The sequence below is a fragment of the Rosa chinensis genome, chromosome 2, assembly GCF_002994745.2.
Source record: "Rosa chinensis cultivar Old Blush chromosome 2, RchiOBHm-V2, whole genome shotgun sequence".
Lineage (NCBI taxonomy): Eukaryota > Viridiplantae > Streptophyta > Magnoliopsida > Rosales > Rosaceae > Rosa > Rosa chinensis.
In genome coordinates this window covers 14,518,931-14,645,217 of record NC_037089.1, presented here as the reverse complement: position 1 = coordinate 14,645,217, position 126,287 = coordinate 14,518,931, and the positions used below count along the sequence as shown (strand labels likewise).

Sequence of the window (126,287 nt, the reverse complement as noted above, 5' to 3'; positions counted from 1 at the left end):
GGCAGAGTCAGAGCCCAAAAGCTAATCTGAAATGGAGCACTCAAAAATTTTAGAATTTTTTAAAAATATATATATATATATATATATATATATATTAAAACTTTAGTAATAAATAATAAATTAGAATAAGGTTATGGAAAGATCAATATTTTTTTTTTAAATGACATATTTTATTAATCAAATTTATAGTTTTAGATTTTAGATAATTTTTCATGATAGGAATAAAAGTTATACTTGAATTTTAAAACTATAAGAAAGAATAGTATTAATGTAAATATAAAAAACAAAAAAAAAAGTCTAATATGTTTGGGAAAATTCTACAATGTGTTAACGTATGACATGCATACAATTGCCTTAAAAGTGGTAAAATGAGTCATCAAAATAGTAATATTAGTCCTCAAAGTGGTAACATGAGTCCTTAAAGTAGTAAATTTTCTTAGTTACCACATCAGTCCTCAAAATAGTAATATTAGTCCTCAAAGTGGTAACCGGAGTTCTTCAAGTGGTAAATTTTCTTAATTTACCATATGAGTCCTCAAAGTGGTAACATGAGTCCTTAAAGTGGTAAAAATAGTTGATGTATGAGAAATGTTAACATACCATAGCTTTACCCAAATGTTTGAACCATGTTTCAAACCTAAGACTAGCCATAACATATAAACAAGCTCTACCACTAGAGCAAGTTTGGTTTTAGGGTTTAGGGCAAAACCTACAGTAGCCGCTCCTAAAAAACCAAAACCTAGCCTCCTCTTCACGGCGGCGCACCCTCCTCCATTGGAAGCATGGCGTCCATTGATGACGTAACTGTAAGTTTTGCTACTTCTCTCGCTCTGATGTCGTTGACATCTCCCATCTGAATGGCACCGGACATAAGCCAACCTCTCAGGCTTTTCTTCTAGCCAAACCACTGACAAAGAAGAAATTTGCAACCCCGGATCTGCAACGTCACTTTAGGCGTATGGGTCCTTGATGGAGGCTTTAAGGTACAAGATAGAACACAAGGCAGGTTTGTGTTCACTTTTGATTTGAAAAGGGATCGCAACAAAGTCTTAGGGGGAGGGCCGTGGTATTTTAGCCGAGCCCCTGTGTTGATGCAGCAGTACGATGGCCTTGAAGATCCTCATGCTGTGCCGATGAATCTCCTCTTCTTTTGGGTTAAGATAACAGGTATTCCACCAGCCCTAGAGGATAAAAAAAAAACCATTATCAATGTGGCTTCGATTGTAGGAAAATATCTTGACTTTGATCAAAAGTTGTTTGATAATAAGGGACAAATTAGGGTTCATGTTGCGCATGCTTTATCTCACCCTTTCTTTCTGAAATGTTCACTGAAAATTATCCCAGGTGTGGTGAACGAACTAACTTTTTTCTTTGAGAACTTACATGGCAAGTGTAGGGATTGCAATCTGATTTTCCATGAACAGGAGGTTTTCCCTATGAATGGTACTTCAAGTGCGCAAACCAATTGTTTAGCTTCAGTTTTGTTACAGCTAGTCAACAATCTTTTTTCTGCGCGAACGTGCCAGCACCGTTCAGGTGAGGTCGTCGGGGGTGTCCCTTGACCTGACTTCTTTCGAGCGATTGTGGACGAGGAGAGAACCAACCTCGTCGCGGGATTCTTTGTGCCTCGTGGTGAGGACTTTTGCTAAGCTTCTTTAAGATCACACAATCGATACTCGACGTTGTAGATCAAGCAAAGCGCAAATCACTGGGAAGTGGGGAGAACTTGCAAAAGCGTGACTTTAGATTGGCTGGTTTGCGAGGGCGTTATCCTTGCTTGGCTGGTTCTGTAACCGTTGTGGCCGCGGTACTACAGTCGGCTCTCGAGGAGACTAGGACCGAAGCACGTTAACAGAGGGTTTGGTGGCACTGACAGTCGACTCTTGAGGAGACTAGGACTAGAGTGTGATCACCGGTAAGAGAAAGAGAGGGATTCTCTGGAGAGACTTGAGTAGTCGTAGAGATTAGTTGATGAATTGTGTATAGTTACTTCGTCGTAGCCTCTATATATATGCTACCAAACCATAGAGGTTGGCCTTAAACAAATCATGATGGGTTAAGCACTTAAGCACTAATGGAATTGTTAGGTTTAAGCTCTTAAACACTAATGGAATTGTTAGGTTTAAGCACTTAAACACTAATGGAATTGTGATAGGTTTTCCAATTAAGCCACCATAAAATGTAGTTGAATGCTTCCCTACGTGCATGTCATATTCGTTAATTGAATGAAGTATAAATATTCGCATTCTTGCAACTTGCATAATCTTCCATAATTCTGCAGGTAGGCTTTATTTAGCCTCTAAATAATATATTTCGAACTTGTCTACAATATATAGCTTGAGCCACTGACATTGGCTCAATTTCTCCAAGACACGCCTTGTCAGGTCAAAGTGCTCATTTTGGGTTCAAACACCAATACTAAGAAACAGGCTACTAATTAAGGGAGCCTCTCTGACCTCCCACTTTCTAAGTCTATCTGACCTTCGCTTTCAAAATGGAGCTTTTTGTTTCCAGGGAGTGCAGACCCTACCACGTATTGCTCGAAACCTATTTGGCACTCCAACCATGCACAAACCTCGTCGTCCTGTTGTGATCAAGCATGATGACCTTAGGCCTGAAGCATCAAACAATGCCTTAGCCTTAATTCCTGCAGAACCAGCACAATCTGTTGTCAAGAGAGGGCGCCCATCATCACTGTATACGTCCCTGAAAAAGATGAAAACTCTCTTTGGGGAGAGTATTGAAGTGGCAAGCCCATCTATGCTCCAAAAGAGGCTGAAGGTCCCTGAATTCCATACTAAGTTTTCTGCCAAGTCTCTTGGTTTGGTTGAGGCTTCAGGTGGGTTCCTTGTTCCTAAGGAGGATGTCCCAAAAGAGACTATGCAGCTGATCAAAGTGGACCAAAAGAAAAAGAAGGGAAGACCACTGGGTTCCAAGAATAAAAACCCCTCCAAGAACAAGAACTCCTCCAAGGATAAGAAGATTTTTGTTGAAGAAGGGCTAAGTGTGATATCCCGGGTAAACCTCCTAGCCCTAGTCTTAAGGGCAAGCAGAAAATTTAGTTTATTGTTTTTGAACTATGCCTATTTACTTGTCTTTGTAACATGGTTTATAGGCTTTCTTGAATAAGTGAGCATGGGTACTGTCAAATGATCGGACCTAATCTATGTATCGTTGTGGTTCACCACAAACTCTTTATCTATCCATAGATGGTAGAGGGAGGATATGTAATGATTCTTTCTGGCCTAAGTATTAATATATCGACATGATATTCTTTAAAAAATAAAAATAAAAATAAAAAAAAAACTAGAGAAGTTAGGTTTTGGTTATATTAGGAAACTCTAAATATTTTATAGACATAATTCTTTCCAAAAAATTTTAAGGAAAAAAAAAATTAAAATATCACAATGCGGCACAGAACTCACCGTGCCCCAAAGTGATTTCACTCTCGTTTGCAAGGCTACAATATAGAAATCTTCATATTACTCTTTGGAAAAATGTCTATTTACCCAAATTTGAGCTACACTAACTCTATTTACTCAAACATCTTATAAGATTGCCCCCTTACCCAACAAATTACATATTTTCTGCCCTAATACCCAATTAAGTTATTTTTTATTATTTTAAGTTTATTTTTGGGACAATTTTGCCCTCTCTCCCTTTGTCACTGAGAGAGAGAGAGACTTTGCGGGACTTCGATCTCTGGAATCCGATGACCAGTCATCGGAATCCAATCACTGGCCGCGGGAATCTTGCGACCGGTTTTATTGCCTCCTAATAATACACAATAAACTTTTTATTGCCCCCCAGTAACCTTTTTATTGCCATCCAACAAAAAATTATTGAGTTTTGTTAAAGGGTAATAAATGTCTTCGACGACCTCTTTGCGAACTTCCAGCAACCTCCGAACTGGTGACCAGAGTCTCGCGTCCTGTTTTATTGCCCCCAATAAACTTTTCATTACCCTCCAATAATACCGAATAAATATTTTATTGCCGCCAATTAAAATTTATTGGGGGTGATAAAAGTCTCCAGCGACCTCTTTATGAACCTTCGGCCGGTGACCAGATTCCGACGAAGTCTTCAATGACTTTTTAATTATTTGAAGGGTAAACTTATCTTTTTACATTTAAATTTGGTAAATGGGCACACAAATCTTTTGGTAGAGTAAGAGGGCATTTGTTGGGCTCAAATTGGGTATATGGTCAAGAGCCCTTACTTTTTAGTGAGGTGCTTTCGGAAACTATATCTTAGGTCTATTTTAGATGAAACATCGTTGTTGATATGTACGAGAGAGTATTAAGTGAACCAATGTACACATGCACTAGAAAAAATCATATGAGATCATAGCAAACGATGTTTTTGTTATAGTGTTTAAATATCTTTGTGGATTAGTAAATATTTCTGTTCCTATCTTAGGGGAGAGGAAACCTAATTGAGACCTTATATGACATCGCGTGGTGAGAAGACCGAGAGGTTGGTATGTAGTTGATTTTGATCCTTCCGGAGAGGATATCCTTAAGATGGATCATGATTCAAAATTTTAGATTGTTTTTAAAGTTCTTTAGTGTTAGTGTTCATTAATCTAAGTGTTTTTAACTTTTGGGTTTTTGTCCATTTACCCCATTTTTAGAGATTTTTTTCCCACTTTCCCCATTAAGTTTTTTTAATTCCCTCTTACCCAAAACACTCTAAGGAGGTATTCCCTAATATCCAATTAAGATTTTTTTTTTTAAAATTTTTTTTTTTAATACCATTTTACCCTCACCCCTTTATACTGAGAGAGAAAGAGAGAGAGAGAAACCATGGGAGACTTCGCCAGAGTCCGGTCAACTTTCGCCTGAATCCTGTCAACTTTGGCTTGATTCCAGTCACTGGCTGCCGCCCACAGGAATTTGCTGAAAATCTCGCCTGAAATTTTTTTTTAGCCCCAATAGACATCTATTGCCCCCCAATAGGACTTTCAGTTGCCAGAATGAGAACTAATCTCCCTAATTCCCTAAATTTAGACAAATAAAACTTTGATTACAGAAAAAAAAAAAAAAAACAAAGAAATTACATCAATTCAAAACGTCTATTGCCCCCCAATAGCCGTCTATTGCCCTCCAATAGAGAGGTAATAGACGTCTATTAAGGGGCAATAGACATTCAAATTTTTTTTTTCTTTCTTTCTGTCTCGTTTCATTCAAAAGAAGCTAGAAATTGATTTGGGCACCCAGAGAAAAGCTCTGGGCACACAATCACCTCTCTCCTCTGCCACAGCCTGGGTCGAGCACCGGCGGCGTCCAGGAGGCCATCGGTGTCGCCAAAGAGACGACAAGGCGTCCAAGAGGCCATCGAAGACATTGTGTGGTCATCATTGTCAATGCCGGCCGAGCTTGGGCGAGCTGCAGCAGAATCCGGGCAAAAGTCGACCCGCACTGGTGAAGCGGTTGGACGCGGTCGAGCTCACCGGTGAGTTGCACGGAATCTGGGTATTGCAGTGGTTGGACGCTGTCGAGCTCACCTGCGAGTTGCAGCGGAACCTGGGCGAGAGGTCAAACCTTGCCGGAGTTGGAGATCGGGGGGCGAATCGACGCCTGCCGGAGGTGGCTAGAGAGAGAGAGAGAGAGAGAGAGAGAGAGAGAGAGATTCAGATCGGAGGAGAGAGAGGGAGATCGTAGCCCGTTTAATAAATAGGTTGGGTTTGGGTTTAAATTTTTGACACGATTATTAAATGGGTTGGGTTTGGGTTTGTATCTTGTGACACGACAAATACCTTGACCCGACACGAACCCAACCCGACACGACCCATTGACAGCCCTAATCGTAGGCATATATGTAGTCTATTAATTTAACTGAGGGCAAAATTGTCTTTCTACGTTAAATTGGGTAACAGAGAAAAAAATCTGTTGTTGGGGTAAATGAGATAACTTTACCTCATTTTGATGCTTTTGGTCAAGAACCCTTAACTTTTTATTCTTCTTATAATCTAGATCGATTAATGGACCAAATTAACATCCTTCCACGATTTCATGATTTCATCACATTTAATCATGTGATCATCATTGCATTCGGCGGCTCTCTTTGATATATTGGGTAAAAATCATCTTGCAACTGACATGCATAATAGATTATCTAGATTACGTAATTGATTACTAATTCTGAGTGATTATAGTTAATTAGTTTCAATGTCCACGCTATATACAAATAAGAAGAGTACTCCTAACTAGAAAGAAAAAACACAATAACGCAACTTTCACATTTGCTTTCTTTTTTTTTGGTCAATCAATAGAACACTTATATTCACTACTTTTTGCAACTATTGAATTAGGTAATGCCTGTGGAAATGTTGGAGTCTTTGCAATCACATTTCAGATATCAATGATCAGTGCATAGATAGCTAGCCAGATATTATGTCACCTGACTAAAACAATTTTGAAGCGTAATACATGGCCGGGCCGGATGAAGGTGTCGGTATGATGGTGGTAGCAGCTCTGCTAATTAATTTATAATTTATGCAATTGAATAAAAACACGGTGATAATAATTTAGAATCTAGAATTCCAATTAATATTATTGTTTTTTATAAAGAAGAAAGATTAAACATGTGATGACCAATGATACTTGGATAGTTATACGGCCAAGCTTGCAACTTAATACCAAAAAAAAGGGAGAACTTTTCGGACCTAGGGTTTGCGCCTCTGGGTTTAGGGTTTTCTGCAGCGCCGTTCGCCGGCTTCAATGGGTGTTTTGTCATATTGTTCCCATCATCATGAATTGTCTAATTTGGAATTGTCAAGGAATTGTAAACAATAGGACTCGGTACGCTCTCAAGTCCCTAGTTCAAAAGCACAAGGCTTGCTTAGTCTTTCTTAGCGAGACTCATTGCACTAAACAGCAGCACCAGTCGCTCCTAAAATCTGTTGGCCTCTCTCAGATAGCGCACTTTGACCGAGTTGATAGAGCAAGCGGTTTGGCTTTGTTGTGGGATGATTCTATCTCCATCACTGTTAGGATGGTTGATCGTTATTTTATTGATGCCTTGGTGAAGGGCCCAGATAATATAGAATGGCGTTTTACCGGACTCTATGGTCACCCGGAGACGAGTCAACGACACCGTTCATGGGATCTGCTTAGGTCGTTGGCTCTGGATCCGCTGGAAAAGTGGGTGGTAGCAGGGGACTTTAATGAAATCTTAGAGTTGGGAGAGAAGTCAGGTGGCAGACTTCGACATTTATGGCAGATGCAGGCCTTCCGGCAAGCATTGACCGATTGCCATTTGGAAAATATGGGGGCAGCGGGGGGACTGTATACTTGGTGTGACTCTGGTACGAAGGAGAGACTGGACAGAGGCACTGCTTCCCCTGCATGGCGTGCTGAATTCAGTTTTTCAAGAGTGGTGCACCTTCATCCTAGCAGATCTGACCATATCCCTCTCTTACTGGAAGTACGCCGTGTCCCACCGGTGCATGAGCGTCGACGCAGGCAATTTCGTTTTGAGGAGATGTGGTGTACTCACGAAGGCTTTTCCCAGAGGATAGAGGAAGCCTGGAATGCACCTTCTACTGGGGATCCTATGTTGCATTTGTGTAGGAAAATTAAAGGGGTTGGCCAACAGCTACTCACTTGGGACCGGACTGTTTTTCGAAGTCGTAGGAATGAGGTGGAAGCTGTTCAATCCCAGCTCAATGACCTTCTACAAAAGCCTTTTGACCCGGCTGATCATGAGGCCAAGATGCAGCTATCTAGTAGATTGAATGAATTATTGTCCATTGATGAGACATACTGGCGCCAACGATCTCGGACAATTTGGCTCAGAGAATGGAATAGAAATACGAGGTACTTTCATAAGCGTGCCTCTAATAGGCGACAGAAGAATAGGATCAAAGGGCTATTTGATCAAAGCGGCACGTGGAAAGAGTCTCATCTAGGGATTCAGAAAGTTATCTTGGAGTACTTCCAGTCGGTCTTCAATTCCCAACCTTCTGATTTGGCAGCTCAGGACACTATACTCCAGGCCATCTCACCTAGAGTTACAGAATCTATGAATGCTTCTCTGTTGTCCCCTTATAACATGGAGGAAGTTCGTGTGACCCTCATCCAAATGCATCCTTCTACCCGGGCCTAATGGCATGTCCCCTTTTTTCTTTTAGAAATATTGGGATTTGGTAGGGCAAGAAGTTGGCCATGCAGTTATATCTATGTTGACTACGCTGGAGATGCCCCCGGATTTGAATTTCACTCATGTCGTGTTGATCCCGAAAGTCAAAGAAGTAACGACTATGTCACATTTGAGACCCCTAGCTTTATGTAATGTGCTTTATAAAATTGCTTCCAAGGTGGTGGCTAACATGTTAAAGAATTTCTTACCGGCCATTATCTCTCCCCAACAAAGTGCCTTTGTGCCTGACAGATTGATTTCTGACAATACTCTAGTGGCCTCAGAAGTAGCCTATTATATGCACAAGCTTAGGCGTGGACAAGAAGGTTTTTTAGCCCTCAAGTTGGACATTAGTAAGGCCTACGACAGGTTGGAATGGAGCTTTCTGCGTAGGATCATGTTGAAGATGGGTTTTGCTACTCAGTGGGTTGAGTTGATCATGTTCTTCCTTTCTACGGTACGTTATTCATTTCTTGTTAATGGGGCACCCAAGGGATTCATTACTCCTCAACGGGGATTAAGGCAAGGAGATCCTATTTCGCCCTATTTGTTTCTTCTTTGTGCAGAAGGTTTATCTGCTCTTATATCTCATGCGGTCTCTAGTGGACGTTGGCAGGGTCTCCAGAATTGTGATGGTGCTCCTACACTTAGCCATCTACTCTTTGCTGATGACAGTATGTTGTATTCCTTTGCTAGCCTTAAGGATTGTCATATGATTCGTAACTTGCTCAATACCTATGAGAAAGCATCTGGCCAACAAGTCAATCTACAGAAAAGTAACGTGGTATTTAGTGGAAGTGTTCTACCTCATCTACAAGATAATTTGGCTCAAATTTTGGGGGTGCAAGTGGTCTCCAAACATGAGAAATATTTGGGTATCCCAACTCTGGTGGGACGGTCCAAATCGGAGACTTTTGCTTTTCTTAAAGATAAATTGTCTAAGAAACTGACTGGTTGGCGGTCTAAGTTGTTAAGCAGTGCTGGAAGGGAGATTCTAATTAAAGTGGTGGCTCAGGCAATGCCTCTCTACACTATGAATTGCTATCTACTTCCTCAATCTCTCATTCAAGAGCTTCACCAACTGTGTGCCCAATTTTGGTGGGGGAGTACTGAGGAGAAACGCGCCATGCATTGGCGAGCTTGGGATGAGTTGTGTAAACCGAAGAGTATGGGCGGTATGGGGTTCAGGCACCTATTTGCATTTAATCTGGCTATGTTAGCGAAACAAGGATGGCGCCTCATTCAAACTCCTGACTCGCTAGTTAGGCAATTGCTCAAAGCTATTTATTTTCCTCATTGTAATTTTTGGGAAGCTTCTTTGGGTGACCAACCTTCTTATGCGTGGAAGAGTATTGTGCAAGGTAGGGATATCCTAAGGGCTGGTATACGTCGCCATGTGGGTAATGGTTTGTCTACTAATATTTGGTCGGATCTGTGGCTATTGGGTGAGGACTTAGGCTTTTTCCAGTCAGTTGATGCTACGGTGGTGGCAGACTTGTTTCTTTCACCTGGGGTGTGGAATGTCCCACTTCTTTCTAGCTTTTTTCCACCGCATATTGTCCAAAAGATTCAGGCTTTGCCGTTGAGTCCCCACAACCATGGAGATCGGTGGATTTGGGGAGGTGATAACAAGGGCAAATTTACTGTGAAGTCTGCGTATCATTTTGCTCGGGATCGGATCCTGGCAGCGGATTCAGATCCTCCTAATCCGAGTGCTATTCTCTGGAAGCAACTTTGGAACGCTCAGGTTCCTGGGAATGTGAAAGTATGTGCGTGGAATGCAGCTTCTAATATTCCGCCCAAACGAAGTCGGCTCAGTGACAGAGGTATTGATATCGATACCCAGTGCCCTTTTTGTGAGGAAGAAGTGGAATCCCCCATCCATGCTCTCCGAGATTGTTCTCATGCTGCAAGCATCCTTCAAGTTGCTAATATCCCAACTCTTACAAATGCATCCTGCGTGGTGGATTGGTTGATTGCAATCTACACTCTAACACCTGCTGCCTTTTCTCCTTTGTTAATGCTAATCTGGGATACTTGGAGGAATCATAATTCCCGAATTTGGGATGAAGAGTGTAAAGCTGCTAATGAATTAGTGCCTATGACGCTGGGTTAGTGGCATGATTATAAGGCTGCTCATACTCCTCCGGCTCATGCTAATGGTTCACGAGTTTCACATAAATGGAGCAAACCTTATGTGGGATTTATCAAACTCAAAGTGGATGTTGCTTTTGACTCGAATACCAGTTTGGCTGGGTTAGGAGGGATATTTCGTGATCATGAAGGCTCCGTGGTGGGGGGTTTCCGACACACTAAGGCGGTGGCTCATTCACCTAGACATGCCGAGCTGCTAGCTTTACTTCAAGGAGTGCAGCTAGCTCTTGATCACCAATTCACCCCTTTGCTGGTGGAGTCCGACTGCATGGACTTGGTACAGGCTGTCAATGGGGCTGCCCTCGACCACTCGGACCTAGGGTTCTTGATCCATGACTTGAGAGCACTGCTGCACGCTGCTCTTGATGCAAGGCTAGTATACGGCAATAGTAAAGTAAATTTGGTGGCGCATACTCTAGCGCAGGAGGTCAAAGGTAGCCGGTTTAGGGTGAACTTCTTTACCAATATTCCTCCATCTGTGGAGACTATTGTAATCTCTGATTGTCATGACTCCCTATCAATGAATTAGTCTTTCATTTCCCTAAAAAAAAAAACATGTGATGACCAATGTATAAACTTGATTTGCATATACATAGGGCTGTAAATATAGGCTATATAGAGCACTTATTACCATATATAAGTATCAAATATAAGCCATCTAAATCATGGAATACACCATCATACTTGCCGACCGTGCATAAAAGGAGGGAGAATTCAAAGCACCCACGTGCATTTGTACAAACTCGAACGGATAGTTAGATAACATTAAATATAGTTTTTGGTTAAAAAAAATATTAACTATAAATATCAAGAGTTGAAATTACCTAATAAGTGTTAGGTCATTTGCATCGCCGGTACATAAAATAATTTCTGAATGAACAATCTATCCCAATATATGTGCATGCTTTAGAGTAGGTGTATATCTAAATTCAAAACTTGTCAATCAAAGATAGCAACTCTATTCTGCCTAGAAATGAATTCTCAAGAAATTCGATAGTCTCATTGCATGTTCATTCACAGCAACTGAAAAATGTCACCACTTCTGGAGAAAGACACGCATCATTTGTCATTCTTTCTTTTATCATTGCAGGTTTGCAATTTGCAAGTTGCTAATTGCAAATTTAATTAGATGGTGACTTGCAAATTGCAAATTTAATTAGATGGTGACATCGATGCATTGCGGTCCAGTACTAGTACTGGATAACACCAGAAAATTAATAGTAGTGTTAGCTAGCTAACTACATCCAATTTTGGGGCTGATCTAGAGGACGTATAATAAAAGGTGTTTACATCATGTTAAAAACTAGTTTGTTGCTTATTGTACATGCATGTCATGTGTTGAGGTCACATCATTCAGCCCTGATTTTGCACCAAGATATATCGGGTATAGTTTAATACCATTTTGTTACCAGACGATGTGCAAGTATGGTTGTAAATCAACCCGAAATAGTTTGAGTTAGCTCATTTTTGACTTGTTTTTCGTTGGTTCAACTCGTTATTTGTATTAAAAAAAAATTAATAAAAAAAAAAAACAGATCTCAAACTTAATATCAAGTTCGATAAGAAAAATGAGCCGAATTTAAACTCTAGTATTTTTTATTTTTTTTGAAAGAAAACTCTAGTATATTTGACTCATACAGCTTATGATCAGTATATGTTTCACAAAATTCATGCAAATTCGAATGAGGAATTAAGTTCATATACAGTTATTAGTATTAGTTTAGGTAATTAGCTGCAAATGCACTAATTTATTGTGACTTTTAACACATGAATGCTGCACAATTTGAATCCAAAGAAACTAAATTAGTTTTTTTTTTTTTTGTTTGCAAGTATATAGTTTTCTGCTTTAAATAACTGTATATTAATAGACATATTCATTTATTTGCCAATATACTATATCACTAAATTTGAGTGTTGTCAGTTTTGTGACATTTGTTAACTGTGGGCCGGCCGGTGAGTATCTGATTGCAACTATTTAGGAACGTGTAGTTTTTGCGAGAACTATATATATATATATAGCACTTATTATAAAACCATCCCAATCACACTACAGACACCGTTCGCTAATATGTCTACTCCCTTTAATAGCTCAGTTTCAGAACTTATCAATCAAAGAAAGCAACTATACTGCCTCGACATTAAATCCTCAAGAATTCCCTCTCAATAATATCGCTCATTACAGAAACTGAAGTGTCACAAATATTCGAAAAAAATGTACACCAGTTTTTATAAGAGCATGTTTAGCAAACTCTTTATTTTAGCTCCTTGGCTATTTTAGAGAGCATGTTTAACTTTTTATCTATTTTAGCAGCTGCACCAAACTCCTAAGTGGCTCTCCATTATAACTTTTAGCTATCTCGCTCTTAAATATAGAGAGCGAGATGAGGCTCTCTATAATTTAAAACATTCATTTAAAGTTATTCTATATAAATTATAAATACATTTAAACTATTTAATCTTCATTTAAAAAGAAATATAAATTCAAAATTAGCTAAAATAGAGAGCACTGATATAGACATATTTCTAAAGTGGCTAGTTAAAATGACTTTTTAGCTACTTTGGCTAAAATTTAACTAAAAAATGGCTAGCATTGCTAAAAATGCTCTAATAAAATTGTACCTAATGATTTCTATTGTACTTATTATTTAAAAAAATTTATGCAAATATATAAGTTAATAGTAAGACTAAATTCAGTTTATTCTCTCAAACTTTGGGGCAAACATCAGTTTTGTCCCTAATGTTTTTTTTAATCACGATCATCCATGTGTTTTCAAATTGCATCAGCTGCGTCCAAATTTCACCTTCGTTTGTGACGTTACGTACTGAGTTGGAGCCAACATGGGGCCCAACTTTTAAGTCTTTGACCCTCTAAGAAGGGTAGAATGTATATGTCCCCTTCCTCCCCTAATTCCAAACCCAATCCAAACCCTAAATCCTGTTCAGCATTCCGCAAAAGGGCTCTCACTTCATTTTAAGACAAGAACTCACTTCCATTGTGGTTGGATTCACAATCATTACAACTCAGTAAACTCATCCTGCAAATCTATCAACTGTTTCCTCAAATCAATGCCACTACTACCAAAACTCCACTCCAAATCCTTATTCTCCAGAAGCCTCTCAAGCAGATACCGATACTTACAGTAAACCAACTTCACATCCCCACCTAAACTCGAACCCAACCCACACTCCTTAGCAGCCAAATCACACACCCCGGAATCCAAAGCATAATCAAACCCACCCTTCTTTCTCACAGCCCAAAACAACTTAAATAAATCTACGTTCTCCTTATTTTCAAGTATCAAAGGCAGAGGCCGAAGCGAGTCTTGAGTACATATTTCTCGCAGAAAAACCGCAAGAAATTGATCAAACCACCATTGGAGCTCATCGGGTAACCCCGAAACGCTATGTTTTGAAGCTTCCGAGAAGCAATCTAGCTCTTCCTTCTTCTCACAATCTAAAACAAACCTATCAGCTATCTTCTCTCACTTCGTAATCTAGATTTTTCTTATACCGAAGAAAACAAATACAAGAACATAAAAAATGGGGAAATGGCAAAAATACCTAGGCAATATAAACACGGAAAGGGTACCAATTAAGAAAGAAGAAGAAGGGGTGAGAAAGTAATAAAAAGAGGTAGCGGAGGCGGTTGACGCAGCGGAGAATGTGGAGGAGCCTTGTCTCACTCATTGGAATCAAAGAAGTTTAAGATTGAGAGATTCAAAGACGAAAACGAAGTCTAGGATAGAGAGATTGACCGAAATCGAAGATGAAGACTAGTTGAGATTGAGATTGGGATCGGAAGAGGAGGAGAGATTGTGAAGCAACTTTTTCTAGAGTAAATCAAAAACTCTCTCTCTCCTCCCCTAATGGTTTCAATTTAAGAGAGTATTTTTTCAGTATGTTTTTGTTGTTGTGAATTTAGCCCCAAAATGTTATTTTAAGAATTTAGCATTTTTATATAGTTAAATGTTGAAAAGTGGAGCCTCTTGTCAGCTTCAACTCAGCAAGTGACATCACAAATGGAGGAGAACTTGAAATTTAGATGCGGCTGATGCAATTTAGATGCACAAGGATGATCCTGATTAAAAAAAATGATCAAGGACTAAATATTTGCTCCAAAATTTAAGAGAGTAAACTAAATTTAATCCAATAATTTATAAGATAAATGTTGATTGAGAGATTGCTTAATTGAACTAATGCTAGGGCCCACCAGCTCCACCATTGATGTCATGTCCTTCCAACATCTCAAACCCTCCATATTCTTTTCGTATTTAAGACCAATAATGATCGATAAGGATAACACTTATGCACGTACCCTCTTGTGTAAAAAATTGTGGAAGAAGAGTTGCAAAATATATTCATAACATGGTAAGGTTAATTAAAGTGTCAACTAGCTACTGCCCTAGAGCAGAATGAGAACTACAGGAAGGGAAAAGGAGTGGTAAAGAAAGTAGTGGTGAGGTGATTGATGTACGAGGAAGCGTCAACGCCAATTTCTAACTCTCATTTGCCCAGTAGACTGAGTTAGAGAGAGATATAGAGATTGGAAAAGGAAACATTATTGAGGCAAAATAAAGAAGCAAAGCAGTAAAGCAAGCAAAGCAAAAGGGTTGGGTTTGGGACACTAGGAGAGACAGACAGAACAGATCGAGCTCATCCTCAAAACGACATGATCGACCAACTCGATCTCTTTCTGATTTCTAGACACCAACTATTCATGGCTACTATTCATAATGCATGGATGGTCCCTCGATTCCCTTTGTCCTTTTTATGGCAATCAATTTATTCTCCTCTTTCTTTTTCTTGGATGATGCTTCCCACCCTTTTTTCTTCTTTACTTTTGAACGCACTTGCAATCGCAAAGGGCTCTAGCTAGTTTTGGGGCTGACCACAACCTCACTCCAGATTAATCACTTTTCATTTTTGCACCATTGTTTACAGTATATAATAATAATAATAATAATAATATAATGACGTACTCTGTTGTACTAGAATGTTCGTTTGGGTAGTTGTATACATGTGCTGAGAGGTAATCCGATTGGTTTTTGAGATGAGTTTTACTCAATCTTGGGGTTAACATGGTATCAGAATAGCGCATCATATGGAAAAATTAGGTTAACTACACATCACACTTTTTAATTGTATCATTGTATGGAGGGGGAGGGCATGATGCCTGCCCATTTAGATGGACAATATGTTGTTTGGAAGGGAACAATGACATTTAGAAAGACTCCTTGTAACCAATAAGCGGTAGTTAAGTTATAATTAAGTATGCGTTGCGAGGGCCAAATCTTGTTGTTTGATTTCTAGAAAATTCATATTGTTTATAATTTTTTTCTTTTCGTTTCACATTACAATTTGCTGTTTTCTTTCTTTTGAATTGAAGCCAACATGAACACTTTTTCTAGTTTCCATTAGATTATTTTTCTTTGCTGGAAGACTCCCGTGTTTATCAATCGTTTGGGGTTTAATGTTTATCTTATCATTTCGTTTTTTTTTTTTTTTTTTTTTTTTGTGAATTGTCTCAATGCTTGTATTTATTTGCATATCTATGTGCGGAAGTTTTACCATACTTTCGGGGAGTATGGTGAACTCCAAGTCCTTCACTAAAGGAGTAAGTTTAAGGGAAAAAGGAAAACCCAAAATATGCCACTCTTGAGCATGAAAAACTACAGGATGTTTCATTAAAACAAGTGCGTAGACATAAGGTTTGGAAACCTAAATTGTGCCATATTCTGGAGTATAGTCGAAGGTCTCCTCTACAAAAGAATGAAGAAATAAGCAACTTTTAGTTGATAACTCAATCAATCAAGTTGCAGGTTAGAATGATGCTAGTTTATTATTAGCTCCGGTCCAAATTAAACAAATTGTATCCTCAAATATCAGTATATTCCTAGAACTAGATGCCGCGATCACTTTAAATTAACCCAAACCGCAATTAAAAATAGAACATGTGATTCTCATTTCTTGATTTCAAACCCAGCCAAGTTGCATGAAGATAAAAGTATACCGCTGCTATCATCGATCCAGTTCAGATTTCCACAGTATTTGTCAAAGGAGAATATAACATATACTTTTGCATTAATATGTAGAGTAATTCATGGGGTTACATATAGACTTTTTGAAGCAGGTTTAAGAGCAGTGACTTATCGAAGAAAGTTATAAACAAAACTGGCTTTGGTTTTATATACTGTAAAAACTAAGTCAATGATGCTTACAGCAGCCGGGGGCCCTTTTTCCCCAGTTTAATTTCACCTCAGCAGTGCCAGAAACTATACATACAAGTCTCTCTGTGATGCTTCAAGTCGATGATGGCGATTTTATAGGAGTGAAAATGGACCCTACGTACAAATCTTCACAACTTTGTTCATATTCTGGTTCTCATACATCACCGACCGAAAACACATAGCTCAGTTTCAATAGTATGGCACTGCATGTTTATATATATTTGCCACGACATATTATCCGGATAAGTAATTATTTGATCCTCAATTGGATAAGGATGCATATTTTTTAAGAAATCAAAATCAGACGTAACCTGTATATATGTTTGGTAAAGGAAACTATGATTGAAACTCCTGTGGATGTAGTGAACAATCCTAACCCTAGAAGTTTTTTCATTAATTACTCTTTTTCTTATCTTCCTGTTGTTTAAAGACATGAAGGTTCTATTCGCCAAAAAAAAAAAAAAAAACATGAAGGCTGCTCCAGAATCATGTGGCGTGGCATATATTTTAGTGTCATTTAGTTATAATAGTAAAAATGTCATACTGTTTGAGAAAAAAGAAAAGAGAGAAAGAAAAGAACCAACTCCCTAATTTATGGCTCTCAATGCTTATCTGTATATTGTGGAATTTATTTGACCTGAAACAATCATTTGCTGTTTGTATTTCGATTTATTATTCTGTGTTTAGGTTTTGCTCCAAAAAAGTCGGAGTCAAAACTTGGGTTTCTTCGTGCGGTGGTTTCCCTCGTCTAGCTGCGCCCCAGCGCAGATGAAGGCTCGATCTGCCTAGTCAAAGACTCAAAGTATGGTGGCTGCAGCCGGGCGGGGATGTAGTTGCTTTGGGCGCGGTGTCGTGCGACATCTCTTTTGCTTCCACACGGTGACGGCGGCGGTTCATGGAGCACCATGGTGGACGGGGAGACAAGGATTCAAAGGGTGGGCTTCTCTAATTTTGATGCGTGGTGGCTATGGCTGGTGGAGCGGTGATCAGTGTCGATGGTTAGTTGACCATGGATGGGGACAGTGGTATGTTGGTGGTCGTCAGGCCCTATGGCATAGGGTTGATGGTTGGGTGAGTGGAGGGGGGTGGTGGCGTGGAGATGAGAAGATCAGCTGAGCAATTCTTGGTTTTTTGATGATTGCTCTTAGGTTGGTGTCGGAGCTTTAGGGAAAGGAGGGAGAGGGCTGTGGCTGGTTCTTTTTCTTGATTAGGGTTTTAGGTTTTGTTAGGGTTTTTTGGTTTGGGTTAATAAGTCCCCACTCTCTTGAGCTGGGGTTGGTTTATTTTGTGGTGCCATGGTTATGGTGTCATACCTGGGGACGATTAGGTTTATGGTCGGTTTACTCTTGGTGTCAATATGCTGACATGCGATCCTTGCATGTGGTCTTGGCTCTTTTGAGACACGGTGTCGAAGAGGACGTAGTCTCTTATGCTGTTGACTACAAGAGTTTACTGAGAAACTCGGGTAAATTTGGTCTAAGTAGCCTGAGAAATTGGCGTATTGCGGTTATAGTTGAGCCCCTATCTGCTCATGGTACCTGTAACTGTCTTCTCTTGAGGTTTTGGTCTATGTCCCCCCAAATGTATGGATTTGGTGATTGAATGAATGTTCTTTTTCTCTAAAAAAAAAAAAAAAAAACAATCATTTGCTGCCACAATAAGTGCAAGAAATTAACCTCCATGAAGCCAATGTCGAATTAGCATATTATAGAGGATGAGCACGACAAAAAGGTCTTCTTTTGTTTTTGTTGTCCTGGCTTAGGCAAGTTGACGTACGCCACTCATAGATTTCAATCGTATCCAAATGAAGATGACAGAAAGCCGTTAACCTACCTAATAGCTAATGAGCTCCATGAGATGGCAACGCCATTGTTCTGTAAAGTCTGTCTCATATTTTGGAAGTCCTGATCCGCACCCACGAAAAGTTATTTTATGTTTGAAAAATGATGTTTAGTTATTTTATAACACTTAAAAAATAAGTGTAAAATGACATTTTAGAAGTGATTGTAATATTTCCTACATTTAGCATGTCATATATATATTTTTTTCTTGAAGAATGTCATGTTGAACAATGAGCTCCTTTCTCTCAAAAAAAAAAAAAAAAACAATGAGCTATTGTGAGAAGAAAGTTGCATACCATAATTGCGTGTAATATATATCTTTTTTTTTCTTTGGTCAGTAACAATACGTGTGCTGCCAAAAGAAAAACATTTTTTTTTTCTATATTTTTAGTACATTCACACTGAACTTGTAACCTAATTGCTTGTTTTCTTCATGTCCATTCAAAAAAAAAAAAAAAATGGCTTTAATTAAAAAGGGCAACCCATACCTAATGATGTTAAGCACCAACAAACCATTTTCCTTAATCCCCTATACTCTTTGATAGTTTTGCTTAAAAATTAAGCCTCGTGACTCACTCACTCCACCAAACCCTAGTATTTTTAAAGTTCACTCCTCCTCCCATTGGTCCAATAAGTTGAATCAACTTAATTGAGACGTATTTTACGATTAGAGATTTAGAGTACTGCAAAACGCTGTCCATTTCAAAGGGGTGGCATTCATTTCAGACGTAAGTTCCTTGAAGATTTGTTGTTATTTTAGGGAAACAAACAAACAAAATAGTATTTGCAGAAACAAATTAGCAACATAAGAAAATGCTAGGTCTTCTATATACGGAGGACAGGTCAGAGAGATATTAAACTACTAAAAGGTAGTCCCAAAAGTTTCCCGGGCTATTAAACAACATTGTAGGTAATAATTAAGTAATGAGTATGATTGTGGACTGAGTAAAACAATTAGCCCTAAAGTTTAATTGAAATGAAGAGATGGAGACACATTAGAGGTGCACTTTTTTCTACTCTCCTAGTCACTAGAGATAGGAAACCTATTCAGTCCATTTTTATATAGTATGCAATTCATTTTAGTCCAAATGAATTGGACAAGTTGAGAAGGATGCATGTAAACTTGGATGTCACTAAATGTGAACTAGGTAGCTCCTCTGTATTATACATCACAAATTTAAAAATGATGAGAAGTAACACCAAGCTCAATTTAAAAGTTCTATATATCTGTCAATTTTGATAGAGCCTAGAGCAGAAAAGCCAAAGCACCATTTATAGTGTTGACTATGTATAATATCTCCAACAGAGATGAACTAACCAAGATTAGGAAACCCTAAGCCTTAGCCCTTACCAATAAAAAAGGAGAAAAAGAAAAACCCTAATCAAACAAGTAGAGGCTGTATGGCTGTACGGGTATGGCAGAATCTTAAGAGGTTTGGTGGTTTTTCCTTGGGATTTGAGAAGGAAACAAACAATGTCCTTCTCAAGTGGGTCACTTCGCTAAAGGGACCAACATTCTCATGGTATAGCTCCACCCTTTTCGAGATAATAGTTTTGCTACTCCCTTTTTGATTTTATTACTTTCCTCTTTTAATCATTTTCACATGCTTTTGTTTGCTTATGTATTATTGTGTTATTGATGATAACTATATATATAGAGATATGATATGAAAATAACTATTATAGATATGCATTTCTTATCGGATTAATCTGAAATATCACTACTCTGAGATATTATAGAAATTTTAACATAAATACTTTTAAGTTCTAAATAGGCATTTGTAAGGAACAATGCAAATGTCTACCCTTATCGGCCAGCCAATTGTTTTGTTTAATGATAGAAGATGTTCATTTCTTATGTCTCTTTGCAAGGAGTGCTTCTTCTTGCAACAATTAGTCAAATCAAACAGTGTTTAGTTATCTTACTTGTGCTGCTAAAGAGAGTTTGCTCACCTGCCAAATAAAATTATGTCAATGCTTAAAAGAGGATTGAGTAAATAAATGATGGTGAACTTAAATTGCATAGTAGAAACTAGATGCCCGCATTTTTCTGATTTACGGACGCGCATTTGAAACCGTTGAGCATCAAAAGTGAAGAAGAAAAGATAGAGAAAGCATTTTAATTATTGGCTGGCAACAGCCTTGGGCTTGGAGGCCTTTTGGGCATGATGGGGGTTGGCCCCATGGAGAAAACGACCTGAAATTATTGAAGGCATAAGATGATAGAGCAGCAGCTAGCCCGGTAGCCCCAGTACTCTACTACATCTGAGAACAAAAATGGGGGTGCTCCTCTACAAGGTGGTCCTCTCCGGCGCATCTGGCTGGAGGTGGGGCGTCCACGTGGCACTCCCGGCAGGGGATGGCCACGGCCACGTGGGCCGGGTGGTCCAAAGCGACGGAGCTGGGTTTTGGGTGGGACACGTGTTGGAAAAAGATAGGGTGACAGGCTGGCTGTAGGGTAAGGGAGATGCATGGGTGAGAGAGAGAGAGAGAGAGAGAGAGGTCCTATGGGAGGGTCGGTCTTGTTTTGGTTTAGGACTAAAGAGAAATACAAAAACTCTTTTTCAATCTTGGAGTTTTCCTCATTTAACTGTCTATTTTTGTACACTTTTCTCGATTGTTCACCCAAAGCCATTGTCTCCGGCTATTTTGTGAAAGTAATGGAAGAAATTTGGAGAATCTATATGATGGTCCAAGATGGTTTTGATTGGTGCAAGTTATGTAGAAATGTTACTATAACTTGTGTGTTTTTTGAAGTACAGACTTATGCTGGTGCCACTAAGTATCAATCAATAAAATTGTAAAATACAATACCTTATAGTTTGTGGAAAGAAAAGTTGACTAATTAAGTTCAAAGTAAATGTTTAGTAATTACAATTAAGTTTAAGTTGTCACTTCTTTTGGTTACGAGAAAACAAGAATTTCAACACGTTATGATTGTATTACGATTTTTTTTTTAATATATTTTTTTTAATGATTGTATTACGTTGATTTAACTATAATGAGAATGAAAAGAAGGAAAAATATTTTTAACTCATGAGTTCTCACGTGTATACTATAACAACGGAAGTGATTCTTATCTAAAAGATTATATAAGCTTCCCATTCCCATTCATTTGGCAGTGTTTTCGATTCATCTTTATTCCATTAAGTAAACATTATAGTGCACTCTTTGCTAGCTGGTGCTTGTTAGAGTACAAGTCTACTGTAGAGATTTCTGATATTATCTAGGAAAATACTCTAGATGCTTATTGTAGTCAGGGGTTTAGGCCCAATGTCTCCCCCTTGTATTCGACAGTTTCATTAATTAAGGCTTGAAGTTAGCTGCACTAACCCTTTATCAAAAAAAAGAAAAAAAAAGGGTAAACATTATAGTGAAGAAATGAAAGTGTTGTAGCGGATCGGACACCAAAGTTTTGAATTATATGCAACAGTGCTAAGTAGGCTTATAGTCCAATACCCCAATGTTTTGAGTTATATGGGTCGAATTAAATGTAACAGTGCTAAGCAGGCTTAGATAAATTGGGCCTTGAAATAGCAGTTCATTGGGCTTTCCACACAACGCAGGTCAATGCATTGCAATTAGAGATTGTTCTGGATTAGACCAATATATACCACAAGAAGTCTCTCACGCTGCCCATGCTTATGTATGGTTATTCCCCTCCGCACATGAAAGGTTGGATGCTTCTTAATTACTTCGAAGAGGAACACCATTACAATATCGTTATATTGAAGCTCAATAGGGAAATCTGGTTAAATCATTTTTTACAACTTGAAACTATTATGTTAACTGCAATTCAATTTACTATAGGGTTATTTCGTGCAATTACGAAGTAAACTCTAATTATATTTCTAATTATTTCGTGACAAATAATAAACGTACAATTCAAGTTAGAGAAAAGGAATCCGATAAAATTAAACTAAATAAATTTCACTGTGTTGATCAAAAGATCACCGACACAACTCGATGTAATAGTATTGAGTTTTTATCTATATTGCAACGTTAAAATTGGAGTTAGGGTTCATCATTAGGGATATATCCCATATATTACAACAATAGTTACACCCTAAATAGTTTTGCAACATCTCAACCTTATTGTATGACGGAGAAGAAGCAGCGATGTATCTGGTTGAGTTCTAATGGCAAGTCTGAACTGTGATCGACAAGCTAGAGGAAGAAGTGCTTCAAAAGATTTCGTCCACAAGGACAGAGATGACGAATTGACGACTAGCCTTTGATTTAATACTCTTGGCCTTCTCCACGTTGGTCTTGCCGTCTTGAACCATTTCTTGATTTTCTTTCTGGCCGTACGTTGTCTCTTCTTTCCTGGTATTTGAGCTCAAAAGTAATTTTGGCAAGATCTTTTAGTGGATTTAGCATAGCAGGCCGATACCTGCGGCCCAAAAATAAGTCTACTTGAAATTGGGTTACAGCTTCGCCCATTCCGAAACCCATAAGGAAAACGAGCCCTTATTAGAGTCAGGTAGCGGAGGTTGAATATGAAACTTCAATCAATAATCCTTCTATGGCAAGGAACGATCGAAACCCTAGGTATAAATACCAGGTTTCAAGGACAAATAAAAAAAAACTCTCAAATCCATCAATCCCTCGAATTATCAAGCCTCCCCGGAGCAAACCTTTAACCTCGTTGAAACCCTGCGACCGTACTTCCAGTCCTAGTCTCTCAAAGAGCCGACTGTTAGTGCTACTGCCACCGATACTACCAGCGAAGCAAGGGTAACGCCCTCGCAACCCCCGCGAAGCTAAAGTCATGCTTTAGCAAACCCTGTGCTTTCTCCAAACATCCCAGTGATTGCTCTGCTTGGTCTACAATACTAATTATTAATTCGGTGACGCGAAGAGATCACAACCAAAGCCCTTATCCGTAAGGCAAGAAGTCCATTCTTGGAAGGCAGGAAAAGAGCCTTGTGACGAGGTTGGTGCTCTCCTCGTCCACAACGCTTGGTCAAGAAGTCAGGTCAAGGGACGCCCCGACGACTGCACCCCACGGTGCTGGCACACTCGCATATTCAAAAGAGACAGTTTGTACCGCACTAATTTTCGTGTCAAACATTTTGGCACGCCCAGTGGGACACTTAGATTTTCGCGAACGTAACCATTGGGAAGTCAAGCGAAAACCCTTATCAAAAGGTTTACGCTAACTTCTCAAAGCATAAGACCTCCAGTTACAGACCGCACGCTCGCGCGGACTGTCGTGGTCTTTCTGAAGAACAAGTGACTCAAAGGTTTTCTTGTTACCCCCAATCAACCAACATGTCGACTGGACAGGGAGAGAATCACCCGACCACTATTGAGGGTCAAAGTGTCATTACTAACCAGGCAAGTGAGCCTGTCAACACTACCGTTGTTTCTGATGCCGCGGAAAGTGGAGAAAGAGAGGCTTTCGTTCCGAAGCCTATTCCAGAGGAAGCGACCTTCGAGGAAAAACTCGCGATCATCATGGAGAATATCGAGAACCATCGTGCGAAGGTAGCTGCTGACTTTGACAGGAAAACCGCGAAAACAGACCAGCTCATACGCGAACTAGACCAACGCATTGCCCAACGTGCTGAGGATACTAAGCAACAAATCGCACGATCGGAGAATGCAGTAAGGGCCCATGCCAGACGTATCGCTGATGAGCATATTCAACATCAAAAAGAAATTATGAAAGCTATTGCGAGCCAAACCAAGCAGACTGCGTCAGATTTGGCAGGTCTTCGCAAGGATGGTTCTAATCTTGCAACAGAGGTCGCCATGTAGAGAGCCGAATTGAACCAGGCTAAAGAAGTATTGAACAAAGCTCTAGGCGATCCTAACGCAATCCTCGGCTCACTTGGTCAGCCCTCTGGTTCTGGTAAGTATATACCACCAAACGCTCGTGAGAAAGCTAGCAGCAGTACGGCCACACCTCCTACAACGGCTACTGCAGTATCAACCAAAAATAAGGAAAGAGCTTTGGTGATCGGTGGCAACAAGGTTGCTCCATCAGCCTCACAAAAGGATAAGATCCAGAAGACCGGTGATGGTACTCCAGCTGATCCTGTAGTGTTTACTCAGTACGACAGCGACGGGGCGGAGACTATCTACCATGAACTCCCAGACAATTACTACGGCATTGACCAGGCAGGCAACTCCATCAAGATAACAGCGTTGGTCAAGGATCCGCCCGTACCAGAGGTAACTCTTCAGGAGTCTGCTAATCCCCAGACTATTTGCCTAAGGGAATGAACAGTGACTGCTAGCCAAACCGTACCCTTGCAGGTTGCTCGCCAGACTGTGGCGAATCATCCTTCTCCTGGTCCAGAGTATGTGAGACGTGAAGAGGTAGAGGAGATGATCAGGCTGGCTAACCCTAGGGCCCAAATGGATGGGGTCTATGAGGGACCTTTCCCGCCACATATAATGCTCGCGCCATTTCCAAGAGGTTATAAGAATATCATATTTTCTACTTTTTCAGGGGAGGACACTGAGAACGTGGCAACTCATCTGGCCAGGTTTAGGGTGCCATGCGACCAATACCAGAATGATGACATCCTCAATTGCAGGATCTTTGGCACTTCTCTTTCTGGAGCCCCCTTTAGATGGTTTTCCAAACTCCGACCAGGAACAGTGGCAGATTGGCCCGCAATGGAAAAGCTCTTCCAAGAAACTTTTGGAGCCATTGAGTCCGAGGTCGATTTAGCCTCTCTTACTTAGATGTCCCAACAACCCACCGAGTCTGCTGTTGCCTATCTTCAACGCTTTCAGATCCAGAAGGCCAAACTGAGTGTGCTACTTCTTGAAAAAGAATTGGTCAAGCTAGCGATCAAGGGTTTGGAACCGCGCCAACGAAAGAAGCAACATGGCAGCATGATCCAGTCAATGGGAGAACTGATCACAGAGGTGGGTAGCTTTGAGCATCTCCTCAGAGAGACTGATGCCAGGAAAAATGCGTCCAAAGGAACATATGTGCCAGGGAGACACCGCACAGTGGCAGCTCTTGGATACCTACAGCCAACCTATAATCCTTACTATCACCATCAAGGGGGAAGAGGTTTTCCAGAGTGAAGATGAAGCTGAAGGAGAGGAGAACGACGTATCCGCGCTAGAGCTGACAGGTAGGAAGAATTCAACCCTCAAGTAGTTAAAGATATCTAAGGAACCTGTCAAGCTCAAGTCTGTGGCCTTCACCAAACCTGAGTTCGCGACATATACATATGATGCCAATAAGACACATGAGATTCTGGATGAGATGATTGCCGCGAAGATGGTGAAAACAGACTTTGGCCCTTTCCCTCGACCGGATCAGCTGAAAGTGAAGAAGTACTGCAAATTCCACAACTTGTGGAACCATAACTCAGCTGATTGTGTGAAGCTAAAGGACCAAATTTAGGTATGGCTCAATAACGACAGTTTGCAAGTAGAGGCTTTGCCTGCCGCGGCAGCACTAGTAGACTTGAACCCTTTTCTGGATACCGAAGTTAGTATGGTTGATGTGAACTGGCCCAAGAAAAACCAGAGGAAACCAACCCTGGATTTGACTACGAAGGAGAAAGAAGAGATGGATGAAGGGGAGGAAACCCCTGTAAAGAAGAAAGCTAAGCCCATCAATGAAACCTCACCAGTGGTCCTTTGCTCGCGATGCAAAGAAGAATGCAGCATCCAAGTGTCGCACGCAGAAGTCGAGCAGACATTTCGTTTTGGTTCCCTCCCGCCAATCAAATAGGCTTCACCATCACGAAACTACCAGCCTTCTAGCCCAAAGGCGAGAGATGAGGTAAAGTCACCACCATCCCCAAAGGATTCCACCTTGTTCAAGAAATTGAAAGCAGCCACGGCCGATCAGAAACAAGAAGGAAGGGCTTGGAATGAGCACAAAGATGTCGTGACCAAACCTTACATTCCTCCTGCTTCAACATCCACCATCAAGGAAGGAAACTGGTATACCACAGAGAAGGGGGAAAGCAGTGGAGATCAGCCCTTCCAGAAAAAGAAAATTGCAGCGCAGGTTCGGAGAAGCCAAGTGCGCCTTAGAAGCTCTGGATCAGGGCCTGATTAAGCCGTCGCAACTGGTTAAATCTCCTGAGCAATATTAGAAGGAGATGGAGGCATTAGCTGCTAAGCCATTGGTGGCTCCTCGCAGCTTTCAAAAACAGACGAGCTCAGAATCAGGAGCCTCTAAGCCTAGTGTTTTCTTCAGGATCACGACAGAAAGGACACCTCCGCTAGATAGGAAAGACAACTCGCCAACTAGGCGACCACACGTTAGGCGCAGGTTGTTTCGAGAGGAACCAGAAGCCAAACCCTCAGCTTTTGAGAGATTGGGGGGCAAGGGCAGCACTGCAGAAGCTTTACAGTGGAGACCTAAAAAGGTCCAAAGTCTGGTGGTTGCACTGTTCCAATTGAGGTTCCACATGGGCAAGCCTAGCCGTCACATCAGTTAATCGGGCCTGAAGATCCTGGATTTGGGTCCGCAGGTGATTTCTCTCGAGAGTTAGATCTCTGATGAGATTAGCCCGGTCACCCAAGAAATCACGCGCAGTATCCATCTGTTGTGCAAGAGTCTGGTAATATGTCTCGGTCTGCCTGGCTTGCGCGGTCGCCACCGCCCTTTCATTAAGCCCTTGGGGAAGATCCTGCAGCAGCTGGTCAACCTCTTGAAATTGCTCTTCAGTGATAGCTCCCTCGCGGAGAAGTACCCTCAGATACTCCAAAACTCTCGCGGGCGCGCCAGGAATCAGAATATCAAGACCCACGAGGCGACGAAGACCTTCTCGGGCATCATCTACGACCCCAGGATGGGTCACTTCGAGCACACTGGCTAGCCTGTGAGATCCCGAATTTTGAAATTGGTCAAATTTTATTTTTTACCTTAGAAGTAGAAAGTAGAGGTCGCCACGAGTTCGCAGCATTTTTCGGTAAATTTTTCGAGTTCCCGAGCTATTTTTAAGGAAATTTTGAAGTTTTGTTGGAAATTAAATTATCTGGCGACGTGGCGTGTCCTTATTGGTTGATAGGCTTAACTTGGAGACCAAGTAGCAGCTGCCAAACGTGTCTTGCATGTGCAAGATCAGTTTGACACATGTCAAGTGGTGGCACTATGTTTGTTATATGCTTGACAAATGGCATAAGCATGATGATGGATGGTTTTGGTTTGGACAAGTGGCCTATTTCTATTGGTGTTCTTTCCCTATAAATAGAACCCAACCAGATCATTATTTCCCCACAATTTTCGGAGCTTTCTCTCTCCTACATTTCTCTCTTCCATTTTCTCTCTCTAGGATTTGTTTTTGGCATAACTTTTGATCCGTAAGTCCGATTTAGGATCCGTTTTCGCCTACGGATTCGTCTTGACGAGCTCTTTCTATTGGTGGAAAGAAAATTCAGATTTGGTGAAACTATTTTTTGACGACCTAGGAGGCTTGATTTTATTTTGTATCATCCACGATTGTCGAAAATAAGGTAGGGGGATCTCGGGGAAACTTTTTATGATTGGATGTTGATTTTATGTGCTTCGTGTATATGTTATTCTTATTAATATTATTTTTAAATGATTTATTTGATAATATTTGAATTACATGTACTAAATGTACGTTGATCGATGTAAGTGCATGTTTTCATGGAGGTTGTTGTTTATCAAGTGTAAAGGAGTTGGGGGAAAATTATGGTTATTTGGTGATTGTGGGAATTATCTTTTGTGTAGTTGAGTTTGAACATTGTAGGGATCAAGCTCAGGCGAGCCCGTGTGCACAATTAGGTTTAGAATATCGGCGGTATAATTGTCGATATATTTGGGTGATTTGGGCTTGGAGATCAATGTTTCAGACAAGATGACTGGCAAAAGGGGTTTTGGGGGATTTGATTGAGTCAGGGGATTAATTTATATGTTTGGATATTCAAGTCACAGTTGCAAAACTGTAAAGTACACGGTATGGGACGTGTAGGCTTGCGTATTCTGATATATGAATTAACGGGTATATAAATGGAGTTGGATTGCATCATTGTTTGATATGCATGTTATAATTGAAATATATGATGGTATTATCTTTGGTCAATTATCCATGAGGAAGTTTTATGTCCCTACTGAGCCGCTGGTTGAGCTCACCCCTTAACAGATTTTGCAGGTATGGAATCAAGATACTAGAGCAAGAAGTTCCGATATGTATATAATGTCAAATGGGTTGTGAAATTTGTGTTTTCTTTATGTTTGTTTGGAATAAAGAATGAGTACTAGTGTACTATGTGATAAAGACAATGTAATATATGTTTCCGCTGGAATTTTGAGATCTTGTTATTTAGTTGTTAGTCCACGATTTATTTATTTATTGTCACATTTTGATTATAGAAATTTTAGTTCTATAATTAAGATGTGATTCACACCTTAACTCGAGATTATAAGAATAGCTCGAGTCAGGGCGTGACAAGATGGTATCAGAGCTAACCAGAGATTAGAAACCCAGGATCTGTGGTAGGTTAAATTGTAGTGACATAGCCTAGAGCCATAAGTGTTTTGGGTATTTTGAAGTGGAGTGAATTTCGGGACGAAATTCTTTTAAGGAGGTTGGATTGTGAGATCCCGAATTTTGAAATTGGTCAAATTTTATTTTTTTACCTTAGAAGTAGAAAGTAGAGGTCGCCACGAGTTCGCAGCATTTTTCGGTAAATTTTTCGAGTTCCCGAGCTATTTTTAAGGAAATTTTGAAGTTTTGTTGGAAATTAAATTATCTGGCGACGTGGCGTGTCCTTATTGGTTGATAGGCTTAACTTGGAGACCAAGTAGCAGCTGCCAAACGTGTCTTGCATGTGCAAGATCAGTTTGACACATGTCAAGTGGTGGCACTATGTTTGTTATATGCTTGACAAATGACATAAGCATGATGATGGATGGTTTTGGTTTGGACAAGTGGCCTATTTCTATTGGTGTTCTTTCCCTATAAATAGAACCCAACCAGATCATTATTTCCCCACAATTTTCGGAGCTTTCTCTCTCCTACATTTCTCTCTTCCATTTTCTCTCTCTAGGATTTGTTTTTGGCATAACTTTTGATCCGTAAGTCCGATTTAGGATCCGTTTTCGCCTACGGATTCGTCTTGACGAGCTCTTTCTATTGGTGGAAAGAAAATTCAGATTTGGTGAAACTATTTTTTGACGACCTAGGAGGCTTGATTTTATTTTGTATCATCCACGATTGTCGAAAATAAGGTAGGGGGATCTCGGGGAAACTTTTTATGATTGGATGTTGATTTTATGTGCTTCGTGTATATGTTATTCTTATTAATATTATTTTTAAATGATTTATTTGATAATATTTGAATTACATGTACTAAATGTACGTTGATCGATGTAAGTGCATGTTTTCATGGAGGTTGTTGTTTATCAAGTGTAAAGGAGTTGGGGGAAAATTATGGTTATTTGGTGATTGTGGGAATTATCTTTTGTGTAGTTGAGTTTGAACATTGTAGGGATCAAGCTCAGGCGAGCCCGTGTGCACAATTAGGTTTAGAATATCGGCGGTATAATTGTCGATATATTTGGGTGATTTGGGCTTGGAGATCAATGTTTCAGACAAGATGACTGGCAAAAGGGGTTTTGGGGGATTTGATTGAGTCAGGGGATTAATTTATATGTTTGGATATTCAAGTCACAGTTGCAAAACTGTAAAGTACACGGTATGGGACGTGTAGGCTTGCGTATTCTGATATATGAATTAACGGGTATATAAATGGAGTTGGATTGCATCATTGTTTGATATGCATGTTATAATTGAAATATATGATGGTATTATCTTTGGTCAATTATCCATGAGGAAGTTTTATGTCCCTACTGAGCCGCTGGTTGAGCTCACCCCTTAACAGATTTTGCAGGTATGGAATCAAGATACTAGAGCAAGAAGTTCCGATATGTATATAATGTCAAATGGGTTGTGAAATTTGTGTTTTCTTTATGTTTGTTTGGAATAAAGAATGAGTACTAGTGTACTATGTGATAAAGACAATGTAATATATGTTTCCGCTGGAATTTTGAGATCTTGTTATTTAGTTGTTAGTCCACGATTTATTTATTTATTGTCACATTTTGATTATAGAAATTTTAGTTCTATAATTAAGATGTGATTCACACCTTAACTCGAGATTATAAGAATAGCTCGAGTCAGGGCGTGACATAGCCGCTCTAAAGTGGACGGAGGCGGTTGCTCAGCGACAGGAGGGGCCTCAAAAGGGTCAGCAACGGGTACTGCCTCTGGCAATGGCTCAGGGTTTTCCCCTACTCCCCCGGCTTCAATGGCTTGGGGGGCAGGCTCCTGACCAACTACATCGAGGACAAGTTCAGCAGGATTCTTGGCCACTATCTCTCTGGCTATGACAGCCGCTTCCTCGTTTGGAATATCATTTGGGTCCTAGAAGGAGGCATTGTTAGAATAACCAAGCCAAGGGTTAATGATAAAACATTTTGTTAAGAGAGGTACCTCTTCAACAGGTGGCTCGCGAACAGTTGCTGTTGGCATAGGTTCCTGGGCGATCTCACCGGACGCTGGAACTGAATCAGGCGCTGCCTGTGTTAGAAAGAGGGATGCAGTTGTTTGCTCGTGGGAGGTGTCTGAAAGCGACATTGTTTCTTCAACCTCAGGCGAGCTGTCATCTATAACCTGTGTTGGGACCAGAACCAACTGCATAGTATTTGCAGTTGGAGAGGGAGGATTATTAGAACCATTTGGCTCTTGGACTTGCGAACCAGACACACCTTCGCCAGCAGTGGAGGATCCTTCCCCAACTTGCCTTGATGACCTACGACGAACATGCAGAGGAGGAGCGTTATAGAGTCATACATAACAAACTAAAATGTCATGGCTCATTTTAGATGAGTATTACCAGTCGATCAGCGACTGGTTCATCTTCTGCCCATGGATTAGTCCGGGGATCAGCACGACTGCATTTGTGGGCTAAAGCGACAACAATCTGTCAGGATTAAAGTAAAGTCAAAATGAGCTTCGAAGAAGATATCAGAATTATGAGATTTTTAGACAAGAGCCTCACTGTTTGCGGGTCATCATCGTCAAAGGAAGAGTCTTCGACTTCAGGCTCCGTCGCTATCGCTTTCTTCTTCGCGGCCTGACCAGTGGCGGGGGAAGCAGTAACTGCACGATCTCCAGAGGGTGGCGCACTTCCCTGATGCAACAAAGCCTGAGTTAGAAGGGGAAAAGCAGAAAAAAAAAAAAAAAAGTAAAAAATATAAGACAATTACCTCTTGGGGAGGCTCACGAATGACAATCCCAGCCTGGACCGGGCGCGGGGCTCGCGCGGGTTGCCGAGCCGGTTCAGGTAGAGGAGGTCACACCTCATCTTCAGGAAAGCGAGTATGTAACTCGGTATCAGCATCATAAGGATATCTCAGCTCTTCAAAGATGGTCGCTAAGAGCTCGTCATCCCTTTGTCTACAGCAGTTGACGGAAATTTCTGACCACCATTGATCATAATCTTCAGCAGTCCCATCCACGGGGATGATGTTATTAGCCTAGTCAGGGAGATCAACCAGTACAAGCATGCTTTGTACTGGCGGATGCCCAGTCAAGGGGCCAATTCTGCGCCAAGAAGTGTTGTAGTTCCAAGCATCATAGAGGGGGAATGGCACTAGTTGGATAAGACCAAACTGGCGAGCGAAGTAGTTGGGAGCGTAAAGCTCCTTACTGAGGTCATCAGATGCAAGCCTAATGTCTGAACAAGAGATCGCGCAGCGAAAAGCTAGGCGCGTGCGATCACTATAATTAGGAGCCCCAGGAAGGAAACCATTTTCAAGAGGGGTGGGGAATCTCCTATTAAGTACTAAGTCGCAGTAAGGCATTTCGTGCAGGAGGTACAAATATGAAAAACACTCAGAATAGGGTGGGGATGTGTACCTCTCCTCGCGACAAAGCCACTGACCAAGAAGGGCGTCAGCCGGTGGTAGCAATGAAATATCGTCGCGGCGAAAGAATGGAAAGTAAGTTTGAATCCAGAAATCAAGGATCCAAAAAGGGCCAGAGATGCTAGTCTCGAAAGGGTGCATGGTGGCCTGGTATAGAGTACGGTAGAGGGCACCCAACACTAGTTGTCTTAACCCCACGCGGCGGCCGTTGTAGAGGGCTGTGGCCAGGAAAGTCCAAGGACCAATGGGCTTATTGGCGGAGATACAAAAGATGAACTTGTAGAGCCAATACTCTAGAAAGGCAATGCCACCAGTCGCGTTGCGTTCTTTGTGGTGATAGGCCAGCCACCGCAGATAAGAGCTGCTATGAAAGCTGCGACCAGTTTGGGCCATGGTTGATGAGAAGTTGTCATAATTGAATTGGCCATGCAGATAGAGCTCACCATCGATGGGCAATCCAGTAATGGTAAGAATATCCAATAATGTAATACTCATTTGGCCAAATCGGAAATCAAAGGTGTTGGTGGCAGTATTCCAAAAGCAAAGGAAGGCAGCGAGTGGTGAGCGATTGCCACCTCGAGGAAGGCGAAAGCATAAATCAATAGTTTGGGTAATACCTGCTGCGTTCCAGCTAGCCAGATCTCGCGCTCGCGCTTCACGATACCAAGAAAGCTCCGCCGCGCTGATCGAGGAAGGCCAGTGCCCTATTTTAGCTCAATGTTTTTGCGCACCCCAACTACTGAAATCTCCAGGGGTCCTTCGGAGGACCGGAATGGGTTGACGGATGGGTAGGTCGTAGAGGGCAATAGCGTCGTCTGGATTGGAATCTCGCGGTGCCTGGCCCAGTCTGACATGTTGATTTAGGAGCCTGAGAAGCAGTGGTCTCTGGATATTGGTGTGGATATGACAGCGGGCACCAATTCCAATTCCCTAAGAGCGAGCAGCTTTCTAGTTGAGTTCTTCTTCCTGATCGATAACTATTTTCTTTGGAGGAGCCATTTCTGGGTTTCTGTAAGGAGGATTGTTTGGGACGAAAGAGTTTCTGGGTTTTAGGAGACTGAAAGAGTTTCTGATGTGACAGGTTTGGAGTGGCTGCGGGATTTAAATAAAAGATTTTGTGAGGGAAATGATGCGACGAAAAGACGTTTTGCCAAGCGAATAGACGCAACCCTCATTAATGATATCGTTTCGGTCATCAGATGTGTCGTTTTAGTCCCCTTCAATCAGTTACATTCTCGCGGGCCAGATTTCGGGGCCTGGGGGGCAATGTTTGAGCCCAAAAGTAATTTTGGCAAGATCCTTTAGTGGATTTAGCATAGTAAGCCGATACCTGCGGCCCAAAAATAAGTCTACTTGAAATTGGGTTATAGTTTCGCCCATTCCGAAACCCATAAGGAAAACAAGCCCTTATTGGAGTCAGGTAGCGGAGGTTGAATAGGAAACTTCAATCAATAATCCTTTTATGGCAAGGAACGGTCGAAACCCTAGGTATAAATACCAGGTTTCAAGGACAAATAAAAAAAAACTCTCAAATCAATCAATCCCTCAGATTATCAAGCCTCCCTGGAGCAAACCTTCAACCTCATTGAAACTCGGCGACTGTACTTCCAGTCCTAGTCACGCTTTAGCAAACCCGGTGCTTTCTCCAAACTTTCCAGTGATTACTTTGCTTAGTCTACAATACTAAGTATCGATTCGGTGATGCGAAGAGATCACAACCAAAGCCCTTATCCGTAAGGCAAGAAGTCCTTTCTCGGAAGGCAGGAAAAGAGCCTTGTGACGAGGTTGGTGCTCTCCTCGTCCACAACGCTTGGTCAAGAAGTCAAGTCAAGAGACGCCCCGACGACTGCACCCCACGGTGCTGGCACTCTCGCGCATTCAAAAGAGACAGTTTGTACCACACTGATTTTCGTGTCAAACACCTGGTAAAGGGGTAGCTTATGAGGAATCTCTATCTGGAAGCATAGTATTCCAGGGGGGAGACGTCATTAGGAGGAGGAGGGAAAGACAGAACTAGAAGTAATCTTCTTCTCTTGAGTATTATCAATCATTCTCATATTTGATCTTAGCTTCTTGATCTGCTTCTTTTCTTTTAATCTTCCCTTTCTTCTACACCTTCTCCTCAAATCAAAGAGATTCTGGTCTAATGTGCTTGTAAGGGTTTGCGTTTGCCCGTTTAAGTGAAAAATAGAAGCCCAAAAAATCTAGGTGTCATAATTCCATACGGATTGTGTTTCTAAATTAGAAGCAAAGAGGGAGTAAAGTGGTAACTAAACATATATATATATATATATATATATATATATTATCGGGAAGCTAGGTTAGTAACTCACACACCCATGTAGTATCCCATCACCTGCACCATCATTGCGGCGAAAGCCAGACTAATCAACTGCACTGCAGACGCATGAACCCAAAAGGTCCCTCAAATCTGTTGGCCACAGGATGGAACTGAGATTCGAACGCTAGACCTGGGGCTTCCAGACTAGGTCGTTTGACCAGCACACCACATCACGTGGTTATGGAAACTATATATTGAGTATGTATTTATGTTTTTCTAAGAATGTTATTTTTTAAAATATATATATATATATATATATATCTATACTATTATTATTATTTATTTTTTTTGAGAGAAGGACGATAGAATTTTATTACTCAATGAGAAGAAGTATTACAATAGGAAGCAACAAGGCTTCTGATGGTGGAAGGTATAGAACCCTTCCAATTAGCAGACGCATTAGAATACAACGCAAGCTTTGCAAGCTTGTGTGCTTCCAAATTGGACTCTCTGTAAACATGTTGAAAGAAAGAACTAGGAATAGAAGCTAAGTGGACCAAACCACCCTCCCAATCATGGAATGATCTTCCTCTTCAAACTTCAAGGAATTGACCAACGGAAGACAATCACTTTCAAAAATAATAGGTGCCTAGTTGAACTCCACAACCCAAGCACATGCAGCCCTCCCAGCAAGAGCCTCAACAACAACAGGAGCACTAACTGACGAAACTCTACAACAAGAGCCACCCACAATCAGCCCTTCAGAATCATGTACTACAACACGGATACCTCCCATGTTAGTACTTCTATCAAATGCTCCATCCAGATTTGCCTTAAGCCACCCTGTAGGAGGAGGCACCCAAGGAGCTGAAGCACGTTTTGTTTTGGGACTCCTACCAGGACGAAGGGAGGTAAACAGTGAAAAACTAGAAGTTGCCTGGAAGAAAAGTTGTTCCAAATCAAGGTTCTTACCATTCCACACTCTGTGATTCCTCTCTTTCCATATTGCCCATAACAGATATAGAAGAAAGTCAAAAAGCTCAGAAGAAATAGTTTGCATACAGTGAGATAACCAATCCAACATCGAAGCTTGATAGTCAATGTTGGATGAGATCACTGAACTTAAGCCTGGAACCTTTCTTAACTTAGCATGCACAAAGGGACAATATCTACTAACATGATGAATAGATTCATCTCCATCATTGCAGAAAACACGACCATCAGTAATCCAAATCCTCTTGGTTCGAAGTTGAGCCACCGTAGGAAGAATAGAAGCACATACCTTCCACATGTGAACCTTCACTTTACGAGGGATCCTAGCATTCCAAATCCGTTTCCAAGTATCCACAAAAGGTGAAGGGTTGGAGACAGAATGCATGAACTAAATTAATAGCAAGCTTTTAGGCACTTTTAATTGAGAATAGACCTTTTGCGTCAAAACTATTATTAAGAGAAGATGATTTGTTAGTCAAAATCAAGAATTTTGACATAAATGACCCTAGAAGATTAAAAAACTTTGAGAACTAATTAAATCACAAGAACAATTATGACATTTACAAAATATACTTTTCTCTCCCACTATATTTTCTCTGCCATAACAGTTCTCTTTTTTATTTTCTGAAAAATCTATACTATTATTCAAAGAAGAGGGTTTGTTAGCCAAAATCAAGAATTTTGACATAAATGACCCTAGAAGATTAAAAAATTTTGAGAACTAATTAAATCATGAGGACAATTATGACATTTACAAAATATACTTTTCTCTCCCACTATCTCTTCTCTGCAATAACCGTTCTATTTTTTATTTTCTGAAAAATAAAAAAAAAATACTTGCACATACATTGGCAAATTCTATGGTGTATATTAGCCATTAGTGAAATCATAAGGCTCTAATCTTTCAACATGTTTTGTTTTGATTTTTTTTTCTTTTTAATGAGTGGCAATGACAATTTTTTTCCCATCCCTTCATGGTTGCCCCACAGATTTGAACATGTGACCTCTATAATGTTGGCTATTCCAGTCTTTCCAGATAACTACACACACACACACACACACACACACACACACACACACACACACACACACACACACACACACACACACACACACACACACACACACACTATTATTAAGAGAAGATGTTTTGTTAGCCAAAATCTGAAATTTTGACAAAATTGACCCTAGAAAATTAATAAACGTTGAGAATTAATTAAATCACAAGAATAATTAAGACATTTACAAAATATATTTTTATTCAAAAAAAAAAAAATTTAAAAAAATGTCCACAACCCACTTTTCTCTCTCCCATTTTCTTTTCTCTGCAATAACCAACTTTTTTCTTTTTTATTTTCAGAAGAAAAAAAAATTAATAACTGCATGAATGAAAAAATGCTAGTATATATATTATAATGAAAATGTCTATTTACAAATATATGTAATAAAAATTTATTGGGTTTTATTGGGGCGAAAGTCTCAGGCGACTTCTTTGGGAACCTGCTGTAACCTCTGGACTGGTGGTCGAAGTCCCGCGTCCGATTTTATTGCCCCACAATAATACCCGATAAACTTTTATTGCCCCCAATAAATTATTATTGCCCCTAATAAAAATTTATTGGGTTTATTAGAGGGTAATAAAAGTCTCCAGCGACCTCTTCAGTTATCTATAAGATCTCCGACGACCTCTTTAGGGACCCCAGACGCAGTGACTGACTGACCGATGATCAAAGTCCGGCATCCGGTTTTATTGCCCCCCAATAATACCTAATAAACTTTTATTGCCTCCCAATAAAACTTTTATTGGTAGGTAATAAAAGTCTTTGACGACCTCTCAGGCGACCTATAAGATCTCCGATGACCTCTTTGAGGATCTTCAGTGACAGGTGACCTGTGATCGGAGTCCGGTGTCCGGTTTTAATATCCCCAATAATATCTAATAAACTTTTATTGCTCCCCAATAAAAATAATTGGATTCTATTGGGGGGTACCAAAAGGCTTAAGGCGACCTCTCCTCACAGATCTTTGATGACCTCTTTGGGGACCTTCGGCAACCTTTGACCGGTGATCAGATTCCACGAAGTGTCAAATGACTTTTTATTTATTCAGATAGCAAACTTATTGTCTTTTTTACATTTAAATGGGATATAAGTGGGCATATAAATCTTTTAGTGGAGTAAGTGAACATTTGTTGGACCCAAATTGGGTAAATGGTCAAGTGTCCATTGTAATATCATAGGGCTGATTTTTTAACATGTTACTTAGACTCTAATTAGTAATTTATAATATTAAATACAATAATATCTATATATTTTTAAGGTAAAAAATTAAAAACTATAAGCTAACTACTGTTTATGTTGCAACCCTATTGAAACTACACATCATAACTTTCTTAAAAAAAAAAAAAAAAAAACTTATATAAGACTATGATATTTACTCAAAACACACGATTTTTAGCCAAAATTGCAGTCTTATTTTCTTAGAAATTTTTTTTCACCCTCAAATAATAATTTGTAAACTACTTCTCAAATGAGCAGGACTCTAATTAACAAAGCAAATTCTAATTTTATAAATTTTCAAGTAAAAACAAAAAAAATTCATTAAGAAAAAATCAATCGCAGTTTTATTTTTCCGTCAATTAGAACATGTTCTAAAAATCTTGTGATACAAATGATGAGCTTATGATATAGAAAAAATTCAAAAATAAAATAATACTAATAACGTTAGCATGGTTTAACATGTTTTGACATGCGCACGCTTGTATTCCACGGTGCCCACATGACACCTCCCAAATTATCAAACCATGCAAAGACTTATTTTTATTCAAATTTTCATGTTTCTTAGTCTCATCATTGGTAAAACATGATTTCTAGAATGTGTTCCAATTGATGGTACAAAGTCTCTAGCAGATTTTCTTTTTATTACAATATTTAATGTAAAAAAGAAAGAAAATTCATAGAGAAAAAAAATAGGGCAATATTTTAGTGTTCATTCAAACACATTCTCATGCTTTATGATTACTAAAGTCATGAGTCATGAGACATATGTGAAATTCAAATGACACATGAAATTTAGGAGATGACTTCGTGACATGTGCAAACATGCCAACACGAAAGGTTCAATCCATTTTTGAGAGGTGATACCAACTTGAAAAGTTCGATCATTCTTACTTCGAAGAGAAACACCACTAAATTAATAGCTAGTTGATTCATTTTATACAATGTGATGTTAAAATTTAATATGAAAATATTGTTAAATCATTAATTGCTACTCATAATAATTATATTAACAACAACTTTGTCAGGTTATTTCGCGCCAAATATGAAGTAAACCTTAATTGTTTCACAACAAAATAAACGCACAACTCAAATTATTATCGAGAATCCGACAATAATTAACTGAATTTTATTGATTAAAAGATCATCATGCTCCAAGAATGACACAAGAAAACCCGACACGACTCAATGTAACTTTAGGGGGTACAAATTAAACCATATTACAACGAGAGTTCCACCTTACGTATTTTTACAACATCTCAACCTTATTGTATGACAGAGAAGAAGCGATGTATTTGGTTGAGTCTAATGGCCGGTCTGAACTGTGATTGACAAGCTAAAGGAAGAAGTGCTTAAAAAGATTCTTCCCACAAGGACAGAGATGACGACCAGCTTTCGATTTAATAGTCTTGGCCTTCTCCACGTTGGTCTTGAACCATTTCTTGATTTTCTTTCCGGCCGGCATCTCTTCTTTCCTGGTAAAGGGGTAGCTTTTGAGGAATCTCTGTCTGGAAGCATGGTATAATTCCCGGGGGAAGACATCGTTACAAGGGGGAGGGAAAGTCGACAAAGAACCAGAAGTAGTCTTCTTCTCTTGAGTATTGTCAATCATACTCATCTTTGATTTTAGCTTCTTTTCTTTTTCCTCCTCCCTTTTTTCCACACCTTCTCCGAATTTTGATTTCTGGTCTGAAGGTATTTGTAGTGGGACGATAAGGGTTGGCGTTTGCTTGTTAAGTAACAAATGAAGCCGGTTTAAATACAAATCCAAGTGTCATAATCCCATGCGGAATGGGTTTCCAAATTAAACGCAAACTTAAACATATAAAGTATTCCTCTTGGAATCCTTCTAAAGTTGTAACTAAACATTTTGGAAATTATTACTGAGTATCTAATTATGCTTTTCCAAGAATCCACCGAATGGTAATTTTAATATTATTTTTTTCTTTTTCATTTTACCCAGTTCATTGTATTTTCGTTAGTGCATTTGGTATATTAACATGTTATTTAAGCTACAATTAGTAATTTATAATATTAAATCATTATTTATTTACTGTCAAGGTGAGAACTGAGAAGAGAAACAAAAATCAAAGAGACAAAGACTATAAACTAATTCACTTTGTTCATGCGCCAACTCCTATGTGAATTGAAACCCAACTATCTCAAGAAAAAAGAAAAAGATCTTCTCGAAGACTATGCAATATATCCAAAATTATGGACTATACACAAGTTTTGACCAAAATTGCATCTTTTTTTTTTGTTCTCATTAAAATTTTTCAACCCACAAATAATCATTTTTAACACTTCTCAAGTTGACGGAACTCAAAAATTACGAATCATTTTTTTTTTACGATTTTTTAAATTCTGAAAATAATAAATTCATAAAAAAAATATATCGAAATTTTAGTGTTCTATCAATTGGAACATATTTTAAACATTATCCTGTACAAATGGTGAGCTTATGATACAAGAGAATCTCTAAAGAAAGTAGTGTTAACTAAGTACTACAAAGTTTGACTTACATTTTAAATTAATCAGATTTGAACACGGTTAATAAACCATAAAAACAAGGTCATTTAGGTTGATGATAAGCCGAACAAAACGATGACGTACATCACTTATGATCAGCCAAATGAATTACTGAATTAGCTAGTATTAGCTATACATCAATCTTATTGTATGAATCTCCTGATTAAGTTTAATAGTACACTGCAGACTTGGATTTAGTTCTCAGACTCTTATTGTTCATGTTGAGCATGTTGGTCTTAAACCACTTGGCTAGTTTCCTTGCGACGGTCTCTTTCTTGGTGTCTTTTGTAGTGAAGGTGTAACTCCTGAGGAATTGAGACCTACTTTTAGAGCGCATGTCATTGTTTGGAAAATTATCGCAATTGAAACTATTACTCCTCTTGAGCTGCCGATGATTTGCCTCTTTCTTGGTGAAGATGTAACTTCTGAGGAATTGATCTGTACTTATGGGTTGAACGCGTCGACAACTCGTACTGCGCAAGTCATATTTTCTAGGAGGAGAAAACAAAGAAGCAAGAGTAGTTATCGTCCTGTGCTCCTGAAAATTACTAGGATTAGTACTAATACTCCTCGTGAGCATTACATTCTTCTTTGTATTGGGTTCTTGGAATATATGGTCGAGCTCGAGCTCGAGCTGCGGCATAGTGCAGGTAGGTCTCATTTTCGAAGCTTCGTTTTCCATGAAGTAATTATGTTTTGGCTTTTGATTAATGGGGTTTTTAGTTATATATAGATGCAGCTTTTGCCTGTTTAAATTAGGAGTCCTTGTAGTCCTTTTCCTACAAGGAATGTATGTTCTTTTCAGATTAGGAGAAAAAAGAACAGGAAAGTTTTCCAGTAATGGAACTATTGAGTCTCACTTATTAGGCCCTAAGGGCTGCAGCCTGAGGCAGCGGCTCAGGCCCCGGGTAGCCGGCGGGCCTCCAACAGTTTTTATTTTTTTATATGTATTTGTAGTTCAGTAATAGTTTATATATATTCTTTGCCATTATGATAGGAAGTTGCTATTCTAGAGCAGCGGTAATTGTATAGTGTGGCCTTCTAAGCCACTCAGGTATGAGGCAAAACTGTTACATTTTATGTTCTCTTTTTTTTTTATCATTCTTTTTCTTTTTCTGGTTTCTTTTGTATTAAGCGCCTTTTTTTTCTTTCTCATTGCTACAAAATAGTTTCATTTTATAATGGGAGCTTCTATTCATACCTCCAATATTGGTATTTAGACCTCTGTTTTTTTTTTTTCCAAATAATAGTTGACTTTGTCAACTCATGTCAAATTACCAATAAAGACATAAATAAGGAAAAAAATATATCTCTTCTTATCTCTATGAACAGTAATACTCACTACACTATAAAAAAAAAATAAAAAATAAAAGGAGAGAAAATGGGAAATACAAAGACAACTCAGTTGATGAAGCCCTACTTATTCTGAATGCAAACAAACATGTGAACGAGCGGCGACAAAAAGCAGTACTCCAGCAAGTTTCAGTTTAGCGACAATGACACCTAAATGAAATGAAAATAATACTTAATTGGAAAACATATTTGTACGAGATGATGAGCAAACATGGTATTGTTGCCTATGCTAACCAAGAGTCGACAATTCATTGAAAAAGTGCTAGCACCTCCGTAACTCGTATTTGGAGGATGAACTTCCAAAAAGAAAAAAAAATTGCTGCAATTCCAAATCTTCAAAAATTGAAGGAGGTCCAACTAATGATTTTTGAAAGTATGAATGAAATCTTAAAAAAATGGATTTTATTGATTTTATTGGACGATGGGTATTATAGGAAGATTAGAGAGGTGTAGATAGCAAAATGGTTATTTGTAAAAGTAAGTTGGAGGTCTATTAAGTGAGGAGGTCCAAATGCCAAATTTGGAGGTATGAATAGAAGCACCCTTTTATAATCTCTCACTCTCTTTTATCTTGGTTTCTTTTGGTATTAAACATTTTTTTTTTCATTTCTACTAATATCCTTTCTAATTTAAGAATGGGTGGTTTTAGTTGGATCTCCAAATTTGATATTTGGACCTCCATCTTTTTTCCATTATCAATAGACTTTGTCAACTCATATGAAACGACAAATAAGGACAAAGAGAGAGAGAAAAAAAAAACAAATGCTCTTCTTACCTCCCCCAATTAATATAACATATTGTTTTTTTTCTTTTCAAAATTTCCTTATATAACCTATATAACTTTATAATTTACCTAAACTAATTAAGTAAAATCCAATCTTTGTTAAAGTAAAATGACAATTGGAATTGATCTACTCATTTCATTTCATAACCCTTTTATATAGGGAGAGAATTACAATGGAAAGAACAATTACAATGATGACATTAACTACTGATTGATCCGTAATTCATGCTGATTGATGGTAATTGCTAATTGCTTGATTCCCTCTCTGTCAATCACTTTGACGAAGGCACATAATATGTTTTTCCTTTAACACTCCCCCTTGTGCCAAGTCAAAGATGAAATGGTGCATGAGTTGTTGCCTCACTAAAAACCTTGCCAAGTAACAATAAAAACCCTGTGGGACAAAAAATACACCTTGGTCGAAGGAAAAGAGCACAACGCACCTTTTACATTTGAGTATGACATGTGTGTGTTAGACTCCCCCTGACGTCTACACCTCCCCCTGATACTTACATTAATCTAGGGAGCTTGGAAAGTCTTCGCATTCCTATGCTTTTCACATGTTTCTCAAATGTGTCCTTAGGCAGTGATTTGGTGAACAAATCTGCCACATTCTCCTCAGACCTTACTTGATTCATTTGAATCTTGAGGAGACCCTGTTGTTGCTGGTTGTAAGAAAACTTTGGCGATATGTGTTTTGTATTATCACCCTTGATATATCCTAGCTTCATCTGTTCGATGCAAGCTGCATTATTTTCATAAATGCAAGTAAGCTTTTCAGTGGTAGAACTCAAACCACTAGTCCCTCGAATATGTGTAATGATAACTCTTAACCATACACACTTAAGAACCGCCTCATGTAGAGCAATGATCTCTGAGTGGTTCGAGGAGGTAGCCACAAGGGTTTGCTTGGTTGATCTCCAAGATATCGCCGTGTTCCCAATGGTGAATACATAACTATTTTGAGAACGACCTTTATGTGGGTCAGAGAGGTACCCAGTATCAGCAAAACCAACCAAAACGTCATTTGGTGTTTTAGTGTAGTGAGTGGCGCTTTCGCCATCAACATTTCCTTTAGGGATTGAAGTTCCATATGCGGTCCCTCTTGTCTCTCTGTAGGGAAAGAACAGTCTCAAGTCAATGGTTCCTTTTAGGTATCGAAAATGTTCTTGATACCATTCCAGTGACGCTGCGTTGGCTTTGAGCTTAACCTAGCTAACAAGTTCATTAAGAGTGCAATGTCCGGTCGAGTACATGCCTAAGTACAATAATGCGCCTATTGCACTTAGATAGGGAATTTCAGCTCCCAACACCTCTTTGTCATCTTCCTTTGGACGAAAATGGATCTTTCCTTGCATCCGAGTTCGACCGATCATGGGAGTGCTAGCAGGATGCGCTTTGTCCATGTTATATCGCCTGACTTTTGGACACAAACAGACTGGTGGATTAGTATTCCACAAACTTGGTGTTCTAGTTCAAGGCCTAGATAGAATCAAGTTTTCCCAAGATCCTTCATCTCAAATTCGGATTTCAAGTAACTCGCGGTTTCTCTTATTTCATCAAGAGTACCTATTATGTTCATATCATCGACATATACTGCTTCAATTGCAAATCCGGAACTTGTTTTCTTTATGAATACACAGGAGCATAATTCATCGTTCTTATATCCCTTCCCAATCAAGTAGTCACTTAGACGGGTATACCATATCCGCCCGGATTGTTTCAATCCGTAAAGTGAGCATTTCAACCTAATTGCAAACGCACTCCATGGTTTAGAGTCACTTGACTTGGGTAATGTAAGGCCATCAGGCACTTTCATATATATCTCTGAATCTAGATCCCCATAGAGATATGCAGCAACCACATCCATGAGCTGCATTTCCAGTCCTTCAGAAATTACTAAGCTAACTAAGTAGCAGAACGTTATAACGTCCATTATGGGAGAGTATGTCTCCTCGTAGTCAATTCCAGGGCGTTGTGAGAAACCTTGCTCCACAAGGCGAACCTTGTATCTCAGGACTTCAATCTTCTCATTACGCTTTCTGACAAAGACTCATTTATGACCTACAGGCTTTACACTTGGTGGGGTTAGCACTACCAGACCAAATACCTGTCTCTTTGTCAGAGAATCTAATTCTGCCTGGATTGTTTCATTCCATTTAGGCCAATCTGCTCTTTGTTGACATTTTGCAACAAAGCGTGGTTCGATATCATCGTGTTCTATGATTCCTCGAGCAACAATATATATCATCAATATGTATGGAATATCTTTCTATCAACTCATACGCACTCTCATAATCCTCTGAGATTTCTTTGTTCTCTGGAATCATTTTTAACATCGGAGCGTCCTCCAGTATTGATTCATGGACATAACTATAATAAGAGATAATCTCATGAGAGGGATTCTATACATTGATTATTGGTTTGTGCCTTACTCGACCTCTTCTTCCTTGGGTGAGTGTCAATCGAACCAAGTGACCTCCCCCTCTTCCTTGGGGAGCCACGGCCTCAACCACACCTCCACTAAGTGCGGTTGCAGTGCCTCTATCTGCAGCACCGTGCCCCTTGTTGGGGACTTCTAACCTTGCAGGCACATTTGCAGCTGGTATATGTGATCTCGTCACTTTTACGATATCAGTAAACGCATCAGGCATCGAATCTGCTACGTTCTGAAGATCGATTATTCTTTTCACTTCACTTTCACTTTGTGAAGTGCGGGGATCAAAATGAGACAGAGTGGGAACAAACCACGACAATTCCTGTCGTTCCCTTGGAAAATCCTTTTTCCTATCTCCCCCTAACGACGGGAAGACTGTCTCATCAAAGTGACAGTCTGCAAATTTAGCGGTAAAGAGATCGCCTGTCAAGGTTTCCAAATAGCGGATAATTGTTGGGGATTCGTATCCAACATAAATACTTAATCGTCTCGGAGGACCCATTTTGGTGCGCTGTGAGGGCGCAATATGCACATATACTGCTAAACCAAATATGCGTAAGTGTGAAATGTCAGGCTCATATCCACTTACCAACTGGTACGCAGAAAATGGTTGGCTAGCTGTGGGTCTGAAACGAATAAGTAAAGCTGCGTGCAATATTGCATAACCCTATGCAGATATAGGCAGGTTGGTGCGCATAACCAATGCCCTAGCCACCATCTGTAGCCTTTTGATGGTGGCTTCTGCGAGACCATTTTGTGTATGCACATGGGGTACAGGATGCTCTACATCGATCCAAATAGATATGCAATAATCATCAAATGCTTTTGATGTAAACTCTCCAGCATTATCAAGCCTTATAGACTTGATAGGGTGATCAGGGTGGTGAGCCCTTAAACGTATAATCTGTGCTAGGAGTATTGCAGCATTTCTTGTGGACAATAAAACAACATGTGACCAGATTGTCGAAGCATCCACCAGAACCATAAAGTACTTGAATGGTCCGCATTCTGGATGGATAAGTCCACAGACATTTCTTTGTATCTTTTGTAAGAATGGAATGTTTTGTTTTGTATCTTTAGCAGAGGAAGGTCTCGATCCTGTTTTTGCTAAAGAGCAGGCTTTGCAAAACGAGTGATGTGCCTTTGAAATAGTCAATGAGGCATAATGGGAGGGAGATAGTGCTTCTGGTACTTCAGAAAGCAATGACTATAGTTGAGAAATACTAGAACCGACACCTTGCAGTGTGGCGGATTTTTCTCCCATTTTTCACTCGAAAGAAGGGATGTCCGTGTGAGTTCTTTAAAAATACGGATCATCATGTCACGACCTCAGTGCCATAGGCGGTCATGCAAAAGCCTGTATGAGTTAGTGTCCCACATTTCATTATTGGTGACAGTATAGGATTCAATGATCTAAATCATAGTGAGGTACAGTCCACTAGATTAACTCATGAGTTTCTCTAAAATGCGTTTCCTTCCACATTCATTAGAGGTAATATAAAAGTATTCAGTTCCATTCTCACAGTGTGTTTTTACATGATAACCGTTAGCACGAATATCTTTGATACTTAACAAGGTTCGATTAGCTCTTGGTGCATACAGAGCGTCTTTGACTTTAAATATATCTCAAATTCTTTAGAGTATTTTTATTTTAGTAGAATGATAATCTTTTCATTCTAATAATAATTTTCTCTCTAGATGTATTGCTTTACATCTTTATATTGCAATTTCGAACCATGTAAATATGTGTATAAATTTGAATAAATTCAGTGCTTGAGAATAAAATTCAAAATTTATTAATGAGGCAACGATAATCAAATCAAGGTCTTGTTCTAATTCATCAAACCATTATTGAAATAAACTTTAGGACTAAGTAATAGTCTAATTAAAAATGAGGCATTATGCCTTCACAACTGTTTTTGGAAGATAAAGTAAATAAAGCAGATCAGTCAAAATCTGGTGCATCGGTTGACTGAGCAAATTCCTTGTTGCCATTAAAGTCTGCAATTGTGAGTTTGACGTCTGGGTCATGGCCTCCTTCTTCCATATAGTGAGCCTCTTGTTCTTTTGACTCCCTATACCTCTTGTAATTGGCTGCTACTCTGGTGCTTGCTTGGCAGTTCTTGTACCAATGTCCAATGACTCCACACCTATAGCATGGTTCATTGCCAACTCTATTCTGTTTGACTGAAGGGTTCTTAGGTGCCCTTTGCACCTTGTTTCCATGACCACTAGGGCCAGCACCACCATCTCTGCGCCATACATTGGGAGGGCCTCCACGGCCCATATCATGACCCCCATGTCCCTTGCCACGTGGTGCATTGTTGCCACGTGGGTAGGGATCAGCACGTCCAACCCCTTTTGCATTGGGGTTCTATCCACCTTTCACTTTGCCATAATTAGCCTCAGGAAATTTCTTTGTCCCAACAGGCCTGGCATTGTTATTCAAAAGAACCTCATTATGCCTCTCAGCCACTTGTAGTAGGTTAATCAGCTTGTTGAAGGTTATGATTCTTTTGTTATCATACTCCAGCCTATACTGGTTCGATAGTATAATTGCTGAAGTAGGAAAGTGGAAAGAGTCTTCTGGATCATATCATCTTCTGTGAGTTCCTTTCCACAGAAATTTAGACGTGCTTTTAGGCGCAACATATCCTTGTTGAAGTCATTTACCCTTTTATAGTCAAGCAAGCGGATTTCATTCCACTGAACGGTCGGTTCTGGGAGCAATGTGTCATAAATGTTCCCAAAACGTCCCTTAAGGGCATCCCACAGTTCTTTGGGTGTCTTCAACTGAAGGTATTCCCAGCGGAGGTTAGGATCAATATGTCGCCTCAGAAACATTAAGGCATTTGCTTTCACCTTGTCAGACGGTCCATTGTCTTTGGGGTCAGTAATGGTGGCAGTGTAATCTCTTGCCACAAAGGCAGTTTCTACATCGGAAACCCAACGGTGGTACTCAAGTCCGTCTGAGTCCAAAATGTCAAACTCAGGTCAAGTTGGATTAGCCATCTACATAAACAAGAGAGAAGAAATAAATTACGCAGTCATAAAGACATCCACGTGAATTATTTTCCAAACGTATGAATTAGATTTCCAGACCAAGATTCGTAATGGTCACATTTTTTTTTTCTTTCTTTCGATGCTATGTGAAAGTACTTTATCACAGTAAGTGTGTGTATAATGCGCATGAATTTTCATTATCATGGCAAAACGCAATTTTTGTATATTGCATTCTAAAAATAGCCATAGCATATTTAATAATATATCATAGCAAATAAAGGCATGCATAGGAAAATTATATAAGTGTAAATAAAATAAAACATGCTAAAAATTGCATAAATCACAAAATATTTATGGCATGCTAAAAAAAAAAAAATATATATAAGCAATAACATAATGAAAATGCATGTGTACGCATAATTATAAAGCGTAAATGAAATTCACATGCTTGAAATTTTACTAAACAGTAAAAAAAAAATATATAAATCATGCTTAAAAATAATCATATAAAACATAAATGACAAAGCATGCTTAAAATGATTAATATAATCTAACTAAACATGCTCGAAAAATTTATAATAAAAGCATAAACAATAAAAATATAGCATGCTCAAGAAAATAAATAATGAGAATCTACCATAGTATGAAATTAAATAAATTAAAGAGAACATACTTGGTTTCGAAAAAATAAAACAATCCTAGCGCACGCGCGTGTTGATGCAGGTGTGCGTAGCGATGTTTTTGTGCTTATGACACTAGGCCGCTTCCTCTCCCTTTGCAACAGTGGGCTTTGATCTTTTTTTTTTTTGGGCCTGGTCTTTTCTTTGGGCCATCTCTTTTTTCTTTTATTTTTTTTCTGTTTTTTTTTTCGTTTCTGGGCCTGCAGGGCCTGCTTTTTTTTTTTTTTTGGACCGGAATTCTTTTTCCTCTGGACCGGACCTTTTCTTTGGGCCGGCTTACTTGTTTTTTTTTTTTTTCTTTCTCCTCCTGCTCTTCTTCCTACTGGTTTTCATATGGCGGTTTGGGTGACTTGCAACGACGCCGGCGGAGTGAAGAAACTGATCTGGGTGGGTTGCGTAGGCGCGGGGGCGCGACGAACAGGAACGATCGGTTCTGGCGCAGGCGATCGGGTCCGAAGGGTCTGGGTGGGCTGCGGCCGGTCTGGCCGGTGAGGTGGACGGGGAAGAAGAACTGGGCGTTGGTTCAGGGCAGATCGAGGCTGGAGGACGCTAGGATCTGCGGCAGGTGAAAGGTAGATGCTGGTGGGCTGCGCGGTTGGGCAGGCTGCACGGATGAGCGAATGCCGGGGCTGCTGGGTTATGCAGGTCGGTGTATTGCAGGTGGCGATGCAGTGGGCTGCTGGGATCGACGCAGGCGGGGCTGTAGTCCGGAAGATCGATCTGGCTGTCCGGCAGCGGTGGTGAGATCGGAGCAGCAAGCGACCTACTGGGCAGGCTGGAGGCCGGTCTGTGGCTGTTGGTAGTGGTGTACTGCGGTGGTGATGGCAGGGGGTGGGGCTGCTGCTTGAGGAATTTTTGTTTTTTTTTTTTGTTTACAGTGGCGGCATAAAAGAAGAAAATGTTTTTCTTTTCTTCTTAGGGTTTTGGGTTTTTTTTTTCGACGGAAAGAAACTAGAAAATTAGGATTTTTTCTTTTGACTATTTGCTCTGAGCGTACTGATAACGTGTTAAAGTAAAATGACAATTGGAATTGGTCTACTCATTTCATTTCATAACCCCTTTATATAGGGAGAGAATTACAATGGAAAGAACAATTACAATGATGACATTAACTACTGATTGGTCCGTAATCCATGCTGATTGATGGTAATTGCTAATTGCTTGATTCCCTCTCCGTCAATCACTTTGACGAAGGCACATAATATGTTTTTCCTTTAACAATCTTGGATTATTCCAAAAACTTTTCTTTTCGAAAGAAAAACCCTAAGGCAGCGCTCTGTGTGCAGCCGCCAAACCCTAGAAATATGAGCGACCTTCCCTCATTCTCACTGCCGCCAACATGTCCACCATTGATACAGTAACATCGTCATTTGCAGCATCCCTTGCGCTGGCCAGCAGTGACGTGATTGATGTCTCAAAAGCCTCTGCTAGAACTTAACAACGTGCCAAACAATCCTATCTTTTGACACGTCCTTTGGTGAAGCAACCTGCATCCTTGAGTGATCTAAAACGCTTTCTCAAGCGGGTATGGGTCCTTGATAAGGACTTTAAGATTCAAGAGAGGGCACCAAATCGTTTTGTCCTAGCCTTTGATCTACGAAAAGATAGAAACAAAGTTCTGAAAGGTGGACCATGGAGATTCCTTCAAGCTCCGGTTGTTTTGCAGGAGTATGATGGCGTCATGCCTATTGATAAGGTCGATCTGAATGTACTCTTTTTCTGGGTACGCATCAGCAACATTCCGCAGCTGTTTGAGGAGCCTGATATGATCAGAAACATTGCTTCGGTGGCCGGAAAGTTCCTCGGAATGGATGAGAAGTTGTTTGCAACTCAAGGCAAGGTTAGGGTTCATGTGGCTCATAATATCTCAAAACCGTTTTTCCTCGTGAAAACCCTAAAACTTGCACCTAGGGTTGAGGTTGAAATTTCAAATTTTTTTGAGAATCTGATGGGCAAATGTGATCATTGCAACTTAATTTACCATAAGGGGGATCACTGCCCGTTGCTTGGTAGCTATGCTTCACCAAGTATCGTGCGTGGAACTGGAGATCTTAGGAAATATATTGTTGGTCCCTCTATAGGTTTTGTTGCTAATAAGTTTGTGGATGGAACTTTTCGTTTTCAGGGTGTGCACACACCTATTCTGCCATCTATTTGCAGGTCTCTCTTCCAACCCAAGGAAGCTGTTAGAACACGTAAACCTATCATTCTAAGTGCTCGTTCTTTTGAAGGTCTCAGTGACCGAAAAGGATGACCATCAACCTTTGGCGCTGGCAATGATCCCTGCCCCCGCCATTGAAATATCCCACCCCAGAAAAGCTGCTCCAAGGGATAGCATGGAAGTTGAGAAGGACTTACAGTCTGAACAAGATGATAATACCCAAAACCTGCTAGCTGCTGTTGCTTCTGAAGATCCTGCACCGGTTGAAGTAAGCACTCAAGAAAATAGGGGAAACAAGAGCCAACTACCTCCCTCTCCTGCAAAGTCTCCTCAAAAGCTCAAGTTCCTACTGTCGGAGCTCTTTAAACCACTCCTCCCTAATGTTTAGGCAAAGAAACAAAAAATGTCAATGTTCACAAGTAAGTTCTCTGCCAGATCCCTTGGTATGATTGAAGCCCCTGGAAATATTCTTGTGCCCAAGGATGGAATGTCAACAAGCTCTGAATCAAAGAAGAAAAGGGGAAGGCCCCTGGGGTCAAAAAATAAAAATCCTCCAAAAACAAAGAAAGTGGCAGAAGCGCAGGAGACGTGTTTTGCTTATCTGTCCAAACCTCCTAGCCCAGCTGTTAAGGGCAAGGAGAAGATTTGATTATGCTTTTTCTTTTTGAACTAGCCTAATTACTATGCTTAGTTTTTCATAGTTTTTAGGCTCGCTTGTTTTAATAAGTGAGCACTGGTTGTCTAATGAGTGGTGCTAGCATACCACGTCCTAAACTTGTCCTAGAAGTGGCAAGGGAAGCTATGTATCCGTGCCATTCTGGCTTGAGATTGAATGAATTGATTATTGGATCAAAAAAACTAATTAAGTAAAAATAATTAATTTCTATACATGGCCGCATAATTTAATACAAAAATATATTCAAAACAATTTGGTTTGAAATTTCTTTAAACTAAATTTATTGAATACTTTAGGAGTAGTTATTACTAATTAAGATAAAAAGTAAAGTCCTTTTATTTAGATTATATATTATTAATTTGAGAATCAAAGTATTTTCGAGGACCATCCATATTGCTATACAAACAAAAAAATTATGATCGGGATTAATAGAAAAATCTTTGTAATTGTCTACTTGTTCGGCCTCTCTAAGAATCACTTTTTCATTCCATCATTGTAAGTACACCAAAAAAATAGGTAGCTCACTCACAAAATTCCTCATGGTTGAATTGATAGAAGTAAAAAAAAAAAACATATTTTATTGTTCAAGAGTGTTTTGGTAAAATTAAGGAGGTGTATTTGGAGGTCCAACCAGAACCATCCTTTAAGAATATAGGGGCCGTGACCACTTATCCAATTTTAGCCCAAAAATTGCCCACTTACTCCACCAAGAGTTTTTTAACCCCATTTACCCAATCTAACAGTGTTTGACAGTATTGCCCTCATTTTAATTAACAAATCACACTCATATGTCTCTCTCCTCCTCCTCATCGATTTCTCTCTCTCTCTCTCTAAGCCACCACGCCCACCACTCCACTGTCGATGTCGGCCTCCACCGCCGCCGCTCTGTCCCACCGTCGGACCACCAGAGGATCACGTCATCCAACTCCACGATCCCAACCCCTCTTGGCTTCCCCGGTTTTGTTCGTCAGATGTCCGAGAAACTCTCCACGAGGGAATCGGGTCTGGGCTTCGCCAGTTTTGTTTGTTAGATGTCCGGGAAGCTCCGAAGCTCCAAGCCATAATCGAGTCTGGGCTTTGCTTGCAGGTCTCGGACGACGTCAAAACTGTGGTCTATTAGGGGGCAATAGATAGATTATTGCCCCCAATAATTTCTTAACTGTGGTTAATTAATCACTGAAATTAGAGTTTTGATAAGTCTTATGTTGTTTTGAGTTTATTAAAGTACAATAATCTGTCAATGATAGAAATTGGTGATTTTTGGGGTGGTCTATTGGGAGACAAGAGACAGATTATTGCCCCGCAATAATGTCTTAACTGTGGTTCATTTATTACTGGTCATTTCAACAAAATGCTGCTAGATTCATTAACCAACATAATTAGGTTTATTGGGGGGTCATAAAAAGTTTATTGCCCCCCAATAATTTTTTTATAGATGGTCAGAAGTAACTCAGTTTGTTTTGAATTAGTTTACAAAAGTACAGGTATTCAAATTCAATACTTGGTGAATTTAAGTCCACAACGAATTGGCTTTTTTTCACACTCTCCACTTCACTTGAACTTCTTCACCCTAGGCCTCCCGGGTGGCCTCTTAACAAGAATAAATGCACCTAACAACAAAAGGATCACCCATATTCATGCAAAAAATAACAAAACAAATATATTATTGCCCCACAATAAACAGATTATTGCCGCCCAATAATATATCAGAAATACCAAAACACAGTAGAAGCAGTCTTTAACACAAAGGAAAATATCACTGAACACAATTATAGAGACTTTATAACAATTAAGACACATTATTGCCCCCCAATAATCTTGACTCCGGTTGACGATTTTGCCCACAATTCCAGTTGTTTTGCCACAATTCCGGTTGACCGTTTGCCACTCCGATTGCAATGACTCCGGTTGTAGGCCGGGACTGGAGATACGATCAAGTTGCAATTTCCGTGATGATCAGTCGCCGGCGAGAGAGACAGAAATCAAAGACGTACCCGATTCTACTGGCGATTGTCGATTCCTTCAGAAGGTCCAACCCGGTCTCGCCGAGCTTTTCAGCGACGAGGACCTTCGGCTTGGCGTCGAGCCTGGCCGCGGAGAGCACAAGGACGAGTTTCGGCGCGGCGATGGCAAGACCCGGCGTCGTGGGCGACCTGCGGGAGGGATGGAGGGAGGGAGAGAGAGATCCGACGTCATCTGGAGAGAGAGAGAGAGAGAGAGAGAGAGAGAGAGAGAGAGAGAGAGAGAGAGAGAGAGAGAGAGAGAGAGAGAGAGTTCTCTCTCTAAGTGAGAAAGGAGAGGGCGAAAAAGTCAAAAAAAAAAAAAGAATAAAAAAAGAATTAATTGAATATTAGGGAAATAATCCCTTAGAGTGTTTTGGGTAAATGAGGTTAAAAAAAGGTTAGTAGAGCAAGTGGGCAATTTGGTGCCTAAAATAGGGTAAATGATCATTTCTCCAAGACTATGATATAGATTTTTTTGTTACATTTTTTTGCATTTCTAGTAGTGTATTTGGGTTCAATTTATTATAGGAGAAAAAATCTTATGAATCTTAATAAGGTTTGTTCCCTTCTTTCTTTGTCTGCAACTTTTCAAAGTTTCTGATTATGCAATTTCTCTATGTCTATGGTAACAGCAAGACAGGTGATCAAGGCCTGTTACCAAATTTAAATGAATGGGCGTGCTTTTGTTGAAACAATTGCTCTACTACTTGCTTTCCTCAGGTACTTTCTTCTTCCTCAAAATTGATTCTCGGGTTGTTTTTCTTCCTCTGGGTGTTTGACGTTTTAGTTGTGCTAAATTCTGGGTTTTGGGCAGTGAATTATTTATCAATTTTAGAATCAATGATTGGATTATTTCAGATTGAAGTTGTCTGCATTTTGTAGTTGTCTGCCCTTGGAACTGTCAATTCCTACGAGGATTTTCTACGAAGTTGGTGGGAGGAGTATCCATAAAGTTGGTGAGTATTGAGTTAAATTGAACGCAGGACTTATTATTGAACAAAGCCCCAAATTATAAGTCTAAAATAGCAAATTCCAAGTCCTTCAAATATTCAAGGGTTCTAGGCACTATCTATGGAAACCTTTACATTGTTTTGAACATAAATCGTGAGATGAAATTAATTTGGGAACTTGGTGGAAATTCCTGAAGGAGTAAAGAGAGACTTTTGTTACTAGGTAGTTGAGATTTTGTGTCTGCTTATAGAATGAAAGAGTTAGATTTGAGAAACTCAATTGTATAATTTCCAGCTTTACATCTTGCAAGTAAACATGGTTAATCTTTCATGCTCATTAAACTCTTTCCTTTAATGTAGGTGTATTAACGGACCTCCGGAAATGCAGAATTTCAGAAAGGAGGCAGATGATGTAAGTATGCTGTATTTGAAAGCTTCTTGGCTCTCACTTTCCTAATGCAATCTATTAATCACTAGAGAAAAATTACACAATAAGCATAGCAACAATTGACTTTCAAAAACAAAAACTGCATCATCCTACTATTTATGAAAGAAAATCATACACTATTTCCATCATCTGGAAAATTCAAATTCCTCATCACTTAACTGAACTTCTTTACTCTGAATAATTATATCCAACCAAGTAGCTTGAGACGGTAATAGTTGCAAATTTTCTAATACACTCCCTTTTTGTTGGGTTAGTCAATACATTCATTTGTTCGGTTCTAAAGAAACAAAAAGCTACTTGGATTTTGTACCATTCCACAAGATTTCGATTTGATAATGTTTTTTCGCACTATATATTTCAGTTGCTATTGAAATCGATGCTTTGAACTGTGATTTTGTGGGGAACAAGACGGAAGTAGGTTAGTTTGTTTGTGCTCAAAAGAAGGAACTTTTTCATTGTTCAAGAGAATTAGGATTTTGGGTAAGTTGCTATTTGATAGTGAGCTTCCAGAGTTTGGAGAGGTATGGTTTTCTTTTAGCTGAAATGCTGAGTATTTAGAGATGTGTTGATTGTGCATGGCTTCCTTGAGTGTGCTTGTTCGGCTTTGTTTATCTGTGTTCTGATTAATTTGGCAAACTGTTCAGTTGAATGAATCATTTGGTGGCTCTACAGGGTGACATGGTATAGAAGTTGATATATCAGATATACAAGAAACCTTATCCAAATATTGTTGTTTTAGCAGTTGGAGCAGGTATTTCGTAGTTCTCTCATTAATCTCATCTTATCATATTCCATATATAAAGGGACAATTCTGAAATGAAAGTTAGAATCATTGATGACACTACTAGAATTATGGCCCCAGACATCGGCCAAAAACCGATGAGAAACAAAAACCAGACCGATGTCATTGTGGGTGATGAGAAAGATCCAGAAAATGCAGACATCGGTTTTTAGCCGATGTCTAGTATTTGTGTAGACATCGGTTCCTAATAATAAATCGATGTAAATAGGTTTAAATGATAACAAACTTACATGTTTTACTATTGTTAAACCCACATTTTATTGTATTTAATGCTTAAAGAAATATAGATTACACAACACAAGTTTGCGTTTTAACATCGTTATTGATTTAACCGATAACTGATACTGTTACAGACATCGGTTCCCATTTTGGAACTGATGTCTGGTACTCAGTAACATATCGTTTTCGACAAAAAATCGATGTCTGTATATTTTAGTAACATCGATTTCCATTTTGGAACTAATGTCTGGTACTCAGTAACATATCGTTTTCGACAAAAAATCAATGTTTGTATATTTTAGTAACATCGATTTCCATTTTGGAACTGATGTCTGGTACTCAGTAACATATCGTTTTCGACAAAAAATCAATGTTTGTATATTTTAGTAACATCGATTTCCATTTTGGAACTGATGTCTGGTACTCAGTAACATATCGTTTTCGACAAAAAATCGATGTCTGTATATTTCAGTAACTGTTGAAGGATGTCGACATTATGTGTGCCTCTACAAACTAGGGTTTAGAGTTGTAATAGGAATGTGTTATAGGTATTCAATTGTAATCAGATTCTATTACCTTTTTGGGTACCTTGTAACTCCCTATTTAAAGGGCTCCTACTATCAATAATAGACACAATTCTATTCTCCTACAACACGTTATCAGCACGAGTTCTAACCCTAGCCGAAAAAAAAAACCCTAAAACCTAAAGCTGCCGAAACCCCTACTTGCAGCCCTAGCCTCAACCACCGCAGCCACAGCCCCTGTTGTCCCTGCAACGCACCTGCCAGCCCAGTCGCACCCACCTGCACCAGCCCGAGCACACTCGGCCTCGCCTCCCTGCTGCCCAGCCGCACTCGGCCTCGCCTCCCTCCAACCCGCGCTGCACACAGCACCAGCCACCGCACCAGCCCGCCTTGCAGATCCCAGCACACCCCTGCCGCTCACCCTGCACCTCCGCGCTGCACACAAGCCTGCAGCCCACTGCCGCACGTCTCCTGCCGACCTGCTGCCGCAGCCTCCAGCCCACTGCGCCTTCTCTGCCGTGCGCAGCCACAACCCAGTCCGCGCTACACCTGCATAGTCCGCCACACCAGCCCGCCGCAGCTCAGCATCCCATACCTCCGATTTGCAGCGTCGACTCCGGCACCAGCACCTTCTATCTGCAGAATAGAGGAGGAAGAACAGAGGAAGACCAGAAGAAAGAAAAGAAAGGAAGACCAGAAGAAGAAAAGAGAAGAAGAAACCGAAAAAAAAGAGGGACCCGGCCAAAGAAAAAAAAGAAGAAAGAAAAAAAGGAAAGGAAAGGGGGAGGAGCGGGCTTGGGCCCGGAAAGAAAAAAAAAAGGGAAAGGGAGGAAGAGAAAAAAAAAAGGAGGAAAAGGGCTGGACCCCGAAAAAAGAAAAAAGAAAAAAAAAGAAACAAAGGGGGAAGGGAGAAGGGCAGCCCACTAACTGCCAATTTCCGACCAAATTCCAGCAATCCTATTTTAGCTACACGCCTGCATCAACACGCGTGTGTATAAAGAATCGTGAAGCAAAGCTTTAAATTATCAAGTAAGTTTTTACGATTAAGGTTGCTGCTTTCTTGTATTTAAATTCCTTTTATTTCCTGCAAATATTGGAATATATGTTGCCAAATGATTTTGATATTTAACAAAGCGGAATTGTGGGGATTCACGCTTAACGAACTAAGAGTGTTCATAATTAAACGAACTAAGAGCGTTCGTGTGAACTAAGAGCGTTCACAATGCTTGGACTAAGAGCGTCCGCAAGCATCAAATTGTGACCATATTAAACATTATTGTTTGGTCTAATCCAAAAGAGATTCTTGGAAATTGATTTCTTGGTAGCATAGCTTGGAAATCTTATTATTTTTAGTTTTCGTGGAAGTTTAGCTCCGAAACTAATATATCTTCTCTTCTTATTTTCAGGATGTCGAATGAACCTAGACTCGATTTTCCCATGCTTGACTCAACAGGCTCGGATTACCACACTTGGGTAACCGATGTTGAGAATCATCTCACTTCCAAGGGAATATTACCCATAATCCAGGCACCTAACCCGGATATTGAGTTCAACCGAACATCTACAAAGCATGCTCAAGCAGTTATCTTGATGCGACGCCATATGGACAAGGCACTCAGATTGGAGTATATGTCGATCAAGGATGCAAGAGAGTTATGGGTAGCGCTAGAAGAGCGCTTTGACAATGTCCAAGATTCCCTCCTCCCTAACTTGAAGGTTCAATGGAACAATCTGCGCTTTGCTGACTTCAAGTCTGTTACTGAATATAATTCAGAGGCTCTTCGCTTACAATCCATGTTGAGATTCTGTGGGCAACCTGTCACAGAGCAAGAGTTAATTGAGAAAACTCTCTCCACCTTCCCCGTTTCAGCCATTGTGGTATCAAAGAAATACCGTACTGAAGTCAATGTTGGACGGATCACGAGGTTTCATCAGCTTATCAATATTATATCTGTAGCTGAGAAACATGAAAACATACTCGTGAGGAATTATAATTCAAGGCCCATTGGAACTAAGAGCGTTCATGAGGCGAATTATAATGCACCCAAAGGAGGGCGCAAGGAGCGGTACCCTAAGAATGGGGGACATGAGGGACGTTTGGGCCCATATAACCGCCCTAACCAGGAAGGAAACCGCAAGTTTGGTGCGGATACACGTGGTGGTAATGCCACACGTGGGAGAGGGGGTCGTGGTATCCCTAGCCGTAATGGTGGCTCAATGGGTCGTGGTGGTGGCACCAACCCTCGTAGGGAACGCCCGCAACGTGCACAATGTGCACCTCAATTAAAGGGAGGCAACCGCAATGATGAGTGTCATCCATGTGGATCAATTGAGCATTGGTTCAAGCAATGCAAGGCAAGTGAGGAACTAGCTACAAGATACAGGGCATATAGGGACCTGAGAGAGCAAGAAGTGTACCTTGCAGAAGAAGAAGAAGATGGTGGAGATGTCAATCTCACCATAGAGGACTTCAAAGCTGAAGATGAAGTGCACATGGATGCAACAGACTTTGATTAGATTAAGTCCTTTTTATTTTTCCAAGAACTTTTGTAATGGCAATTTGCCTTAGTCAATAAATGACAATTGTATTAACTCTTTCTTATGTGGCGGACCCAATAAAATGTGATGTCTTGGAAAGTCATTGAGATTATTGGTACTTAAGAGAGCCTTGCTCCACCAACATTTCTCTCTACTTTCCTGGTCATATTTGATTGGAGTTACCAAATGGATAGAGTGACTACAATGTGTCTTACTTTGATTTTATTTTAGATTAGATTTTGGAAACTTTGATGTAATCATTGGCTATTAATAAAGTGTCAATTCTTTTACTTAATGTCTTGGACATACCTTAATTCGAACTTTATTATAAGAGCCAATGGTTTTCATGTGGAAACACATTATGAGAATGGACAGAGTTCCTTTGCATCACTCTAATGACTACGGACGTGAACAAGTATTAGAGAAACTTATGTGTCGCTCTAGTGGGTTGTATGCAACCACTATTTGAGTTATTGAATCCAACTATGTCATGAGAGACGACTTATGGGATTTTGGCACATATAGGCTTTGACATGATGATCCGTGTATTAAAGACTTTACACGGACATCCATTTTCAGAACGAAGAAAAGTAAGAACCAAGAATTGGTTCGAGGAGCTGCACATGCGCCTCATGGCGCCATGATTGTGCAAAGACAGGCCATACATGGCTAGTGCCGCCTACCCCCTGCGGCAAATACATGCATTGACGCCATAAACTCCTCTCTCTAATTCTCAAGTCTATTGTGACATTATGGCTTAACCAAATTGGTTGATTATAAAGCTCATGTTTCGTTCTGTAAAGCCTGTTATTTAGGATTGAGACCATCCTATGCAAAGAAGATTGAGGAAATAATTCCATTCTCACAAAGAATCTAAGGGAATTCTATGGATTTGATCAACCAACTTGCGGACCATATAGATGTTTTATGGTGTTGGTTGATACGCAAACACGCTGGTCACGTATTGTGCCATTATCCACTCGTAATGCTGCTTATACTGCACTCCTCGCACATAACATATGGCTACGAGCTCACTACCCAGATCATCCCATTAAGTCAATTTGACTTGATAATGCTAGAGAGTTTACATCGACAGTTTTCGATGACTATTGCATTTCATTGGGTATTGATATCAAGTATCATATTCCCATGTACACACCCAATTGGTCTCGCGGAAAAGCCACCCTTAAACGACTACGATGGTAGCCTGGACATTGGTAATGCGCACCAATATTTCCGCTTGGGTTATGCAATATCGCATGCAGCTATGCTAATTTGTCTACGACTCATAGCAGCCGCTCAACTTTTATTTGCATTACAGCTAGTGACTGAGTTCGAGTTTAATATCTCGTATTTATGCATATTTGAGTGTGCGGTTCATGTGCCAATTGCGTCGCCACAGCGCATCAACATGAGTCATTGCAACGAATGCATATATATATATATATATATATATATATATTTGTTGGACATAAGTCTCCAACTATAAGTCCGCTATGTAGAACCCTTGACAGGCGATCTCTATTTCGCTGGATTTGCGAATTGTCACTTTGATGAGACAGTCTTCCCGTCGTTAGGGGGAGATTAGAACGTCAATGTTCAACAGGAACGATAGGAATTGTCGTGGTCTGTCCCCACTATGTCTCATCTTGATCCCCTAAAAGTGACGAGATCACATATACCTGCTGCAAACATGCCACCCAGAGAAGATGGGTACTGCACCACTACCATGGATGGTAGTATGGTGACGCCACAAAGTTGGCATAATGGCGTCATAGGCCATGGGTTCCGCTAGAGAGAGTAGGAGACCTATAGGTTCGATGGATTCTCGCCCTAAGGAGTGAGCGAGTTTGGCACAACTTGATCCATTGATCATTGATACTCAAAATCCGTCTCATGAGAATATTTTGGATTGTGGTTATGTCCAAGAGACATCGTTGGGGGACGCCTCAATGTTAGAACCAATTCCTGAAAATATAGAGATCTCTACGAACTACACTAGTGTACATGAGGACGTGGAATTATTGAGACCAATGACATCGAACCTTACTTCGTTGAAGAATGCCAACGTAGAGAAAATTGGCCTAAATGGAAAGATGCGATCCAGGTTGAATTGGATTCACTAACGAAGAGGAAGGATTTCGGGCCTGAGATACCAACACCTCCTAACATAAAACCTGATGACATTAATAGGTCTTCGTTAGATAGCGTGATGAGAAAAAGAGATGGCAATCTCACCTTATGGCGCAAGGTTTCTCACAACGCCCTGGAATCGACTACGAGAAGACATATTCTCTCGTAATGGATGTCATTGCACTCCACTACCTTGTCAGTTTGGTAGTTTCCAAATAACTGAACATGCAGCTTATGAATATGGTCACTATGTATCTTTATGGGGATCTAGATATGGAATATAATGAAGGTTCTTGTGGACTTTATTTACCCAAGTCAAGTGGCTCTAGACCACGGAGCGCATTTGCAATGAGGTTGAAATGCTCACTAAAATGACTACTTGATTGGGAAGGGATATGATGAACTATGCCCACGCGTTTCCATGACAAGTTCCGGATTTGCAATTGTCGCGGTTTATGTTGATAAACATAATTGGAACCCTTGAGAGTTAAGGGAAACCGCTGAACACCTGAAATCCGAGTTTGAGAGGAATGACCTTGGGAGAACACGGTTTTGTCTAGATTCAGAACTTGTATACCGTGTCAATAGATGCTTAGGCATTTTGATAAAGTCAAAAATGCACTCCCATGGTTGTCCGTAGTCTTGGCCCTAAAAGGGATCCGTTTCGTCCCAGGGATGATGACGAAGACGTGTTAATAGCAGAAGTGCTTACTTATGTACAATAGGCGCATTATTGTACTTAGCACAATACAAGACCAGACACCTCAATTATTATGAACTTGTTGGCTAGATATAGCTCCGCGCCAACGCAACTCCATTAGATTGGTATAAAGACAATCTTTTGATATTTGAGAGGTACAATTGATATGGGCTTGTTCTATCCCTAAAGAGAAAAGAGATGACGGAAGTGTGGGATAGGACTCCACAAGGCAAAATGCCACCTTCCGTGCTCCTCCTCTCCTCCATCAAAATGACAACAAGCACTTCTAAATATTGAAGTAAACCATATCCAATTAGAGGATATTGTAACGGACTTATTTACTAAGTTGTTACCAAAATCCACCTTCGAGAAACATGTGAAGAGCATCGGATTGAGAAAGTTATCCGAACTCCCATGATTGTAGCAATCAGGGGGAGATATTGACATCAGGGGGAGGCATGATGTCTACATGTTCGATCTCGAAGAGTGAAGGACGTGTTGTGCTCTTTTTGTCCTTCGACCAGGGTTATTTTTGTCCCACAGGGTTTTTCTTACCTGGCAACATTTTTAACGAGGCAACAATCAAAGCGTCATCACCAAGTTTGAGCGGCACAGGGGGGAGTGTTGAAGGATGTCGACATTATGTGTGCCTCTACAAACTAGGGTTTAGAGTTGTAATAGGAATGTGTTCTAGGTATTCAATTGTAATCAGATTCTATTACCTTTTTGGGTACCTTGTAACTCCCTATTTAAAGGGCTCCTATTATCAATAATAGACACAATTCTATTCTCCTACAACAGTAACATCGATTTTCATTTTGGAACTGATGTATCTGTATTACTAGACATCAGTTTTTATGGTTAAAACTGATTTCAACTTTATATCTAGACATCACATTTTATAAAGAGGATGATGTCCACAAAATATATAGCTGCTGTTATAAATTGCAATTTCGATAGTTGACAAAAGTTATTTGAATATTGGGCTATTACAAGGATGATGTCCAGAAAATATATATCTGAAATCATCATCCTTAACAGTTTACAAAATGGGCAAAATAAAACCCCAATTAACCTACTACAAGGCTAGCCTAGCAATTAGTATTCATGTTTGTTCATAATTGCTACAAAAATGTTAATTAAAAGCTAGCCTAACTCAAAAAAGAGGCTGGCTTTCCCAACTTCTTGAATATAAGCAACCCTCATTACACCTGACAATCCTGCACATCACAGCACAATACTCAATCAAGAGGATGCCAGCACAAGGCATGTGATAAGCGACTGCTAAGACACTACTAATCAAGTGATGATTATACTGGCCGTGCGATATCAAACCAAGAGAAACACACATGCACATGAAAAATGAGATCAAGCGCAGACCTTTACATAGTAACGTAATGTTTTTCTTCAACTTCATTATCAGATCAGGGTTCTCCTCAAGAACATCAATGGCAGCACTCACAAGATATGGGGGCAAAGAAGTAGAAAAGACGTACCCAGAACTGCTTAATCGCTGCCACAGACAACACCCCAAAACTTATTCTTTTGGACATAATATATTATATCCAGGCAAAGACATAACCATTATTACAATAAGACAAAAAAATTCTTGTTAGAATTCCATTCTATTGATACACACATCAATAACCATATCAGTTTCACAGAATATAATGACCATACCTGGTGATCAGTAACTCTAGCACTTCCAGTGCAGAATCCTCCTTCTTTCTCTAATATTATTTTCATGACAACAAGATCGCACTCCACTTGTCGTATCATAGATTTTACTTTCTCCTTCCTTTGAACATCTCCAATAATTTAAAGGCACAGAGGTCTAAACGTGCTAGACTCATATATTGCTACTGCTACAATCTAGGAATTCTAATAAGGGAAGTAATCTATGTAATCTTCTAAAGAAATATTCTGTAATCCTAATTCAATTACAATTATGATACATAATATTTTCCACAAAAAGAATATACTCTAGAAAGAATCAAAGAAAATTAAAGATCAAATCAGCAAATGTATCAAGTGAATGCTTAGCTTACAAAAGCACGGGTTGGAAAGAAAAATAAGAGAAATCAAATTGATGTTCTTCAATTGTCAGTACTCACAACAACAACAACAACTCAAAAAAAGAAAAGAAAAAAAAAGAATAGTAACCAATAATCATTAACTTTGACCAGTGAGAGAAAATAGTACATTACCAATCAAGTATATAGCAGCATATATTTGTTCTTGTGCTTGTATAGGATAATTCAAATATGCATCTTATCCCTCATACCACCATGAAGAATGGTACTGCTTTCTGAATGACACAGAAAAAGGAAATGCTCATCAAGGCTTGAACTTATAATTTCTGAAAAGATATAAAGACAGAGAATAACAACCAATATCTATTAAAATCCACCAAACAAATGAATATGATATTGTAGTTACAGGATTCATATCAGAGGTAGGTATTATATGATTTTAGTTTGAATTTCAAATATCTTTCCGAGACTCGTCGAAGTAAAGTATACCAAACAATTTTGCCTTCTTTGTTCCAAATCCTGAAAATGTTAAAATGGACAAAAGAAACGCACAATAACTACAAAAGTAGAGGAATGAGTGGGAGAAGGGATTTAATGGTAAAAAGGATTCAATTTCATAGGTTTTTTTTTTTTTTTTTTGCAAGCAATATTGATGACAAACTTACAAATTTGAACGTGCTTGTATAGGATAATTCAAATATGCATCTTATCCCTCATACCACCATGAAGAATGGTACTTCTTTGCACGGGTTAGTATTTAACCTATATTTGAACTTTACCAGATATATACACTAACTTTCATTTTGGATCATTTCACCTTGAATTCCATATTATATGCTGTAAAAGTTTTGTTTCCTAGCTAAATTCTTTAAAAGCTATTTGTTCATGTCATGGCCTTAAATCTACATCTCATGGAGTGATGAAAGTTAGTAGAAAATACCTTTAACATTGGACATCTTGAGATTCTATTAGAAGGCAGGGTTTAACTATGCTACAAGTGAGATTTCTTCTCCTCTACAAGTGACATTTTTTTCTATTAGAAAATAAACTTGAAGTCTAAACTTGTATACAAAGAATCTAAATTACCTCAGCACATGCTTGTTCTTTTTCCCATTCACTGCTTCAAATCTGCTCCACAAAAACTCGACCATTCAATGAAACTTTTCTTTTCTTGCAAGATGATCGATTTATAGCTTGTCCACTCGGTGGAAATTCCACAAATAAGCTCCATGAATCACACACTTTACGCAGGCACCCATAAAAGAATGCATTCAACACAAAGTCAGAGATACAATGTCATATCAGAAAGCAGAAGAATCAGAAGCATATAATCAAACTAGACATTTAGCAAGTTCAGTTAAGAATCCAGGATACATGTCATATCAGAAAGCAGAAGAATCAGAAGCATATAATCAAACTAGACATTTAGCAAGTTCATATGTGGTGCTATGCAAATAGTAGCATAACTAAAAACTTTATTCATTGAGACAAAAGTTGACAACTAAATTGGTCACACAGATCTTTTCTTTCAAATCCCACGAGGAAGTATAATTAAATTACAATTTACAACAATGCCTCAACACTTCTAACTCCTTGTTTTGTTAAGTTACGAATATAAAAAGCAGTTCAATGGATTAAAGGTGGTGCGCAAGCAGAGTGTATTGTTCCACAAGAAAAAAGTACTAGCATAAAACTTTCATACAAACCTTCTCTGTTAAAGGCTTCTTAGGGGGCTTGTAACTTTTCTGGGAGAATAGAAAAACAATGACTGCAAAAAGAAGTACTTCTACAAAAGGATGTCCTGCAAGAAAAAGGCCAAACAAGAGAGATTTGTTGATCAGAAACTATCCCAGACATTCAAGAGAGATTTTTTCAAGCAAACAAAATTGAAAACCCAGAAACAACCCATAGGGGATATTCAATATGTCAATGAGAATTTCCATTCAAGTCAATTATCCCAATAATCCCAATTTCAGCAAAATAAAGTTTAAACAAGTTAACACTCCACACCCATACCAAAAGAAAAACCAGATCTAGAGTGGTATTACCGTAGCTCATCGCCCTGAACCAAATATTCTGCAGCCACCAGAAACAAATACCCAAATCCCTGCGAAAACATCAAAATCATGCTATAAACAAAGTCTAGACCCATTTACCTGCCACCATATATAATCCGTAGACTCATTCTGAAAAGCTTGAAACAAATAGAGACATGATCCCTAATTTCTTTTTCAGTTTTCTCCAGCCACCAGATATCTGAGCTTGAGCACTAATTGGAAGAATATGTGAGATGATAAGAGCCGTATCAAAAGTTCATAAATTTAAGATTGGGTAATCAGGTTGGGTCTTACTATTTTAAGCAATAACGAGCTCTTGGAGCTCTAAGATCTGACTGTTGAACCCGGTGATCAACCAATCCAACGACGCCTCTGCTTTCTCCGCACCCATCTCACTCTCTCTTCACAAGAAAAAGACGATGAAACGCTGGATAGAAAATCAGTTTTGGTGGTGGGGAGAAGAGAGAGAGGACCTACGCTGGTGGTGGTCGGAGAACGAGCTCGAAGCCGCTCAGGTCTGAGAACGAGCTCGGGCCGGGTCAGGTTGGAGAACGAGGTCGACGCGAAGAAGGAGGCGCGCGCTGGAGTCAAAGTGAGAGTTAGTAATTAGGGTTTGTAAGTTTTAGACAGAGTGAAAAAATTCTAAGGGTTGGGGAAATGAATATTTTGGTCCCCCCACATATCTGAAAATTTCAACTTAGTCCCTCCGCGTTTTTAAAAATTTTTCCAACGAAACTTTTCTCATCGTTTCAGTTGGTGACTGATGTCTATAATAACAATAGAAATCGGTTTTTTCACAAACTGATGTTAGCACGATTTTTAACATCAGGTACAATCCTGACCGATTTAATAGTGGCGATGTGTAATGACATTATTCTAGTAGTGTGATTTAAACTACTCAGGTGATAAAACAATTATATGCTCAAAGTTGCCCAAACTGGAGATAGAAAATATGGTAACCCCATCAATGACCAAGTCTTTGCATGACGTAGATTTGGTTGGATAGAGATGTCAACTAGAACAAAAGAAGGCAGTTTTGGAAGTGGTTTGGGGGAAACAAAAGGTTCATCTTGACTGCAAAACATTGCCATCTAATGAGAATATATTGTCAAGCTTCTATACAAAAAGATAAAGTTTATAACAGATGGACTTCAGGTCATTGATTCCCGCCACAAAAACTGTTGTGCACAGATGAGGAAAGCCGATGACTAAAGTCAAAATGACTGGGTAGAAAGTTACAAGTTCATTTGGTTGCAAATGCATATGAGGTAAATATCTTATGTAGATATATTATCTTTAGATTGCTGTGAATTCTTATTACTAAACTATTAAACTTTGTATTGAACTTCCATAGATTAACATGTATAAGCATAAAAAGCCAAATTCATCAAATGGTGCAGCAAAGATCAGGCAACTAAAAATCAGCATTATCGTTTCTTGGTTAATGTCTTTGATGGAACTGTTTATTTGTAATTCAAATCAGTTGCTAACATATTACATTGTACAATCTTAATCTGCAGTTGGGTTCTGGAATGGGACGTCGAATACGGTCAAGATCAGATTGGAGATACAAGCCATACTAGAGATATATTTCTCAATTTGTATTAGATCTTTTGTAATGTCAAGAAACTGCCATGCTTTATTAATTGAATTGTATAAGATTAAAAGATCATATCCTTGGGTTAATAATATTTTCTTCATCTTCTAAGCTTCTTCATTTCAAACAATTCCAATTGTTTTTAAGAGTGAGTAAACCAAATTGTTATTTATCTACATGAGCACATTACTCACCGCACCTCACAATGTAAAAACAACTAGGTAGAGTACATTACTACAAATAAATTGATTGATAATAAAACCCACGGCAACGTGTGGACGCTTTTTCTAGTGGATATGATTGTTGATCACTGTGGAAAGAAAAAAAAAAGTACATGCAGTGGACTTGTATGAATCTTTGTTTCTTTTGCAGCAAGTTAGGTCAGCTGGTGTAGGGTTCAATAATTCTTGTGGGCCTTCAAGAATGGCATGTTGGTCGGCTTCTTGATTAAAATCATATGGTTTTGGGTATTAGGGAAGACTAGCTATTTATTGGTAAATCTTTTAATTTTATCAAAGTAGAAAACCCTGTTTATTTGATATTTTTTGTGCTAAAGAGATGATATTATTTGTTTCTATAAATAAACTTTAGTCATTAGCCTTACAACACCAAGGTGAGATTGGTGTGAACAAGTGAAATGGAATGGCATACCAAACAGGAAAAATGAGAAGAAAGGAAAATATCTAACCTTTTGCCTATTTCTCAGAAGATGCCCATGCAAGAAAGCCAAAATAACTTAGAGTCATTAGATTTTAGAATGATAAGATTGTCTTTTTCTTAATAGTTACATAGCATGATTTGACAAATAAGTGATTAGGTAAACCCTAGCGGCGCTCCTCTACCCTCCATCACCGCACGCGTATTTGCTTGCCTTTGTTGGTGGCGCATAGGTGGAGGCCTCATGGCTTCCTTATCTCTGGAGGTGATCGTCGTTTTGCGGCGAAAGCAATCCTGTACCTCTCCTTGACAATTTCACTTTGCTTCCACCTGATTTCGGTGATACTTGCCGAAATGTGGATGCAGATCATGTTGGTGATTGCTCCAAGAGGCTTGTGGGATCCAGGTCCAAGTAATCTTGCGGTGACTTTCACTGGTAGTACTGGGATTGCCTTGTTAATACTGGTATCAGTGGTGATGTCGGGCGGGGGATCTGGAGTTTCGCTATTGCTGGCGTCTTTGCCGGAATTGCAGATGTCTCCAGAACCGGAGGCGGTCAGACGTGGGATCTGGATGTTCTGGGCTTGGGTGTTCAGATCGTTGATGTTGCTTGAGTGGGCGAAGATCAACAGCCGCGACGGCAATGGCAGAATCCTTCTAAAGTGGCTACGGTCATGGCTGGTGCTAGCGTGGAGACGCCGCTTTTGGGTGCGTAATAGGGGTTGGGTGTCCAGATCAAATCGGACCACCTTCTTGGGCTGCCTTCGGGCCCAAATCAGGACCCCTCTATTGGGCTTAACTTCTCCAGGGGGCTGGATTTGGGATCCTGGGGATATGTTCGTTGACATTCTGTTCGATTGTTCAATTATCTCTTCTTTGGGTGTGCTGATTCTAATTTCAGGTAGATTATTTACTTCTACACTCTATAAAGAGTCTCAGTATAATCGCGCTGTGAGTACCACAATTGCGTGCCTTGGCGAGCAGTGTGTTTTAGGCTGGGACGAGTTTAGATATGATTGGTTTGCCAACTTCTTGCATGCCCGGATTGCAGATTCTGATGGTTTGATCTACAAATCTCAAGGTCATGACAATGGTCCTATTGTTGGTAATTATCTTGAGGAGACTGGGGTTTTACCTTCAGTTTTTGCTAGTTTTTCTACAAGTGTTTCAGAGCAGGGTTTTATTGTAAATGCACAAATTGTTGGTGTAGTACACCTCATGATTTGTGCTATCTTAGCTCTAGGATCAAACCAAGTTTGGTCTTTGTATGCTCCCCATTGGGATGCCCCTTTAAGCGATTTTTATCGCTAATTCAATGAACTTTTCCTTTTCAAAAAAAAAAAAAGAAAAAAAAAAAGAAGAAGATGCCCATGCATTAGTATAAACTTGATTATGTACTGTCAAACAACCATGATCCACCAAACATCATCATTCATGATTGACATGGTAACGAATCCAAATTACCAAAATAAACTGTACCTAATAATATATAGTCGTGGCTCTAAATGGAAGTGCATGTGCATAGCCATGAAACGCACACAAGTGACATAACGACTAAGCTTAGAAAGACATTTGAGGCCGCCATCATAAAAAATTGTAATATTCTTAAGAGATGAAGCAGATAGTGATGTTTCACCCCACTCTTCTTACTCAAAATCATAAAAGAATATTAATTACATATGCACGAGTTACGGGAATTATAAATGTTTAGGCCTCTATATATATGCACTTCACGAAAGAGATTTTCTTTTAGGATTATGTTTGTCCTTTTTGGTGGATGAATTGTATTAACTAAGATTTTTCAATCTTGTTTAGATCTTGGAATATTGGCTTTTATGTTGATCTCAGGGTGTTTTTTCCTCTAAAAATATCTCAGGCATAATGACCTAGCCTGCCGTTTGATTATCAAGAAAAGGCTATCGCATATACATTAATTTTCTTCTTCTATCATCAGTAACTGCATGACCTATATATCATCACCAAAATTATAAAATAAAACAGTTGAATCCGTGGGTAAGGATTCTGGTACACTATTGTCAGCTGAGCTATATCATCATTCATGAAGGTTCTAACCTGTTCCAAAGTTCAAAAGTAGAAACCTAACTGTTCCCTGATCATTGACGTACGTTGAAAATAGAGTTGGGCCAGCAAGATTGACATGTCAGTGCACCCAGGATAAGAAGAGATCATGTGTTATTGAAATTATATTTTGCAGTGCGAAACTTAATTCATTATGGTATTATCTTAATATATTTTTATGATGATTCTATCATGTAGAATTTTTAATCAATGAATCTAAAATATAATGAAAAACAAGGATAGTTGGATAACAAAATGTACAGACTACAGAAAAAAAAAAAATTATGTTGCTTCAGATTCAAACAATTTGCATAGAATTAGTTATGGGATGAACATGGTGACCCCATGAACCAAGGATGCCATTATCATTAGAGATGTCATCTTGTCAAGGCATTGAAAAAGGACTAGTAATAGGATTATAAAAACACCCCATGAATAGATAAAAATTGCATTTAACTATAAAGAATTTCATTCACACGGAATAAATTATTAGTAGTTGCATATTACATAGCATACTGAATTATGAATCAAATTCAGTAAAGTGTCTTGATATGATGATATAGTGTTTCTTCACGTCTTCGAAGGGATCTGAAATTTTGAAAAATCAAATTGTAAAAACGAGCAAGTTCTATAACACTCTGTCGAGTATTAAAATTTTAGAACCGGAGATCGTTGCATTAGTTAAAGCGGCAAAATGCCAGAGTAGCTTAAAAAAGGAGCAATATGAATGGCTAACCAAGTAGTGGCTCTGAGGCTTGAAGAATCAGACAGAGCCACCTTCACATTGAGAGCACAGTGGGGGTCACTAAAAGTAGAAAACAATGGAGGATCAACCATCAGCTTCTTTGAGTCATTGTCAACCAGAAAAGGGTTCATGGGGTTTTTGACATTTAGTGGAGTGCGGTGGAGAATTGGTGGAGGACCCACGTTGAGAGAAACAAAAGCACATTTGAGCATTAAATTCAATGCAATTCGATAATTGAATACAACAGCCTCTTCCAAAATTGGGTCTGCGTTTTGATTCCTCCTATCTTCAAAAATCTGTCTTTTTTGGTGGCCTTTAAGGAAAAAAGCAAGGTAAATAAGAAAACACCAATTTTTCTGTTACCCTTTTGGTATTTGGACCTGAATTTTGCTTTAGATTGAAGTAGTTGGTGTCCTTTTTACTCTTCTTTACTAAATTGATTGGTTGGTTGTATGACTTTGTTCAAACAAAGGTCGAGGCTTTGAGCGATTTGCAGGGTGGGAGAATATCTTTTCTGGGTCCTCATATAAGTCATTGGTGACCATGCATCTTGGGAATTGGGAATTTTATCTGATCTGGGATTTATCAGATTCTACTACTGTCTCTGCAGATTCTTAAATCTATTTCAGGTACAGTTTCTCAGAGACTTGATGTTGCTGTTGTTCCTCTATGTTTTTTTTTCATTTCATTCTCATCTTTTGCTTATTGGGATGCTCCAGTTGCTTTAAATCTTTTGTCTTTATTGTGATGTTGCTGATGATATTTGAATCATTTGCTGTTTGGATTGGATTTTGATTGCCCTGTGATATTGGAACTTTGGTAAAGGTGGAAGCTTTGTTTTTTTTTTCTTGGTTACAAAAGGTGGAAGCTTTTTGGGCTAGTGTTCATCTGGGGTGGGTGATGCACTGATAGGTTCATATATTTGTTGCTTTTAGTTTTTGAGTGAGTATAGGTAAACTAATTTGGTCAAATTGGATTGAGCTTATTGGCTGCCACAGATTGAATTTCAGAAGAATCATGATTTTAAGTTTGCAGGATGATTATGTGGTTTCTCCTGTGTTCTGTAATCAAGTTTCCTAGAATGTAACGTGTAGTTAACTAGAAATTCTGTATCTGTCCCTTCCAGTTTTTGAACCTTCTCTTTCTGAGTTCTGACTAACTCATTTGCTCATCTTTTCGTGGCGTGCTCATTGAATTTGGAAAGATGTGCCATGATTAAAACTTGTTGATTGAATTCCTCTATGTGACAAATCTCACTTGATCTGGTTCTTGCTTTGTGAATGTCATTGCATTAACATTGCGACAAAAATTCAATGTTAGTTTCCTTTCCTCACTTTGACTGAAAGTTAGTGTTGTTCGTACTGTTCATCATCTTTATAATTGATTTCTCCAGTCTGTACTGGATCTGCTATTCATTAATGTTTTCTCAGTTGATCTTTGTATAAATTGTGGAATGATCTAATGTAGTCCTGTTATAGTTAGTGGGATTAAACATGCGAATCAGTCAGTCAACGTCTTTTCCTGTGTTCTGTGTTTGCTATCTATTTGGAGTTACTTTGGGTAAATGAGATTTTTCTTTTTTTCTTTTTAGTAACAGGAAATTTTTTTGCCAGCCCTGGCAAGTAAGACTTCTTGTATGGGTTGGCTGACTAAGATTCTTAAAGGTTCTAGTCATAAAGGGCACTATCATGGTAAATATGGACATGAAAGAACATGGGATGAGCCTCGAAATTCAGTGGTAATTACTGTTTTCACTTCTACATAGTTTTTTTCTTTACCCTTTACATTTATTTACATGGTGAGCTAGCTTTTTTCTAGAGTAGGTAGATTGAAACCAACCCATCACAAGTTAATTGATTAAAATAGCTCTGGCAATTAAAATTCATGCAGACTGATAATGCTAGACGTGCTGTATTACTGTACTGTGCTAACTCTTTTGAATTGCAGGAGGAAGACATAGATTGTGCTATTGCATTGTCCCTTTCAGAACTAGATCAGAAAGGAAAAAGAGTAATTGGTAAGTTTCACCAGTGTAGGAAAGATCTGCAAAATTTATTTAAGTGGGCTAATGCTTTTAGAAGACCTTAATGAATTGTGACATTTTCTGCAAGCATTGGGAGCAACTTATGTATAACTCTACTAAAGGGGCATAATAATCAATATGTTTTCAGTGCATTTTATTTTATAACTTACGTAATTATTTGTTTTCCTATTTAATTCTAGAGGATGAATCTCAATCAGAGGATGAAGAACAACCTGCTAAATTTGAATCCGATGATGATGAATCACCTGCCAAAGTTGAATCAGAGGATGATGAGCCACCTGCTAAAGTTGAATCAGACCATGACGAACCACCTGCCAAAATTTCATATGAGGAAGATGATCAAATTGCTAAAATTCAATTGGAGGAAGATGAACAGCTTGCAATGGCTATTCAGGAAAGTTTGAACGTGGATTCTCCTCCTCGACATGACACTGGCAGTATTTTTCGACCATTTCCATTCTTCAATCCAGCTGGTAACAGGTAAATGTGATCCTTTTGCTATCTCTTGCATTGAGTCTAGTAAACTAACTGCTACAATATGCCAAGTCCTGTTATGTGGGACAATTGCATAAAACAAAATCTCTTGAGAGTTTAATCCTGAATTTCATGTCATTTGAGAACTGTTTTCACAGATACCAATTAAACCTCACTAGGTTGTTGAAAAATTGTTGTGGCAGGATATGTGCTGGCTGTAAACGGGGGATTGGCCATGGCCGATACTTGAGTTGTGTTGGTGCTGTTTGGCATCCAAATTGTTTTTGTTGCCATGCTTGCAATCTTCCAATTACTGATTATGAGGTCCAAATCTATATCTTGTTCAGTAAGACTTTTCTTTGGAATTGGCAGTCAGAATTCTTGATGGCCCAGCTCATTTGCTAGTATTTACTAGAAAATTTGTATATATGGTCTACTTTAAGATCTGCTTTCTGTTACAGTTTTCTATGTCTGGGAATCACCCTTACCACAAATCCTGCTACAAGGAGAAGCATCATCCAAGATGTGATGTTTGCAAGAGTTTTGTAAGTGTCTCTCATGTTCAGTTCTTTAATAATATGGCAATTCTATTTTGGTGAATTGGTATGTTTGTTTTTAGTTGATGAGGAAGAGATAGAATAAATTAATTGTGTATAGCTTTCTCACTCTTTTGTGGTTGTGCTTAATATAAAAGCACATAGAATTTAAATGTCTAGGCTAACAGGAAGTCCTGGAGCTTTTTGATTTTCTTTGTTTGTTTTAAGGAACTGCTGGAGCTGGTAATGAGCCCTATTAACCTCCTCCAGGTTTGAAGGGGATGTTCGGGAGAGATTGTACTATGTTCGTTTGATTGCTTAGAGTTGACATGTTCCCATTTGATAAGCCAAATATAAAAGTCATCTGTATTATGGAATAAAAGACTTGATCAATAGTTCTTCGATTTCTGTTTCTTTTGTTTTGATGTGAAAATTTCAAACCAAGTTTTTCTTTTTCTCTTTTCCTACTAGTTTGGTGAGGTGGTCTCAAATACAGGACTTCTTTAATGTCCTTGTTGATGGGTCTGTGACTATTTCTTTTTAAATCGGCCATTTGGCCGGACTGGTTGAAGGCAATACAGATGTTTTATAATTCTATTTATTTTTCCTTTCATCAAGATTTGTTCAACTGTTTTAGGACTCTTTGTTTTCTGTACAGTAGATCATACGCATATATGGTTTGGTGGTCTTGAAACTGTTTTGTATTTTTTTCTCTTTCTGTACAGATCCCAACAAACTCAGCTGGTCTTATTGAGTATAGGGCACATCCTTTCTGGCTACAGAAGTACTGCCCCTCTCATGAGCATGATAGGACTCCTCGGTGTTGTAGCTGTGAAAGAATGGAGGTGAGCGAATGACAATATAACCTCTCTACATTTTTGCCTGCATAATTCCTGCATAGAATTTAAAGGGATATAGGAATACTGCAATCACTAGCCGCAGGACATTTTTGTAGCTTTTCTAAGATACATCTGCAGCTCTCAAATATAAATTATTGTTGGTAATTAAAGATATGGATCCCAATCTTGCAGCCAAGGGACACAAAATATCTGTTACTTGATGATGGTCGAAAGCTATGTCTGGAGTGTCTAGACTCCGCAATTATGGATACTCACGAATGCCAACCCCTTTACCTTGAAATACAAGAATTTTACGAAGGTTTAAATATGAAAGTGGAACAGCAAGTTCCAATGCTCTTGGTGGAGAGACAAGCACTAAACGAGGCCATGGAGGGAGAAAAGAACGTAATGCCGATGTTTTAAAATTTTCTCTCTTTGAAAAGCAATTGCCTTTTCATTTCTTCCGTTTAATGTTTGTTTGAATTTTCTTCCCTGTGGGCAGGGTCATCATCACTTGCCTGAGACTAGAGGACTCTGCTTATCAGAAGAACAGACTGTTACCACTGTAGGGATTTCTTCCCCCTAAATGTAGCTGTAAAAATGTCATTTATAACTATCAGTTCATTGGATAAGAGCTCTCCCTATTTCTCTGTGTTATAGATTTTAAGGAGGCCGAAGATTGGAGCAGGCTACCGGATGATAGACATGATAACTGAGCCTTATAGACTGGTTCGTCGCTGCGAAGTGACAGCAATTCTTGTATTGTATGGCCTTCCTAGGTAATATTACTTTGGTTCCTTTGTTTTGATTCCAGGTCTAATTCGTACGAACAATTATATATAACCTAAACCTTCTATAAACTCAGGTTATTGACAGGGTCAATTCTTGCTCATGAGATGATGCATGCATGGCTGCGGCTCAAAGGTGTTTGTCTGCCCTTCACTCGAGTGTTTTATTATCATGTTGAAAGCAGTTTGTTTTGACTAACAGTCTACTAAATGGTTGTTTGTCAGGTTATCCAAATTTGAGCCCAGAGGTTGAAGAAGGTATCTGCCAAGTGCTGGCACATATGTGGCTGGATGCAGAGACGTATTCTGCGCCTGGTAGTGATGTTGGAACATCATCGTCGTCTTCCTCTTCTTCCTCAGTGTCCTCTTCTAGTTCGGGATCATCTAAGAAAGGTAAACGGTCCGACTTTGAGAAGAAACTTGGTGACTTTTTTAAACACCAAATCGAGTCAGATTCATCCACAGCTTATGGAGAAGGATTCAGACAAGGTAACCAAGCAGTGCTCAAGTATGGCCTAAGGAGGACCCTTGACCATATTCGAATCACAGGAAGCTTCCCCTGACTTATAGAAAGCGAACATATAAAGAGTTGTTACCACATAAAATCCATACCCTGGCATTGGCATATTGATTTTATAGGACTAAAATCCATATACATATTAAGAGAAAGAGAAAGCAAAAGAAAAGGCTCATTTCTGTGTCATCTCCTTAACAGTTTGGAAAACATAGAAATGTTTAAAGGAGAAAGGCTCATTTCTATACATCACATTTACAAGCCAAGCTGTTCAGGAGAAATTGTAACAAAAGGAATGTTTCAGTCTTTCAGAGACCAAATGTTACATATGTTTCAGAGACCAAATGTTACATTATCAATAGTACTATATATATGTGGAAAATAGTGTTCATATATGTATATATAGGAAAATGCAAACTTGGGTCCCTGATCAGTCATCAAATATCTAAAATTATAGATGTATGGAATATCTGATAATCTGAATCCAATAGTTACCCTCTGTAAACAACGGTGATTAGAAGAACAAAATTTGTTATGAATTCCAACAAATTCAAACCAACAAAATTGTATCATTATGCGTTTATAGTTTGCACATAAAATCTATATGATCCAATTCTTAACACTATGTAAGTGGCATTGTTCATTCATTGCCATGATGTATTCAGGATTGAGAACTTGGAGTAGATTTTGTAGTTGGGGTAAGTTCTGTTTGTTTTGAGTATTCCTTGATTGCCTGAATCTGCTCCAATGCATCCACAACTTCTTTCATCGAAGGACGACCTTTAGGATCTGATGCTAGGCATTTTAGGGTAACCTTTGCTGTCTGTAATGCTTCCTTGGAGGAATATTGGCCATTTATCTTGGCATCCATGAAGGTTTTCAAATTTCTTTTATGAGAGAGAAGTGGTTTAGCCCAATCGACTAAATTCTGTTTCGGAAAAGAACGGTTTGTATCAATGGCCCCTAGACCTGTCAGAATTTCGAGCAGCACAACACCGAAGCTGTACACATCGCTCTTCACGTACAAATTACCTGTTAGACATAGCAGTTGAGGTTATCAATTTACCAACAAGGATAAAGATGCACTTTGTATATTTGTGAAATTGTCAAAACCAACGAAGACATGCTTCATGTACAGAACTTTCCAAAAGAACCCAATTTGCAACAGAGATATATACCATTACCTGTTGAAACATATTCTGGAGCAGCATAACCATATGTGCCAATAACTTTAGTCTCTATATATGATTCTCCATCAGTTGGCCCCAATATTGCCAAGCCAAAACCGGAGAGTTTTGCATTGTAATTCTGTTGAAGATAAGTGCGAAAGAGGGTTTAGTCATGATTCATGTACCATACAATCCTATATGGTTACCAGCACAGAGACAATAACAAAATAAGGCATAATGCACAAAACCAAATGAGAGATAGAAAGAGAGAAATAGAACAAACCTCATCAAGCAATATATTAGAGGATTTGACATCTCTGTGTATGATTTGTTTTGGTAAACTGTGTAAGAAAGTCAAGGCTCGAGCTACTCCGATAGCTATTTTGAGTCTATTGTCCCAAGACAGTACTGCTTCAATGTCTCGGGTTCCTACTCGAAAATTGCAGAGTCAATGTATTAATAAACTCGGTGATTTTTTTTTGGGAACATTCCATAAACTTATATAAAAGCAACAAAGTAACGTGCATATTTTCAGTTCTGTTTTCATCATTAGTTTGACGTTTCATACTTTTGAAAAGATGGACCTCCAAGCTTCCTTTCTGCATGAATTCATAGACAAGGAGTAGCTCGTTGTCCGCTGAGCAGTTTCCCAATAGTTTAACAAGGTTGGGATGAGAAAGCGTTCCTAGAAAGTCCACCTCTGCCTGCATTATTAAGTAAAACAAAGAAACGCGCGTATAATCATTTAGTATTCTGCAAAGGAAGAAGAGTAAAAGTGGATATCTGCACATTCAAGAAAAAGTATTTCTTAAGGTAAAAAGATTGTCGTCGGGTAAAATAGTTGAGTTCTCGTTTGAATGATTGAATCCAGAAAAGTGGTAATTGCATACATTTATGTCTTATCTGCACATATTATACAATTATCCTACTATATACGATAGTACGAATGGTCATAAGCTAAAAGAGGTTCAGCAATATTCTAGAGTAACGAAAAATAGTACCTTCCACTCTTCAAGGCCTTGGAAGCTTTCTGGCTTCCATTTCTTAACAGCAATGATCATTCCGGTGCCAACATTTGAAGGAACAAGCGTCTTCTCATCCACCCAACCCTTGAAAACCTTTCCAAAACTTCCCTCACCAAGTAATCCTTCTGGCCGAAAATTCCTACAAGCAGTCTTCAACTCTTTGAAACTGAAAAATCTGGAGTTGGATGTCTCTAAAACTTGGCCCTCAGTATGCGACTCATTTATCCTTGAACTTGCTGCCTCCGAAAATCGACTTCTTCCTCCCCTTTTGTTTGCGCTTGAAACTCTATTCCTGGTCTGATTTCTTGACTTCCCTAAAGAATGACACAGAAAATACACAAATCATACATGAATTTTGATGAGGAGAAAAGGAGACAAAAAAAGATGCTTGAATAAAAAATAAAAAAAGCACAACATGAAGACTTAAAATAGTGTGAATGTCAATATAATAGATTGGACGTTTAGTGACAAAAAATATACGGTCACCTTTGTGAGGACAAAGGATTACCAAACGTTCAATTCGCTTGACCAACATGTTTATTTTCCTCGTCAAATCCAAGGTCTCCTTCCCATCCCTTGCCGATTCAGTAAGTTGGTCACCATTTTTCCTCACCAAATACAAGGTCTCCTTCCCATCCCTTGCCGATTCAATAAGTTGGTCACCATTTTTCCTCACCAAAACCAGAGTCTCCTTCACATCCCTCACTCCTTGCACCTTCAATACATCAAGCAGTCTTCTCAAAGACCCATCTAGTTCCACAAGTTGGTCCGTGTAGTGATACTTCATGCAGTTCCACTTACAAACCTTTGATGACCTACGAACGAGCTCTACGCCCTCCTCCATTTGTTGTGTGAGATACCTTATCTCCTCCTCTGGGAGACCCAATTCCATGTTCTGCTCTGCTATCTTTTCGATCACCGGTTTTAAAAAGTCTAGAGTGGATTTGATGTTCTTGAGGAGGGAATTAAACGTTGTAGACTTATCAATCGCTTCCTTAACCACATCAAACAGCAGCCCGAATGCTGCTCCGAGAGCAGCCCCGCCTAGAAACTCCCCTACCAAAACCATTCTCTTGGCTGCATGAGAAAAAAATAAGAATGTGAAAACAGTTGGAGACTACTGAACTTGAAATCGATCCAATAACTCAAGTGTTAGGAACATGGGCCTATTATTAAAAGAAGCAAAATCAATCACTCACAGAAACTTAGCTGCTCCTCAGGGTCACTTGGGTAGCTCCTAGTTCTCAGTTCTTACCATAGAAGAGGAAGGAGCATATACAAAGATATATTGGTTTTTCTCACTTTCCTATATGTCTAATTCCCCGTTATCCTATGTTTGTTTGGTTTTGGGATTCGTCCAAGTCCACGGTCCACGCACTGACTTGTCAATAAATATATGGATCGGAGATAACTCAGAAAAGGATGTGTTTTTTTTTTTTTTTTTTTGAGTTTCCCGGAAAAAGCTTTCATGGAAGGCAAGGAAATTTAAGTAATAAACCATAGTATATTAGTATTGAAATGTACTGGAGGATCGACCCAGCGTTTTTCTTTTTACTGAGACTAGCTAATTCAAATAATCCAACTATAAAGTATATATGCTTCTTAGATTTTTTTAAGTATAATTTTGTATACGAGAAAACATACTATTACGTGACGCGTGATTAAGTATGACTCTAAAGTTAAGGGAACAAAAGTTACGTTCCTTTTAGTTTCTCGGTTGAGGCTGCGAAGGTCATTGTAAAGATTAATCTAGATTCTAGCACACTGTGCTAGAAACCTCTAGCTGAGAAACAAGCCGATCCACATTTTGGTATAAAAGCTATCAACTTTTTATTTCTTTTGTTATTTTGAATGATGAAGGAAAGTTTGTTATCTTTAAAAGAACAAAAAAAGGAAAAATGATTTAAAGTAAAAACGTGTCCAGTACCATGGAACCTCAAATGAAAAGAAAAAGAAGTTTTTTAATTTTATTTGTTACTCAAACTGTCAATTTATGCGATGAAATTTCTTAAAAAAAGTGACGCATTTATTAATTTATTTTTTATTTTATACAAAATTGCTGATGAAAGGAGGGTCGGAAGAAGTAAAATGCACAAAAATTCGTAGGCAAAAGTTAACAAATGAATTTTATATTGTTGCCGATTATTCTGTTTGGAGGTGGTTGGGAGGGAACAATTCTTAGGTTTACCCCTAGGGTGAATGAGCATGTTCACCCCGATTGTCGATTAACATATTTTTAGTGGTCATCGCTTACAATTGACTTTAAATGTTGTAGCTAAAGGGGTGCATGATATTTGGGAATTCTTTTCGCTACTCACAGTAATGCACACCACCAGTTCGACCTTCGACGTATTGACATGCATTTCAAGCACCTCTTCCATGGCCTAAACAATTGATAAGCTAGCAGTCTAATCTCATCTAGACCATTAGCTTCCTCTAAATTGAAATCTTCTTGCCGACTCCGAAATCTAGATCGAGCTTCCCGGAGTATGTATACAACACTCCCCTTAGCCCATTACCATCACTACAAAAAAAATTCATTTGGCCACGGCTTTGTGCTGTCGCGGAAAGTTTGTTTGCCGTGGCAAAAGACCAATGGTGACGGCTAGGCGACGGCAATTACGCCGTTGTCGTTGGTGGCGTCGCCATTGCTCATGGCTACGGCAAAATGCCATCGCAACCGTATTTAGCAACGGCAACGAGCGTAGCAATGATTTGGTCGCTTATTTGGCGACGGCATGTAGGGCTGGGCTCGGGTCGGGCCGGGCCAAAAAATCAGTGAGACCGAGACAGAACCTGAAACAGTTGGTTCGGGCCGGTTCGGGTTTTTTGTAAACTGAAAACCGACAGAAACCGAACCAATTCGGGCCGGTTCGGTTTTCGGGCTTTTCGGGCCCAAAATGTCAATCGCCATCAATACCCGCGTCGAATCTGGGCCTTTCGAAATCGGAACATCCCTCAATCTCTCCACCTCTCCGGCGACCACCGGCGGAAGTGAAAAACATCGGCGTTTCTGCACCGGTCCCACCCCAAGCACCTCACTATCCAACCTACCATCTATTTCCATAGTCGACTCACCAATCGGACGAATCTGGGCCTTCCGAAATCGGAACATCCCTCAATCTCTCCACCTCTCCGGCGACCACCGGCGGAAGTGAAAAACATGGCGTTTCTGCACCGGTCCCACCCCAAGCACCTCACTGTCCAACCTACCATCTATTTCCATAGTCGACTCACCAATCGGAGGACAAGCACCACCAGACTCCTCCTGCTCCATTTCTGCTCGAGTTCGGACCAGACCCGACGTCGGAAAATCCGAGGCAACCATCGACCAACCCCTTGTCTTCTGAGGGAACAAGTCGATCGGTGCCACATCGTCGCCGAGCTGCTGGTTTCTCAGCACATCGTTCTGGAGAGGGTTCTGATTCTGGATTCCTTTCAGAATCGGAGTATTTTCCTTCGGCGAGTGTGGTGGATGGGTTGGGTGCTGTTCTGGAGCTGCTGGAAGTGGTGGTGGTGGTTCTGGCGCGGAGGAGCCGAGGAGGATTTCGATTTTTGGAGACGGAGATTGGAGCAGGAGCCGGTAATGGACGGAGAGAGAGAGATAGACAACTCAAGAGAGGGGTGAGGGAGGGACTGAGAGGGAGATTTCGATCAGCTGCAAATCTGGGTTTTCAGATTTGGGGCTGAGATGGTCGATACCATCGAGAGAGGGAGTGAGGGAGGCTGAGGTCGATTTAGACTTTAGAGTTTTAGACGACTGGAGTCTGGAGGAGTGTTTTAGACTTTTAGGGTTGTGTATTTTTTATTTTTTAATATTTAACATATTATTATAACACCCAATTATGGAGCGACATGTGGCATATGCTAAAGATACGGGTCGGTTTGGGCTTTCGGGCCCTGAAAATATGAAGACCGAGACTGAACCGAAAAAATGCAATCGGGTCGGGCTTCAGACCGAACCGAAAATTTCTATATTAAAACCGAACCGAATCGAGCTTTTTTCCTCGGTTCGGGTCGGGTCCTCGGTCTTTCGGGTCCGGACGCCCAGCCCTAACGGCATGTAGCGACTAAAAACGCCATCGCAAGTAACCTATTTGCTACGGCAAATGCCATCACTTGCAATAAACTATGTTTTTTTTTTTTTTTTTAATGAAATTTTCCCTCCACATTTTATTAGAAATAACTGGGAAATTGATTTTCCCTCCATAATTGCGACGGCGTCATTGCCGTCGCCACCCCAAGTATTGTCCATATGAAGCTTTAGCGATAACCAATTGGCCACCCAATTTTTTCTGCCATTTTACACACAATCAAAAGATATAGTGAAACAATATAAAGCACCAAAATAATCCCTTCATTCATAGCTATCTCACAACTGACAAGTGCCAAGTTATATTTCATTACCAAGTACAAATTGAAATTAACCAAACAAACCAGGGTCTTTCATAATTATAAGAATCTACTAAGAATCTACCATACTAGATAACTGAAACTCTGGAAGAAACATTCCCAAACTTAATATTATTCAAAAGCAGACTTGACCACAATACTATTTATCATTAACTAGAGGGCTTGGTGAGTACTGGAGCGGGCTCAATTCCTTGATCACTAGTTGAATCTAGATGAACTCCTTCTCCTATGGACTCCCTTCTAATTTCATGGCCACTGGATGCATTTTGAACCTATCAGATGCAATAGAACCAAGTTAGATGAGTATGACAAAACCATGGCCACTGGATGCATCTTGAAACTATGACAAAACCATGTATATCAGTACTAGATCCCAAATTTAGTTCAATGCAATAGAACCAAGTCAGATGATTAAGAACTATAATTACTTCCATGCAATTTTCATTACGTCAACACTTTCATGACATAAGACGAGAAAATAATTAAGTACATTTTCCAAACTCTACAACATAAAATATTGTTCATTTAAAGAAGTCTATCTAATATCTAACCCGAAACTGACATGGAACATGGATAAAGTCAATTCAGAAAGACATACCCTTGAAGGCTTGGCTGACGAAGTTGATCTATTTAAAGCACTGCTTCTTGCAGCAGCTAAGGTTGGTTGAGATTCACTTCCATGTGATGAAGGGAAAAGTGGAGTTTCTGGGGGAGTGAGAAGCCTAATGACAGAAAGTTGAAAAAAGAAGAAGTCAGAAATATGTAGTTTTATTGAATACCAATTTAACTTCATACAGAATTCTCCAATTTAGCAATTCAATCATGAACTAAATGTATCAAATTCTTGTTCACTTGAGTTTAGGTAAACATTTCAAGAAATGAATACAACCAGAGTCTAGCACAGTAGCAGGCACATTTGAACTAATCAGGCTAATACAAACACTAAGCATAACTGAACCACAGGTACCACAAGTCTAATACTTGACAACATTACCACAGCTTGACAGAGATGTAAATAAGATTCTGAAATGCTGGCAATACAAAATGCACTCAGAGTCTATAAGTCCATAAAATCTATCTTCTTTCTTTTTCGGACATTCTCTACTGGATAATTATTTACTCAATCAATTTCAATGTGACTCTAAGGCGATGCTTTTCTTGCCTTGTCCTACTCAATACTGCAAATTTAGCTATAACTTCAGAAAAGCGATCACCACTAGTTGATTCTCTAATAGCATATTTTAGAAAGAAACTTTCCTGAATCCCACAACTCCAAAATAAACAAAATAGAACTAACAAGGGAGATAATATGCATACCCACTCAAAAGTACAAGACAAGATGCAGGCCACAACGCAAGAGACGGAGATATCTGATTGATTTCTGGGTATTAGAGTTTAGGGTCTGAGCGACGGATTGAATATGCAGAAAGAGGAAGAAAAATAGGAAGGAGGTGGAGTTGAACTAGCAGATGTCAATTTCGCGGATTGCTATGGTCGACTTCGTTGTCGGGACTGGATGGAGTGAGCGGGAAATAGCAGATGGAGGGAGCGGGAACAAGAACAAAGTTTATGAACCCAAAAACATAAAAAGCTTGCCGACATGTTTAATTTTGGCACCTATATCCACCCAAACGTAAAAAAATAAAACAAAAGAAAATGTATAAAATGAAAATACACGACGGCACTTATTACCGTAGTTAAAATTAAAGAAATTTGGTGACGGAAAGAATATTCCATAGCCATTGAGGGCATATTTATGCGACGGCAACGCCATGCCATGGCAAATAATTTTTCTCTTTGCGACGCCGCATTTGCCGTAGCGAATTTTAGATCAATGGCGACAGCATTCTCACGCCGACGCTAACTGGTGAAGCCAAACGAATTATTTTTTGTAGTGCATCAAACGCTTCCGCACTAAATTCCAACAATGGTATCAAAGCCACAAATTATAACAAATCCGAAAAAAGTGGTAATTGCATGTACGTAGTATGTCCATGTATTGTACAATTAATTTTGAGTTTTTCTATTGGAACCTCCAAATTTACTCACTTGACCTCTATGCTTTTTACACCTCTTATCAAATTTTCAAATACTAAATTTACTCACTAAACCTCACTAAATTTCCTCAAATAACCTCAATCATATAATTTGCAAACAAATTGTTATCTTTAAAATAAAAAAGTTAGTCACTTCAATGATTTAATCACTCTATAAATCTTAACTAAATATACATTTCTTAATCAAACTTGGGTTTCAAAAATTAATGTCTAATCAATAAGAAAATGCCATGAACTATTCTGTTTTTTTTATAAAATTTTTTTTTCTATTTTTTCTATGCAAAAAAAAAAATATTCTCAAAAAAAAATCATTTGTTTTTTATGTTTTTTTTTTCTCTATTTTTTTGTATCACTTGATTAATTATTTAAATATTTTTAGTTTTTAGTTTTCTACACTACTAGATTTTTTTTTTTTTGTAAATATAATTGGTTGACTTAGATTTAGGTCATAAATCCTAAACTCACCAACATGCATTCAACATATATATATATATATATCATACATTTTTATGTCATATGATCTTAATCATATTTTTAATTCTTATTAAATATATATGAATGCTTTAATGAGTATGTAGTGAAATTGAAAAATGAAAATAGATAAGGAAAATAATAAGAAATACAATCTAATATTATTGAATTGGAAAGTCTACATAAACTAAATATAATATTTTTTAGTATAATTATTGTCCTTAATAGTCATTTTATTGTCATTTAATAATTTATCATAGAGTGAGGTCAAGTGAGCAGATTTGGAGGTCCCAATAGAAACTCTCTTAATTTTCCTAATATACCAATGGTCCGTGATATGATAAGCTATAAAAGAGGTTCAAAAATGAAAAATACGCTAGAGTAATGAAAATATACGGTACCTGCCACTATTGAAGGCCTTGGAAGCATTCTGGGTTACATTTCTTGATAGCAATGATAATTCCGGTGTCAACACTTGAAGGTAAAAGCGTTTCCTCATCCACCCAACCCTTGAAAACCTTTCCAAAGCCTCCCTCACCAAGTAATCCGTCTGGCCGAAAATTCCTACAAGCAGTCTTCAACTCTTTGAAACTGAAAACTCTTAGAGTTGGATGTCCCCAAAACTTGGCCCTCAGTATGTGACTGGGCTGCCTCCGAAAATCGACTTCTTCCTCCCCCTTTTTTTTGCGTTTGAAACTCATCTTAACTTCCCTAAAGAAGATTATGCTCAAATCATACATGAATATTGATAATTGGAGAAAAGGAGAAAGAAAGATGTTTGAAACTGCATGTGTAAAATATAAGTGTTATCCTATATTGGAATAAAGTAAAGCATTGCATGAAATTAAACTCATAACCCGTAACCAATAAGTTTTAACTTTTGGGTTAGATTTCTAGATTGCTTACAGTTTGCTATTTTAATACTGTGAATGCCAATATAATAGAATACTGGAAGGCCACTTCTAAGGAAGTCACCTTTAGGGACAAAAAATTTACGGTCACCTTTGTGAGGATAAACGTTTACGAAACGTTCAATTTGTTTGACCAACATGTTTATTTTCCTTGCCAAAGCCAAGGTCTCCTTCCCATCCCTCGCCGACTCAACAAGTTGGTCACCGTTTTTCCTTGCCAAAACCGGAGTCTCCTTCACATCCCTCACTCCTTGCACCGTCAATACATCAAGCAGTCTTCTCAATTAGACCCATCTAGTTCCACAAGTTGGTCCGTGTACTGAAATTTCATGCAGTTCCACTTACTAACTTTTGATGACCTACGATTGAGCTCTACGCCCTCCTCCATTTGTTCTATCACTTCTATGAGATACTTTATCTCCTCCTCCGGGAGACCCAATTCCATGTTCTGCTCTGCTATATTTTCGATCACCGGTTTAAAAAAGCCTAGAGTGGATTTGATGTTCTTGAGGATGGAATTAAAGGTCGTAGACTTATCAAGCAATATTACTTCCTTAACCACATCGAACAGCACCCCGAATGCTGCTCCGAGAGCTGCCCGGCCGCCTAGAAACTCCCCTACCAAAACCATTCTCTCGGCTGCATGAGAGAGAAAAAAAAGAGGAAAATTTCACAAATGGTCACTCAACTATGACTCATTCGACATTTTGGTCACTGAAGTTTCAAATATATCACTTTAGTCACTCAACTATTACATTGTCAATCACTTAGGTCACTGAAGTTTCAAATTCCAACGTTGCAGGCTGATGCTCTGGGATTGAGGGATATGGACAATGATGTTCCGCTGGTTACTCTGAAGAAGAAGTTGGGTCGTCCCTTGGGCAGTAGGAACAAGCAACACCGGTCTGGTAAGCTGCAGGGTGTTGCTACTCTGAGGCTCACCTATCCTACTACAGGTGCTTCGACCTCTAGCCCTCGAGCAAAGGGCAAAGGGAAACTTAGTTTCCCTACTTTATCTTTGCCTAGCACTTGGCACTGAGTCTTCACTTCCTATTTCTTTGTTTTCTCTAGTTGTACACCAATTGAGGTCTCTAGGCAGCTAGGTTTACTTTATTGAGAGATTTGTAGTGAGGATTTGGTGTCTTGTCTATAGGCTCAATAAGTGAGCGAATATGTTATACAGTGAGGGTCACCTGTCTTTTGCTTGACAGCTTGTGCCATTTAATTCCTAAGTATGAGACAGCATCTGATATACGTGGCCTTCTGGCCGTTTAGTAATGAAATTTTTCCCTTCTCAAAAAAAAAAAAATAAAGAAAAATTACTGATAAATATATGTAAGAAAAATTAAGTGATCAAATTTTCTAAAAAACTCATTAATTTTTATTTTTTAAATTAAAAATACGGAATATTCATAGGTAAAAGTAAAACCAACAAAAATTCGTCACAAAACATTGGAGAAGAGTTTGTTGGCAAATAGTGTGACGTGATCATATTAGAGGAAGTAGGAGGGTAGTCGCATACCATCAACAACCCAGACACTGCAACCCTTGCACTACATATGGGGGAGTATGCCACAACTTCAATTCAGTTGTTACTTCCGCTTAATGTCAGGCCCAATCTCCAATCCCAATCTCGCAATCCACACCGGGGTCAATAATTGTTTCGCTACTCTCAGTAATGCACACCACCTGTTCGACGTATTGACATGCATTTCAAGCACCTCTCCCGTGGCCTAAACCTCATCAAAACCCTCACCCATCACCAGACTCGCCCCTACGCTCGCCACCCATTTCCCAACAAGCTCTCCCACTACCTCTACCGCGCCAAACTCATCGATTCCATTCGTCTCAAGCTCCGCAGCAGTGCCCCAAACTCTCTTGCTCATTTAGCAAATGACAGACTCCTGGATTCTTTTGTGGTCACTCAGGCCCTCCGCTCTGCTCCCTCCGCTGACTCTGCACTCTTGCTTAATGAAACGCTTGAGTCCAACCCCGACTTCATGCATACCCAGAACACGGTTCATGCGTTGGCTACGGTTCTGGCCAAGTCCGGAAGAGCCGGGGAGCTCAAGTACCTCATTGAGGCTGTCAATGCCGGGAGGTTTCGGAACGTTAGGCTGAGTTTTATGAACCTTATGCAGTGGCAAGCTGCTGTTGGGGACGTGGAGGCGGTTCTTCAAGTGTGGGAGGAGTATAGAGGGTCGGAGAAGCGTGTGTGCGCTGAGTCTTATAACATTGTCATGAGGGTTTATGTGCAAATGGGGAAGGACTGTGAGGCGGTGCGGGTTTTTTCTAGGATGATTGAAGAAGGGGCGCTTCCGAATTGTAGGACTTATACGGTGATGATTGAGCATATGGTGAATTGTGGGAAGTGGAGGTCTGCAATGGAGGTTTTTAAGGTGTTGCCTTTTATGAGGGTGAAGCGCACTTTGAGCCAGTATTTGCTTTTGGTGGAGGCGTGCGTTGTTGCGAAAAAGTTTGAGGAAGTTAAGGCTTTACTTGAGGAAATGCGGGTTGATGGACTGTTGCCTGGCCGAGCCATGCGTTTATCGTTGGAACAAATTCAAGAGGCGGGGTTTATTGAGGAGACTGAAGAGTTTCTGAGGGAAATGCTGCCTAATGAGGGAATCAAGAGTATAGGGTATTGTGATGATAGTTGTGATGATGAGGAGGATAGAGATGACGAGGATGCTGCTGCTGATGATGATGATCATGCTGGCGAAGGTAAAGAGCCTAGTGGGGTTCAGTTAAAACCATGGTTAGACCCGAGATCACTGGCAAATGCGTTGCAAAGTTGGAGCCCTGATGAGGTATCAGCATTAGAGGAGGCAAAATTCGTGTGGACTACTCGGTTAGTATGCAAGATTCTTAGGAGTTTTAAATCAGCAGAAACGGCTTGGAAATTCTTTTGTTGGGTTGCTTGTCAGCCAGGTTTTACCCATGATATTTACACAGTTCAAAGGATGATGACCCTTTTAGCACGCCATGGACATGCTGAATTGGTTGATAAACTTTTATCCAAATTAAGGATGGAGCAAATGAGATTGCCCTTTTCAACAATCAGGCTGATCATTGACTTTTATGGTATCTCGAAGAATGCTGACGCTGCTCTGAAGGTCTTTCACAATGATAGAAACCTGTGTGGCCCTATATCAAATTTCAATCTGATGCTTCTGTATTCATCTCTATTACGGACATTGACCAAATGCGGGAGGGATTCTGATGCATTGGATGTACTTGAAGAGATGAGCTTGAGTGGGATTTGCCCTGATATCCAGACATTTTCTGGGTTGATGCATCATTTTGCACTAAATGGGGACATCAAAACTGTGCAAAAACTATTTGCAATGGTTAGGCAGAGTGGAGTCCAGCCAGATGCTTATATGTTTAAAGTACTGATTCAAGCATATTGTAAGTGTGAGAGAGCTGCTCTTGCATGGAGAGCTTTTGAAGACTTGAGGAATTTGAATTTGCTGCCGGACGCTGCCACAAAAGAGTTGCTTGTAAAGAGTCTTTGGAAGGAAGGAAAGCGGAGAGAGGCTGCCGCTGTAGAAGAGAGTTGCGAGGAAACAAGTGATGTTCTTCCACTCACATTGCGTGGTCACATATGGACGGTTAGCTCTGCTGATCTCTCAAAAGTTTTTTCTATTTACTCCAGTAGCTTTACATCAGCTGGTAAATAGTATTTTAGATTATTGAAAAGAGCAATGATACACTTTGTAGCCAAATATTCAAGACATACGTCTTGAAGTTAGAGCAGTACTTTTTGAAGATGTTTGTGCTTGTATTTTTCTGTAATATGTACTGGCATTTTCCCCCTTCATGGTGGATTAAAATGAAATCAAGTCTAATGTCTTTTTCTGGAAATTAATCAAGTTTCATGTGTTTCTTTAATGCCTGGTTATATGTTTGTATGCCATATAGTCACTCTGGTAATGTATTTTCTTTTTAATTGCTGCTATTTGCTTGTATACAAAATGGAACTATGGAAGTATAGCTACTGCAGTTATCTACCATGGTTGGCCTTTTATCTTCATATGTATCCCTCTCGAGTTGCTGTTTCACACCAATTCTGTGGATGTTATTAAACAAGTATCCTGATTTCAAACTCTTTTGTTTGGAATCTTCATTTGTATGTTTTGTCTATTTACACAGAGGTACCAGTTTTTTCAGATTGGCCTTTTCCAACAGGCAACTATTGCCTATGGGTGTTTTACAGGCCTAAAAACCCTTTCTGAGGTCCTATTTTTGTTTCACATTATGATCGAATTCCATGGTTAAAAGGAAATGAATTAGTCTTGCGTCTTTTATTATTGATAAAACTGGATTGCCTAAAATTTTTGCTTGGGTGTTGTACATAGGTTGAGTCTGTGCTTTACACTTCATAGCCTGAGCTTCTTCTTTTGGGGAGTAAAAGCCCTTTATCAGTTCCTATACTTTTGTCTCATATTGTATCTGATGCAATGGTTAAATGGAAATGAGTTTAGAGTCTCGTGTTTAGTTATCAATAAAAATGGATTGCCTGATCATTTGCTTCTGTACGTTATATAGGCTGAGCACTTGAGTTAATCAGGCTTTGTATACTCACTGGCTCTCTCCACCTATTAGCTAAAGCTTTTATATTGAAATATTCAATATGGTCTCAAAGGCACCAAGTATAGGTTACCTGAACAGAGACAACCAAAAAGCTAGGGATCACCTATTCACTTGCATACCCATCAAATCAGTACAAGCATCTTAGAAATTATACACATGTAACTTCCATATTCCACTGCGGTAAAAATGTGTTTTCTCTTTAGTTGCCTGGTTATTTGTTTGTTTCGAAAACGGTAACACAGCTAGTTTCATTAAACTACTACAAGCCACCCCTGTTTATCTTATGTAAATCCCTCTTGCAGCCGCTTAGCATCTAATGTGTGGTTATTTTGATTAAAATAATCAGTTGTCTGTTTTTGTTGTCTTAACATCAAGTACAAGTGTCAACAGATTGGCCTTTTCCAACAGGCCAACCTATAATTTGAGGGCAATTAAGGAGGCCTATAAGCACTAAGCAACCTGCAATTATTTTCTCCGTATCAGGTCAGTTCCTATCTTGAAATGGTTTCATGATTTTGATGCCAATGGTTCCCTGCTAATCGGAACTATCAGGATATTCTCTTGCTGTATAATTTCAGTTCTGGTGGACCATCAAGTAATTGGTTTTCAGATGTTGAGTTGTTGACTTTGTATATAGAAATGATAGTAGGGACGGACAAGCTGCCGGCCTAACTTGATTTTGTGCTTTAGATTAATCTGATATGTTTGAATGTCTTAGCAGGAAGAAATTTTATAGTGCAGAAAATGGTCAAGTACGGGAAAGCTGCTTTCATTTGGATGTATTTTGTGGCTGAAAGCGTAAGAGTGACCTGAAAGATACTTCTGCAATTTTTTTTGTGATGACCAATGCTAGAACAGCAGAAAGAAGACTTGTTCAAATTGAAGCTACAAACAGGGGTCCCTTGGATTATAAATATCAAATTTTATATCTTTTTAATTTGGGACTGAAAGCTCATCTTTAGCTTGGTGAATTTTCTAGCAAATATTCCAATAACTACTTGATAGCCTCCATACGCCATACTAGCTTGTGGCAATGGCAGTCTCCATCCTACGTTCATCAATAGTCTGTATTCTGCTACTGTTCTTCTTCACCACTCAAATTTTAGCCCAGCCAGTACCACAGTCGAACTCGACCACAAACTTTTCATGTGCAGTAGATTCACCATCTTCATGCGAAACATATATAACTTACTTTGCACGGTCTCCAGGGTATATGAACCTGGAAAACATATCTGATCTATTTGGGGTCAGTGTCTCATCAATTGCCAAGGCCAGTAATCTAGCTTCCAGTTACACAGGTCAGACCCGATTGGTTGCAGGCCAACTCTTACTAGTACCTATCACCTGTGGTTGCACTGAAAACCGGTCTTTTGCAAACATTACCTATCCGATCAAGAGTGGAGATAGCTACTATGTGGTTTCGATCAATACATTTCAGAATCTCACCAAATGGCCGTTAGTGCAAGAGATGAATCCAGCTCTGATTCCCACCCACTTGCAGATTGGTGACAAAGTGATTTTTCCTTTGTTCTGCAAATGTCCCTCGAAGACGAACTCAGATTTAATTCAGTATCTCATCACTTATGTCTGGCAGACTGATGATGACATCTTTAGAGTGGGTGCCAAGTTTAATGTTAAAGAATTTGAGATCTCAGACGCAAATAACCAGCGGGACTTCAGCAATTCAAGTGCAGTAGTGGGACAACCGGTGCTGATACCACTGACAGAGTTGCCTGCTCTATTCCAACCACTACCCCCTCATGGAAAACACAACTACCGGTTGATGCTTATTGTCATCATATGCTTGGGAGTTGCTCTATGTGTTGCTTCTCTTTTGGCAATTTTCGTGGTTTACACTCGTCGTCTGCACAAGAGACAGAAGCTTTTGAATGGTAAGAGTTTGTCTCTGGAAAGCGCTGAATGGTTCCGAATGAAAGAAGCAAAAGGTGAAGAGAAGATTGAGCTGAAGTTTGTACAGGACAAGCTTCTTCCTGGAGTTTCAAGCTATTTAGGAAAGGCAATCCTCTATGATATCAAAACAATTATGGAGGCAACCATGAATCTCAACGACCACCGTAGGATTGGAGGGTCTGTATACAGGGCTGTAATTGATGGGAAGGTCTTGGCTGTGAAGAAAACCAAGGAAGATGTCACTGAGGAACTAAATATCCTGCAGAAGGTAAATCATGCAAATCTGGTGAAACTTATGGGCATCTCATCTGAGATCGACGGGGATCGCTTCTTGGTTTATGAATATGCTGAAAATGGATCACTTGATAAATGGTTGCACTATAAATCTTCAAGCGGTTCAAGTTCTGGGGCATTCCTCACATGGAGTCAGAGATTAAGCATAGCTCTAGATGTTGCCAATGGCCTGCAATACATGCATGAACACACGCAACCGAGCATCGTTCACATGGATATAAGGACAAGTAACATACTTCTTGACTCCAAATACAAGGCCAAGATAGCAAACTTCTCCATGGCTAGAACGGCTGCAAACAGTGTTACACCAAAGGCGGATGTTTTCTCTTTCGGTGTTGTTCTGTTGTCTTTGCTTTCGGGGAAGAAAGGCATGGAAACAAAAGAGAATGGTGAGGTCATCATGTTGTGGAAGGATGTTAGGGGGGTTTTGGAAGCTGGAGAGAAAAAACAGGAGAGGTTGAGAGCATGGATGGATCCAACTTTGGAGAGTTTCTATCCCATTGATGGTGCTTTGAGCTTGACATCCTTGGCAAGCGCATGCACACAGGAAAAGTCATCAGCAAGACCAAGCATGGCTGAAGTTGTCTTCAACCTCTCTGTTCTTACTCATTCATCGTCTGAGTCGACACTGGAGAGGTCTTGGAATTCTGCATTGGAAGCAGAAGAAGTTCTTCAAACTATCACTCCTATCAGAGCTCGCTGATTCGGTGATCAAGAATCTTTTAGTGCAATTTGATGTATACTTTTATGTTCATAATCCTGTGCTAAACAACTTGCATTCTGTTCCTTTTTCTATTTTTTGTGCAATGGGAGTGTTATACTGTATAGTATTAAGAAAATCTGAACTTTTCATTCACGGTGATGGAATTCAGTGCATATTTGACTGTTTAACCTCATATATATTACTGGAGCATAATAATTTGTACAACAGAAACTTCTTAGCGAGAACGGCCGAACGGGTTATGTGAAGATTGGCAAAACCATGAAGAAGTTCCTTGTATGGTAAGTTTTCAAGACTGGTTTAAATTAGGAAATAAGATATAAAAGTTAGTTGCTGCCGGCAGAGGTCGTTCCTAATTAAGTATTGACAAGTGGCGGCGACGAACTTTTGTTGGGAATGTTGAAAAGGCAACTTTTCCCATGAGTTCTCTGAATTCTGATTCCTATCACCACGCAAGGCTCGTTGAAAATAAAGGTTGCAGCCAGAGGGGAGACCTAGACTTGTTTTAATTAGTCATAATACAACTCATCATGTTCATGTTCAACTATTGGGATACTAAATTCCGGCCATAGCTACAGTACTGCTTCAACGATCACAGCATCTTTGACCTTTGGGAACAGTTTGAAGCCATAGACTTGGATTAGTTTATAGTTTTATACATGTTGATTAAATGATCAAGGTGGTAGTAATGAAACGGTTTTGAAGCTACTTGCCATTTTCCATCTCTTCATGTATTAACTTACTGACTAATTATTTCCTTGTTTGTTTTCAAAGATTCAATATATTGGGGTGGTATCTTAGCCTGCCCAGAATATGAATAGTATCTAAGCCCTTGAGCCAAGGAATAATTCTTTTTTAAGGTATGAATTAATCTTAAGATGTTGTAGGAGAATGGAATTGTGTGTTTATTATTGATAATAGGAGCCCTTATATAGGGAGTTACAAGGTCTACAAAAGGCAAGAGAATCCGAATACAATTGAATACCTATAACACTTTCCTATTACAATCTTAAACCCTAGTTTGTAGAGGCACACTATGTCGACATCCTTCAACACTCCCCCTTGTGCCGCTCAAACTTGGTGATGACGCTTTGATCGTTGCCTCGTTAAAAACCTTATCAGGTAACAAAAACCCTGTGGGACAAAAATAACCCTGGTCGAAGGACAAAAAGAGCACAACACGTCCTTCACTCTTCGATATCGAACATGTAGACATCATACCTCCCCCTGATGTCAATATCTCCCCCTGATTGCTACAATCATGGGAGTTCGGATAACTTTCTCAATCCGATGCTCTTCACATGTTTCTCGAAGGTGGATTTAGGTAACGACTTAGTAAATAAGTCTGCTACATTATCCTATGATCGGATCTGATTCACTTCAATATTTAGAAGTGCCTGTTGTTGCTGATTGTAAAAGAACTTTGGCGATATATGCTTGGTGTTGTCGCCCTTGATGAAACCTAATTTCATTTGCTCAATACAAGCTGCATTATCTTCATAAATGCATGTAGGTTCATTTGTGGTAGACTTCAAACCACAAGTTCTTCGTATGTGTCTAACTACAGACCTTAGCCATATGCATTCTCGCACGGCTTCATGTAGAGCAATAATCTCTGCATGATTTGAGGAAGTAGCAACAAGGGTATGCTTTGTAGACCTCCAAGATATCGCAGTGCTTCCCATGGTAAAGACATAACCCGTTTAGGAGCGACCTTTGTGAGGGTTAGAAAGATACCCTGCATCAGCAAAACCTATCAAGACATCGTTGTTATTTTGATGGAGGGGAGGAGGAGCACGGAAGGTGGCATTTTGCCTTGTGGAGTTCGATCTCACACTTCTGTTATTTCTCTTCTTGTTAGAGAGATTTGTGTAACTGAAGATTTGTGCAATCAAAACTGATCATCAGTTTTGAATCTTTGTATTTATAAAATTGAATAGTGTTTATAGCTGATTGTAACAGTAGCATAACAGTCAATTAGCTTAGCTATATAATTGTACATTGTAATCAGATTGAGAATACAGAAAACACATTTTCTACATGGTATCATAGTTTAGGTTGCTTACCTCTTTTCGATCCAATATCTCTTCCTTAGTCGTTCTTCATACTCTGCGCCTCCCCTCCCTCCCTCATGGCCAACCCCACTGCTTCTTCCTCCTCTCCAAACACTTCCAGCTTTATCAAACTCACTGACACCAACTATCTAGTTTGGCTTCGGTAAATCAAACCTTACCTCAATGGCAATGATCTCTGGTGCTATGTTGACGGTTCCAAACTTACTCCCCCATCTACCATCATGTCCACCCCCTCTGAGGGCTAACCTGCTGTTCCTATCCCCAACCCAGCCTACACCAAATGGTTCAAAGAAGACCAAATCATCGTCAGCACTCTCACCACCACCCTCACTGAAAATATTGCTCAACTGACAATTGGTTTCGAAACCTCCAAGGACATTTGGGATTGTCTTCAGCGCCATTTTCCCCAAAAATCAGTTGCCAGTGCCTCTACCCTCAAAATGCAGCTTCTGGATCTCCAGAAAGGAAACCAATCTGTTGATGCATATCTCCGCCAAGCCAAGGCCATTGCCGATTCTTTAATCTCCATCAACAAGCCTGTTTCTGACGAAGACTTGGTCATTGCTACTCTCCACGGCCTTGGACCAGATTATGGCATGCTCCACACTGCACTCACCCAAAACCCACCTCTCCCTGACTTCTCTGAGCTCCGAGCTCGCATCCTATCCTTTGAAGCACAGCAGATTGGTACATCTGCCACTAGAATGGCCACTGCGCTCTTCAATCATACCGCTCCTTCCCCACGCCGTGACCACCGCTCCTCGGCCCCTCGTCCTTCTCACTCCGGCGGCCGGTACTCCACGGGCCGGAATTGCCGCAGTGGTGCGCGTCCGCCCTTTTTCCAGCAGCAGCAGTATGCGTCTTTTCCACAGCACCAGCAGCAATTCGCATCCCAGCCTGGCCCCTTTTCTTCCCCTGCCTGGGTGCACCTCAGTGGTGCCCTAATTGCCACTCCAACCAACATGGGCTTCCTCAATGCCCACACCGATTCCCTGGCCCAAGCACTGCTGCTCCGTTTGCTGGAGTCCACTATGCACCTGACCCCACTTGGTACCCAGATACAGGCGCCACTCACCACATGACATCCATACCTGTTACTAATCCTTAATCTTATGGGGGGCCTCATAATGTTTATACGGGTAATGGGGACTCAATGCCCGTTTCCCATACCGGTAATCTTCCCTTGTCATTAGGGTCTTCCAAATTTACTTTACAAAATGTTTTTCAAATTCCATCCATCCGTAAAAATCTCCTTTTTGTAGCTCGTTTCACTAAAGACAACCTAGTGTTCTTTCTTTTTGCTCCGGATTTTTATCAAATCTATTGCTTACGTACATGTCATCTCTTGTTTCAGGGCCCTTGTAAAGATGGTCTCTATCCGCTTACTTTGTCAAGCGTCTCCACTCCTCCACAAGCCTTGCCTCCATTCACTCCTCCATTTGGCACAATCGTTTGGGCCATCCCTCTTCAACTGTCTTAGCTCGTCTAGGTTCAATAATTAGTTCAAAATTATCTTTTCATTCCTTTTGTAGAGATTGTACACTTAGCAAATCTTATCAATTACCTTTTAATTCCAATAAAGAGTCTGTTACTTTTCCATTTCACATTATTCATAGTGATGTTTGGGCTTCATCTACTCTTTCTGTTAGTGGCTTCAGATATTATGTTCTTTTCACAGATGAATTCTCCTGTTACACTTGGATTTATCCCATGCGTCGCAAAAATGAAGTACTCACTCATTTTCAAACCTTGGTAGCCATGATTCAAAATCTTTTTCACCATACCATAAAGATTCTTCAGAGTGACAATGGGACTGAGTATGTTAATCATGCCTTCTCTCGTTATTGTAAATCCCTGGGAATTCAACAGAGATTTTCTTGCCCACATACACCACAACAGAATGGACTTGCCAAGCGCAAACATCGTCATATTGCCACGATGACTCGTAGTCTTCTCCTCACCTCTAGTGCTCCCCATAATCTTTGGGTCGAAGCGGTCTTGACCTCGGTTTATCTTATTAATCTCCTTCCCACTCCCATTCTCAATTGGGATACCCCTCACACCCGTCTTTATGGTAGTCCTCCTTCCTACTCATCTCTTCGAGTTTTTGGTTGCTCTTGTTTTCCTCATCTTGGATCTTATGTTTTTGATAAACTGTCCAGTCGTAGTATTGAGTGTGTATTTTTGGGTTACAGTCCTCAACACAAAGGTTACCGTTGCCTAGATCCAACGAGTGGTCGTGTCTATGTCTCTCGGCATGTTATTTTTAACAAAACAATTTTTCCCTACAAGAATTTGCAGGTACCATCAGTTTCGGAAACTAGCTCATTGGAATTCACCCTCTTGACTAGCCCGGGTATTCATCACTCTCAGCCCAACACACCTGGCCCAAATCCAACTGATGAGCTGATCCCTTCTTCTTCTGTCATCCACGACACCTCAGATTCCTCTATCGTTGACCTTGATGCCCAACTCCCAGCACCCAACATCGCTCCACCACCGAGCTCCCCTCCACCTTCTTCGGCCGCTCCTTCACCGCCTCCAGGGCCCAGCGCCGCTCCGGCGCCCGCCTCCACCCCCATCCGGACCTACCAGCGCCGCCAACCCGTTGTCCCAGCTTCACCTCCTTCTGCTCCATCGTCCTCTCAGCCAGACGCTCCTCCCCCGGCGTCCCCACCTGCTTCGGCGGCTGCCCTTTCACCACCAAATCACCCAACTCCACCACCGGATCCTCCCAGGCGGACCCGTCTTCAAAATGGCATTGTGCAGCCTCACATACGAACATATGGTACAGTTAAGTATCCCATCTCTCGTGCACTCCTCACTGCTGTTGAATCTGCAGAACCTACATGCTACACTCAGGCCTCCAAACACGAGGTATGGCGTGCAGCAATGGTTGAAGAGATCAATGCTTTGCTGAAGAACAATACCTGGACTCTCGTTCCCCCAACTCCATCCCAGAACCTAGTTGGCTGTAAATGGGTGTTTCGTGTGAAGCTCAATCCAGATGGAACTGTTGAACGTCACAAAGCTAAGCTTGTGGCCAAAGGCTTTCATCAGCACCAAGGTATTGACTACGATGAAACTTTTAGTCCTATGATTAAACCTGCCACTATTCGTGTTGTGCTCTGCCTTGCTGTGTCTAGAGGCTGGTCCCTCCGTCAATTGGACGTTAAAAATGCATTTCTTCATGGCTTTCTTAAAGAAGATGTGTATATAACTCAACCACCAGGCTTCGTTGATCCTACTCAGCCGTCTCATGTTTGCAAACTTAACAAAGCACTCTACGGTCTCAAGCAAGCTCCGCGTGCGTGGTTTCACCGTATGACCTCCTTCTTGCTCTCAGTTGGGTTTGTACAGAGTTTGGCTGATTCTTCTCTGTTCATTTTCCGTTTTGGATAGCATACTATTTATTTCCTACTGTATGTTGATGATATTGTGGTCACCGGTAGTGATGATAGACTTCTACAGAGCTTTATTGATGCATTGGGACGTGGCTTTGACATCAAAGACCTTGGTACTCTACACTACTTTCTCGGTTTACAAGTTACATCTCAAAACCACGGCATTCATGTTAGTCAATTCAAATATGCTTATGATCTCCTTGTGAAACATGATATGTTTCTTAGTAAACCTATTAGCACACCGATGTCAGCCAAGACCATTCTCATTGCTCATGAAGGCGATCCCCTTCCCAATCCCTCGGCCTTCCGGGAAATTGTTGGCTCTTTACAGTATTTGACCATCACTAGACCTGACATTGCCTTTCTTGTCAATTCTATCTCCCAGTTCATGAGTCAACCACGCACCCCACATTTGGTTGCTGCCAAGCGCATCCTTCGCTACATCAAGGGCACCCTTGATCATGGCTTGTATTTCGGTCCTCAACGACAACCTGCTTCCCTCGCTGCCTATGCTGATGCTAATTGGGCTGGTTATCCAGATTCTCGTCGTTCTACTTCTGGCTACCTTGTATATCTTGGCACCAACTTGGTCTCTTGGTGTTCTAAAAAGTAGCCCACTATTGCTCGTTCCAGCGCTGAGTCTGAGTATCGTTCCCTTTCCCATGCCAGTGCTGAGTCCACATGGTTAGCTTTCTTACTCTATGAACTTGGTGCTCGCATTCAATTCCCCATTCTCCTGCATTGTGATAACCTTAGTGCTACATACATGGCCTCTAATCCGGTATTTCATGCCCGCACTAAGCACATCGAACTTGATTATCACTTTGTTCGTGAGAAAGTAGCCCTTGGCAGCCATCGTGTTTTCTTTATCCCATCCGTTGATCAACCGGCCGATCTTCTGACCAAACCTCTACATAAGCGTCGTCATGCTTATCTTACTAGCAAACTTGTTCGTGCAGGCCCATCCAGTTTGAGGGAGGGTGTTAGAGAGATTTGTGTAACTGAAGATTTTTGCAATCAAAACTGATCATCAGTTTTGAATCTTTGTATCTATAAAATTGAATAGTGTTTATAGCTGATTGTAATAGTAGCATAACAGTCAATTAGCTTAGCTATATAATTGTACATTGTAATCAGATTGAGAATACAGGAAACACATTTTCTACACTTCTCTCTGTAGGGATAAAACAAGCCCATATCAATCGTACCTCTCAGATATCGAAAGATTGTCTTTATGCCAATCCAATGGCGGCGTGTTGGCACAGAACTATGTCGAGCTAACAAGTTCACTGCGAATGAGATGTCCGGTCTTGTGCATTGAGCTAAGTACAACAATGCGCCTGTTGCACTTAGATAGGGCACTTCAGCCTCTAATAAGTCTTCGTCCTCATCCCTTGGATGAAACAGATCTTTTTCAGGCTCAAAACTACAACCAATCATGGGAGTACTCACAGCCTTTGCTTTATCTTCATTAAAGCGCCTTAATAATTTTTGAGTATACGCTGACTGGTGGATCATAATCCCATCACTACGGTGCTCGATTTCCAGTCTGAGACAAAACGGTGTTTTCCCAAGATCTTTCATCTCAAATTCAGATTTCAAGTACTTAGCAGTTTCCTTGAACTCATTTAGAGTTCCAATTAGGTTCATGTCATCGACATAAACTGCTATAATTGCAAATCCAGAACTTGTCCTCTTTATAAACACGCATGGGCATATTTCATCATTGACATATCCCTTCCCAATGAAGTAGTCACTTAGACGGTTATACCACATCCGTCCGAATTGTTTCAATCCATATAGTGAGCGTCTCAATCTTATTGAAAACGCGCTCCGTGGTTTAGAGCCACTTGATTTGGGTAATTGAAGTCCATCTGGAACCTTCATATATATCTTTGAATCTAGATCCCCATAGAGATATGCTGTAACCACATCTATAAGCTGCATGTCAAGTTTTTCGAAAACTACCAAACTGATAAGGTAGCGGAACGTTATAACGTCCATTACAGGAGAGTATGTCTCCTCGTAGTTGATTCCAGGGCGTTGTGAGAAACCTTGCGCCACAAGGCGGGCTTTGTATCTAACAACCTCATTTTTCTCATTACGCTTTCTAACAAAGACCCATTTATGGCCAACAGGCTTTATACTTGGGGGTGTCAGCGTTATAGGCCTAAATACCTGTCTCTTTGTTAGTGAATCCAATTTAACCTAGATCGCATTTTTCCATTTAAGCCAGTCTGCTCTTCGTTGACATTCTTCAACGGAGCGAGGTTCGATATCATCATGTTCTATAATTCCTTGAGCGATAGAATATGCAAACACGTCATCAAGGATAATAGTGTAATTCAAGGAGATCTCTATTCTCTGGAATTGGTTCTGACATTGGAGCGTCCTCCAATGATGTCTCTTGGACATAACCATAATCCAGAATATCTTCATGAGACGGGTTATTTATGTCGTTGATTAATGGATCTCTTTGTGCCATACTCGCTTTCTTTCTCGGGCCAGAATCCATCGAACCTTTGGGCCTCCACGTTTCCTTGCTGGGAGCCCGGCCTGAGCCACATTGCCATCACCATTAGTGGTGGCAGTGCCATGCTCAATACCCTTAGAGGTGGCGCCATGTCCACTATTTTTAGGGATATCAATCCTTGCAGGCATGTTTGCAGTAGGTATATGTGATATTGTCACTTTAGCCATATCAGAAAACGCGTCAGGCATAGAATCTGCTACGTTCTGAAGATCGAGAATTCTCCGCACGTCAATTTCTGACTATGCAGTTCAGGGATCAAGATGAGACAAAGTGGGGACAAATCATGACAATTCATGTCATTCCTGTTGAACATTATTGTTCTTATCTCCCCCTAACGACGGGAAGACTATCTCATCAAAGTGACAATCCGCAAATCTTGCGGTAAATTGATCGCCTGTCAAGGGTTCCAAATAACGGATAATGGTTAGAGAGTTATATCCAACATAAATGCCCAATCGTCTTTGAGGACCCATTTTGGTGCGCTGTGGCAGCGCAATTGGCACATAAACTGCACACCCAAATATGCGTAAGTGTGAGACATTAGGCTCATACCCAGTAACCATCTCGGATGCAGAAAAGGGTTGAGTGGTAGTAGGCCTCAGACGAATAAGCACAGCTGCATGCAATATTGCATAGCCCAAGCAGAAACAGAGAGATTGGTGCGCATAACCAATACTCTAGCAACCATTTGACATCTTTTAATGGTGGCTTCTGCGAGACCATTTTGGGTGTGAATGTGAGGAACAGGGTGTTCAACCTCAATCCCAATGTACATGCAATAGTCATCAAAAGTTTTTGATGTAAACTCTCCAGCATTGTCAAGACGAATTGACTTAATGGGATGATTAGGGTGGTGAGCCCTTAACTTAATGATTTGTGCGAGGAGTTTAGCAAATGCAGCATTTCTGGTGGACAAAAGCATGACACGTGACCAACGTGTCGATGCATCAACCAACACCATAAAATATCTAAATGGTCCGCAAGTTGGTTGGATAGGTCCACAAATATCACCTTGGATTCATTGCAAGAATGGAATATTTTGTTTAGTGTCCTTTGCATAGGATGGTCTCGATCCTAATTTTTCTAAAGAGCAGCCTTTGCAAAACGAAAGACGGGCTTTAGAAGCAACCATGGAAGAATCCGGTTGAGCTACGAAGTCACAATTGACTTTAGAAGTAGAGAAAGGAACCAAGGAGGCATTAGTGGTGTCAATACCACTGTTGGGCCACAGGGGGTAGGCGGCTCTGGCCCTACCTTGGACCGAATTTTTGTTCTGACTTCTTTTCGTTTTGAAAAATGGATGTCCGTGTGAAGTCTTTAGTATACGGATCATCATATCACGACCTGGGTGTCCCAGACGATCGTGCCAAAGCCTATATATGTCAGAATCCCATAAGTCATCTCTCATGATATGGTTGGATTCAATGACTAGAATAGTGGTTGCATACAACCCACTAGAGCGACACATAAGTTTCTCCAATACTCGTCTATGTCCGTAGTCATTAGAGGTGATGCAAAGGAACTCTTATCCATTCTCACAATGTGTTTCTACATGAAAACCATTGGCTCTTATATCTTTAAAACTCAATAGGGTCCTTCCAACCCTAGGAGCATATAGAGCTTCGGTGACATTAATACTTGTGCCATTTGGCAACATAAATTGAGTCGGTCCTCGACCATGAATCAATTGTGATGGTCCAGCCATCGTAGTCACAGAAGATCGACTAGGCGTCATGCATAGAAATAGTTGCCTATGTCGCAATATAGTATGTGTGGTGCCACTATCAACAAGGCATTCCAACTCTCCAGGAAACATACTGAAAAATAATAAAGTTCGAAATTAAAAACATGTCCATGACATTGAATAATACGATACTTTATTAATAAATGTAGCCAATGATTACATCAAATGGTCCAAAAAGGTCTAATCCAAAATAAAGAAAATCAAACTGAGACACATTGTAGTCACTCTATTCGTTTGGCAACTCCAATCAAATATGACCAGGAAAGTGGAGAGAGAGGTTGGTGGAGCGAGGCTCGCTTAAGTACCAATTATCTCAATGACTTTCCTAGACATCATATTTCATTGGGTATGCCACATAAGAAAGAGTTAATACAATTGTCATTTATTGACTATTACATGATTCTTGAAAAATAAAGAGGACTATTTCTAATCAAAGTCTGCAGCATCCTTGTGCACTTCATCTTCAGCTTTGAAGTCCTCCATGGTGAGATTAACGTCTCCACCATTTTCTTCTTCTTCTTCTTCTTCTGCAAGGTACACTTCTTGCTCCCTCAGGCCCCTGTATGCCCTATATCTTGAAGCTAGTTGCTCGCTTGCCTTGCATTGCTTGAACCAATGCTCACTAGATCCACATCGATGACACATATCATTGTGGTTGCCTCCCTTCAATTGAGGTGCACGTTGTGGGCATTCCCTAGGAGGATTGGCGCCTCCACCACGACCCATGGCGCCACCACCAATAGCTATGGCTCCATTACCACGGATAGGGTTGCCACGACCCTCTCTCCCACGTGTGGCATTGCCACCACATGTATCCGCTCCAAACTTGTGGTTTCCTTCCTGATTAGGGCAGTTATATGGACCCATACATCCCTCATGTCCCTTTTTCCTAGGGTTCCGCTCCTTGCGCCATCTTTTGGGTGCATTATAATTCGCCTCATGAACGCTCTTAGTTCCAATGGGCCTTGAATTATAATTCCTCACGAGTATGTTATCATGTTTCTCAGCTACAGATATGATATTGATAAGCTGATGAAACCTCGTGATCCGTCCAGCATTGACTTCAGTACGGTATTGCTTTGATACCACAATGGCTGAAACGGGGAAGGTGGAGAGAGTCTTCTCAATTAGCTATTGCTCTGTGACAGGTTGTCCACAGAATCTCAACATGGATTGTAAGCGAAAAGCCTCTGAATTATATTCAGCAACAGACTTGAAGTCAGCAAAGCGCAGATTGTTCCATTGAACCTTCAAGTCAGGGAGGAGGGAATCTTGGACATTGCCAAAGCGCTCTTCTAGTGCTACCCATAGCTCTCTTGCATCCTTGATCGACATATACTCCAATCTGAGTGCCTTGTCCATATAGCGTCGCATCAAGATAACTGCTTGAGCATGCTTTGTAGATGTTCGGATGAACACAAGATCCGGGTTAGGTGCCTAGATTATGGGTAATATTCCCTTGGAAGTGAGATGGTTCTCAACATCGGTTACCCAACTGTGGTAATCCGAGCCTATTGAGTCAAGCATGGGAAAGTCAAGTCTAGGTTCATTCGACATCCTGAAAATAAGAAGAGAAAATATATTAGTTTCGGAGTTAAACTTCCACGAAAACTAAAATAATGAGATTTCCGAGCTATGCTACCAAGAAATCAATTTCCAAGAATCTCTTTTGAATTAGACCAAACAATAATGTTTTAATATGGTCACAATTTGATGCTTAAGGATGCTCTTAGTCCAAGCATTGTGAACTCTCTTAGTTCACACGAACACTCTTAGTTCGTTTAATTATGAACACTCTTAGTTCATACTAACACTTTAGTTCGTTAAGCGTGAATCCCCACAATTCCGCTTTGTTAAATATCAAAATCATTTGGCAACATATATTCCAATATTTGCAGAAAATAAAAGGAATTTAAATACAAGAAAGCATCAACCTTAATTATAAAAACTTAAGTGATTGTTCTTGGCTTGAGGACACGCGCGTGTTGGAGCAGGTTTGTTTTTTTTGTTCTCTGGGCTGTCTGTTCTTTGGGCTTTACTCCTTTTTTTTTTCTGGGCCGGGTCCCTTCCCTTTTTTTCTTCTGTTTTCTTTTTTTTTGGGGCCGGGTCCCTTCCTTTTTTTTCTCTTTTTCTTTCTTTTCCTTCGGTCTTCTTCTTCTTCTTCTTCTTTCTTTCCTCTGTTCTTCCTCCTCCTAATCTGCAGGTGGGTGGCTGGATGGGTGAGTGCTGCAGTGAGGTTGGGTGGGCTGCGCAGACGCTAGGTGGGCGGCGCAGGCGCGGGGGTCTGCTGGCCGGTGGGGTGCAGTGGTGCTGATGCAGTGGCGCGGAATCAGCGGTGATTGGGCTGGTGCAGTGTGAGTTGTGCAGGGGACGCATGCGTGTGTGTGTAGGTGCGTGGGCTGCTGGGCTACTGGGTGCGTGGGCTACTGCAGGCTGATGTGCAGCGCGGGGACGCAGGTCGGTAGGAGGCTGGAGCGGTGTGCAGTGGCTGCAGGCGGTGGTTGGAGGGTGCGCGGGGGCTGCAGTAGTGGACTACAGGAGGCGTGGCAGGAGGCTAGGGCGGCAGAGGCTTCAGTAGGCTTGCAGAGGAGGCTGCAAGCTTTGCGGCAGTGAGGCTCCTTGCGGCAATTTTCTTGGTGAGGCTGCTTAGGGTTTTTATTCTTTTTTTTTTTCGGTTAGGGTTAGAACTCGTGCTGATAACGTGTTGTAGGAGAATTGAATTGTGTGTTTATTATTGATAATAGGAGCCCTTATATAGGGAGTTACAAAGTATACAAAAGGCAAGAAAATCCAAATACAATTGAATACCTATAACACTTTCCTATTACAATCCTAAACCCTAGTTTGTAGAGGCACACTATGTCGACATCCTTCAACATAAGAAAGCTTCTGATAAAGGCTATTTTATACCGTATTTTTTTTAGTATTCTTTGTTCCCCCTAGCTTGTGATTGGTTTGAGGTGAATGATCGACATGTATAAAAAATAATAATCTTTCATTTGATGATATAAAGTATTAAGTTTATACTTCTCTTCCTCTCCCTTCCCAGTCCTTCACAATTTTCATGTCATTCACAAGAAATCCTGAGAGAAATGCACCTTCAATGCTCCTAGAAACGAAACCTGATTTTCCTCTAGTCTTTTCAGCCCCATCATCATCCTTGCTTGTTTACTGCATATCCCTAAGTTAAGAAACTTGGATCAATTAGTAATGACCATACTGTCTTTCCTATCCTCATCACTACCATTTTTCTCAAACTTCTTGTATTGTTTTCCAGCAACTACATGGCATATTCTCAATTCCTAGCATCATAAGTTTAAGGCCAAGATATCAATTTTCAAAATGGCTAGACCTGCTACAAATGCCATGATGCCAAAAGTGGATGTTTTTTGCATTTGGAGTCATTCTGTTGGAGTTGCTTTCAGGAAAGAGAGGCATGGCAACAAAAGATGGTGGTGAAATTGTAATGTTGTGCAAAAATATAAGGGAGGTGTTGAAGGATGAAGATGAGAAATTGGAGAGATTAAGAAATGGATGGACCCAAAATTGGAGGACTTATATCCCATGATGACAACGCATGGCAAACTTGGCAATAACATGCACTCAGAAAGAGGCTTCTGTAAGGCCAACAACGGCAGAAGTATACTTCAACATCTCTATACTTGCTCAGTCGATTCCAAATAATTAAGCTGGATTTTGTGATAGAAGCAGAAAGTGCTGTTCATGCTGTAGTGACTCCAGTTGAAGCTCGCTGACGCTGACTTGAGTGAGGAGAGTACTATGATTTTATTGTTCTTAATTCTCAAACTTTCAGGCCTCTAAATATTCATGTATGCATCTGTTCTTTTCAATAACTTGCTGTAAAATTCATCTCTATTTCTTTTTGTTTGTTTGGATTTGATGACAATTAGGTTGTTATTTTGTGAATGGCAATAGTATTATTTGACAAAAAAGTGAGTATAAGTATCTTGCAAAATTTTACACATACATGATGAAGAAGAAGAGTACTTATTGAGATACATAATTATTTGAATTTCCTACTAGATCTATTTTACACAGAAGTCTGCATTTTCCTGTTTGCATCCAATTGTATTTTCAGCACAGATGAGAGTACTTGAGGCATTCTGGGTCTGTCTTCTGGTTCTTCAGCCAAGCAGACTAGACTTAACTTTATCAATCTCACTGCAAACTCCATCAAGTGCTCTACATTCAAATTGGGATCTACTAGTCCAACAGGCTCAACTTCTCCATTTCCTTCTTCCATTACTGAAAATATAACTTCTGAAAGAAATACTTCTACTCCATCCTCAGTAAAAACAGCTTCTTTTCCTGTTACTAATTCCAGCATAATAACCCCAAAAGCATATACATCCATTGCAGGTGTCACCAAGCCATATTCTATATATTCTGGTGCCATGTAGCCTTTTGATACCTGTGCAAACTTCCGAGACGAAAAGCCATATGTTTCCTTCTCTGCTGATCTTGCGAGACTAAAATTTGCAATCTTTGCCCTTAAATCTCTATTGAGAAGTACATTGGTACTTTTAATATCCTTGTGCACATAGGCAGGACTGGTGAAGTTGTGAAGATAGTGAAGCCCATTGGCAATGTCCAAAGCAATCTGAACCCTGTGCTTCCATCCCAAAACTTGGGGACAACTTAGCCAATCTCTTAATGAACCATTCTCCATGAACTCATAAACAAGGTAGAAATCCTTACAGTGTTCGCACGCACCCAAAAGACTTATTAGATTGAAGTGGTTGATCTTTTGCAGTAACTTCACCTCCTCACTCACATCTTTGGTCATCTTTTTTATGGCTACTAGCACATTTCCACTGAGAAAACCACTATAAACAGAGCCACCCAACCAGTTCTTGTTGCTGAAATCCTCTGTAGCACTTTCCAATTCTTCATATCTATAGAGTTTCAAACCTGCATCAGCTTTAGCAATGGAGACATATAATTCTTCCTGCAAATCCAATTTCTTCTTGGATTTCCCTTCAGTATTCTTTTGACTACCCTTCTTCCGGCGATAGAAAACGACCACAAAGATAATCAAGCAAAGGACTAGTACAAGAACTCCAATTCCTGCTATCCAAACATATACTTTCCTTGACCTTGCCTTTCCATGAATAGGACTAACCGGAGGAGATTTCAGTGGCGGTGGGTAGTGGATTCGGGTTTGAGAGCTTGAAGGCTCTACTGGAAGTGGAATAAGAATTGTTGTAAAGGGAAACAAAGTAGGATCATCTTCTGTAAACCCATTGGCATGAAGGACGCTCTTTTCACTGACATTAAATCTCTCACTAACTACGGAGACAGAGTCATCCCAGCTGACCAAGTAAGTCAATAGAAATTTAGTACCATTCAAAGTTTGGTTTCTTGTGGGACAAGCACACCTAAGTGGTACCTGTAACTTCAAACCAGGTTCCACGCTAAATTCACTGTAATTGTTGTGGCTCATCAGTGCATCACAAGTAGACAAACCTTGGTATGTGCTGTTTGCTGTTGTAAAATAAGTGTCATGGATGCTTGGAACTGAGAAAGAGGTTTTGGCCTCATAGTACTGACCTGAGCAAGAACAGACCACAGGAACAATCACCTCTTTGCCTGGAGGCAACATCTGTGTGTTGTCGGAGATCATGTTGATTTGGGCAAGCTCAGATGGGTCTGAAGATGTGAGGTTTGAGATGGCGGAGAGCGAATTGTAAGGAGGTTGAGACTTGAAGATCAAGAAAGACTTGCAGGACTGCTTCTGACCATTGCAGGTGTAAAGAAAAGCCGCGGATGGCCCTGCATCATCAGTGTTATTACAGTCCAGAACCGAGTTTCCGGCATAGCTTTGTTGAGCTTTGAGCTTTGGAGTGAATAGAAAGAAAAGTACGAAAACAAGTATAGAGCACTCCATCATCAGCTTAATTTTTTTGTTGCTGAGAATACTAAATCTTGAACATGTACTGATAAATATATAGTCTTTGCCAATGATAATGTCTGCAATATGCCAACATCAGCATAACCGCGTCCATGTATTGAATAATAGTTTTGTGCTTTTGTTGACTAGTTCATCAGTTGGGGGAAACTCTCCAAATTCAACCCACATAGGACCCAGATTTAACTTATTTCATGGATTTTATTCTTCTTTATAGAGAATATTAGTTAACAGCATCTAGAGTACTCTAGGGTTTGGAGTAGATTAGGAGGAATCATGCACATTCATAACAGTGCTCTTAGACCAAATCTATATCAATATGATTGAAGAACCGCTTCTAGAATTCTTAAAGACATCCCGACTAATCCATAGAATAGGGTTCAATGCCTCTTGAGATTTGCAGTTTAAACTTTAAAGTGCAAGGATTAGTTAAGGCAATGATGCTATTTTTGATCGATGAATATCAAGTAACTATACGTGTTGAGGCATATGCAGCAGAACTAATTGTATAACTAACTTGGTAAACTAGAAATTATTGATTGTTAATCTGTTGTGAACATCATATTCATAAAAGCTAGGCAAAACTTTTATGAAAAATTGTCTATCTAAAACTCGATCGCATTGATTCTATATTATTAGAAATGAATGTTGTACGTTTCACCTTTTTCTTGTGAATGTAGAATATGTATTTATCAGTGTATGATGAAACATCATATCATGTCTAGTTTCAAGCATTGCTGAAATTAACCATGTATCATATATATCTAGTTTCAAACTAATTGATGAAATTAGTATGTACGAGTGGCGTAACAAGTGCTATCCTAGATAAAATATGGGAGAAAACTAAAAAGACTAGCCTATTAGAGTTCATCCTTATCATGTTAAATTGAAGAATTGCAGCATTGTTCAGTCAGTGTGGACCATTGACGTATCCTTATATGGCATTCGCAAATTAGCTACACTAATCAACTCACGAATTAGTAACTTATGTGGTTGAATCGCCGGAGACCAATACTACCGATTGAAGTAATTGATTTGATTCATCATCAAAGAGATGGTTTTTATACAAAGATTTTGAAATCTAATGTTTTCTATTGGTAGTTTGCTAGTTTTATGGTGGATTGTTCAGTTGAGTAAGCAAGAGATTTAGTAGCAATACATAAAGCTTTGGACTTTGTGTTTGTTTGTTTGTTTTGTTTTTTTTTTTTTTTCTTTTTTTCAATTTCAGTTGTTTGATTTTAGCTTTGAGAACTATATGTGATGCTATTGGTGTCTTCTTGTTGTCAAATTTTCAAAATAAGGAAAATTTAAATGCAAACAGAAAATGAAAATGTGTTTGTGATTCGTGCATGTATTTTCGGCTTGATTTCTTTGTAAAAAAATATAAAATCTCCCAAAAAAAAAAAAAAAATCTCTGTCGCCTCTATGTAGTAAATACTATGGTTAATGTAATTTTTCCATCAAAGAACCTGATCTTTTACCAAACCAATCTTAAATAGTAAATACAAGGGGTCAAAATAAAGTAAATAAAAATCCGCAGCCCGTTTGAGTTTGGGTCAAAAGACCGACCCACTGACCCGTATGGTTTATTATATATCATGTATTCCCTCCAACAGTCCCGATCACCTGAACCAGGGATTATTTGCACACTTACCGTTCGATTGAAATCGGACGGTTGACAGATATTTAGATTTTGGGGAAGGAGATCTGTCAACCGTCCGATTTCAATCGGACGGTAAGTGTGCAAATGATCCCTAATTAGTTGCTAACCAGGTGATCAGGATCGTTCCCTCCAATATCTAAGACATGATTCACTCTGCATTTCAAAGTGCCGCTTTCACTTCCCTCCATAACGATGGAGGTGAAGAGTAGCTAGGACTTTCAGAGTGAAAAAACCAAGTAAAGAGCTGAAGGTCGAATTTCAAAATGGAGAATTCTGATAGTAATCCAGACTGTACAGTATTAAAAATTTTGAACTTTTCTTCGCGGCGTTGGAATTCGGTGTATATTTGGCATCACCTATATTATTAAGTTAAGCATAATAAGATTGTTGTTTATGATTGCATCTAATGATATATACAAATATAAATTGACTTCTATGATAAGAGAGGTATCGCTATGTTCCGTATTTTGTACTCTCACTTTGGAATTGAAAACAAATAGGTAAACGGATTTCACTATAAAAGATGTATAATTAAGTCTTAACGTCAATGATCGATATGGAGGCTTTAAGATCATGAAGTTGCAGAATGTTGCACAAGTCCAATTGATTGATATAGAAAGTGTAATGAGACAGTTATTTCCACTTGCATGACTTAGGGGAGAACTTTGCACCGAAGACTAAAGTTTACCATAATCACTTCGATTGAAACGGCATTGTACTGATGTTGCATCCAATGTAAAAGAATTTTATTGCAGCAAATAAATCGAATAAATGTAAGTTTCATATTCGCTCAAATCTTAACCGATCGATGTATATCAAAATGTCTTGAAAATGGATCCAGTGGAAACAAGGGTGGGACATGTAGCTCAGGGCTCGCACCGGAGCAAATGGAAATCCTTTCCTAAAAGTGAAGTGAGCTTCGTACGAGTTTTGCCCCTCCAAGAAGTGAAGAGGAATTCGCACCAGAGCGAAAATACACCTTACTATGTGATATATTAATAATAAATTTATCTTCAAATATATATATATATATATATATATATATATAAGTAATAAATTTTCTATTTGAAAAGGCAGCAATTGGAATACTGGTAATAATATCACAAAGATCCGGAAAATGCAATTTGATGGTTGAGTATAAATTAACTAGTGTTACACAAATTTCGAAAATTTTCTATTGATGTTTCCCAATCTATCTTAATAATGTTAATGTAGAAAATGACCAAAAAAAAAAAAACTATTTAGTAATGGATTAACTTTTCTATCTGTAATCTTGTACTAGAAAGGTAATGAGAGGGCATAACTCTCTTTTGAATTAGAATTTTTAACAGAAACTTAGGAAATTGATTATGAACCTCTAATGTAACTGCTTGTTCCATTTAAGAACCAAAGAAAGACCCATAACTCATAAGAACTATCATAATTATACCCCTTCACTTTCACCTTATAAACCAAATCCAAAGCCAACCTTTTTTAGAGATAGAACTCACATAAGCGAGTTGGGAAACCAAATCCAGCTCACATAATTACACTTCAATCGGAAAATGCTGCTTCCCGTGTTTACGTTTTGGGGGGGATCGTTGTCAAGGCTGGGTATTATGCCCATTTGAAACTGAGCCGGATTTGGTTGCCCAAAATGGGCTTAATGCAATGAGCTAGCTCCCAAGGCTTCGTGGCTCTGTTACTAAAGGTAGCAATGGCAAGAGATGTTGTGTGATGAGAGAGGAGGGAGGGAGGAGGCAGAGGTGTCTGGGTTGGGACTCTGGGTTAGGTAAAGGGAGTTCTCAGGGGTATTTTTGGTATTTTAAGTTCCAAATTTGAAATGACAAAACTACGTCGTATGCTCGCCCTATGTATCACGGGCTCTATAGAGCTTCCCTCCACATTTTCAAAGCTAAAGCCAAACCGACTCTGGACCTTCGCTCCCTCTCTCTCTCTCTCTGTGATTTGAATTTCGGATCTCTTCGATCAGAAGCTCATTTGAGTAATCGGAGCAGAAATGGATCAAGATGCTGCTGAAGGAATTCCAGGTACTCTTACTGGATTAATCTCATTATTCATTGCTTCATTTGCTTGCTCTGTTCGTAGCTGAAACTTGTAGATCGATCACCTCCGATCCTCCGGTAAATATTTAGCTCAATAAGTATGATGAATCTCTCTTTTACTTGCTTAATTATGTTAAATTTTGAATATTTTTTCATTTTATGAGACTTTTGCAGCTATAATTAGCTTAAGTTTATAGTGTGTGATTTAAAGGCTTGATTTGAAAGTCTGCTTCAAATTACTGAAATTCGTACTGTTTCTTGATGTATCTGTGTTAAATTTAGAGGTTTTTCGTGTAAATGTAGTGTTATTAAGCTTCGATTTGAAATCTTTGCTTGTGATTAAGCTTAAAATTGAATCGGTAGCATCTGATTAAGCTTGCATGGAAGTTGTTGGAGTTGATGTTTTGAAATTAGAGTCTTAAAATGTTTCATAGCTGTGCATCGGTAGCGTCTGATCGGTGTAGAATTAGGTGTATTTTGGTTACGCTTTTCATATAATTTGTTCTCCAATTTAGTGATTCAATTTTTGAGACATGTTTGGCTTTGGAGGAACTGAAATCCTTGTTACTTGTCTTGTGTTGTGCTGGTTTAGATGGCTTTGAAGTGCTTACAGAGATCAAATGTCCATCAAGTGGGAAGAAGATCTACTCTAACCTAGTCTTGAGTACTGACAAGGTAACATAGGTTAGAGCGCAGAAATTTATTGATCTAGCTAGCTAAAATGTATTAATATTTAGCTTATTGGCTGCAGACACCCTCTTGGTATTTGTCCAACTATGAGGAAATTGAAATACTCTGTAATCGAATTCTTGCTATTTTGCTTTGTTTTATAAACTCCTTTTCTTTGCAGAATAGTTGTTATAACAAAAATACTCTTTTCAAGGTTCCGGAGCATTCGGGGTTGTGGCAAGGTGCAAAAACAAGTTTGATCAAAAGCACAGTGCTATTAAGAAAATTGCAATTGGCTCAACACCTGATGATTGCTTTGAATCTGTTATAAGGTAATGAGATGAAGTGCTTTGATTTGTTTGATATTCTTTTTGGGCGTTTAATTAATACAAAGCGCTTATTTCTGTTTAGGGAGGCACGCATTTGGTCTCTGCTTGACCACCGCAATGTAGTCAAGTACCATGGGGTAAATAATTATGTGCTGTTGCTACATTGTTTAGTATAATTAGTTTTTAGGGAGTTATGGTATTTAACATTGACTATATGAATGCAGTGCTGGGTTGAGACGGCATTTTGGGGAGGACACGAAGGTGGTTTCATCGCTGAAGAGAAAAAGCCTTGTTTGTATCTGAAGCTGGAAGCCTGCGACAGGTAAAAATGTATAAAATTTGTTATGAAACAAAATTAGGCCTGACCAACATCTTATATAAACCTTAATTATGCTCGTGCAGTTCTTTAGCTGCCCAAACAATTAATGATTTGAAGAAGATCTGTGACATAGTACAAGCTGTATTGAAGGGACTTGTTTATCTTCATTCAAAGGGAATCGTCCATGGAGATATTAGAGCAGCAAACATTTTGATTAGTGATGGAAAAGCCAAAATATGTGATTTTGGACGAGGTTAGTATTTTGAGGTTCTTGAAGTACCATGTTTGCTGATGAATTGAAAAGATTTCTTTGTACTTTGCAGCCAGTCATGGCACTGATCTCGATCAGAAACAGGACATTAAGAAGTTTGGGTTACTTATTGTTGAAATGCTCGATCCAAGTGCATTGCCAGATGCAAGATTACGAAGCAGGTTTCCTAAAGAGTTCAAGGCATTAGCTGAACAACTTGAAGAGATGACAGCCCCCAACCCGGAGACACGACCAACCTCTGCAGAACTTCTGCGGCATAAGAAGAAGTTAATCAAAGCTATAATGGGGATAGAGCTTCGATGAGGATACTGTGAATTCGATATAGAACTTGTCTTGTATGAGAGTATTCCTTGTTTTTCTGTGATAATCTACGAGTACGGACCAGCAAAAATGCTAAAAGTCCAAACAGAAAAGCACCTCCCGAGCTCTCAACATGAATGAGGAGGATCCACTTATTTTTGCATCGATCTGTTTCTTTTAGGATCAGAGCCACATATATATGCAGCTTAGCAAGAATATGCTGGCACCTATAATACCCAGATCAACACCGGAGAGTGGAGAGTTCAGTCCACTGCAGTGAGCTACTAACTGTGGTATTAAAGATAACTACTCACATTTTGGACATCAGCGAACTTCCACACACAGGTAATATGCAAGTTGATTCCACTATCCAAATGAGTCTTTGAGGGGCACCTACAGAACAAAGGACCACTATCTCCATATCCGGCATCACAAATGCCGGATATATACCACGATTTAAAGTCACCATCATGTTTGTTTTAATGAGATTCTCGAGTAAAAGTGCACAGTGCCATCTTTCTTGAAATGGTAAGTTTCTAGTGCAACCACAAGTGACAAGTAAAGGCCTAGTCAACTGGTCCTCGTCAACCTGTATTTACCTCGAGTTTTAGTGTGATAGGAATCAAACTCCATTGAATAAACGCAGAGATAGAAAGAAAAATACAGATACTAATGTAATGATCCACTTTGATATATTTGTTCTGAATATGTTACAACCTAGAAGCATGATAAAATTGAGAGCATATTTGACCAAGGAAGCATGGCAATATCATCAGTTGTTTTTCTTCACTGAGGAAGAGGAGAGAGTGGGATTAAAAATGACTGGAGATGAAAGTTGAAGCCTCCATGACCACAACAGCGCTGACACTATTAGATTTTTGCTTCATGTAGTTATAAATACACTTAGACACACACACACACACACAGGCGCGCGCGCGCGCACACACTTCAACTTCACCCAATCAAGTGGAGGGGGTTCATTTGCTATGGTGAAGACCATAGTTGATAGGTTGAGGATGAATAGAAGCGAAAAAAATCAGTGTTTATTAGTTCCTCCTCCACTCCTACAAATACTGCCAAATGAAGAACCACTAAGAGTGAACTCCAACAAACAGTGAAAGGTAAGGATTCTGAATGTGACCGGTTAGCTGTTCTAGCTTGCTTTGGTAGCAATTAACCACATTTACAATGAACCAACACTACATTGTTATTCCTGGACCTACTGGTAGACACTACTACAAATCGCACTTTGTTAGCCACGATTGAAGTGAATAGTGGAAACTTTCACCTCCTCTTCTTATTGTTACTAGATAGCACTGCCGTGGGATGCGTATGTTTTTTCTCTTTTCAAATTTGTTCGTAATTGAGTCACAATACTAAGCTAAGAAATGTTAACTGAAAATGTTATCATTTTACATACAAAAGTTGGTGTTTAACAGATGAAGAATGATACTGCTACTAATATTCTCTTTGCAAGCAAGGATGAGTTGTAACAAAAAGAATGCATTGATATCTAGCATCTACCAATTAACAAAAGAAGTCAAGCTATGGAGCAAATAGCAGGTTCATTAGTCGTTGCAGATTTCTTGCCTCGGACAGTGATAAGAGGAATCCTATTTCCACCTAAAAGAGTGATATTTGGCTGGGGGTCCATACACATTTGTCCAAGAAAATGGAATAAGCCAATTATATATCATTACTGTTGCCTGCACAAAGCCGTAGCAACATATGTGTATATCACCAAAATCATGACACTAAAGTTCAAAACTTGGAGAAAGAAGAGTAGAACTATTCGAGACAATACTTAGGGTTTAATTTGGAAAAGTATCAAAACAAATAAGTGACTGAATCACTCTAATGTTGCAAGAATGCAACCTGTGATGCTGAAGAAAATGAATAATTAGGTTACATGAGCATTTCTTGGTTTGAGCTGTATGAATGTTAGTATCACTAATTCTCTTATGTGTGTTATAAAAATAACAGAAAGTCAGGGCCATCATTGAACTATATTTTTCACCTAAGCTACCTGATCCAATCATTATTAAGCTCCCGTTATATTCAATTAATTGCTTCTTCAAACTATGCGGTTCCCAGTTTATGGCAAACAAAAACCAAATTATTGTGAAGACAAGAACTAACTAGAACCAAATTAATTGCTTCTTAACTATTCTAGAACTAACTAGAATAGTTAAGACAAGAAAACGTTAATACTTAAACCCTAAACTCAATTTCAATAGCAAGAAATCCTAATGGAGATTAGAAACAAAAGAAAACAAATCCAAACAGCAAGGAAATAAGACAACTCGCAAATTTGCAAAGCAAAGGTCACCTACTGGATTTTCCTCCTCTTCCTCATACTCCCTACAAGACCTTCAAGCTGATCTACGACATGTTCATCATCACTAGAGGTGTCGTCATGGATTTGCTCAAGCTCTAGATGCATTTCCATGATTTCACTGGGATAAACCAATGACGGCGATGGATCTTTTTTCATACTATCATATAACTTCACATCTATTACCTTCACTGATTCAGCATCTTCTTGTTTGCCATTTGGTTCTTCTACACTCAAAATGTTTGTTCCCTCAGAACTCATTGCTTCCATTTCTCTGTTTAATAGGAAAAACATGACAAAAGAAGTCGAGAGTGATTGCTCAGTAACATATGAGAAAAATACACGAAATAAAAATAAACACAACTCGATCTAAACCAGCTTTCCTATATACATAACAATCTTAACTAACAGAGAAGGAAATAGTGTACTTACAATGAAATGGAGACGTGGTTCCCCTTACGCAATTGAGTGTGGAAAGGTACGAAGCAAGCACGTAATGTCAAGAAACAAGCAGGTGTATCTATTTTACAGCTCGTTTCACCAACGAATTTCATATTTTCGCTTTTAAGGTGGATACAGTAAATCAAGGTTGGAGTGCCAAAGAACAAGAGATCCGAACTTGGGCTTATTGCATAGGGTTCCATGGTGTCATAGTAGTCATAGCCTAGATCATCCAATATTCCTTCTCCCAACAAATGACAACTTACACTATATCGGGGAATCCACTCACCTTTTTCATAAGACCAAACTACCAGATTGTGAAACCGACTTGATTTATCAGGCATACGCTTCATATAGCAAAGAAGGTCCCTTGACACCCCAAGACATCCCATGGCTCCGGTTCTATCCGCCACCGGGATAGGAAGTTCAAGGGCGGAAGCTTCAACAGTCTTGAGGTCAATGCATAGGAGGTTCCACGACATGGTTATACTGTATAACTTTCCCCGCAAATAAAAAAATTGCCTGCACAACTTGCACTCTTTCAACCCGTCAGTGAGACTTGAATCAAGCTGCAACCTATGTCGAATCCATTGTCCATATTCGGACGAAAATATGTCTATCAAGGATGAGGAGTCTGAGGCTGATGAAGCCGGTTCCGGAGAAAAATCAATTCTCACAATTCTGTAGTGATGAGGAGATTCAGAAGGGTCAAAAGCCAAGGCAGCACAAAAATGCTGATCATCATGGTTTTTGTGCACACGGGCTTTAGGTATGGCGACTTGTTGTCTTGTGATGGGATTGCAAACATAAAATTGATGAGTTGCTGATTTCAATAACAAAAGTAACCCATTACAACCGTTTAGGTACTGATCACGATCAGCGGGTTTATAATCATCATCAAGAACACCATCATCCTCGTCATCATCATAATAACCCGGATAATGCCATTCTCTACCAAAAGTCTGCAAAATCATCTTTTGGTCCCTATAATCTTCTATGTCATAATATGGTTGTCCGAAAACGAAAACGCGGGTGCTTTCCAGGTTATCTTCTATGTCATGATAATTATATAAAGAGATATAATTCATGCAATGATATTTTAGATTGCCCACGGTGGTGTTGGCGGCGGTGCGCAAGAAAAGACCCAAAGGAGGGGACTGCGCCCAAAATTTTCCCACCCAGAGATCCGATGTGATTCGGTGCCATAACTTGGACACACTCATGCATGGCACCAAGTCCTTCTCCGAGGTTAACCTACCCAATATCTCAATCCACAAATTTTCACATAAATTCCCCATACCCAAATCAATTCTGATGTTAAAAAAGCACTTATATACAATAGAAGAGAAGAGAGAGGCAGGCATCCCTCATATATAGAGATCTCCACCGCCACACAAAAAAAAAGAAAAAAAAAAGAAAAGAAGAAAACAGATCGAGAACCCCTTTTGTAGTAGGACAATGACCCTTAACCCAATAACCCTAAGGCAACAAGGAGGTCGGAGACTCGGAGTCAATAATTTTAGAATAAATATTTTTTTTTGGATAAGAAACATAAAGCTAGATTACAAACAAGAGCACCGCTAAAAAGCTTTTTCTTTGAAATTGAGCTCTATTTACAATTTACGTTTTTCCTTCTTTTTTGGTTGAAATCTTAACAAAAAAGACAAAGTTTAATATAGAGTGAGGCTATTTCCACTTTACCAGTTTACCAAATGCTTTGTTCACCCGATAATTAAATTTTAAACATAAAACTTTCAATTTCACCCTCAATTTAGAAAAGAGAAAAAAGGATATCACCATTGAAAATGCGAATCTGAAAAAGAAAAAGAAAATAAGCATATCATCGTGCTGCAACCTCATGCCTTCTACTTTCTTTTTACTCTTTTTTTTCCTCTCTATTATCTTCTCCCTTCATTAGATATTGTGACTAGAATCAAACACAAGTCACATGCATGAAGTAGAACAAAATAATACTAACCAAAAATTCGTTTCACTTATTACAATAGCCTGAAAATTTAGTCTAACTAATTATTTGGTAGGCTAGCGATAAAGAAGCTGAGTTGATAATTTATTTTTTATTTTTATTTTTTGTATAGAAAACTAAGATGATAATTGGGATGTCTGTTGGGTAAAGTTTTATTTATTGATATTTTCATTGTTTTTCTGTTAATAATTGTAATAAAGGACAATTTTGAGATTTGAAAAAAAAAATTGGCTATAGGGTGAACGAGGTGTTTAGCAGGATGGAAATAACTCCCACCCTTAATATATTTTAAACGAAAATATTGAGTCTGATTTATAATTAGGGAAATGATGGAAAATGTCACATTAGAGAGTGAAATGATAAAAATGTCACCTAGTTTCCCACTTGATAAAAAGGTCCATAATAAAATGTTAATAATATTAATTTAATCCTTATGAATAATGAGGTGATGTTAAAAAAAGCCAGTTTTTAATTTTTCTGATTCCTATTCTGCCCTTCAAGCCTAAAACACGTCTATAACTTTATATTCAAAATCCCAGAACTCAATTTTTCTCTATGTTTGATCAGAAATCCCAAAACCTATCTTGAAGACGTGGCGGCTGATGAATACAATGACATTTCCGACGAGATGCTCGACTGGCTCCAGCGAGATGTTCGACGGGCTCGAATAAAGCGACGATGAAATTGAAATGGAGTCGTCTGTGGCTGATGCAGAGTCGGCGATTCGGGATGAGGAATTCAGGTGGCAGAGAGTGGAGAAGCTCTGCGAAGATGTGAAGCAGTTCGGCGAGGAAATGATTGACGATGGCTTTCTCGCCTCTATCTACAATTTCCGAATCGATAAATTTCAGGTCTGTTTTGATTTTTACTATACACATTTTCTGATTTTATGTATCAAATGATTATGAGTTACAGATCTATTGGTTAATTTGGGATAGGTGCATTGGATTTGATGAAGATATGCTTTAGTCTGCGAGAGTTTCATCTGTTTTGCTTGACTGAGTGATTCAAATGATGTAATGATCTACCTATGCCTCTGCATTGCATTGAATTTTCGGCTTATATATGCCGCCGTTGATGGAATACTTAGTCTCCATGCTCTCGGTTTTGAGGTGCGGTGAGGCGTTTCTGCCTCTGGACCCTTCTTGGCCAAAACAGAGGCTATTCTCCATCATTGTTTTGGCCAATGTTGACCTTATAATCACCTGCAGGACTCCGTTTGGGTACAAATTGGACTCCAATTGGCTCGAGCAAAGTTGCAATAGAAACTCTCTGTGGTTTTCCATAGGTGGAGAGTTTGTGACAGTGAGTGATGGAGGAGAGTGTAGGCGTGAGAGTGAGAAAGAGGATGAGAGGCTGTTCTGTTATGTAATGTACAGTTCGGGCTCGACGGGGAAGCCGAAAGGTGTTTGTGGCACTGAACAAGGTCTTTGGAATCGGTTTCTGTGGATGCAAGAATTGTATCCACTGAATGGAGAGGAGGTTTTGTTGTTCAAGACAGCAATAAGCTTTGTTGATCACTTTCAAGCATTTCTTAACGCTATTCTTACTGGTTTTGCTTTGGTTATACCTCCTTTCAATCAACTTAAACAGAATGTGTTCTCCATTGTGGATTTTCTACAGGTACATGACATTCGCTTATTGTTTGTTTGGCTTTTCGTACTCGGATTATATTCTTGAACTAAGATTAGAACTGTGTTAGAATACTACATTTCATAAAGGTAACTGGATGTCAATTACTCAAGACTAGAATACTTGAAAATTTTTCATGTGGTATTGACTTGTGAAATTTTAATTTTTGGGAGGGATTATAGGAAAACACATCTCTTGGATTTGTAGAAGGCACGGGATGTGGGTTGTAATTAGTTGATTAGTTTGATCAGGGAAAAAGAGCATATGCTAGGAAGAAAACAGATATATGGAACTGTGCCTTTGAAATTCAATGGCTTGCATCCTTTTCCAACATGAAATTCAAGCCATATTAGGCTACTAGTTAGGGATCCACGTGCTAATCATAGATTCATAATAACAGACTATTGGCTCATATTTTGGTTCTAATATTGTATACTCGATCACAATCAAAAGATTGCACAGTGAAGGCTATATTTAGTGCAAAGTACTAATTAAAAGAAAGCTCTGGTTTTGCTTATCACTTTATTGGTTAATTGAGTTGCTTTCAGTCCAGATAAAGCTTTTAGCTAAATGGTCTACGTTTGTGATTATGTTTTAGTTTTCTATGGTCCTATGCAGTGGTTGATTATGATGCTTGGATATTTATCTGTATTATGAGTAGTGGCCTTCTGTAGGGTTTCTCTGTATGAAAACATATATATACTTGGTTAGTTGGCTGGTGTTTAACTGTTTTTGATCAGCTAATGTTCTATTTCGTGACAGGAGATAGAACTAATGTAATGTGGAACCTGAATAAGCTGCAACACATCCAGAATTTAAATTATTCCTAGTATGTTTCTTGGTCTGCCTTAATTTTGTACCAAGTTATGGGCCTTCTAGATGCAATCATAGTAGAACTAGGACTATATGATTTTTTTTTCTTCGATGAACTAGGATCGTATGAGTGGCAACTAGCATTTCTCTTTGTTTCCAATTATTTTTTGAATCAGCTTACATTTAGGACAAGATTTGATGTGGCTTGCTAATATATAGCTTCTCAAACAATTTCTGTTCTGATTAAAAGAACATGAATGATAGAACTCGCTGATGATTATTTCCCATTTTTCAGTTCTGGAGGTGTAGTCTTGGCTTCTCAAGATGGGAAGATTGTGCGTGACAACACTCTCGACGCACGATTGGATGTTGTATTCAGTATTCTGTAAAAAACTTCCTGAGGTATTTCTCTAGCAATTTTGATTAATCTTTACATTTTATCTTTTACTCGTCTTTAGTATTGCACGCTCATTATATAGATGGCATGACTTGTGCTGGTTTATGTAATCAGTCTCAGATTTTATAGTTACTTATCATGTTTTCTGGAACAACACTTAAACTTAGCTTTTGTTATTCTTTCTGCAGATCCTCATAAGGCTTTTTAATCAGGTTGTTGCATAATGGGAAGAATTATATTTCAAGTCATTAGTTCCTAGCATGGTCTTTGACCAAAGGATCTATTGTTCAGTTGTTTATTTATGTATTTCCAATTTTCATGTTCTCTGAAGAACTTTCGTGGTAAATTAGCAAATTAGCTTTCTAGAAATAGTACAGTGCCTGTATAACATTTCATGTCACTGGCCAGGTCACATTGCATGTCACTGACCACGTCACTATTATACAAATGTCACTGACCATTGTATTTGAGATACTAATTTTTTGACATATTGCTTTTCGTAACATGTCTTTGTTGTGCAGTCTCACATGCTCAAACCATCAAGTCACTGGCTATGTCAGTGGCCAAGCTACTAGCCATGTCACATTCATGAACATGTCAATGTCAATCCCTGGTCAGTGAAATCATTGTCCAGACCAAATCCCTAGTTAGTGAGGTCACTGGCCAAGTCACTGTTAACCTCAAGTCACAATTAATTACATGTCACTAACTAAATAACTGACCATGTCACCGACAATGCCACTAACTAAGTAAATGTCAGTAGCCAAGTCACAAGTTAATAGCCAAGTCACTGTTCATCACATGTCACTAACTAAGTAACTGACCATGTCACTAACCAAGTAATTGTCAGTAGCCAAGTCACAAGTTAATAGCCAAATCACTGTTAATCATATGTCACTAATCAAGTAACTGTCAGTAGCCAAGTCACAAGTTAATAGCCAAGTCACTGTTAATCACATGTCACTAACTAAGTAACTGACCATGTCACTAACCAAGTAACTGACCATGTCACTAATCAAGTAACTGTCAATAGCCAAGTCACAAGTTAATAGCCAAGTCACTGTTAATCACATGTCACTAACTATGTAACTGACCATGTAACTAACCAAGTAACTGACCATGTCACTAACCAAGTAACTATCAGTAGCCAAGTCACAAGTTAATAGCCAAGTCACTGTTAATCACATGTCACTAACTAAGTAACTGACCATGTCACTAACCAAGTAACTGACCATGTCACTAACCAAGTAACTGTCAGTAGCCAAGTCACAAGTTAATAGCCAAGTCACTGTTAATCACATGTCACTAACTAAGTAACTGACCATGTCACTAGGCCAAGAAACTGACCATGTCACTAACCAAGTAACTGTCAGTAGCCAAGTCACAAGTTAATAGCCAAGTCACTGTTAATAACATGTCACTAACCAAGTAACTGACCATGTCACTAACCAAGTAACTGTCAGTAGCCAAGTCACAAGTTAATAGCCAAGTCACTGTTAATAACATGTCACTAACCAAGTAACTGACCATGTCACTAACCAAGTAACTGTCAGTAGCCAAGTCACAAGTTAATAGCCAAGTCACTGTTAATGACATAGCCAATGACTTGAGGTTAACAATAACTTGGGCAGTGACCTCACTAACTAGGGACTTGATCTGGTCAGTGACTTGGTCAGAGATTAACAGTGACTTAGCCAATGACTTGGCCAGTAATTGACAGTGACATGGTCAGTGACTTGAGATTAACACTGATAGTGACATGCAATGTGACTTGGCTGGTAACTTAATCAGTGATATATTCATGAATGTGACATGGCTAGTAACTTGTCCAGTGACTTGGGCTTAAGAGTGACCTCATTAACTAGGAACCTGACCTGGCCAGTGACTTAGTCAGTGACATGAGTATAAGTATCTAACAGTGATATGGTCACTGATCAAGTTACTAGCCACTGACATGCAATGTGACTTGGACAGTAACTTGACATGTGTATTAAATGTATAACAGGACCTGGCCTAGATGTGATTTCATAATAAGAATACTAAACGTTATGAGCTATAGGAGCAATAATTTAACAAAACACTCAATCCCACAAGGGCACAAGTCATGATCGCCAACATAATGAGCATCAAGACCATTATTTTTATTGGATAAAATAAGAAAACACCAGTAATTTGTTATTTGATGCAAATTACAAGCCTAAAATGGTAATGTGCAAGGGGCTCTAAATGCCACCTCCCTCGGTAAAAATGGTTATGGCTAACAGAATTTCATCTGTAAATATGAAATATAAAATGTATAGAACAACCACACTTACTGGACCTGATATCTAGTATCTAATACTATTCAACACTGTTAACACCAAGAGTTCTTCCTCTGCGCTATCTTGAGATAGTTGAGAGAGAAACACTGCAACAGTGATCAGAAATCTAATCAACAAGAAACAGAAAGAAACTTACAGTTTCAGTGAGTTAGTTGAGATTGACCGAAGTTAAACGAAGCAGATAATTGCAGCAAAATCTCCGAATCGTAGTCATCTTTCTTGATTTGGCGAGCAAAATGGCGCTAAATTGGGATCGGTTTGAGCGTTTGGTTCTTCTTCTTTTTCTTCCGAGTCTTCAACTTCGCCGAGGAAGGAATGTTCTTCTAAAGCTTTGTCCTCTTCCTGTAGCTCTGCATCGTCAAGATCCACATAGTGAAGGTGAAGGTCTTCCATAGCTGGGGGAGAAACGAAGGGTAGGGCTTCACATAGACAGAGAGAGAGAGAGAGAGAGAGAGAGAGGTATTCTTGCACTTCTCGTAGAACTAGCTTGTCCGCCAGGTTTCGGTGCACCCTCGTCGGAGTTAGAGTAAGACGTCGGCCATTTGGACCAATTTACAACTCTTCCAGTCGTAATTAGAATTCGCCGATTGAGGGAGAGAAAACAGATTCGAGTATCAAATTCATTTTCGGATCTTCTCCTGCTTTAATCGGAAATGTCTCTTAAGGTTTTGTCAGAAACTTGAAGGCTCCAGAGAGGAATTAGATCTGCAGAGACTGGAAAATGAAAATCAAAAACTAAGAAAATGTCACACAAATTGACTGCTGCGGAGAAAAGAGCCGGCCACATGAGAGGGAGAGAGAGACAGCAGTCAGTGGCAGATTTGGTAATTAAGCTTAACTTTAGTGGCAGGCTGTTAAGAGGTGACCTTAATTATCATTGAGACATTTGTGGTATCTAAATTATAATAAAGTACTTTAAAATGACCTCTTTTATCATTGTCCCTTTATAATTTATAAATTGCAAATATTCTCTCTTAAACGTTTTCTCTAGGGTTTCTGGTTGGACTTTTCGTTTCGAGTCTGAATTGTAAACTAACGGCTTTGTTCGTTGGCGCCCCCTTACCATCGGTGGCTTTTGGCCTCCCTCTTTTGGTTTGCTTTCTTTTTGGGGCTGTGGTTGTTGGGAATGTGAATCTCAACGGTTTCTTAGGTGGGAGACGTGAGCGGTACTGCAATACTGCTTTGGTTTACGTTCCACGCTTTCCCTATTGTTTTGGTTTTGTTTGTGGCTGCCTCTGTTCGTTGTCTATGCTTGAATGGGATCAGTTGGAGGAGTGGTTACACTATCAAGTTTGAGAGTTTCCCAGTCCTTTGATGAAAGCCCTTGACTGTAGTTTTCATCACTGTAACTCAAATGTTCAGTACAATGATGACATCCTTAACAATTGTTAGGAGGTATTACAATTCATCATC

General features: G+C 39.5%; 9 protein-coding genes and 3 long non-coding RNA genes across 18 annotated transcripts; 8 read left to right on the top strand and 4 right to left on the bottom strand.

Annotated features, from left to right (window-relative positions):
• Positions 1-27,214: 27,214 nt before the first annotated feature.
• On the top strand, positions 27,215-30,365 carry LOC121051527. The gene is made up of 2 exons (XR_005805971.1): positions 27,215-29,549; positions 30,203-30,365. It is a non-coding gene; the product is annotated as an uncharacterized LOC121051527 (long non-coding RNA).
• Positions 30,366-53,950: 23,585 nt separating this feature from the next.
• Positions 53,951-67,082, top strand: LOC112185764. Of its 4 annotated transcripts, XR_005805573.1 has the most exons (5): positions 53,952-54,145; positions 54,308-54,381; positions 54,736-54,787; positions 55,185-55,574; positions 66,732-67,082. It is a non-coding gene; the product is annotated as an uncharacterized LOC112185764 (long non-coding RNA). The 4 variants fall into 4 exon arrangements; XR_005805571.1 differs by having other exon boundaries at positions 53,951-54,145; positions 54,736-55,574; XR_005805574.1 differs by lacking the exons at positions 53,952-54,145; positions 54,308-54,381 and adding an exon at positions 54,429-54,598.
• On the bottom strand, positions 63,187-64,921 carry LOC121051395. Of its 2 annotated transcripts, XR_005805576.1 has the most exons (4): positions 64,859-64,921; positions 64,713-64,786; positions 63,420-64,047; positions 63,187-63,252 (listed from the first exon to the last, which is right to left on the bottom strand). It is a non-coding gene; the product is annotated as an uncharacterized LOC121051395 (long non-coding RNA). The 2 variants fall into 2 exon arrangements; XR_005805575.1 differs by having other exon boundaries at positions 63,190-64,047.
• Positions 67,083-71,080: 3,998 nt separating the features above from the next.
• On the top strand, positions 71,081-76,495 carry LOC112187007 (protein DA1-related 1). 2 transcript variants are annotated; one of them, XM_024325610.2, is made up of 13 exons: positions 71,081-71,239; positions 71,380-71,536; positions 72,505-72,645; positions 72,855-72,924; positions 73,131-73,431; positions 73,629-73,749; positions 73,887-73,970; positions 74,687-74,806; positions 74,993-75,205; positions 75,303-75,365; positions 75,461-75,579; positions 75,666-75,724; positions 75,814-76,495. In XM_024325610.2, the coding sequence occupies exons 3-13, from the start codon at positions 72,544-72,546 to the stop codon at positions 76,149-76,151; spliced, it is 1,590 nt and encodes a 529-aa protein (XP_024181378.1). In that variant the 5' UTR covers positions 71,081-71,239; positions 71,380-71,536; positions 72,505-72,543; the 3' UTR covers positions 76,152-76,495. The 2 variants fall into 2 exon arrangements, with proteins under 2 accessions (XP_024181378.1, XP_024181376.1); XM_024325608.2 differs by having other exon boundaries at positions 72,499-72,645.
• A 156-nt stretch (positions 76,496-76,651) lies between these two features.
• On the bottom strand, positions 76,652-79,604 carry LOC112187006 (probable serine/threonine-protein kinase PBL11). The gene is made up of 7 exons (XM_024325607.2): positions 79,496-79,604; positions 78,783-79,373; positions 78,273-78,610; positions 77,840-77,975; positions 77,555-77,700; positions 77,287-77,410; positions 76,652-77,134 (listed from the first exon to the last, which is right to left on the bottom strand). The coding sequence occupies exons 2-7, from the start codon at positions 79,363-79,365 to the stop codon at positions 76,764-76,766; spliced, it is 1,698 nt and encodes a 565-aa protein (XP_024181375.1). The 5' UTR covers positions 79,366-79,373; positions 79,496-79,604; the 3' UTR covers positions 76,652-76,763.
• An 8,006-nt stretch (positions 79,605-87,610) lies between these two features.
• LOC112188944 (pentatricopeptide repeat-containing protein At5g66631) lies at positions 87,611-90,019 on the top strand. Its single transcript, XM_024328185.2, has one exon. It carries the CDS (start codon positions 87,855-87,857, stop codon positions 89,829-89,831), a length of 1,977 nt encoding a protein of 658 aa, XP_024183953.1. The 5' UTR covers positions 87,611-87,854; the 3' UTR covers positions 89,832-90,019.
• Positions 90,020-91,161: 1,142 nt separating this feature from the next.
• On the top strand, positions 91,162-94,036 carry LOC112188227 (serine/threonine receptor-like kinase NFP). The gene is made up of 2 exons (XM_024327310.2): positions 91,162-91,227; positions 91,466-94,036. Exon 2 carries the CDS (start codon positions 91,778-91,780, stop codon positions 93,650-93,652), a length of 1,875 nt encoding a protein of 624 aa, XP_024183078.1. The 5' UTR covers positions 91,162-91,227; positions 91,466-91,777; the 3' UTR covers positions 93,653-94,036.
• Positions 94,037-96,185: 2,149 nt separating this feature from the next.
• On the top strand, positions 96,186-96,827 carry LOC112183745. Its single transcript, XM_024322082.1, has one exon. The coding sequence runs from the start codon at positions 96,186-96,188 to the stop codon at positions 96,825-96,827; it is 642 nt and encodes a 213-aa protein (XP_024177850.1).
• Positions 96,828-107,418: 10,591 nt separating this feature from the next.
• On the bottom strand, positions 107,419-109,351 carry LOC112188965 (lysM domain receptor-like kinase 4). The gene has a single exon (XM_024328205.2). It carries the CDS (start codon positions 109,335-109,337, stop codon positions 107,478-107,480), a length of 1,860 nt encoding a protein of 619 aa, XP_024183973.1. The 5' UTR covers positions 109,338-109,351; the 3' UTR covers positions 107,419-107,477.
• A 3,666-nt stretch (positions 109,352-113,017) lies between these two features.
• On the top strand, positions 113,018-114,995 carry LOC112183743 (interferon-induced, double-stranded RNA-activated protein kinase). The gene is made up of 6 exons (XM_024322081.2): positions 113,018-113,048; positions 113,947-114,064; positions 114,144-114,198; positions 114,286-114,383; positions 114,464-114,633; positions 114,704-114,995. Exons 1-6 carry the CDS (start codon positions 113,018-113,020, stop codon positions 114,952-114,954), a joined length of 723 nt encoding a protein of 240 aa, XP_024177849.1. The 3' UTR covers positions 114,955-114,995.
• Positions 114,996-117,194: 2,199 nt separating this feature from the next.
• Positions 117,195-119,006, bottom strand: LOC121051426. Its single transcript, XM_040513783.1, has 2 exons — positions 117,719-119,006; positions 117,195-117,560 (listed from the first exon to the last, which is right to left on the bottom strand). The coding sequence occupies exons 1-2, from the start codon at positions 118,948-118,950 to the stop codon at positions 117,281-117,283; spliced, it is 1,512 nt and encodes a 503-aa protein (XP_040369717.1). The 5' UTR covers positions 118,951-119,006; the 3' UTR covers positions 117,195-117,280.
• A 1,271-nt stretch (positions 119,007-120,277) lies between these two features.
• On the top strand, positions 120,278-123,047 carry LOC112189914 (putative acyl-activating enzyme 19). 2 transcript variants are annotated; one of them, XR_002932141.2, is made up of 5 exons: positions 120,278-120,562; positions 120,650-121,334; positions 122,106-122,172; positions 122,452-122,558; positions 122,742-123,047. XR_002932141.2 is itself a non-coding variant. In XM_040515131.1 (4 exons), exons 2-3 carry the CDS (start codon positions 120,777-120,779, stop codon positions 122,497-122,499), a joined length of 606 nt encoding a protein of 201 aa, XP_040371065.1. In that variant the 5' UTR covers positions 120,278-120,562; positions 120,650-120,776; the 3' UTR covers positions 122,500-122,558; positions 122,742-123,047. The 2 variants fall into 2 exon arrangements, 1 of the variants encoding a protein (XP_040371065.1); XM_040515131.1 differs by lacking the exon at positions 122,106-122,172.
• Positions 123,048-126,287: the final 3,240 nt, after the last annotated feature.

What these genes read in the sequence shown, in the direction of transcription:
- LOC112188965 (XM_024328205.2), bottom strand. Translation starts at nt 109,337, where the DNA reads ATGATGGAGTGCTCTATACTTGTTTTCGTACTTTTCTTTCTATTCACT.
- LOC112183745 (XM_024322082.1), top strand. Translation starts at nt 96,186, where the DNA reads ATGCAGCTTCTGGATCTCCAGAAAGGAAACCAATCTGTTGATGCATAT.
- LOC112183743 (XM_024322081.2), top strand. Translation starts at nt 113,018, where the DNA reads ATGGATCAAGATGCTGCTGAAGGAATTCCAG. An exon ending in TGCTGCTGAAGGAATTCCAG is followed by an intron (nt 113,049 to 113,946) that starts GTACTCTTACTG and finishes ACTCTTTTCAAG; the next exon opens with GTTCCGGAGCATTCGGGGTT. An exon ending in TGCTTTGAATCTGTTATAAG is followed by an intron (nt 114,065 to 114,143) that starts GTAATGAGATGA and finishes ATTTCTGTTTAG; the next exon opens with GGAGGCACGCATTTGGTCTC.
- LOC121051426 (XM_040513783.1), bottom strand. Translation starts at nt 118,950, where the DNA reads ATGAGTGTGTCCAAGTTATGGCACCGAATCACATCGGATCTCTGGGTG. An exon ending in AACCACGTCTCCATTTCATT is followed by an intron (nt 117,561 to 117,718) that starts GTAAGTACACTA and finishes CCTATTAAACAG; the next exon opens with AGAAATGGAAGCAATGAGTT.
- LOC112188227 (XM_024327310.2), top strand. Translation starts at nt 91,778, where the DNA reads ATGGCAGTCTCCATCCTACGTTCATCAATAGTCTGTATTCTGCTACTG.
- LOC112188944 (XM_024328185.2), top strand. Translation starts at nt 87,855, where the DNA reads ATGCATTTCAAGCACCTCTCCCGTGGCCTAAACCTCATCAAAACCCTC.
- LOC112187007 (XM_024325610.2), top strand. Translation starts at nt 72,544, where the DNA reads ATGGGTTGGCTGACTAAGATTCTTAAAGGTTCTAGTCATAAAGGGCAC. An exon ending in ATGAGCCTCGAAATTCAGTG is followed by an intron (nt 72,646 to 72,854) that starts GTAATTACTGTT and finishes TTTGAATTGCAG; the next exon opens with GAGGAAGACATAGATTGTGC. An exon ending in TGCATGGCTGCGGCTCAAAG is followed by an intron (nt 75,725 to 75,813) that starts GTGTTTGTCTGC and finishes GTTGTTTGTCAG; the next exon opens with GTTATCCAAATTTGAGCCCA.
- LOC112187006 (XM_024325607.2), bottom strand. Translation starts at nt 79,365, where the DNA reads ATGGTTTTGGTAGGGGAGTTTCTAGGCGGGGCTGCTCTCGGAGCAGCA. An exon ending in AATCCTTTGTCCTCACAAAG is followed by an intron (nt 78,611 to 78,782) that starts GTGACCGTATAT and finishes GTCATTCTTTAG; the next exon opens with GGAAGTCAAGAAATCAGACC. An exon ending in AAGGCCTTGAAGAGTGGAAG is followed by an intron (nt 77,976 to 78,272) that starts GTACTATTTTTC and finishes TTAATAATGCAG; the next exon opens with GCAGAGGTGGACTTTCTAGG.
- LOC112189914 (XM_040515131.1), top strand. Translation starts at nt 120,777, where the DNA reads ATGCCGCCGTTGATGGAATACTTAGTCTCCATGCTCTCGGTTTTGAGG. An exon ending in CCATTGTGGATTTTCTACAG is followed by an intron (nt 121,335 to 122,451) that starts GTACATGACATT and finishes CCCATTTTTCAG; the next exon opens with TTCTGGAGGTGTAGTCTTGG.